Below are 144,179 nucleotides of genomic sequence, written 5' to 3' on the forward strand. Positions count from 1 at the left end.
TTCAAATTTGCCATCTCACATATCAGAACATAGGATCAAGAGTAGGCCTTTCAGCCCCTTGAATCTGTTCTGCTGTTCAATGAGATCATGACTGATCTGTGGCCTAATTCCATACTCTTGCCTTTGGCCCATATCCCATAATACTTCTGCTTAACAAAATGTAATCCATCTCAGATTTAAAATTAATAACTGATCCAGCATCCATTGCCATTTGCGATCCTCCTCCACCCTATGTGTTTGAAGTGCTTCCTAACATCTCTTTTGAATGGTCTGGCTCTAATTTTTAGACTATGTCTTCTAGTTCTAGAATACTCAACCAGTGGAAATAGTTTACCTTTATCTACCCTATCTCTTCCTGTTAATATCTTGAAGACTTCGATCAGATTACCCCTTAAATTTCTAAACTCTAAAGAAAACAAGCCTAGTTTGGAGATTCTTTCCTCATAACTTAACCCCTGAAGTCCAGGTATCATTCTTGTAAATCTACGTTGTACTCTTTCCAAGGCCAATATATCTTTCCTTAAGGTGTGGTTACTACATCTGCTCACAGTACTCCAAGGAGGATCTAACCAGGGCTTTGTATAACTGTAGCGTAACTTCTGGGTTCTTATATTCCAGTTCTCCAAGTCCTCTAAATATATAGGCCAGCATTCAATTAGCCTTCTTGATATTTTTTGCATCTGTCTGTGACATTTTGAAGATCTGTGCAGCTGAACCCCCAAGTCCCTCTGGACATCCACCATCATACCATCCTTAAACTACCCTGCTCAATCATTTTTCAATCCAAAATGGGTAACCTAACATTTACTTACTTTGAATTTCATTGGCCACAGTTTTGACCATTCACCAAGTCCATCAATATCCCTTTATAATTTAATGCTATCATGTGCAACACATACAGTATGTATGGTAATTATCTGTGATAACTGCAATTATCTCAATGAATAATAGTAGGTTTCAGATTTCTGGCTCTTTCTTATTGGTAGATTATGACTTGCATAACTTTTTCTCTCTATCTCCCTCCCTCAAAGGGAGTCAACTTTAAAGCAACTGTTCCTGACCTTGCCTTCCCTTCCAAACATATATCACCATTCCTTATGTACAAGCACATTGTAGTCATGCAACTGTTGTAAATGCTGTGGCCATGCTCATTTATATAGTGTATAAATTGTCTGAAAAAAAACTTCAAAAACTTACAAAATATTTGAATATCTGAAGGAGGTCCAAGCATAACACTAGCTTCAGGCATAACTTCAGAGTTTCCATCCACTCCTTTAACTCTATTTCTCAAGATTAGCTTGCTGCCTATCACAAAATTTCCCTCATCTGCTTCATCCCAAAACACTCAGTGTCCTGTGGAGTACCAGATCATCTTGTTCGAACATTCATTCATTACTTAGTGCATATTTAGTAATGTTGGTCAAACACTTCTATTCCTTAAGAGTCCCCCACTAAAGATGATAGCAGCCTTTATTGAGTTACTCATTGCACTGTCTATTTGACCTATCTATTTATATTCATGCATAGGCACAGCAAAGTTGGTTGATAAACAGCTATTAAACAAAAACCTTGCGGGGGAAGTGGGGCACTGTCTATATACAAAATGATGGTGCTTGGGGAGTGTCTTTGTATAGAAGAGGCTATTTGTCTGGATAACATTAAAGTAGATTAGCACAAATCATAATAAAACACATTGCATCCCTGTGACAATGTAGTCATATTGGACTGCAGTTTCCCTCTGCAGAGATTTTTAAAATGTTAACAATCTACTTGCAAACGTTTGTTTTTTATTTTTGATTATATGCAATCCATTTCACTGAGTAGTATAGGTGATGACTAAAGTCCCATTGAAGTCACATGATAGAGCAAGTGAGAGCAAACTCAGCAGAAGCAAGCAAGTCATTATTGGGAAATACAGGATTTGGGATTTAAAACGCTTCAGACAATTGAAGAAAGAAAAAAATGGAAAAGAGCAAACTATTTTGTTTATGCAAAATAATTATTGTTCTTTATTTCAACAGAGTGCAAGAATAACTTTGCACTGGGTCTATAAGTTTGTGAACAGGTATAGCTTAATGGGACATGGATACTTAAAGGAAATCAAAGAATATAAATCTTTGTGTAGATTTTTAAAAAGTTGTAATTGATTGACTTTTGTGAGGTTGAAGGGTGAGAGAGCTATGAAATGGAAAGCTAAAGTGAAGAGAAGAAAACGTAATTTCTGGTTATCGATGGTTGGAAGCAGAGCGAGTGGGCAGGTCTTGCTGCAGGTTTATTACAGCAGATGGCAATCTTTGGGATTGACTGGCTGCTAACTATTCTCCTTGAGCTGCTTTAGATTTTCTAATATATTTAATGTCACTCATCATCCCCCTAAGTGGATCAGGTTTAGGAAATTAACTTTTAAACCCACTATCTAGGTTTGCCTTGTTGTAATTCTCATTATTCACAATCTGTCTATCACAGCACTGTCATGCTCCCTGCTCATTTGAATGCTTGGCGTGTGCATCCCAGGATGAGACCCATACTGCTGGCTGGCTGCAATCACTAAGGGGACACTAGAGCATGAAAGAATAGCACATGTTACAACTAGTTCCCAGCTCATAAAGACAGTGTGTCCCGCTTAAAGGGAAGTTGCACTGGAGATCTGAATGCTGCAAGAAAGTCAAATTTGAAGTTTAAAAATGAAGGAAAAGGGAGGGGCTCCAGTTTTTATTGATACTGCACTGGAGGTTTTAGTCATGCAGGTGAATTCAAGAAGCAAAGCCAAGTTTGCAAAGAATGATCATGAAGCTCTCAAGTAAGACACTCTGAAGCAGAGTAACACTCTCTAGGGCGGATCGGTGGCTCAGTGGCTAGCACTGCAGCCTCACAGTGCCTAGGACCCAGTTAGGTAGTGTTAGGTGCATTAGTCAGAGGGAAATATGTCTGGGTGGGTTACTGTTTGGAGGGTCAGTATAGACTTGTTGGGCTGAAGGGCTTGTTTCCACACTGTAGGTAATCAAATGAAATCAGGTGGCAAGTGAGGTCCAAATTTGCCTCTGAATACCGGATAGTGATGCTGGAATAAGTCTAGTGGCCCCATCCCGGGTCAAGTTCATTGAGTGAGGGGTGGGGGAGTCCAGAACCCGAGGGCATGGGTTTATGATGAGAGGGGAAAGATTTAAAAGGAACCTGAGGGGCAACCTTTACATGTAGTGGGTGGTGCATGTATGGAATGAGCTGCCACAGGACGTGGTGGAGGCTGGTGTAATTACAACATTTAAAAGGCATCAGGAGGGGTATATGAATAGGAAGGGTTTACAGGGATATGTGCCAAGTGCCGGCAAATGGGACTAGATTAGTTTAGGATATCTGATCGGCATGGACAAGTTAGACCAAAGGGCCTGTTTCTGTGCTGCACATCCCTATGTCTCTATGAATGTATCTTTATGTTACCTCTCATATCCACCAGACCACTATTCTTTCCTGGTGCTCAATATATCATCACTTACCAGCATCGGGTCCTGGCATTCAGCTTCAAGCCTTATATTCACACTCTCACATATCTTCCAATGACACCAACCTCACATGCACTTATTGCTTCCCATGCCACCAGCCAATCAGCAATAAAAACAAAATATTGCAGCTGCTGGAAATCTGAAGCAAACTCAGAGAATGTTGGGGAAAAAAACTCACTGGGTCTGGCAGCATCTGTGGGGAGAAAAGCAGAATTAACATTTTGGGTCCAGTGACCCTTCCACAGAACTGAAAGTGGAAAATGTGTTTTTATATACTTTTGATAGAGGCAATGGAGGAACAAGGAGGGTAAATGGTATTGAGATCCAGTGCAAAAGAAGAAAAGAGCTGTTAATGGTGATGGAAAAGGAAAAGAGATGTAAAATAGGTGTAAGTTAAGGTGTCAAGAGTGTAATGTTGGAAAAGCACAGGAGGTCAGGCAGCATCTGAGGAACAGAAGAATCGATGTTTCAGACACAAGCCCTTCATCAGGTTCCCCAATGAAGGGCTTATGCCCGAAACATTGCTTTTCCTGCTCCAAGGATGCTGCCTGACCTGCTGTGCTTTTCCAGCACCACACTCCCAAGTCTGATCTCCAGCATGTGCAGTCCTCACTTTCTCCCTATAAGTTAAGATGTGAAAAGGAGAGAATGAGTGCTCTCTACTAAAACCGAAGTAAACAAGACACAATCAGGGCAAAGCTATGGAGGGGGAGAAAGAATGTAAGAAAAATGGAGAACAGACATAATGTGGTCAGTGTCTGAAGGTTTGGAATTCAATATTAAGACTTGAGGTTATAAAGCATTTCAGCGGAAAGTGAGGTCGTCTCTTGAGCAAAACAGATCGAGCTGGGGAAACTGAGCAGGTCTGGCAGCATGTGTGGAGAAAAAGCAGATGGATCCAGTGACCCTTTTAAGAACTTGCTTCTCCAGAGTGTATTGCGCCCCCTTGCAGTAGGTCCAGGACAGAATTTTAGTATGAGCGCTCAAGAGGTTTATTGAAATAGCAAGCAATTGGGAAGTCTAGGTCATTCCTATGGAATAGAGCAGAGGTGATCCACAAAGTATTCATCGAGTCTTTGGTCACACCAATATAAAGCAGACAGCATTGTGAGATGTGAATACAGTAGACATGATTGAAAGAAGTACAAGTGAAATGCTGTTTTACCTAGGGCCTTGGACATGAGGAGGGAGGAGGTAAATGGACAAGTGTTACAATTTCTGTGATTGCATGGGAAGGTGCCATGGGGGAGTGAAAAAGTGACAGGAGATTGGAGGAGTGGACCAGGTTGTCACAGAGGGAATGAACCCTGCAGAATGCTGACAATGGAAGGGAGGGGAAGATAATTTTGACAGTAGCATTCCACTGGAGATGGAGGAAATGGCAGAGGATGATCCTTTGAAAGCAGAGACTAGGGAGATGGAAAGTAAGGAAAAGAGGAACCCTAGTGCTATTCTGTGAAGGATGGGAAGGGGTGAGGACAGAAGTATAAGAGATAGGGTGAGCACAGCTAAATATCCTGTCAAACACAATGTGGGGGAATCCTTGGTTGAGGAAAAAGGAGGTCATGGCAGAGGCAACCAGTGGAAGATCTCATATTCAGAACAGATGCAACAAGATGGAGAAACTGGGAAAAGAAGTGGAATGCTTGCAGGAAGTAGGGATTGAGAAAGTGTAGTCAAGGTAACTGTGGGGTCATTGGGCTTGTAATGTAATCCTCAGAAATGGAAACAGTGAAGTCAAGGAAGGGAAGAGTCAGAGATGGACCAAATGAATGTGAGAGAAAGATGGAAACTGAACTCAAATCTGATTAAATTTTCCAATTCTGGATAAGACCAGGAAGCAGCACCAAAGAGATCACTGATGGATTAGAGAAAGAGTTGTGGGTGGGCCACCGAGTTGGACTGGAACAAAGACTGGTCCACATTCCCCACAAAGTGACAGGCATAGCTGGTACCCATGCCAGTATCTATGGCTGCACCTTGACCTGGGAAAAATGGAACAAGTTAAAGTTGTTCAAAGTGAGGACAAACTCAACCAGGTGAAGGAGGATGACCGTGAATAGAGACTGTGCCGAACTCTTTTGAAGAAAGAAGCAGAAACCCTTCAGATCACTCTGATGGGGAATGGACACAAAGAGGGATTGTGAAGAACAAGAAATTCCAATTCTTTCAGAAACTGTCCACATTATGTATGTGCTCCATTTTTCTTATTCTGTCTCCACTCACACACCCCTACCAGTGCCATACTGCCATTCTGACCTCTCTAGTGCAGGTGGTGGTCACATTTAACAGGAAGAAGAATGAGAGAACCCATGGGCAGCTGCTACAATGACTTCCTTTCCAACATGACAGTGGTGGCCGAAAAGATGATATCATGTGCAGATTCACCTGTGATGCACAATTGGTGACTATTGTCTCATCTTCTGTTAGAAGGTGAAGCCATTAATTACTCAGTGCAACAGTGGACGCTCAAGCACAGATCATGAAATGCATGCTTACTAACATGCATGCCCAGGCTAGAGTCACCACGGCTCTGGATCTCAGTGCTCCAAAGGGGTATATAAGCTCTCACAGCAGTCCAGAAACACGTCATCTAACCAGATTATTCAAATTCTGTTTGCATGATAACATTGTTTCTCCCAACACTGTAATTTTATCCTTGTTACCTAACCCTCACCCTAACCCTTGTTGTCCCTCAGAATAGCCAGCCGTGGCTACCTCCCATTACTGAAGGAGTGCAGTCTGAAGTCAGCCATCCCCCACAGCGTTGTTCAAGATCATCTGCAGCTCTCCCAATTTAGGGGAGTACATCCAAAGGCCAAAACACTATTAGACAGGTTTAAAATAAAGGCATTGGAAGAATAACTCATTGTTTATCTAATTTGATGTGTTCTTGGAAAAAGATGTTATCGAGAAGGTTTTGTTGATGGCTTTTACTTTTGAATGCTGGCTGAGTGACTATTCTGATCAGGAATCTCAGCTGGATGTAAGAGCAGAGAGTTTCTTTGTTGGCCAAGAGGACATTGTGTTCCTGAAAATGGAGTCTGACCATCTGATGTCTGACAGCCAGCATCCATAAAGCCTGCTTCTCCTCCTCCTCCTCCTACTTCATAGAACTTTCTCAGTCTGTATCCTCTGTTCCATTTTACACTTTAGTAAAGACCACGAAGTGGACCTCGGCCAGAAATTATTTTAACCATCCTGACTGTGAGCTCAAGGTCTCAAAGACCAACTCCAAACATGATTGGGAATACCTCCAGCCACTTTGCAACAGCAGAAGTTCTTCACAATTTCCTGACCTGCTGAAGTTAGGTGCCAAGTCCCTTAAAGTAACTCATATTGTGGTCCTGTCCTGCAGCTGATTGCTTGCTCTTCATGGAGTGATCTGACTATCCAAATTTGGGAAATGGACACTGTATCAGTATAGGGCTGTATAGCATCAGGAAAGGGTAGATGATAGCATAGTAGTAACATCAGGAAAGGGTAGATGATAGCATAGTAGTGTTAGGTAAGGGGTAAATGTAGGGGACTGGGTGGGTTGCGCTTCGGCGGGTCGGTGTGGACTTGTTGGGCCGAAGGGCCTGTTTCCACACTGTAATGTAATCTAATCTAATCACTAGTTCGTAATCCAGAGGCCCTGGACCTTCTTGAGATGTGACCTCAAATCCCACCACCAAAAAACTCGTGGGATTTAAATTCAATTAATAAATCTGTAATTAGAGCTGGTCTCAGTGATGGCCACATAAAACCATCATCAATTGTTGTAAGAACCCAACTGGCTCACTAATGTCCTTTGGGGAAGGATGATTATTCATCCTTACCCAGTATGGACTACGTGACTCCAGACCCACAACAATATGGTTGGCTCTTAACTACCTTCTGACATGGCCTAGCAAGCCTCACAGCTCAAAGGCAATTTGGGATGGGAAACAAATACGCAGCCCATATCCCACAAAAGAGTATAAATCGCTGCTTCTGATGCTCACATCTTCTTAAGATGGTGTAGCAGAGACCTGCATTAGAACCAGCTGACAAACAGCTCTATCTCCAACGCTCACCCCAGGAGAATGATTGATTTCTGCAGTGCTGTCTCCCAGCATCAATCACATATCATGTTGATGCCTCAACATGGACATTTGCCCAGAGCTGTTCAAATCGCTGTACTGTGCATTCCTCAGAGTTTCAGCTCAAACCAACTGTTCATATTCCTGTCAATGGTCAAAATTCACTCCACAGGCAGTTATACCTCGAAAGCTAAACCACTCTAATCTCAAGAAGACACCTTTGCCATTTGTAACCATTTCCATTCCACATTACTTCCCATGTTCCAGCCAGTTGGAAAACCCAAAATCTGACTCCCATCCGGACTCATACATTGGGTATTGAGCAAGCAATCAGACCTGACTTATCATGTTTTGAGTCTCTGGCAGCTGACTCAAATCCTTCAAGATTCCTATTTTTCTCTTCTTCTTAAGTTCCACAGTTAAGATTGCTCACAGGACAGATTGTGTGCAGTTTTGGTCACCACATTATAAGAAGGATGTGGAAGCTTTGGAAAGGGTGCAGAGGAGAGTTACTAGGATGTTGCCTGGTATGGAAGGAAGGTCTTACGAGGAAAGGCTGAGGGCCTTGAGGCTGTTCTCGTTAGAGAAGAAGGTTGAGAGATGACTTAATAGAGACATACAAGATAATCAGAGGGTTAGATAGGGTGGACAGGGAGAGCCTTTTCCAAGTATGGGGACAGCAAACACGAGGGGACACAACTTTAAAGTGAGGGGGGATGTCAGAGGTAGTTTCTTTACTCAGAGAGTAGTAAGAGTATGGAATGCTTTGCCTGCAATGGTAGTTGATTCGCCAACTTTAAGTGCATTTAAGTCGTCATTGGACAGGCATATGGACGTACATGGAATAGTGTAGGTGGGATGGGCTTCAGATTAGTATGACAGGGCGGCACAACATCGAGGGCTGAAGGGCCTGTACTGCGCAGTAACGTTCTATGTTCTATGACAGATACAGTTCCAATGTTAGCCCTTTTGAAAAAGTATACTACAGATGACATAAATTCACAGTCGCTGAACCACAGATAAAAGGGGCAAACCAGCAACACAAAATGGGCTGGTAATGAATTGGCAGCTGATCTATACATCTGATCTCCTTTCTGCTGAAGTTCACAGAACAATGGTTCAAATAAAAGCAAAATGCAGCAGGAAACATTGGAAAGCTGGAACAAAAATGTAAGGTACTGGAGAAACTCAACAGGTCTGGCGGCATCTGTGGAGAGAGCAACAAAGTAATCGTATCGAGGCCAGTATGACTCCTCTTCAGATCTGAACAATGGTTCAAACTCTCTTTAAATGCATATTTACTGGACTTTGTCACTTTTATTTGGTTTAAACTAACAATCTTGGCAATGTTTTCATGAGTGGAAAATGAAAACCGATACAATGTATATAAACAGTTTCTGCTTCTCTGTGAGCCTCTTTTGCGATGCTGACGTAAATCATTTTCACCCCCAAAACAATTTATCCTTGTAAAACTTCACCCAAATTTGTTTACTGTAGTTTTGAAAGTAGGGTGAATGGTGGTTAGCAGCAAAGGCTAAGCAAGGTTAGAACCAAAGCCTTATTGCAATCTTGTTTTTCCATCATGACATGCTTTGTCAACAAACAGGAAACCTCAAAAATAGTCTGATTACACTTCATTTTTGCAGTCACACTAAATTTTCACCACAGGTTTCGTGCATCTTATCCTATTTCCATCAGATTATGCTAACCGGACTTGTTTAAAAGTGGCAGGTTGGAGGAAAAGTAGTTTGCTGACTTACCCCTCAAACTAGATGTTTAAAGGAATTGCCACTTTCACCCTATTACCACTTGCCTTATGCTTTTTAAATGCAGGGGTTTAGAACCATTTTCTGGGAGCAGGCATTATTTGTGACACTCCTCTTGCTCTGATACCATACGGATCTACACAGTTGCATTGGAGATTAGACAATATTAACCATAACCCCCTGCCCCCATTGGTATTGTCCATCCCAGGAACAGAATATAATACAAGATACTGCACTAAATACCTCCTGTCAGCCTGATAGGAGAACAATTCAAAAGTAATTGGATCTTACTTTCTTGGGACCGCCAGTAAATTTCTCTTCAAATGAGGCCAGAAAACCAATACAATTTACGGTTGCTGCCACCTACTGGTCAGGCAAATAAATCACTTCATAAAGGTTTGGGTGTTGGCTTTATCCAGTCGAATTGAGTTTTGTCAGGGTCCTGAGAAGTTGGATTTAACCAGGAAGCTTAATTACAATGCAACACCCACTGCCCTGCAAAATAATTAATTAACAGGGCAAGACATAACAATATTGGTCTGAGTGTGGTGTGCATTTCTGAAGAAGTTATAATGGACTCGAAATGTTAGCTATGTTTTTGAGTTTGTTTCAGACTTCCAGCATCTGCAGTATTTTACTTTTAATTCAACTGAATGGATTTTGCTCAAATTGAAAATAAAGGGACAGGAACCTGTGTCGTTGGGCTTATAAAAGGAATTGAAACCTGGGGCTTAGGATGTTAAAATATAACAAACAACATAGGAAAGAAATTACAAATAGAATTACCTGACCACTCATTTGGCCAAAGGCTCTTTGAAAGTGAATGTGCGACAGCCCAAACCCTATTCCTGCAGAATTTGATGAACGTTGAAACAAGTGGAAGATAAAAGGAATTAATTCGAGAAGCAGTAGTTACCTGACATCAAGTCTGAGTTTGAAAACTCTATAGATTACAGGGTGAAGGAAAAACTGTATGAGGTATATAGTAGTATGGGAAATGAGTTTATAGTAGTATAGGAAAATATAAGTAAGACCGAGAGATAGATGGAAGAGCTCCTCAGCTAAATACAGTGAGCATGCTGGAAGAACCAGGGATTGATTCTGCTTCAAGAAGATATACTAATGAAAGAAAACCAGCCAAAAAAAAATATGAGGTAAATAAAGAGAAAAGAATTGGGTGTTGGATTATTTTATTAGCTGATTGTTACATTGAAGTATCTATTTTTCATTACATTCTTACTGTTGTGTTATGAAAAATTATTTGCCAACATCATTTATGACAACGTAATACTACAATGTTGGTTAATTTGTACAGGACAAAGCTTTTTAGTTTAAATTAGTTGTTTGATTTGGGTAAAATCACTGGAACTTTAATTACACAATAATCAACTCATTAGTCTACATTATATTTTTATACGACTGAGTTTTAGTAATGGTGCTCCACACAAGCGGTGTTAAAAATACATAGTAACTAACATCAATGTGTGACTGTAATTGGTGAGATGAACAGTGTAATTATCTTGAGAATGATGCCAACTTCATTTTCAGTTACTGTTGTTCTTCATTCCAAACAATATTCCTCTAAAATAGAAACTTTTGTGACATAATGTTGGTCCATCTTAATAAAAGCATCCATGTTTTTTCTTTAGAAACAAAGCGAAGTGATTTGCTGTATGGGAAATGCTCACTTCTGAGATTATTGTTTTTCATTGGATCCCTGTGAAAAATGGCAATAAAATATATTATTTTAAATTGAACCCAGACCATAAGAAATAGAATAAGAGCAGGATGTTTGAACCTGAAATTTGTTCCACCATTCAATAGGATCATGGCTGATCCAAAATTCCTCATATCCACTTACCTGTGCTTTCCCCATAACCCTTGATTCCCCTACTGATCAGGAATCTACCTATCTCAGTCTTAAATGTGCACAGGGACTCTGCCCCCACAGCTCTTATGACAAGTATTTCAGAGACTCACACACCTTTGGGAGAAGAAATTCCTCCTCATCTCAATCTTAAATTAAGATTTACACTGAGACTATGTTATCTCGTCCTAGACTCTCCCATGAGGGGAAACATCTTCTGAACATTTATCCTGTCAAGCCTCTTAAGAATCCAATAAGTTTCAATGAGATCATCTCTTATCCTTCTAAACTCCCAGTGAGTATAGATCCAACTTATTTAGCCTTTGCTCATAAGACTATCCCTCCATACCAGGGATCATCCTTATGAACCTTCTCTGAATTGCCTCCAATTAAATAAAATCTTTCCATCAATAAGGAGCCAAAACTGCTCACTATACTCCAATACAGTTGCAGTAAGACTTCCTTACTCTTATACTCCAACCCTCTTCAAATTAGGGCCAATATTCCACTAGGCTTCCTGATTACTTGCTGCACCTGTGAGTGAGCTTCCTGTGTTTTGTATAAATATCCCCAAGTCTCTTGGTGTTGCAGATTTCTACAGTTTTTCTCCATTTAAATAATATTCTGTTCTTTTGTTCTCCCTTCCCAAATGAGCAGCTGCTTATTTTCTGGCATTATGCTTCGTTTGGGTAAAAACAATGACTGCAGATGCTGGAAACCAGATTCTGGATTAGTGGTGCTGGAAGAGCACAGCAGTTCAGGCAGTATCCAAGGAGCAGCGAAATCGACGTTTCGGGCAAAAGCCCTTCACCAGGAATAAAGGCAGAGAGCCTGAAGGGTGGAGAGATAAATGAGAGGAGGGTGGGGGTGGGGAGAAAGTAGCATAGAGTACAATACGTGAGTGGGGGAGGGGATGAAGGTGATAGGTCAGGGTGGAGGGTGAAGTGGATAGGTGGAAAAGAAGATAGGCTGGTAGGACAAGTCATGGGGACAGTGCTGAGCTGGAAGTTTGGAACTAGGGTGAGGTGGGGGAAGGGGAAATGAGGAAACTGTTGAAGTCCACATTGATTCCCTGGGGTTGAAGTGTTCCGAGGCAGAAGATGAGGCGTTCTTCCTCCAGGCGTCTGGTGGTGAGGTAGCGGCGGTGAAGGAGGCCCAGGACCTCCATGTCCTCGGCAGAGTGGGAGGGGGAGTTGAAATGTTGGGCCACAGGGCGGTGTGGTTGATTGGTGCGGGTGTCCCGGAGATGTTCCCTAAAGCGCTCTGCTAGGAGGCGCCCAGTCTCCCCAATGTAGAGGAGACCGCATCGGGAGCAATGGATACAATAAATGATATTGGTGGATGTGCACGTAAAACTTTGATGGATGTGGAAGGCTCCTTTAGGGCCTTGGATGGAGGTGAAGGAGGAGGTGTGGGCACAGGTTTTGCAATTCCTGCGGTGGCTGGGGAAGGTGCCAGGATGGGAGGGTGCGTTGTAGGGGTGTGTGGACCTGACCAGGTAGTCACGGAGGGAACAGTCTTTGCGGAAGACGGAAAGGGGTGGGGAGGGAAATATATCTCTGGTGGTGAGGTCTTTTTGGAGATGGCGGAAATGTCAGCGGATGATTTGATTAATGCGAAGGTTGGTAGGGTGGAAGGTGAGCACCAGGGGCGTTCTGTCCTTGTTATGGTTGGAGGGGTGGGGTCTGAGGGCGGAGGTGCGGGATGTGGACGAGATGCATTGGAGGGCATCTTTAACCACGTGGGAAGGGAAATTGCGGTCTCTAAAGAAGGAGGCCATCTGGTGTGTTCTGTGGTGGAACTGGTCCTCCTGGGAGCAGATGCGGCGGAGGCGGAGGAATTGGGAATACGGGATGGCATTTTTGCAGGAGGTAGGGTGGGAAGCGGTGTAATCCAGGTAGTTGTGGGAGTCGGTGGGTTTGTAAAAAATGTCACTGTCAAGTCGGTCATCATTAATGGAGATGGAGAGCTTCAGGAAGGGGAGGGAGGTGTCAGAGATGGTCCAGGTAAATTTAAGGTCAGGGTGGAAGGTGTTGGTGAAGTTGATGAATTGCTCAATATCCTTGCGGGAGCACGAGGTGGCGCCAAGTTTGCCAACCTTGCATCATTTACTGAACCTATCAATATCTCACTGTAAACTTGGTCAATTTTACATCTTAAGATCCTGGCCAACTATAAGATCACAGTGGGTGAATAGAAGCACTTCTCCTTGTTGGAGGGTTAGATGCCATTTGGAGCACAAATTCCTAATTTTTCTGAGTTTTAGCAAAGAATACCTTTCTGACTGCTGAGAAGCACCTAGGAATATACAATAATGATCTCCCTTGTAGTTATATGATTCAACTAAAGTGGAGAAATGTTCTAATATGCTGAAGTAGGAAGTAATTGGATTCCAGTTAGAAAGCAGCAACATTTCCCATTCTCTGGGTTGCTAAGATGATCATGCCAGTCAATAGCATTCGCACACTTTCTGTTGCAATAGTTAAAGAGAAAGAGCAAACATCTTTGAATTTAAACTCCAGGCTGGATAGACTGGGATGTTTTTTTCCACTGGAGTGTAGGAGGTTGATGGATGACTTCATAGGGGTTTATAAAATCATGAGGGACATGGACAAACTGAATAGTGAAAAGGTCTTTTCCCGAGGGAGTTCAAATCTAGGGGACTTTTTATTTAAGGTGAGAGGAGAAAGATTTAAAAAGGGCATGAGGGGCAATGTTTTTGCATAGAGAATGGTTCGTGTGTGGAATGAACTTCTGGAGGAAGTGGGAGGTGCAGGTACTCTGCAACATGTAGAGGACATTCAGATTGAATAGAAACGATTTGGAGGGATAGGGGCCAAATGCAGGCAAGTGGAATTAGGTTAGTTTGGGAACATGGTCAGGTTAGATTAGATGGACCAAATGGTCTGTTTGCATTCTGTATGACTCAATGATTCTATGTGAAAACATCACAAGAAATATCCAAATGCATTGACCTTCACTTTTCTCTTAGCGTTACTGAAGTAAGATAAATATAATTTCACAACGAGTAAGTAAATGCACCAAAGAAACTAAAAAGCATGATCCATATGAATTTTTTGATGGAATAAATAGGGAGTAATTTTCCACTGGCAAGAGAGTGAGTAACTAAATTGTAAAAGAAGCAAAGAAGGCACTTAGTTGACTGCATCCATCTGCCAAATTGTGCAAACTCAACATTATTACAACAATGCAATTCTTCCCTGATCTCTTTTTTTAACAAGTTTTCAACCAAAAAGCTGAAAAAAAAATATTCTTGTATAACCCATATCCAATAACATGATCTGAAAACTCAGAACAATTATGACAATTCCACCTCAGCAGCTGAGGCAGTCCACGATGTTATAAAATGCAACAATGCTCTAAATAAAACAATCAAAATCAATTCACCCTATCTCCTAATCTTAATAGAGTCATAGAGTCATAGAGATGTACAGCACGGAAACAGACCCTTTGCTCCAACTTGTCCATGCCGACCAGACATCCTAACCTTATCTAGTCCCATTTGCCAGCACTTATCTCATATCCCTTGAAACCCTTCCTATTCATATACCCTTTTAAGTGTTGTGATTGTACCAGCCTCCACCACTTCCTCTGGCAGCTCATTACATACTCGCACCACCCTCTGCATGAAAACGTTGGCCTTTACGTCCCTTTTAAATTTTTCCCCTCTCACCCTAAACCTATGCCCTCTAGTTCTAGACTCTCTCACCCCAGGGAAAAGACCTTGTCTGTTTATCCTATCCATGCCCCTCATAATTTTATAAACATCTATAAGGTCACCACTCAGCCTCCAATGCTCCAGGGAAAACAGCCCCAGCCTATTCAACCTCTCCCTATAGCTAAAATCCTCCAACCCTGGCAACATCTTTGTAAATTTTTTCTAAACCCTTTCAAATGGCACAACATCCTTCCGATAGCGACCAGAATTGCATACAATATTCCAAGAGTGGTCTAACCAATGTCCTGTACAGTGCAACATGACCTCCTAACTCCTGTACTCAATGCTGTGACCAATAAAGGAAAGCATACCAAACATTGCCTTCACTATCCTATCTATCTATGGCTCTATTTTCAAGGAACTATGAACCTGAACTTCAAGGTCTCTTTGTTCAGCAACACTCCTGAGGACCTTACGATTAAATGTATGAGTCCTGCTCTGATTTGCTTTTCCAAAACTCAGCACCTTGCATTTATCCAAATTAAATTCCATCTGCCACCTCTCAGCCCATTGGCCCATCTGATCAAGATCCCGTTGTACTCTGAGGTAGCCTTCTTCCCTGTCTACTACACCTCCAACTTTGGTGTCATCTGCAAACTTACTAACTATGTTCACACCCAAATCATTTATATAGAACATAGAACATAGAACAATACAGCACAGAACAGGCCCTTCGGCCCATGATGTTGTGCCAAACATTTGTCCTAGCTTAAGCACCCATCCATGTACCTATCCAATTGCCGCTTAAAGGTCGCCAATGATTCTGACTCTGCCACTCCCACAGGCAGCGCATTCCATGCCCCCACCACTCTCTGGGTAAAGAACCTACCCCTGACATCCCCCCTATACCTTCAACCCTTCACCTTAAATTTATGTCCCCTTGTAACACTCTGTTGTACCCGGGGAAAAAGTTTCTGACTGTCTACTCTATCTATTCCCCTGATCATCTTATAAACCGCTATCAAGTCACTCTTCACTGTCAATAGGGGTGGTGCCAGGGGACTGGAGGATGGTGAATGTTGTGCCCCTGTTCAAAAAAGGGAATAGGGATAACCCCGGGAATTACAGGCCAGTTAGTCTAACTTTGATGGTAGGCAAAGTAATGGAAAGGGTACTGAGGGATAGGGTTTATGAGTATCTGGAAGGACACTGCTTGATTAGGGACAGCCAGCACGGATTTGTGAGGGGTAGGTCTTGCCTTACAAGTCTTATTGAATTCTTTGAGGAGGTGACCAAGCATGTGGATGAGGGTAGAGCAGTGGATGTAGTGTACATGGATTTTAGTAAGGCATTTGATAAGGTTCCCCATGGTAGGCTTATGCGGAAAGTCAGGACGCATGGGATAGTGGGAAGTTTGGCCAATTGGAAAGAGAACTGGCTAACCGGTCAAAGTCAGAGAGTGGTGGTAGATGGTAAAAATTCAGCCTGGAGCCCAGTTACAAGTAGAGTTCCGCAGGGATCAGTTCTGGGTCCTCTGTTGTTTGTAATTTTTATTAATGACTTGGAAGAGGGAGTTGAAGGGTGGGTCAGTAAATTTGCAGATGATACGAAGATTGGTGGAGTTGTGGATAGTGAGGGGGGCTGTTGTCGGCTGCAAAGGGACTTAGATATGATGCAGAGCTGGGCTGAGGAGTGGCAGATGGAGTTCAACCCTGTCAAGTGTGAGGTTGTCCATTTTGGAAAGACAAATAAGAATGTGGAATACAGGGTTAACGGTAGGGTTCTTAGTCAGGTGGAGGAACAGAGGGATCTTGGGGTCTATGTTCATAGCTCTTTGAAAGTTGCCACTCAGGTGGATAGAGCTTGTAAGAAGGCCTATGGTGTATTAGCGTTCATTAGCAGAGGGATTGAATTCAAGAGTCATGAGGTGATGTTGCAGCTGTACAGGACCTTGGTAAGGCTACATTTGGAGTACTGTGTGCAGTTCTGGTCGCCTCACTTTAGGAAAGATGTGGAAGGTTTGGAGAGGGTGCAGAGGAGATTTACCAGGATGTTGCCTGGAATGGATATAAATGATGAAAAGTAGTGGACCCAGCACCGATCCCCTTGTGGCACTCCACTGGTCACAGGCCTCCAGTCTGAAAAACAACCCTCCACCACCACCCTCTGTCTTCTACCTTTGAGCCAGTTCTGTATCCAAATGGCTAGTTCTCCCTGTATTCCATGAGATCTAACCTTGTTAACCGGTCTCCCATGGGGAACCTTGTTGAACACTTTACTGAAGTCCATATAGATCACATCCACTGCTCTGCCCTCATCAATCTTTTTTGTTATTTCTTCAAAAAAGTCAACCAAGTTTGTGAGACATGATTTCCCATGCACAAAGCCATGCTGACTATCCCTAATCAGTCCTTGCCTTTCCGAATACATGTAAATCTTGTCCCTCAGGATTCCCTCCAACAAGTTGCCCATCACCGACGTTGGGCTCACTAGTCTAAAGTTCCCTGGCTTGTCTTTACCATCCTTCTTCAATAGCGATACCACGCTAGCCAACCTACAGACTTCTGGCACCTCACCTGTGACTACTGATGAAACAAATATCTCAACAAGGGGTCCAGCAGTCACTTCTCTAGTTTTCCAGAGTTCTAGGGTACACTTGATCAGGTCCTGAGGATTTATCCACTTTTATGTGCTTCAAGACATCCAGCACCACCTCCTCTGTAAGATGGACATTTTTCAAAATGTCACCATCGATTTCCACACATTCCATATCTTCCATGTCCTTCTCCACAATAAACACGGATGCAAAATACTCGTTTAGTGTCTCCCCCATCTCCTGCAGCTCCACACAAAGGCTGCCTTGCTGATCTTTTGAGGGGCCCTATTCTCTTCCTCGTTACCCTTTTGTCCTTAATGTATTTGTAAAAACCCTTTGGATTCTCCTTCACCCTATTTGCCAAAGCTATCTCATGTCCCCTTCTTGGCTTCCTGATTTCCCTCTTTAGTATACACTTACAGCCTTTATACTCTTCTAAGGATTCACGCAATCTCTCCTGTCTATACCTGACATATGCTTCCTTCTTTTTCTTAACCAAACCCTCAATCCCTCTAGTCATCCGAGATTCCCCACACCTTACCAGCCTTTCCTTTCACCCTAATAGGAATATACTGTCTCTGAACTCTCGTTATCTAATTTTTGAAGGCTTCACATTTTCCAGCTGTCCATTTATCTGCAAACATCTGCCCCCAATCAGCTTTTGAAAGTTCTTGCCCAATACCGTCAAAATTAGCCTTCCTCCAATTTAGAACTTCAATTTTTACATCTGGTCTATGCTTTTCCATCACTATGTTAAATCTAATAGGTCTTGTAAAGATCATTATTATTATCATTTGACTGTGGAGTAAAAACAGTCTGCTTTAAACCATGGAAATGTTTGTAAACAGTTGTTTGCAGTTTTAAAGAAACAAGTTACTGAAATGCATTGGGAGTTGTATCTCTAATGTTGCCTTATTGAAGTGGTGAGGAAGTATTCCAGAAAGAATAGCACCACCTATCGGTGCAGTTTCAACCACAGACAATCTTTTGATTAATTTTCCAATTGAGGCCATTGCTGTGGGCTCAGGAGGACTCAGCATAGTAACAACCACTTGATTAGTCCCTCGGCTGGTGGCCACAGCCTTAGCTACGGACAATATAGCAGAAACATCCAGTCTGTGAAGAGAAACACTCTCTCTCTGTCTCCCATCTGTATAAAGAAGTAAGAGAATATCCCTAGTCAGCTCCCTTCCTCCACCTTTTCTCTAAGTTGTTCTCTCTGTAGTTGCGTTACCGTAGTGTTTCTCTCCCTCCTCCTTTAACCAAAGAAAAGGCAGAGAGAGAGATGAGCTGTTAGGAAGTTTGTTAGTGGTTTAGAAACAGCAGACCCGCAGCAATGTGCATCATCTTGACCAGAAAAGATGGCAGGGACTCTGGGAAAGCTTGTGATTTGTGAGGCATCTAAGATATGGGATCACAAGATACCCAGGAGAGTCATGAAGTGCCAGAGAGTAGCAGTCCTTGAACAATATGCAGCTAATTTGGAGCAGTGACTCTCTTCATTACACACCATAAGAGGAGATAGGTTTCTGCGATAATCATACCAGAGAGCCATCACTCCACATCATGACAGGCAGGCACACAGAGGCATGTAGAGATGGCAGCAGAGTGGGTGACCATTTGTCAAAAAGAAAAGAGATAGCAGGTCCAGGAAACCCAGGACTCCTTGGAACTGTTGAGGGTTATTTAGAGGGTAACCCAAGTGAGTCAGAGATGGATAATTCGAGGGAAAGCCACAGGACCATGGTGCCCGAGGCCACACTGGGAAAAGAGAGGGAGGCTGGTGGGCAGATTGGAAAGGTAGTTGTAGCGGGTGACTCAATAGTTCAAGGGATAGACAGTCTCATTTGCAGCTGAGACATTAGTCCCCTATGGTCTGTTGCCTCCTGTGTGCAGGGATTCAGGCCATAACAGAACAGATGAACTTCTGGAAAGGGAGGATGAACAACCAGTGATTGTGGTTCATGTGGAGCCAAGGTAGGGAGAGACAGCTTGGAGAACATACAGGATCAGGTTCAGGAGTTATGGAGCAGTTTCCAGTACAGCGAACTAATTTCAGAAATATTACCTGTGCCACGAGATTCACCAGTTTTCACAAAGATTGGGGAGGTTAATATGTGTCTTGAGGGATGGTATTGAAGGGAGGGGTTTGGATTTTTGGGACATTGTGATCACTTTGGGAAGGGAGAAAGCTGTTCAGAACAGATGAGCAGAAATGGAAATAACCCCCTGGCTGAGAGAGTAAATAATGTAGTGGGGGTAGATTTAAAATTGTAAGGCAGGGGAGTGGTAATACTAATGGGCCTAGTTTTGGAAGTCCTCGTGAGGTCAAAAGAGAGAAGACGGGGAACAGGAAGTGAGGAAAATAATGCCTTATGGTTCTATTCCATAACCAATTGAAGAAGGAGCAGCACTCCAAAAGCTAGTGCTTCCAAATAAACCTGTTGGACTATAACTTGATGTTGTGTGATTTTTAACTTTGTCCACCCCAGTCCAACACCAGCTCCTCCACATCATGAGGAAAAGAAAGTAGTGTTGACAGTGTTGACAGTGAAAAGAAATGTTCACCTTCCAATGGGCAAGAAAGAGTTAAGGGCATGGTTAAACCGTATGTATGAAAATGCACTGAGTGCCGTAAACAAAATTGGAGAACTGGAAGTAAACCTTGTTCTGGTGGATGTGGCTTAGTAGCATTAACAGAATTGTGGCTCAAGCCACAACAGAATAGGACTGGATACTTAACATTTAGATCAAAACGGTTTGGGTACAAAGGGAGGAGGTGTAGCAGTCTTGATCAAAGATAATATCAACGTCCTGGAACAAGATGCAGTTCCTGAGTTGGAATCAATATGGTTGGAGGTGAGAAATGAGAAGGGAGCGGTGACCTGGTTGGGTATTTATTGTCGACCTCCAAATACTGGGGAGGAAGTAGAAGAGACCATTTGTAGGCAGATTATGGAAACAGGGCAAGTAGTTATGTAATGGTTGATGATTTCAATTACCCCAGAGTAGATTGGGAAAAAGATAAAGTGTGGGAAACAAAGGGGGAGAAATTCCTGCAATGTGTACAGGAGAACTTTCTGGAACAGTACATTTGCAGTCCTATCAGGGGGGAAGCTATGCTGAATCTGTTCCTAGGAATGAAGCTGTTCAAGTTGAGAACATCAGAGTGGGGAGGATTTTGGAACCAGTAATTATAATAAATTAAGTTGGAAAAGGAAAAAAACAGTCAAGGATTAAAGTCCCAGAGTAAAAAAGGGCAGGTATCAGGGGTCTAAATGTTGAACTGGATTTGAAACACATTTTGGTGAATAAAGGATTGGAAGAAAAATGGGCGATTTTCAAGACTGAAATGAATAAGGCACAAGGTAGGCCCATACCGTTGAAAAATAAATTTGAAGCTAGAGAACCAGAATGACTAAGAATATTGATGAGAAAATAAAGAAGAAGAAGGAGGCATATGATGCATACTGGAATAGATTAGATTCCCGACAGAATGAAAACAGGCCCTTTGGCCTAACAAGTCCACACCAACCCTCTGAAAAGTAACCCACCCAAACCCATTACCCTACCCTATATTTACCCCTGACTAATGCACCAAACACCATGGGCAATTTTGCATGGCCAATTCACCTGACCTGTACATCTTTGGATTGTGGGAGGAAACCAGAGCACCCGGAGGGAACTCACACAGACACGGGGAGAATGTGCAAACTCCATACAGACAGTCGCCTGAGGCAGGAATCGGACTCAGGCCCCTGGTGCTGTGAGGCAGCAGTGCTAAGCCACCATGCCACTCCAATAGTAATAGCAATAGAAATCAGGAAGAGTATCTCAAATGCAGGAGAGAGCCTAAGGCTGGAATGAGGAAGGCTAAGAGGAAGCATGAGGAATGAAAGGCAGGCTGTCCTAAAACAAATTGAAACATGTTCAATTAGAAAAGATTAGTGAAGGACAGAGAGAAGTTCATAAGTAACTAGCAGGGTTAAGCTGCTCACTGAAGCAAAGGGTGTGGCAGAGGTATTAAGGTACAACTATTTTGCTTCTGTCTTTATTAAGTTAGAAGATGGTGACAATGTCCCAGTTGAAAATTTGGGTATTGAACAACTGAGCAGTGCAGTGATAGATAAAGAAGAGGTGTTAACAAGGCTGGCAGCACTCCAGGCAGAGAAGTCGCTAGGCCCAGATGCATCCTAGATTGTTGAGAGAAGTAAGTGAGAAAATTGTTGAGCCATTGGCAGAAAATTTTCAAGCCTCTCTGTGCACAGGATTAGTCCTGGGGTACTGGAGGATTGCAAATCTGATGCCATTGTTTAAGAAAGGAGAAAAGGGTAACCCAAGAAACTAGAGATCTTTCAATTTGATATCAATAATGGGAATAATGGGGAAACTGATGGAGGCCGTAATATGGGATAAGATAGATATACACTTAGAGAAAAATAAGTTAATACATGACAATCAACATGGCTTTGTCAAGGGCAGGTCGTGTCTGACAAAATTTACTGAGCTCTTTGGCAAGGTGACACAGGTAATGGATGAGGGTAATGCTATGGATGTTATATATCTGGACTTTCAGAAAGTATTTGATACAGTGGCATATGGCAGGTTGATTAGCAAATTAGAAATATTTAGGATTGATGTGCCCTTGGCAGCATGGATAGAAGATGGCTAAAAGATAGGAAACAGAGAGTAGGATATAGATGAGCATTTCTAAAATTGAAGACAAATTAAAATTAGTGTCTGCTGGGGATCATTGATGGGATCCTTGCTTTTCTGATTGATATAAATGATTTGGATATGGGTGTTGTGGGCAAAATGACTAATTTTGCAGACAATATTAACCTAGGGAGAACAGTGAATTGTGAGGGTGATACTGAGCAACTTCAGAGGGACAATGACAAGTTGGCCAAATAGATAGGAGCCTGGCAGATGAATTTCAATGCAGTAAAATATGATATAGTACATTTTGGTAGAAGAAATGTGAGGAGAAAATATTCCAATGGTACAACCTTGAGATTAATACAGGAGCAGAGGGACATCAGGGTTCATGTACATAATCCTCTGAAGATGGCCAGGCAAGTTTGAAATTGTTAAGGAGGCTTAGAGGCAGTGTATAAAAGCAAGGAAGTGATGCTACACCTCTATTAATCATTGCTGAAAATGTGTTGCTGGTAAAGCACAGCAGGTCAGGTAGCATCCAACGAACAGGAGAATCGACGTTTCGGGCATAAGCCCTTCATCAGGATTCCTGATGAAGGGCTTATGCCCGAAACGTCGATTCTCCTGTTCCTTGGATGCTGCCTGACCTGCTGTGCTTTACCAGCAACACATTTTCAGCTCTGATCTCCAGCATCTGCAGACCTCACTTTCTCCTCTATTAATCATTGGTCAGGCCACATTTGGAGTATTGTATTCAGTTCTGGGCACCTTATTTAAGGAAGGATGTTGAGGCCCTGATAGAGTGCACAAGAGAATGGTAAGGTCCAAGGGAGTGTTGCTGAACAAAGAGACCTTGATGTGCAGGTTCATAGCTCCTTGAAAATGGAGTTGCAGGTAGATAGGATAGTGAAGAAGACGTTTGGTATGCTTTTCTTTATTGGTCAGAGTATTGAGTACAGGAGTTGGAAGGTCATGTTGCGGCTGTACAGGACATTGGTTAGGCCACTGTTGGAATATTGTGTACAATTCTGGTTTTCCTTCCTATCGGAAAGATGTTGTGAAACTTGAAAGGGTTCAGAAAAGATTTACAAGGATGTTGCCAGGTTTGTAGGATTTGAGCTATAGGGAGAGGCTGAACAGGCTGGGGCTGTTTTCCCTGGAGCGTCGGAGGTTGAGGGGTCACCTTATAGAGGTTTACAAAATTATGAGGGGCATGGATAGGGTAAATAGGCAAAGTCTTTTCCCTGGGGTCAGGTAGTAGACAGCATAGGTTTAGGGTGAGAGGGGAAAGATATGAAAGAGACCTACGGGGCAACTTTTTCACACATGTATGGAATGAGCTGCCAAAGGAAGTAGTAGAGGCTGATACAATTGCAATATTTAAGAGGCATTTGGATGGGTATATGAATAGGAAGGGTTTGGAGGGATATGGGCCGGGTGCTGGCAGGTGGGACTAGATTGGGTTGGGATATCTGGTCGGCATAGACGGGTTGGACCGAAGGGTCTGTTTCCATGCTGTACATCTCTATGACTCTATTAGAGAAATTGAGCTTATTCTACTTGTAACAGAGAACATTAAGAGTGACTTGGTTGAAGTGTTCAAAGTTATGAACTATTTTGACAGGATAAAAAAGAATATTCTGTTTCCACTATTTTGTATGTTAATAACGATGGGTCACAATTTCAAGATGGTCAGCAAGACAGCTTCGTGTGACATGAGACCAAACTTGAGTTGTTAGGATTTGGAATGAGCTGCCTGGGAGATTGCCAGAGGCAGATTCCATAGGAGGGTCCAAAAGAGAGATGGATATATATTTGAAAATGATGAATTGATAGGGCTAAGGACATAGGGATAGAGAATGGGGTGAGCTGGGTAGCTCTATCAGTAGCTAGCACAAGCATGATGGGTCAAATGGTCTCTTCCTGTACTGTAAAATTCTATGATTCTATGAATTTCTGCAAATGTCCCGTTAAAAGGAAAAGGGGCACCGAAAGAATTAATCCTCAACCAGTGAGCATTAGTTTGAGAATGTGTATCCATGGCTTCCAAGAAAATTGAGTGTGAATTTTTAGTGCACTACCCCAATGAGTAAATATCCTTTAAAAAAATTCCAGGATTTCAATTCACTTCTTCACCAAAAGTAACCAATTCTTTCGTTCCCAATGTTTGCTTCAATCTGTCCATTAGTTTTAGAGAAATGTTATAAGCAGACTGACAGATTGAGGTGAAAACATTACCACCATTAACCTTCACTGGCACAGGTAATAATAAAGAAAATACACACAGGCACACCTAATCTCTTATGCTCTGGAATACGTTGTCAAAAAAGGGATTGTTGGTAACTTTTAAAAGGGAATTGGATATAAATGTAAAGAGAAAGTATTCATAGAATTTCTATAGCATGAAATCAGGCCATTTGGCCCATTGAGTCCACACTGACCTTCCAAAGAGCATCTCACTCAGACCCATCCCCCTAACCCTGCAGTCCCCATGGATATTCAACCTAACTGGCACATCCCTAGACATTAGGGGCAATTTAGCCTGGGCAATTTAGCCTGGCCAATACACCTGTCCTGCACATCTTTGAAATGTGGGAGGAAACCGGAGCACCCTAAGGAAACCCACGGAGAAACAGGGAGAATGTGGAAACTCCATATAGACAGTTGCCCGAGGAAGGAATCAATTGAGTCTGTGGCATTGTGAGGCAGCATTGCTGACCACTGAGCCACCATGCCAGTTTATTTGGAAGAGTGTGGACTAATTGAATAACTTACAAACAACTGGCACAGGCAAGTAATTACCTTTTTCTTTGTGTTATGATTCTACAGTATCAAAATAGTTTTCCTTATTTGAGAAGACAGAAATTGTATTAGTGCTTTTAAAGGAAAAAATGCTAAATATTTTACCTTTAAGAATTTCCATTGACAATGAGAGGAACGATATATTCTGTAAGAAACATTTTTCCAAACAAATCTGGTTAAAACATTTTACAGCAAAGCAAAACACATTTTTTCTTTATCGCATTTAAATTTGTTGAAGATTTCTAAAGATATTTTCATTAAAAAGTGGACCGCAATTAACACATTGACCACAATGAAAGCATTGAGGAGAAAGTGAGGTCTGCAGATGCTGGAGATCAGAGCTGGAAATGTGTTGCTGGAAAAGCGCAGCAGGTCAGGCAGCATCCAGGGAACAGGAGAATCGACGTTTCGGGCATAAGCCCTTCTTCAGGAATGGGGAAAGTTTGTCCAGCAGGCTAAGATAAAAGGTAGGGAGGAGGGACTTGGGGGAGGGGCGTCGGAAATGTGATAGGTGGAAAGAGGTCAAGGTGAGGGTGATAGGTCAGACTGGGGTGGGGGCGGAGAGGTCGGGAAGAAGATCTCAGGTTAGGAAGGCGGTGCTGAATTTGATGGATTTGACTGAGACAGGGTGGGGGGAGGGGAAATGAGGAAACTGGTGAAATCCGAGTTCATCCCTTGTGGTTGGAGGGTTCCTAGCCGGAAGATGAGGCGTTCTTCCTCCAACCGTCGTTTTGTTGTGGTCTGACGATGGAGGAGTCCAAAGACCTGTATATCCTTGGTGGAGTGGGAGGGGGAATTGAAATGTTGAGCTACAGGGTGGTTGGGTTGGTTGGTCCGGGTGTCCCAGAGGTGTTCTCTGAAACGCTCCGCAAGTAGCCGGCCTGTCTCCCCAACCCAACCACCCTGTAGCTCAACATTTCAATTCCCCCTCCCACTCCACCAAGGATATACAGGTCTTTGGACTCTTCCATCGTCAGACCACAACAAAACGACGGTTGGAGGAAGAACGCCTCATCTTCCGGCTAGGAACCCTCCAACCACAAGGGATGAACTCGGATTTCACCAGTTTCCTCATTTCCCCTCCCCCCACCCTGTCTCAGTCAAATCCATCAAATTCAGCACCTCTCCGCCCCCACCCCAGTCTGACCTATCACCCTCACCTTGACCTCTTTCCACCTATCACATTTCCGACGCCCCTCCCCCAAGTCCCTCCTCCCTACCTTTTATCTTAGCCTGCTGGACAAACTTTCCCCATTCCTGAAGAAGGGCTTATGCCGAAACATCGATTCTCCTGTTCCCTGGATGCTGCCTGACCTGCTGCGCTTTTCCAGCAACACATTTCCATCTCTAGGTCTCCTGAGCCAAGTTGCACTCCTCATGCATGATGCAGCCTGGAGTTATGGAAAGTGATGACAGAGTCTCCCATTTCTATCTGACCAGAAATTTCCCCAAATTTTACAAATGGGGGTTATTAGAGAATAATTAATACCCAACCTACTTGTCTGCCTAATGTCTGCACTTTCCAAGACCATCAAGTCTGAGAGCAGGTCTTGAATCCAGAGTTTCTGGCTCAGAGGAAGGAATGCAGCATTAGACCTCCCAATTAAACATCTGTAAATGATTAATAGGCTTAGGACTGTACTTTTAGAAATAAAGACACCAAAAAAACTGGTAACATAAAAGAGCATCATCAGTGTCTTTAAAGAGAAAAGACAGGTTGATATTCTGGTTGGGAAGAAGTTGCATTTGTATCATGTTTGAAAGCATCAGGAAATTACAAATAATTTTGCAGTCCATCACTTTTGAAGTACAATTTTTATTATATAAGAAAGCTTATGAAAACCAAATTGTGCACAACAACTTACCATGAACAAGACAGAAATGAATGGTTAATCTAATTAGGTGGGATTGGCTGAATGTTGGTCAAACATTGGTCAAAATGAATATCTCTTTAAATAGTATCACCTGAGTAAACTGGCAGGCTGTTAATCTGATATGTCTTTTCTCATTGTAGGCATTTGGGGGATATTTCTTTACAGGCAGGACTTGAAACCAAAATTGTGGCTCAGAGGCAGGGACACTACCACTGTTTCACAATTGCCCGTTTTGTCTTAGTAAGTGTTGTCAGACCTTTTTTTGTTTAGTGACCAATTTCCTTTCTGTCAAAGGTTTGCAGTTTTTCAGGGCGAGGCATTGCTGTTGCTACTGCTGAATCATTTGGAATTAATGTGTTGGGCTTCAGAATTCATCATTTTGTGATTATATTAGACTTAATATTACAGTCCCCTGGAGTTGGATGGCAGTTGAGCGGTGGGGCAGATATAAAATTGCACTGATGCCATGCTCATTTCCTACTGATATTTTACCCCTGTCAGGGTAGGAGCTAAGTGCCCCCCCCCCCCACCATGAACCAATTAATGGCCACTTAAGAACCTCCACTCACTGTCACTTCATTTGAGGCAAGGAGTGTGGCACCAAGTGTCCAAGTTGTCAGGTTAAAACTGGCCAGGGTAGGGGTATTGTGACTGCTGATTGGCTCCTTGTTCCCATCAGAGAATTCCACCTCCACCTCTCCATCCCCACAACCACCTCCAGCACCAGCATTCCCCTGCATCCCATCGCGTTACCCTTAACTCTCACAGTGACGATTCTGAATCCCATACCCTCTCCCTTGGCTCTGGCAAGACCACAGAGTCACCTGGAAGTACAGGTTCCAGACTCCTCGACCTCAACACTGTATGCAATCCCAGTTGTGGCCACTGCACCCAATGGCATAGTTGTGCCAAGAGATTGGCCAATCATTTGCTTGACTGACACCACTCAGAGGCAGAACCTCTTCTCCAATAAAGCTAAAAGACTGCACAAAGACAATTAATGATCAGGCAGCCATGGAAAGCAAACTGATCAAATATGGGAAGGTACTTGTGCAGGATCCGAGGATCCCAACCTCTCCTGGACTTAAATGCAGCTCAAAAAGCTTTACCTTCTTTGGCTGGCTGTCTTACAAATTCAGTGTCACTGGGTGAAAACCCTGCAATTTCTTCCCTAATTATCTACCTAGAACAAATATACAGCAGGAATTCAAGAAGGCAGCTCACCATCACTTTCTCAAGGGCAACTAGGGATGAGCAATAAATGTTAGTCCAGCCCGTGACACCCTAGAAAGCATCAAACTTCTTGAGTGTCCCTCGACAATTAGACATAAAGATGCATAGACCAGTTTATTATATAGCTCATGCAGCCATGACAATGAAATCAAAACAGACTTGTCCTCACCTTTTAAACTTTAGCAGGCTCAATACAATTATCAACAAACCCAAAGCTAGTAAAAAGGCAAACAGATAATAGTTTTCATGTATTTTCCCTGAAAAACAAAACAATTTTTTTTCTTTAGCATCATTATTTTATGTCTAATTTCCTCCTCCAAAAAAGTTACTTTGAGGAACAGTTCCACAATTACTCATGTGTGCATCAGTAGCCAACTCAAACACAAAGTTACACATAGTAAATTTACTTTCCACATTCATCCACTTTACAGTAGGATATTAGTGGACCAGAAGTGTTTCCCTAACCTGGTATCATTTTTATTAGGACAAGTTCAAATCCTGGCTGAGATCAGTTAACTCAAAAGAGAGCAGGAATTAAACCTGGAACCCTTGTGGAACTTTCTTGCTTCATTATCATGCCCAAACATTTGCCAGCTAAGCTATCAGGAAAGCAATATATTTTAGTTATATACAAAAATTACTTTGCCAAGTTTAGAAACATGGAACTGTTTTGCTTTTGAATATTACAATCAATACAAAACCAAACAATTCAAACCAATATTAAAAAACAAACCCACTAATGACGTAAATAAATAATAATGAATAACTAAGCTAAAAAAGGAAAATCTTGTCAATAATAATATCGATAATAAACATAACATGGCTCAGCAAAGCAAAGCAATAGCCCTCGATCATCGAGAGCGTAAGTTTATACATATTCATATGTTCGTAGTTCCTCCCCTCTAGATACCAAATCAATTACATAGAATTGCCATGGCTATATAAAGGCTCTTATTAGTATGGCGGACAAATCTGAACCGAGGTGGTCCAAAATGGTTACCACGTCTTATAGAAATTTTCAGTTTTATGGTGCACCATACTCGTAAGAAAGTCCAAGGGGATGTCCCATGATTAGCTTATGCCAGCCTGCCAGCCCCAGGGGATCTTCCACCACCCGCCCTAATACAATGTTTGTTCAAGCACAAAAAGTGAGGATGCTGAAAAGCCTGTTTTGTGTACACCTAATGAAAGTGAATTACCAAAGCCAGGAAGAAGAGATACCAGGTCCATCTCCACCTCCGTTCCCAAGGTCTTCTCTATTTCGCCTACCACAGCGCTCCAGTATGCCCGCAGTCTGTGGCAGGATCAGAGACAATGAGTAAGCGTGCCCATGCTCACTCTTCATTTAGGACATATTGGAGATGCTCCTGCTTTAAATTTAGCGAGGTGGTCTGGGGCTAGATGGACCTGTTGAGAATCTTCAATTGCATGGCATGAGTCCTGTCGCAAATCAAGATCCTTCTTGCGTTTTCGCAGATATCCTCCCATATTTCAGAAGAGATCTCAACGTCCAACAGCCTCGCCCATACTCTACTGAGCCATTCGGTCTCATCTGAGGGAACCTCTCCCAATAGATGATAAATGATTGACAGATAATGTGTCCTCAGCACTTAACACACTCTTCTCCATGTCAGACCTTTACGGATCAGTTAGAAGTGTGGTCTCTTTTTGTATGAAGTTTCTAATTTGAAAGAAATGAAAGAAGTCCCTACTGGGCAATTCATATTTCTGAACAAACTGGTCAAAATACATTGGTATGTCCCCTTTGAATAAATCACTCAGACAAAACATGCCCCCAGCTGCCCATAGTTTAAACCCAGAGTCTATCATCCCTGGCTGAAAGCCCGGCAAACCAACTACGGGTATCAAAAATTGTGTTTTGTCAATATTGCCCTCACCCTAACACATTGCCCTCCACGTCTTGACAGTATTGATGACAATGGGACTATGGCATTATTCCTTAACTGTTCTCATTTTGTCTAAGATTGTGTGATCTCTGGTCTTCACTATATGTTACATTTGTTGGAGTTGTTATAGGCTGGGGAGGTTTAATGCATAAGGATCTAAATCATGAAGCAGAGTTTACAGGATGGAAGCATGGATCAGAAAATTATGGCCAACATGTGGCTCAGTGGTTAGCACTGCTGCCTCACAGTGCCGGGGACCTGGGTTTGATTCCACCCTTGGGCAACTGTCTGTGTGGAGTTTGCACATTCTCCCCATGTCTGTGTGGGTTTCCTCCCACAATCCAAAGATGTGCAGGTTAGGTGAATTGGCCATGCTAAATTGCCCATAGCACTCAGCAATATGTAAGTTAGGTGCATTAGTTAACGGTAAATGTAGAGTAGAAAGGGAATGGGTCTGGGTGGGTGACGCTTTGGTGTGGACTTGTAGGGCCGAATGGCCTGTTTCCACACTGTAAGGGTTCTATGACTCTAACAGCAAGCTAATAAGAGGGCATCTTGCCTGAGATGCTTCAATGTCCAACTGAAGTGAGTGAGGGTCCCCCTGGGCCCAATCATTCACATAAGATAGCAATGAGCTTAACTGATAGCATTGATATCTCCTCCCGGTCTGTCAGGTAACTGCAATTTAGCCAATTTAATTAGGGGCTACTTGTGATACCAGATAAAAGAACTAAACCAGCTGTTCAGCCTTCTAAATGTTTGTTTAGTAAAAAGCAGAGGAAGCATTCACATAGGATACAACAGGCGGGACAGAATGTTCATGCTCATGAGGGCTATTCAACCTATCAATATCCAGCTTATCAAAAATGGGAGTAGTAAATATACCTAAGTAGAGAAAGCCCTTTACGACCATCTAAAGGGGAACTGAGACCTGCCCTCAGGATCAGGCACTCTTAGGAGAGCACCCATGAGCATGGCCTCTGACTTTGCAAAATTGATCTTATAACCTGATGCATTGTATCAGATGTAGAACTAAGACTGTTGGGTTTGATAAGAAGATGAGAATGTCATCCGCATACTGTGCGATTAGATTAGATTAGATTAGATTACAGTGTGGAAACAGGCCCTTCGGCCCAACAAGTCCACACCGACCCGCCGAAGCGAAACCCACCCATACCCCTACATTTACCCATTACCTAACACTACGGGCAATTTAGTATGGCCAATTCACCTGACCCTGCACATCTTTGGACTGTGGGAGGAAACCGGAGCACCCGGAGGAAACCCACGCAGACACGGGGAGAACGTGCAAACTCCACACAGTCAGTGGCCTGAGTCGGGAATTGAACCCGGGTCTCTGGCGATCTTATGGACTTCATCCCTACTTCTGGAGCAGTTATATTGGTATCCCTGCATATTGCCTCCGCCAGTGGTTTGATCACCAATGTGAAAAGCAATGGTGACAAGGGACAGCCCTGTCGACTGCCCCTACAAATATAGAACATAGAGTGTTACAGCACAGTACAGGCTCTTCAGCCCTCAATGTTGTGCCGACCTATGAAATTAATCCGATGCCCATCTAACCAACACCGTTCCATTATTAACCATATGTATGTCCAATGCCCATTTAAATGCCCTTAATGTCAGCAAACCCACTAGTGTTACAGGCAGGCCATTCTATGCCCCTACTACTCTCTGAGTAAAGAAATTACCCCAATCTCTGTCCTAAATCTATCATCCCTCAATTTATAGCAATGTTGCCTTGTGTTAGCCTTCACCATCTGAGGAAAAAGGCTCTCACTGTCCACCCTATCTAACCCTCTGATCATCTGATACGTCCTGATTAAGTCACTTCTCAACCTTCTTCTCTCCAACAAAAACAGCCTCAGTTCCCTCAGCCTTTCCTCATAAGACCTTCCTTCCATACCAGGCAACATCCTAGTAAATCTCCTCTGAACCCTTTCCAAAACTTCCACATCCTTCCTATAATGGGGTGACCAGAACTCTACGCAATACTCCAGGTGCAGCCTTACCTGTGTCTTGTACAGCTGAAGCATGATCTCGTGGCTCCAAAACTCAATCCCCTGACCAATAAACGCCAAAACACCGTATGCCTTCTTAACAATCCTATCAACCTGGGTGGCAACTTTCAGTGATTTATGCACCTGGACACTGAGATCTCTCTGTTTAACTACACTGCCAAGAATTTTACCATTAGCCCAGTATTCTGCATTCCTGTTACTTCTACTGAAGTGAACTACCTCATGCATTTCCACATTAAACTCCATTTGCCACTTCTCAGCCCAGTTCTGCATCTTATCTATATCCCTCTGTAACCCACAACATCCTTCAACACTATCTGCAACTCTGCCTACCTTAGTGTCATCCGCAAATTTACTATTTCTGCAAAATATTAAGATTGCTTTATTGTACACCATTGGTGAGAACCACAGCAAGACCCCCTCCCACCTGATGAAAGTCTCTCCTAGGCCTAACTGCTTCAAAATATGAAAAAGATATGGCCACAGGGCCCTTTTCCGAATCAAAGGAGATCACCAATCCCTGTACCGATCACTGTTGACATACTTGGATCACATTAAGTGATCTGATATTATCTGTCGATCTGCGACCTTTTATGAACCCTGTCTGGTCCTCCTTCATGACGGAGGGCAGTACAGTTTCTAGCCTTAATGCCAGAATCTTGGGTAGGATTTTGAAATCGACATTCAGGACTGAAATGGGTCTATAGGAAGCACAGTCCATTTTTAAGAATGAGAGAGATGTTCGCCTCTCTTAGAGGTGATGGGAGGAAGCCATGACTATGTAAGTCTTTAAACTGAGCATTGGCCCTGAAAAATACTTATAAATTTCTTATAGAACTCACTGGGGAGCCGACAGGACCGGGCGCCTTTCCATTCTGGAACTGCCTCACAGCCTCCTGCACCTCTGACAATGTGACATTGAGGAGAGACTGTTATTCAGGGGTCACTCCCAGAAGATCAAAATTCTTAAAAAATGACTCCATCCTAACCTGCCCACTCTCACAGCTTTCAGCTTGGTATAATTCAGAGTAAAATATCTGGAATGCTGCATTAATCCTTTTACAATCCTCGGTCAAATTTCCAGTGTCCTCCCTGATCAAGATAATGGCCTGGGGAGGGAGAGGCGGGGGGTGGAGGGGGGCACTCCTTTTCCTAGCAAGATATGCTAGGTACTTGCCCTGCTTATCCCTATGCTCAAACAGCCTTTGACTTGCAAATGTAAGCTCCCTCTCAGCTGTCCATGTGAGCATGGAGTTCAGCGTAGACTGAAGCGCCGTGATCCTCTGCAGTTTATCCAGTGAGAGCCTTTTCAGCTACTTTCAGACACATCTCAAGCAAACGCTGCTGCTCACCCCTCTGTTGCTTCTTACTGGCTGAAAAGGAAATAACCAACCCCCAGCATTGGCTTTAGCTGTTTCCCAAAGCATGGATGGGCTACTTACCGAGCATAGACCATTCGTTTGTTAAGAAGATATCGGCGAGCCTTTGGGCAATCTGTCTACCGTAGGGTGTATGAGACAATTGAAATCTCCTCCTACATTGATATGTAAAAATGTAAGGTTAACCAGTCTAGAAAGTGCATCTGTCAAGAATTTAAGCAGGTGGGCCGGAATACAGTAAACACTTAAGATTCTGTAATCTTCCCCATGTATCAAAGCTTTAAGGATTACAAATCTCCCATTTGTGTCTTTAATGCACTCTAATAACTTAAATGGGATATTCTTCCTAACTAAAATGGCCACCGCTCTACTCCTCGTATTGAAAGATGAAAAATAAACCTGGTCATACCCATTCTGTTGCAGCTTCAAATGCTCTGCATCATCTAAGTGTGTCTCATGTAATTAGGCAACATCCACTCTCTTCCTTTTAAAGCTGAAAAGTATCTTCTACTCCTCTTGACAGATGAATGACTCCCCTTAGTATTCCAGGTGCATCACTTAAACACATCCTTAGCCATAACCTTCTATAGCACCATTTAGACTCCAGAGAGAGAAGAACCTGAACTATAGATCACTGAGCTATCCACAAAACCCAAAAACTACATAAACTAAAATAACTACAGCCAACAAATCTACAAAACTTACAAAAATTATGTACAACAAAAACAGAAAAACAAATAATTGCCAAAAACACTGGTTGGAGGAATTTCCCCCCCATTCGAAGGGGGTACCTATACAGCCTACAACCCTACTAACCATCCCAACTGCCGTCTCAACTCCTACCAGCTAGGGTCGCGCCACATACACCGACTACCCGGTAGAGAATAAAAAACACCCATGAGCAAGGTTAATACTATAGACAAGTAAACTAAAAATAAATAAGTCACTCATCCCTTAACATAACTTAGAAATTAAAGATAAATACTCTATCCATCCCTGACATCATTTCACACAACTTATTATCAGAAAGGAGACTCCACCAAGTCCTCTTTAAACAAAAGCAAACCTGAACAGCTCTGTCCTCTACACCTATTCGGCCATTCGACTTAAGTCAACATGTTCACAAAGTTCTCGCTTTCTTTGGCATGTCAAACAAATGTATGGATTCATTATGATTGATCTGAAACTCCGCTGGATATCTTAAAGAATACTGGATCCCAAGCTCTCTCAATCTCCCCTTGATGCCGTTGTAGGACATCCTTTTCCAGACCGCTGTCGCCGAGAAGTCTTGGAAAAACATGACCCTGGAGCCGCCAAGTCTTCAAATCCCTCCCCTGGGCTTTAGAGGCTCCCTTGACCCTCTGGTTGTCTTTACAATGATGGAACCTTACCAGGACAGGGCACGGGCACTGATCTGCACCTGCCTTTCGTGACACAATCCGGTGGGCTTTTTCAATTGTTATCCTTCCCTTCTCAACCTCCAAACCAAGAATCTCGGGAACCACCTCTCAAAGAACTTCACCAACTGCTCACCTTCCGGCCCCTCTGGTATGCTAACAACACGCTGGTCCTTTCTTCTGCCTGTTTAAGGGATCGTCTACCAGATCCAACAGACCCTGGGCCTATGTTTCCAGGGCTTCAATGCGGCTCTTGGAGAAGTCAGTCTCTGCCTCTACCCCTGCAGCCCAGCGCTTGAGCTCATTGGTCCTTTTTCCCAAGTCTTGCAGCATAGCAGTTACAGGAGTCATCTTCTCATCAATTATTTCCAAGATCTGCTTCCCCAGGACCTCATGAGATTTGGCCAGCTCCTCAACTCGGGTCTGGTGAGTAAGCAAACATTCAGTTTCAGAGGTCAGGACCATGGTACTGGCCCTGGGTGAGCTCCCTCCTTTCTTCAGCATCCCCCAGCTGCAAAGACAAAGGTGAGTAGATTCTTTTCAGGTTTCTAGCTCTTTTACTATGTTTTACTCACAGAAAAGCATTTTGGATGGGTTCTGGCTTAGCACGGAGCCCATCAAACGCAATCCTAACAGAACGCCACCATCTTGGATCCTGCCATGAATATTTTACTATTTTGTTGCTCAGCAATGTGAGCAAAGTAGTCAGAAATGTAAGCAGGCTGACCAAATGGGAAGAGCTAAACTGAACACAGAATCACGGAAAATGGCTACAATCAAATGTCAAGGCCACAGTTAATAATTCCTATTAGTTAATGCGCCAACCCAATTTTGCAAGATCATCACAGATGTTCTTAGATCAGATGGTACAGTTCTGAACCTCTACAAACTCAGGTACTGAAAAGGTAGATCTCCACGACAGAGCTAGATAGATGTGCCAAAGCCTCAAGAAATAGTTGTTAGCATTTGGAAACTGGGACCCAATAGGTCATATTCATCCCTGTACTGCCACATAAAGTATGACATGTTCTGATTAGGCTGCTTAAAAATTTGGGCTTTCATTGCTAATGGGGATGTCAATTTCTGCCTCAGTCTCCTTTGGAAAAAGGAACTTCCATGAAACTTGTCTATGTTAAAGCAGGGTCATATATTCTCTATTGATGTGATATATAGTTATGTAAATGCTAACTACAGGGCATGGAATTTCACTCAGGCTGTTTGACCAGCTTGGCAACTCTCCAACGAAACATCTGCTTAGGGATTCAAATCGGGAAACCTACTGGCGTCAAGTTTAAAAAAAGGACAGAGATAAACAAATTAACCTATTAAACAAAAGTTCATCAAAATTTACATACCTAAAGAAAGAAAACCAAAATTTAAAATCACCAGTTTGGGGCAAAAAAACTTTGAACTTTTGTACTTCACATTTGTGAAAGCAATCCCACATCAAGATGTTCTCTGGGGCTTCCCTCCTCAGACGCTGCAGTATTCACTTCTCTTTCTTTAAGAGGTAGTGAACCTCCTGTCTGCTACAGACCAGAGCTCTCTATGTCCAATGCCCAAAAGGGAGCAATCTATAATCCAAGTAATTTTATTTGTACCCCCCATCTCAGTACATTTTCACAATCAAACTGGTAACATAATATTAAGTAGAAAAGAGGAAATAAAGGAAATAAAGCAAACAGCACAACCTGGTGTGGTAAAATATAATGGTATTTGTTTTTTAGACTTGTACTGTGGGTCACTGTGTTTCAGATACTATAGATAACACTAGGCTTGGCAATGGAAAAGAACAAGGAGCGCTCTAAAATAAGAATAATTAATTGGAGGAGGGCCAATTTCAATGACGTGAGACAAATCCAGCCAACATAAGTCTAAATTACAGGTTGACAGACAAAACTATAGCTGAACAATGAGCTGTCATTAAAAAGGAGATAGGTCTGATATCATAGGTCAGGCAGCATCCCAGGAGCAGGAAATTCGACGTTTCGGGCAAAATGATTTTCCTGCTCCTCGGATGCTGTCTGACCTGCTGTGCTTTTCCAGCACCATGCTGATCTAAACTCTGGTTTCCAGCATCTGCAGTCCTCACTTTTGCATAGGTCTGATATAGTCAAGGTAACTTCCATAAGCAGAAAAGGTAGGGCAACAAAACCCAGAGCTCCCTGAGTGATCAAATATGAAACAGGAAAGAGTACATATGACAAATTCAGGTGAATAATACAATGAGAATCAGATTTAATACAGAAGATTTGATGAAGAATTGGAAAAAACAAATGAAAAAAGCAAAGAGAGAGTGTGAGAAGAGAATGATAATGAACATTAAAAAATTCAATTTTGATATATAAATCATAAAATGATGGAAAAAGGATATAGCCAGAAGTCAAACAACACCAGGTTAAAGACTAACAGGTTTATTTAAAATCAAAAGTTTTCAGAGCATTGCCCTTGACGAAGGGGCAGCACTCTGCAAGTTTTGATTTCAAATAAACCTGTTGGACTATAACCTAGTGTCGTGTGACTTCTGACCTTGTCCACCCCGTTCCAACACCAGCACCTCTACATCACAGAAAAAGGATAAGTTGGGCTGATTAGGGACCTAAAAGGAAACTTAGACATGGAGGTGGGGTGCTGGTTGAGGTGCTTTATGTCTATGGTGGGAAATGCTACCCAAATCATAGACGAAGAAGGGACAGCTGACACACTTAATGGATTTAAATTAGTAAAGAGGTGTTAACATGCAAGCTGTGCATAAAGTTGCTGAACTATCAGGCCTCAATGAAATGTATCCAAGGATACTAAAGGAGGAATGGAAATGACAGAGGCATTGACAGTAATATTCCAAATCTCTGGCAACAAGGTTTTGCCAAAGGACTAGAGAATTGCATGTACACGATGACCCCCGTATCCACGAGTGCGGTTGCCGTGGTTTAAGTTACCTGCAGTTTACTGCAGCTCGAACATATAAAAGGGAACATTCCAGAACCATGGACCAGGGGACTGCTGGGAAGGTACGTTTCATATTTAAATTAACGGGTGCACACCTATTCGCGGTTTCGGCCTTCTGCAGTAGCTCCTGGAATGTATCCCCCGCAGGTACGGGGTGGGGGGGGGTTGGTGGTGGTGGGGAACTACTGTACTACACCCTTGTTCAATAACTCATTTAAGAATAAGCCTAGTAACTACAGGCCAGACACTAACCTTGGCAGTATGCAAACTTTAAGGAACAATAACTCAAGACAAATGATTAGTCACTTGGGCAAATTCAAGAAGGAAATTCAGTCATGGATTTATTAAGAGAAAATCGTGTTTCACTAATTTTCTTGAGGTAATGGAAAGGCTTGATGATGATAGTATAGTTGATGTAAATAGACTTGCAAAAGGCATTTGATACATAACAGTCTTGTGAGCAAAGTTAGAACTGATGGCATAAAAGACATAATAACAACATGGATAACTAACTGACTGAGTGGCAGGAAAGAGCTGGTAAAGGTGAGTTACACAGGCTGAAGGAAGGTTTAAAATATGGTTCCCTACAGGTTGGTGTTAAGAATTCCACTCTTCCTGATATAAGTTAATGACCATGGGATGGTACAATAGCTCAGTAATTAGCACTGTTGCCTCACGGTGCCAGGGATCTGGGTTCAATTCCGCCCTTGGGTGACTATCTGTGTGGAGTTCACATATTCTCCCCTTGTCTGCATGGGTTTCCTCTCATTGTCCAAAGATGTGCAGGTTATGTGGATTATCTGTGCTAAATTGCCTGTAGTGTCCAGGGATGTGTAAGTGAGGTGGATTAGCCATGGGAGGTGCAGGGATAGGATAGGATGCCCGTCAGAGGGTTGGTGTGGAGTTTTTAGGCCAAATGGCCCATTTCCCCACTGTATGGACAAAATTCTATTCCATCCAGGTCCTGATTTTCTCTCCTAGATTGAGTGAGCAGAAGCGGGAGATTGAGAGTTCCCAGCTGTGCAAAACAATCTTCAAAAATGGCCAGAAACAAAAACAGAAGTTGCTGGAAAAGTTCAGCAGATCTGGCAGCATCTATGAAGAGAAATCAAAGTTGATGTTTCGGATCCAATGACCCTTCCTCAGAATGGTTCTGAGGAAAGACCATCAGATCTGAAATGTTAACTCTAATTTCTCTTCACAGATGCTGCCAGACTTGCAGAGCTTTTCCAGCAACTTCCGTTTTTATTTGAGATTTACAGAATCCGCAGTTCTTCTGGGTTTTTATTTAAAATAGCCCCACACTCTCTCCATTTTCAGTCTGGGAGCAAGGGCTGGATTAAACATTGGGACAGAGGATCTGGGAAGAACTGAGGAAGCTGCCAATTGTGAAACTGGGCTGGGCAGAAAATATCTTTTGGTCCTCCAGCACTGTTTTTAAAAAAAAATCCAAAATAAGCATGTTTTCAGCCCATCCCTTGACACCCTCAAACTCTCCCAGAGCTGATCCATGTTCACCCACCATCCTTTCCCATTCATCTACTATGTTTACTCACCTGTTATTCACAAGTATCTATGCACAATGAGAAAAAAGGAAAGTTCAATGACTTATGTTTTATGTTTCTGACTACATTTTGTTGAGAAAAATATTTTCATTCATAGAAACATTTCTTCACATCCTGACAGCTTTGACACTTCTTGACAGATCATGACAGGGTTGAGATACCTTTACATTTCTTAACAGTTCTTGACATGTTTTCACACTTTGATAGATCTTCGTATTTCTTGAAATTTATTGATAAATTTGACAAATGCTTTAAAAGTTTAACAGTTCCAAACAGTTATGCACCCTTTGTGCACAATACTTTCGACAGTTAACAATTGCAATGGGTACCTGACAAGCTACCCACAAACCATACCTGACTCTTCCAAAGGATATTTGTGACCTAAACCCCACCCCCAAGTTGTCGGGGACCATATCCATAAGAGGGGTACACTGTCTATCCAAAAGAAATGTGCTGAGAAGAAACCAACTCTGAGCACTCTGGGTTCTGTCCTGAGCACTCTGGGCTCCATAGAGTCAGAATACCAAAATTGCTGTTTAAATTGTGAGCCACCTCAGGGAGTTGAGCAGTTGTGAAGCCCAAAACAACTCTACTCCTGCCCGCATTGATATGGGAGGTTCTGTGCTTAAGGGCAGGAATCCCAATTTTGGGTCCCTTTCAGCACATTGGAAAGATTATACATGTATGTAGATGACGAACGACTTTCAAGTCATTATTGATTTTCATCATAAACATTAAAAATAATCATTCATCACTTTTCCCCAACAAAATCCTTTACAGACACTCACTCACTGTGGACTATCTTGACTTTTGAATTTCTTACTCACCTGATGAAGTTGCAAATGTTTCCTTTCAGTGATTTTCTATACATTCACTCGATGGAATTATCTATCTCTTCCACTCACACGCAATACGGGTAACCAACTTAATGATCTCAATTATCCTTAAGACAAACCCAGGACCCTTCTCAGCCTTTCTCTTTGGGCTGCTAAAACATCCAAAGACTCCTTTCCAGCCTGAAGACTTCTACAAACTAAACTTGTCCTACCTCAGGTCATGTTCTTCTAAACTGAAAACCTGATTGTGGCTTCTGGACATGTATCTTTTCTGTGGATCACAAAAACTGATGTCATCAATATACAGGAATTATCTCAACAAGTACATTGTTGAATCATTTTGCAAAATCATGTGATTTCTTGATAAGTTCAGTGTTCCAAGTGAATGCACACCACTATCTTAAACAAATGTCACCTTCACAGAACTGAAAACTAAAATCCATTTCCCCCCATTTTTTGAATCCAAGTTTATAAATAATAATATGACATTACAAAGCTTCATCAGGCCTCCCTTTTGAAAAATAAGAAGGTATTTTGATCACAATATATTTTATTATTAGCAACTTTCATATTTACAGTTAACAACTTGTATGGTTGCATTAGACTCCAATAAAACAGTTTCATTGTCATGGAATCTCTGAAAAAGACACTGAAGAGTTGTGGCCCACGTAAATCACAGTCAACAGAGAATTGTTGAATATGTGCTCTTCAAAACTCTTTAGTGTCTACACTACATAGAACATAGAACATAGAACATAGAAGAATACAGCGCAGTACAGGCCCTTGGGCCCTCGATGTTGCGCCGATCCAAGCCCACCTAAACTACACTAACCCACTATCCTCCATATACCTATCCAATGCCCTCTTAAATGCCCATAAAGAGGGAGAGTCCACCACTGTTACTGGCAGGGCATTCCATGAACTAACGACTCGCTGAGTGAAGAACCTACCCCTAACATCAGTCCTATATCTACCCCCCCTTAATTTAAAGCTATGCCCCCTTGTAATACCCGACTCAATACGCGGGAAAAGGTTCATACTGTCGACCCTATCTAACCCCCTAATCATCTTGTACACCTCAATCAAGTCACCCCTAAACCTTCTTTTCTCTAGTGAAAACAGCCCCAAGTGCCTCAGTCTTTCCTCATACGATTTTCCTTCCATACCAGGCAACATCCTGGTAAACCTCCTCTGCACCCGTTCCAATGCCTCCACATCCTTCCTATAGTATGGCGACCAAAACTGCACACAATATTCCAGATGCGGCCGTACCAGAGTCTTATACAACTGCATCATGACCTCAGGACTCCGAAACTCAATTCCTCTACCAATAAAAGCCAGTACGCCATATGCCTTCCTCACCGCACTATTTACCTGGGTGGCAACTTTCAGAGATCTGTGTACATGGACACCAAGATCCCTCTGCTCATCCACACTACCAAGTATCCGACCATTAGCCCAGTACCCCATCTTTTTGTTATTCTTCCCAAAGTGAATCACCTCGCACTTAGCTACATTGAATTCCATCTGCCACCTTTCTGCCCAGCTCTGCAGCTTCTCTATATCCTGCTGTAACCTGCCACATGCTTCCTCACTGTCAACAACTCCTCCGACTTTCGTATCATCCGCAAACTTGCTCACCCAACCTTCTAACCCCTCTTCCAGGTCATTTATAAAAATGACAAACAGCAATGGTCCCAAAACAGATCCTTGCGGAACACCGCTAGTGACAGCACTCCATGAAGAAACTTTGCCATCAACTACTACCCTCTGTCTTCTTCCATCCAGCCAATTCCTAATCCAAACCTCCAACTCACCCTCAATGCCATATCTCCGTATTTTCTGCAGTAGCCTACCATGGGGAACCTTATCAAACGCCTTACTAAAATCCATATATACCACATCTACCGCTTTCCCCTCATCAACCTCCTTCGTCACCTTTTCAAAGAATTCAATAAGGTTTGTGAGGCACGACTTGCCCTTCACAAAACCATGCTGACTATCCTTGATCACATTATTCCTATCTAGATGTGCATAAATCCTATCCCTTACAATTCTCTCTAAGACTTTGCCCACAACAGAAGTGAGACTCACCGGCCTATAGTTACTAGGGCTATCCCTACTCCCCTTTTTGAACAAGGGAACCACATTTGCTATCCTCCAGTCTTCTGGGACTACTCCTGTAGACAAAGAGGACATAAAAATCAAGGCCAATGGCTCTGCAATCTCCTCCCTTGCTTCCCAGAGAATCCTAGGATAAATGCCATCAGGCCCAGGGGACTTATCTATTTAGTGGAGACTTTTAGTCTACACTAAAATCAGAGACTCTTTTCTCACAATTGAATATTTCTGTTTACACTCAGTTAATTTTCTTGGGAAAAAAAATGAACTGGTCATTTAAATCCTATCACATTCTCCTGTTATACCAATACACCAATGCTAATGTCACTGGCATCACTAACCTTTTAATAATTATATGCTAGTAAAACTATTGCTGTAGGCTCAGCTTTCAAATTTTTTTAAAGTGATCTATCATTCTTTTGTCCATTCAAAATTCTTGCCTTCCTTGAATAAACTTGTCAAAGGAGTCATAAGAGTGTGAAATTTGGAATGCACATGCAATGGGGAAGATGGTGGCATTGTGGTAATGTCACTGGACTAGTAATTCAGAGCCCAGCTGAATGACCTGAAGACATGAATTCAAATTCATTAGTCAAATTTGAACTTAATTTTTAAAAAGTGACAATAGAAAGCTAGAGTAATAGCAGCTATTGTCATAAACACCCAATTGGTTCCCTACTGCCCCTTAAGGAAGGAAATCTGCAATTCTCATCTGGTCTGGCCTATTTATGGCTCCAGACCCATGTAATATGATTGATTTCTAACTACCCTCTAGGTAGTAAATGTTGGCCTATCTAGTGATGGTCACATCCTATGAACAAATCAAAAATCTCTGCAAATTTCAATGTATCACAGAATTTTCACTAAGGCATGGGAAAATCCAATATATCCCTATTTTTTGCTGCTCTGGGTGCTACTTGGCTTTGTCCCACAGTATGACCCAAGTAAGTCACTTTTGCTTTGGCAAATTCACTTTTAGCCAAATTTATGATCAAATTGGCTCTTTGTAACTGATTAAACAGCTCATTCAAGTTATGTAAAGGTTCTCTCAAGTTTGGCCAATACAACCAGAACACTGATGTATGCAACAAATATTAGATAATCTTTTGATGGCCGTGCTTATTAAATATGAAAAATTGCTGGTGCAGTTTTCAGTCCAAATGGCAAGGCTTTAGTTTGATGTGGTGCAAGTGCTATGAGAAAAGTTGATAGTTCTTTGCCTGTGCTAGTCAAAGGCATCTTCCAATAGCCTTTTAACAAGTCAATTTTTATAACTAATCATGTTTATCTAATTCTCTCAATACAATCTTGAAATCGTGGATTCAGATACAAATGTGCTTTTGCTACTATATTAACTTTGTGATCATTGATGTATGGTCTTTGATCCATCTGGTGTCAGCATCAAAACAATAGGAGAGCTTTAGCTACTATGACTCAATTCAACAATGTCATTCTCCATCATGAACTTAATTTCGGTCACTGACTTGAGCTACTCTGTCTGGGCAGAATCTATAAGGATTTGCTTTATGGGTAACACACCCACATTAACATCATATAAAGCCAAAGTGGTTTCTCCTGGCCTGTTCATATGAATTGATTTATAAATCTGTGATATCTTTCATAAGTCCTTCAATAGTTTCTGAGAGATACCTAATATTCCATTTAACGTTTCTAAGTAGTTCCATTATGTCTAATCTGACCACTGAATGGTCAAATTTTGAATTTTCAATTTCTGATTCATTTTCAAATCATATAATAATTATATTTCCCTTCCTATTTCTCTTACCACTGTAAATACACTTCTGTTCTGACTATCTTCCCTGTCACACTATCACTTTAACATATTACCATTACAGACCTACATTTTTTTCCTCATGTTTGGCATACTCGTCACATAACTCTTCAGGGATTTTTTTATTTGATAATGTCTGGTGAACTTTACAATTCCCCAAAGACAGGTAACAGTACTGAGTTCTGAAGAGCTGTCACTGGACCCAAAACGTTAACTCTGTTTTGTCTCCACAGATACTATTAGACCTACTGAGTTTTTCCAATAATTCCTGTTTGTGTTTCTGATTAGCAGCATCTGAGTTCTTTGGGCTTCTTTTCAAATAATACTAATGCTTAGTCTCCAATAACAAAATTCCAAGCTTTGACCTTGTTATCTGCTCAAGGTTTCAGGATTTATTGAGCACTTTACATACTATGTTTAGACAACAAGCATGCTTTAATCTTTTACACAACTAAAACCCATTTTTCTCTTATCAGACATTAGAGACAACTAGCAGCCATTAGCCATAAGGAAACCAGTGCCTAAGACCCTGAAATGGGGGGATTGTGGTGTCATAATAATGTTATTAGATTAACAATCCAGGTGCCCAGGCTAATGTATTGAGGTGGATGGGTTCAAATCCCACCAATGCTGTTGATGGCATTTAAACGCAGTTCATGAAATCTGGAATTGAAATTTGATAGTTATAAAAACACATCTGGTTCACTAATGCCATTTAAGGAAAATCATCTGTTGCCTTTATCTAGTCTGTCACTGCAGATAAACAGCAGTGTGATTGACTCTTAACTGCCCTCTGAAATGGCCTAGAAAGCCTGTCAGCTCTCAGACAATTAGATATGGGTAACAATTGCTAGCCTTGCCAGTAATGCCCTCATCCAATGAAAGAATAAATTTAGTTCCACCCCCACCTGTGAGGGGGAAGTCACTGAAGCCTGAGAGGATGTGCTGGCAGAGCTTTCAGCTGTCCCTCCCATTAACTCAAAGACTTTCTCCCCAGGAGCATAGATAGGGTGAAAAGACAAGGATCTCTACCCTAAGGTGGAGGAGTTCAAAACTAGGGGGCATATTTTTAAGGTGAGAGGAGAAAGTTTTAAACAGGGATGAGAGGCAACTTTTTTACACAGAGTGGTTCATGTGTGGAATGAACTTCCAGAGGGAATGATGAGGTACAATTACAACATGTAAAAGTAATTTGGAAAATTGCATGAATAGGAAAGGTTTGGAGGCATATGGACCAAAAGGAGTCAATTGGGACAATTTAGCTTGGAAACATGATCAATTTGGACTAGTTGGAACGAAAGGTCTGTTTCCATGCTGTATGATTCTATGATTGGATTTGAGAGCACAATATGGTGAGTGCCTCATTGACACATCTCCACAGCTGGGTGAGGCAGAAAGCCAGACTAATCGGGCACTCAGAGCACTCCCACAGATCTGGCACATCCTTGCTCCAGACAGAAGGAAATCCCATGGTCTCAAAATGCACAGAGATACCTTTACAAAACAAAAGAGATGGATGGCTTCCCCTCAGGACACTCCAGGATGACAAAGACCATCCATCTCCCCCTTTCTTGTGATCTCAAAATTTAAAAAAATTAAGGAGCTTTTCCTGCAGTGTCATAATTGAGATTAGGTGTTGTTTCCCATCACTAATTAATGATGTCAGTTTTCTTTTTGCACATGACTCTTTGTGGCAGGAAGCAAATAAATGTGTCACATCCATTTTAAACATCCAAATTCCCAAATTATAACAATATATAACACACACCTTTAGCTCTTTAATTCATTACTCAAATCAAGATGCCAAAATACTGGTCGTTGTGTATTCCAAGTGAATATCAATTGTCTTTCTCAAGCTGATCATTCCATAGGTGACCTTTCACCTCCAACATATGAAGTTATTACAGAAGTGTGAAGAAAACAGAAGAATGCTTTGATGCTTCATTACGTTTCAGTGCCTACTGATTAAAAATGGTAATTCTGAGGTAGCTGGTTTTGAACATTTCATTGTGATTGTTAGGTGATCACAGCGGACATTTTAGTTTGTCAATGTCTTTTTGAAAACATGTTGTAGTCCTAGAATGTCTTGGATATTAAAGTCAAATGACGAACATGGAACATTGATAGTCTATTTCCACGAAGATTGTTACAGTCTGTTTGTGAAAGGCCCCACTGGATGAGAAGTTCAAGAAGGTATCACATTTGCCACAGTAGAGGATACCATTTGTAATTTTGATAAAGCTGTACTCAACCATGTTGAGGACATGTCTTAAAGTATCAACATCAGCAATAAAGGTGACACTCCTAACCAGAAGCACCATTCATCCAACACCAGTCCCTGTTCCCTTCCCTAGCCCTTTCATGAGAATATATTGCAAGACCCAAATGCAGCACGGGTTCTATCTTGTGAATTATTTGCTCGTTTTTCTACCTTAGTTAGTTAAGCTGGTATGTTTGTTTCAGGGGCAATCCATTTCCTGAATCACTGGATCTATTTGCCTGAAAGTAAAATGTTACAAATTCAATAATCTTATTTCCTGGAAAATAGCTACTTCAGATACTGGATTGCCTCATCCCATTGATACTTTACCTTGTCTGTGGGAATACTGAAGAATGCTATGTATTTTTGTGGTAGGTCACTTCACACAATTCCTATCCCAGGATGAAAAAGAAGGATCTAATTATCAATGAGCAAGAAGGTTAAATTACATAGGCAATACTGAACATGTTTCATTTTCCCAGCTGCCTTCTCCCCAGGACATTTCTGATTTTGGAGATAAAGCAAAATGTTTCAACAGCAACTGGTTTTATACCCCTGCTGATTTTTACTTCCATTTGGATGTTATTTGAATGCTGTTTTTCAGATGTCTAATCTATTACATTGTCAGCATATTTAATTTACCTGATTGGATGGGATCCTTTCCCCACTGAATAGCTGAGCTCCACTCACTCCACAGCTTAGTATTTGCACAGTACTGGTTAATCTTACTTCGAACTTGAAAGGTGTAGAATTTCTTTGGATCTACACTTGACAAAACATATTTTGTTTGTGCAGTGATGACTTGTACCTAGATGAACAAATCCAGAAAAAGCAGCATTGTAATCAGAACTGAAGAAAATATTAAAATCTCATTTCATAGGTAAACAATGTGTCTCCAAACTCCATGCTATTTACACTGATTGATAAGGAACTCATTCCAGATCACCATTTTCTCACATTCTCGGTAACCTGCTCTTTATAGTACAAGGAGGAAGGGACAATCCAAGATCTCCTGAGTTGAAACATCATGGACAAATAAGAAAACAATAATTCAAAAGTCAATTTCAATCAGATTTTTCTTTCGATGTCCATGTTTTACTGAGACTGAAAGTGCAAATGTATGCAGTGACCAACTAAATATTCATTAGGCTTAGGTATATTGTATTTATTATTTTATATTCACTCCTTGATGTCATACTCATTAAATGTTGCTTCGTTGTCAAGATCACAGCGGACATTTTAGTTTGTCAATGTCTTTTTGAAAACATGTTGTAGTCCTAGAATGTCTTGGATATTAAAGTCAAATGACGAACATGGAACATTGATAGTCTATTTCCATGAAGATTATTACAGTCTGTTTGTGAAAGGCCCGGTGGGCGGCACGGTGGCACAGTGGTTAGCACTGCTGCCTCACAGCGCCAGAGACCCGGGTTCAATTCCCGCCTCAGGCGACTGACTGTGTGGAGTTTGCACGTTCTCCCCGTGTCTGCGTGGGTTTCCTCCGGGTGCTCCGGTTTCCTCCCACAGTCCAAAGATGTGCAGGGTCAGGTGAATTGGCCATACTAAATTGCCCATAGTGTTAGGTAAGGGGTAAATGTAGGAGTCTGGGTGGGTTTCGCTTCGGCGGGTCGGTGTGGACGTGTTGGGCCGAAGGGCCTGTTTCCACACTGTAATCTAATCTAATCTAATCAGCCATTCTCACATTACCTCACGAGTTCAACTGTTTTCTTCATGTCTAGACCAAGGCTGTAATAAATTGAGGAGCCAAGTGGCTTGAATGCAACTTACAGGCAGTGTCAGTGAGCAGGCTATCGCTGTATAAGAAACATTAGTTAGCATTGTCAACAATTTCATCCATCACTTTGCTGATGATCAAGAGATGCTGGTGGGCCAGTAATTAGCCAGATTGAATATTTCCTGCTTTTTGTGAACAGAATGTACCTGGGTCATGTCTTACATTGTAATATTAGATCTGAACATAGGATGACAAAAACATTTTGAAACAAGGATTCTTTATCCCACTGGAATCAGGTCATTACACAAATTAAGGGATTTAAGCAAGGAAAGAAGTATTTAGAAGGAACAAAACTAGTAGTTGCATCTGTTTAAGGAAATGCTTTCTCTGGTGGAATGATTTTCCTATGAAGCCTCCTTCCCCCAAGAGGGTCTGTTTGACAGCTCCAGTGCCCTGCTTGGTTCCCTCCCTCACCATTGCCACCTGCTGCTGGAGGTTCCATTATACACTTCCCTGTTTGAGCCATGCCATCCCAATGAGTACATACTGCACATACAGATAATTTATGAAGCAGTTTGGTGATCGGCAGATTCAATTGGAACATGTTGCTTGAATGTTTGTGTCTATATTATTGGCAACAATTTCTTCCTGCATCACCGACCTGGACAATCTGAAAGGGTTCTGGTGATATGCAGTATTTGCTCACAAGAGCCTACTCAAACTCTTCTTTGCATTGCTAATGGCTCTAGGCTCTATGGTAGATCACCCACATTGGGATATAGGTTGTTCAAGTCTCCAGGAGTTGCAGGATCTGCAGCATTTGTTACTTCAGTTTAAGCCTCCTGAAAGGTCACTCCATTCCATTTTTGAGGGACAGAGTAGGCCTCCCCACACTGAATGTACCCTCTTAATTCACAACACACAGGTCTGTCCAGGAGTCCTCATCACTATCTCCCTCCATTTCACTCAAATTATCGTAAAACGACATTTGAGGTTCCACAATTAATTTGTTTTCAAATCATTCATCAGATGTCTGACCCCAAGCAGCTCTCTTCTTCTGTGAATCATTTTCTGAGACTGTCCCAACTATCAGTTCAACAACATTGATGTGACTACCTGTGTCAAGCCATTTGGTGACTCCTTGGAGTTTAGCATCCCAGATGTCTGTATTTTATTCCAAGCCCTGATATTGCAACTTCAGAAGAATAACCTTGTGCTGACGATGCGTTCTGTTAGCCTTTCAATTGATCAATGCTTCTCTTCTCAGTGCTTCTCTTTCAGTTATCTCAAATAGATGTTAGATGTTATCTCAGATGCCAGGCTTAGCCTTTTGTGGTGCTCAGCTACCCACTCATTGATCTGACCATCCCCATTAGAAGGCATGGGGAGACCAAGGAGAAAGTCCATTGTCAGGACATAGCCATGCCTGAAGAAGAGATACTGTGGAGAATAGCCTATGGAGGAATGAGGAGTGCTATTATAAGCCAAAACCATCTCCAAAAGGTTCTCAGACCACATTGGTTTACTCTCATGAGGCCAGGTTCACAGATGGTCATACAGAATTTGTCTGAATCATCCATTACCCTCAGGATGATATTGAGTGGTGCAGCTCCTGGCAATGCCACGGACCTTGCAAAGCTTTTGCTCTCACTGTGAATCTGACATAGAACACTGAAACAGACAAGCCTTCAGGTACTAACATGCTGGATAAATTGAAGTATTTTGGTCAAGGGTGGGAATAGCCGGCATGAACTTGGTGATGACATCCAGGAGTACAACAACACGCTCGATTCCATTACTGCTGAGGAGAAGGACTACAAAATCTACTGCAATACCTCTAAAGGTCTCTTGGTTACCAAGGATCCTAGGTTGGGGTGAAGTTGCCTCCTGACTTGGGCCAAAGCTCAGCTCTCACATTACAACTGTAGGTATTCTCTCAGGTATTCTGGACCAAAAATGCCACAGACTGGTCAGGGCAGTAGTCTTTTCTGTCACTTAGTGTCTTGCTTGATTATGAACCAATACCAACACTTGAGGCTGTCAGGAAGGATAAGTTGCTTCAACATTCTCTCCATACCATGAACCAGCTGATAGAGGACTCCATCCTCTTGCTGATCCTCTTCCAGCACCTCAACAGTTTCTGTGCCTATTTGGACACCCTCGTCATTGGCTCTGGGTTGCTGGATGTTAGGCCTTCTGGCAATGGTGCAGTCTGCTTCTGTTTGTGTTAATCAGCTGAAGCTTTCTGAGTTAGATGGCAAGGGTGAAGCCACACCAGGTTCGACCTGTCCAGACTTGGTTTAAATCTCATTCATAGTTGTATCCATGACACGCAACTGAATTTTAGTCAGAATGTCATAGGCAATTAGGGTTGGAATGCTGCCTTTGACTTGGGCCAAAGACCCACTCAGCTGTTTATGGTGTGGGGTCCCTCCTATGGTCAGTCTTCTGACTAAAGCCATCAACATTGCATTAGTTTTGACTGAACTAGACTAAATCTGGCATCAGAATAGAGCAACATCAGGAATCCATTGACTTTCTACTGATTAAACCTCAGTAGATGTTTGAAAATAGCTAAGTGGGTTGCATTAAAGACTTCTAACCCTGCACAACACATCTCTTTATTTCTGGAGAATCAATGGTTTAAGTTTCATACAGGAGCAATTCTACACATTCTACTTGTTCAGCTTGAGACTCTGATTGACGTAAGTGATAGATCCTCACTTTTCTGTTTCTCCTCCTTTTGAGGACTGTAGGAGAGGCTTACCAACATGATGATTTGCTGAGGACATCATGGCCCAAAATTCTCTGCAGGTAGTCTTCAGGCATGCCCCTGTAAAGGGGTGGATGGTGAGGAATCTTTACTGGACAGATTCTTTGTTGGGGGTAAACATCTTAGTCACCGAAACTGGTAGCCTGATGGATATCTTACCCTATTCTCCCACAATGACAAGGGCTGCTCCCAAAATTACACCAGGTGGGAGCATGTAGCATGTGAAACGTGGCACTCTAGTAATGCCAAATATCAATCAGTTAGAGATGGTGTGTCATGACCAGAGGTGATGTGGGCAGGTAAAGGGACAGCCCAATTCATTGCTGCTTGAACAATTCTAGGTCCCTGTGGGAGAAAGTCCACTTCCCTGTCCACCCACACCATGGACACAAAGAACATCAGGAACCATGTCTGCCTAAGCCACAACAGAAACTACCCAGAATGCCTCAGCCTTGACCAAACAGGTGAACTAAGACACTAGGCAGCAAACAGGAGCTGACTCAAGCCACTTCCAGATTGAGGAATACACTTCCTGAAACAGCCTGACAACAGACTTCCTCGCCTTCAGTAAACATAACTGCTCCCGAAGCCCTAAGGGCAGCCTTACTCCTCACACATACTGGAACTCCATAAAGGATGCACAGACTGAAAGGCACCAAGATACCTCGCTTGTGGACTCACCACAATGGAAACCCATTGATGCCAGGATGAGAAATATTAGCACCTACTCTCACGGAGGATTGGAATCTCCTAACCCAATCACTGACTGATTGTTGTTACCGGACGGCTGATTGTCCTCCCATTGATTGAGTTTTACTCTTGATTGTACTGTAATTCACACCACATGACTGTACCCCTATAAAACTGCCTGTGCTCACTGCTTGAGGAAAAGAACCCTTGGTCTACCTGTACAGACTGTCAGTTCTGTGTCAGCGTAGTCAATTTCTCTTCCAGTGATATTGCTTGTAATAAACAGCTTGTCAATTTCACCTGATCCACGCTTGTATCATCTCTATTCAGTTGGGTAATTTCTTCCCATATGAGTTGACACACTTTAAGTGTATCAAAATCCCTGAAGCCCCATCTGCCAACTTCGCAATGGTCCTCAAAGCAGTCACTATCAATGCTTTATAGATCACCTAGATATTTCCAAACACCCAAACACCATGATTATTCTCAAGTTCCTTATTTCCATTAGATTATTGATTGGATCATGAACTATCAGAAACTCTAGGCTATGAAAAGTGTTATTGAGGACAGTTAGGGAGAGATAAATGAGGCTGCATGGTGGCTCAGTAATTTGCACTGCTGCCTCACAGCACCAGGGACCCGGATTTGATTCCAGCCTTGGGAGACTGTGTAGAATTTGTACATTCTCCCTGTGTCTGTCTGGGTTTCCTCCAGGTGCTCTGGTTTCCTTCCACAGTCCAAAGACGTGCAGGTTAGGTGTATTGGCCATGCTAAATTGCCCATAGTCTCCAGGAATATGCAGGCTAGTTGGATTAGCCAAGGGAAATGCAGGGTTACAGGTGTAGGGTAGGTGAGTGGGATGCTCTTTGGAGGTCAGTATGGACTCAAAGGGAGAAAGTGCCTGGTTCCACACTAAAGATTCTATGATGATAACGTACATCCAGTCCCTACGAAGACGAGACTTAGATGAGGGAAGAGATGTCAACCAGCTCACACCCCATAGCAATTTGCTCACAGAAAAGCTAATAAGTTACAGTAAATACCCTTGGTTCTGTGTCAATTAGCCATGTCAAATCTACATTGACAAATTTTATGCTCACTCTAGGGCAAGTCCCTGTCACTCTACATAAGATTGTGCCCTTCAAGAAGAATTCTCACTCCTGCCTGGCTCTTGCTGGGAGGTCCAAAAAGTTTAAAGTCCAGTGAGAAGGGAAAGCCATTGCAATGGATGTGCCTGATGACAATGGTGGCCACGGATGATGAGGGCAGTCTCGAATGAACCTTGACATAATTCAAACATCTCTTGAATGGGATCAACCATGAAGCTTGCCATGGAGATCGGACAACAAGGATTGGATTTGCATTTGCTGTGCAGTAATCTGTTCTGCCTGCTTCTTCAACCTGTGGTCTACATCCCCATCCATGCTGACAGTCACCTGCCTGATGGTAGTCGCTTTTGTGGTCTTACAAGTTCGATATTTCCCCATGTTCCAGATGATGTGATCCCACACACCACTGAAACAAAATTGAGGTTTTTATCACAATTAAGTCTCCTCAACTCCATTTGGACATAACTATCTTTCACCGCTTCACTAAGTGTTCTTCCCTGGGCAATCTGAAGGAGGAATCCAGCTGAACAACACAATCAAGCAACTTCAGGAGCTCCAGGGATACAGATACCATGTCCTCCTCTTCAACATGCATTTGCCTATAAAATGTTTGTTCTAGGTGGGTCAGACTACTGCAGTTCCCATAAACTTCTGTCAGTACCTCAAAGATGCAACCGCACACTTCTTTGAGCATAAGTAGCCCTTCCCACTATTTTCCATTGGACTTTCCCACAGGAGGCTCAATTGTGAGCACCACTTACTGACTGCAATTATCAGGTGTACACCTTCAATCAAGTGTTCAATCGCCAGGCCACCACATGTTTCCAAATATTCCCCAACTTTGTCCAGCTTCCTTTCATTGGCAAGTAGAAAATCCAACCAGCAGGGTCACTTTCATCCTCTGTAATCTCAAGGCAAAACATAAAGAGAGCCTCTGCTGTTTTTGGACTAAAGCTTCAATTTCTATCACCAATACCTGAGTCTACATTTATGATGGAGTAATTCTAGCCTCTCTCATAGACTTTGTCAGTCTCAACCCTCCTACCACAAATTCCATCTCAGCCCAGTGCCTTTCAATATCACCTAGCATCTCTTAATGCCTATGCTGTGCAATCCTGCCAACTACATCAGAAGTATAAGATGAAATTTGAATACACGGATGTCCCAATGACTATGAAGAAGGGCATCTTTATTCCTCCAGCATCAGGTTATTACAGAATTGAAAAGAAACTCAGGATAGGTAAAGAGGAATTATGGAATTAAGCTTGTGGTTTCATCTGGCTGCCTTTCCCCAAAAGCACCCTTGTCCAGAGAGAGTCCTGTTCAATTGCTCTTCCTGTCTTGCTCAATGCCCTCCCTCATCCCTGCCACCTGCGACTGGAGATGTCATTACAACATAGTTTGGCTAATGCCATTGTTGTAGCAGAACTGGAATAGCTTGGTTAGGGCACAACTAATTCTTCAGAATATGCCTACAATACTATTGCTCGGATGCTGTCTGGGTCATAGATTTCGCAACATCCAGTGCTTTCAGCCAATTCTTAATATTGTGTTGACTGAACTAAATTGGCCGAAGACAGACATCTGTGATGGTCAGGCAGCATCCAGGGAACAGGAGAATCGACGTTTCGGGCATAAGCCCTTCTTCAGGAAATGAAACGTCGATTCTCCTGTTCCCTGGATGCTGCCTGACCTGCTGCGCTTTTCCAGCAACACATTTTCAGCTCTGATCTCCAGCATCTGCAGACCTCACTTTCTCATCTGTGATGGTCAGACCTACTGAGGCTGATGTGGATCAACATTGCTGACCAAAGCAGACTACAAATGTTTCAGCTTTGTGCACTGATCTGCTGGTCTTTCCTATTATTGAGAAGAGTAAAATTGGTGGAGCTTCCTCGTCCTCATACCTGCCAGTCTTTATTCTTATTATTGCGGTGCCTGATTTCATACATTCGACATTTCAGTAACTTGGCTGGTGTTTCCCAGCTCAAAAGGAGCTCATTGTTTTCTGTCATATTCAGCGTCATGTTTGTAGGAGGGTAGAGTTTCACTGAAAGACATGAATTGAATTTTTGCTGTTATTGAAGTAGGTTATTTCAAGAACTTTCAGAGAATGATTATTTCAGAAAAATAAATGGTAGGACAATCTTGCATCCCCTTACTTCTTGTGCCCCTCAAGCATTTACCCTTGTGTCCATCCTATGTCTTATCTACTCATTCTCCCTGAATTACTGAAAAAGGAAAGAATCTTCCCAGACCCTGGGCTATAGTGAGAAACTTGGAAAAGTGTGTGCAATGCCAAAGCAAGGGCTCTCACCATGTTGACACCAAGAAGTCTCATTTTCCAATCAGTTCCTGGAGTTTGAGATAAGATTCTGCACTTCAGTGCTGCAGCAAGGAAAGTTTTCCTCCGGATAAGCAAAGCGCAATGTTGGCACAGCCTGAGGATGTCCCAGGACTTTGTCACAGAACTGTGCCAGCTGCTGGAGGGGAACCTGAAGGGGTGGACCATTCAATCCGGGTAGCAGTCAAGGTGACCACTGTATTGATCTTTTATGTTAGTGAGTTTTGAGAAGATTTGTAGTTCAGGTTGAGATTCTGGATGTAGATTTGCTCGCTGAGCTGGAAGGTTCATTTTCAGACATTTCATCACCATACTCGGTAATATCTCCAGTGAACCTCCAGACAAAACTTTGGCTTACTGAAGATGTTACCTAGTATGGTGACAAAACATTTGAAAATAAACCTTCTAGCTCAGCGAGCAAACCTGATCTTTTATGTGACTGGTTCATTCCAAGGAGCTACAGGGGACCGTGTCATGTACAGGAGTTGTGAGGTCATGTTGTGGCTGTACAGGACATTGATTAGGCCACTGTTGGAATATTGCATGCAATTCTGGTCTCCTTCCTATCGGAAAGATGTTGTGAAACTTGAAAGGGTTCAGAAAAGATTTACAAGGATCTTGCCAGGATTGGAGGATTTGAGATATAGGGAGAGGTTGAATACGCTAGGGCTGTTTTCCCTGGAGCGTCTGAGGCTGAGGGGTGACCTTATAGAGGTTTATAAAATCATGAGGGGCATGGATAGGATAAATTAACAAAGTCTTTTCCCTGAGGAAGTGGGGAAGTCCAGAACTAGAAGGCATAGGTTTAGGGTGAGAGGGGAAAGATATAAAAGAGACCTAAGGGGCAACGTTTTCATGCAGAGCGTGGTACATGTATGGAATGAGCTGCCCGAGGACGTGGTGGAGGCTAATTCAATTGCAACATTTAAAAGACATCTGGATGGGTATATGAATAGGAAGGGTTTGGAGGGATACGGGCCGGGTACTGGCAGGTGGGACTAGATTGGGTTGGGATATCTGGTTGGCATGGACGAGTTGGATGGAAGGGTCTGTTTCAGTGCTATACATCTCTATGTATATTTTGTGTATTTGATATTGTGCTTTCAAAACAAAGCAGTCTGAAGAGAAGGTAGTGTTCTAAAACCAGGGGGCAGGAGGATGAAGCCTTTGAGCAGGAGGAACATCACCTTCAGCATGATAGAATGCAGCTGCGGCAAGCACAACAAGCCAGACAGAACCTAACTGACACCCAATTCTCATTAATAACAACTGGATGCAATGATATAAATAAGGAATAAGTGTAGGCCACGCAGCTCTTTAAACCTGCTCTACTGTTCAACAAGATCAAGGCTGGTGTGATCTTAAAACTCAAGTCTACATTCCTATATATCCCCCGATGACCTATCATCCCCTTGGTCATCAAGCATCTATCTACCTTTGCCTTAAAATTATTTGAAGATTCCGCACCTTTTGTCTTTTGAGGAAGGAAATTCCGAAGACGCACAACCCTCTGAGAGAAAAGTATTCCATCATCTCTGTTTTAAATGGGCGGCCACGTAATTTTAAACAATGACCCTTAATTCTAGATTCTCTCACAAGAGGTAACATCCTTTCGGCATCCATCTGGTCTTATATGCTTCAATTAAGACATTGCTGATTCTTCTAATCTACAGAGGATGCTGGTCTGGCCTCTCGAGCCTTTCCTCATAAGGCAATTCACTGGCTATATAATTGTTGGTGCTCTGGTTGTTTAATCGTTGTTCACTTTTGGTGATTGCAAATAAAAACTAATGTTCTGAGGTGACTAAAGGACTTGCTGCATGTACTGGTCCACATTGATGCTGGTCTACAGTGGACTTTGGGGAAGGAGTCATGGTGAGAGGAAATGTGGCTAAGAACAGTTAAGCTGTGGGGCCTAAAGAAGCAATTGGGGTAGGAACGTGCAAATAAGTGTCAACAGTGCCATCTATGTGCCATGAGAGGCATTATTTGTAGCTGCTGTACCATTACGTTGATGGTGAGACACCATTCTGGAATGCCGATGCTTAACCAAACGCACACTGGCGGTTAAAGATAGTGCCATGCCAGGAATAATCTGACCCTGGTGAGTTCTTTTACCTATGGTGAGTGTGAGAATTATACTATCATTGGTCAAGAATGGTGCCATTGGGTCATGGTATTCAAATAAGGAGACATGTCCAGGCGGTTGTACAAAAAAACTCGCTAATTTTGCGAGTGAATTCCTCCTCAAAACTTGATAAAACTGACACTTAGCAAAGAAATTGTAAGATTCAGTCCTAGTTTATCTACCTTGATTCTGTAGCTGGAATGTGTTAATCAGGACTGCTGCGTCACTGGATCCATTTATATAAATATGAAAGTTTTCAAATTCGACAATTTTGTCTTTTGAGAAATAGCAACCAACGTTATAGCCATTTTCTTGGATATACTTCCTACATTCCATCATTGGATTTGAGGTATACCTGTATAGGATAAGAAATGGTTATTATTTTGTTTCTAGTTTATAATATGGAAATTCCAGTGCAAATCATTACGTGCAAAAGAATTCTTTAAACAAAGAGATTTATTTATAACTTTCTCAATAAATTATTTATTGCCTTTGAAAGTGTAGACAGTGTTTTAATGAAGGAAATGCAGCAGCCAGTAACACATAGCAGACTCTCAGAAACCAAATAATCCATTTTTTATTAGTTGTTTCACAGGTTGAGGGATAAATATTGGCCAGGAGATCTTGCTACTTCTTCAATGCAGTGTCAGGAATCTTTTACACCAACCTCACACAGCAGATGTCCCATTTATGTGATAAATCCTTTGTGATTCTTCTTCAACCTTAAGTTTCAATGCAGTGATATGTATTTGTGTATGGAGTCTCAGATGAGGCAACTTCAATTTACAAAATACATGCTTGAAGTGACTGCAATGGCAATTCATACCTTATCATCTTTAAATTTAATAATAAGTTCTTCAATTTTCAATCTAGTTCAGCTGGTGACTCCCATACTATTTACCTCAACTATTTCATGCAGGAGCAAGTTCTACATTATGGTCAATCTTTGGATAAAGAAATTTGTCTTGAACTACTTATTTGCTTTGTTTTCTTCATTCATGGGATGTGATTACCACTAGCTGGGCCACAGTTAATGCCTGTCCTTGATTATGATAAGGTGGTACCAGTGTTGGACTGGTGTGGGAAAAGTTAAAGATCACACAACACCAGGTTATAGTCCGACAGGTTTATTTGGAAGTACACGCTTTTGGAGCACTGCTCTTTTGTCAGGTAGCTACCTAACAAAGGGGCAATGCTCCAAAAGCTGGTACTTCCAAATAAACCTGTTGGACTATAACCTGGTGTTGTGTGATTTTTAACTTTGTCCTTAATTAGCCAGGGGACAGGTAAGAGCCAATCACATTGCTGTTGGATCTTGTTGAAAACAAAGACCAGACCAGATTATTATTAACATGCATTTGTTGTTTGAATACAGCACCCCAACCCTTGAGTACACTCCCCAAAGAATGGAAATGGCTTCGCTGCATCAAGACTTTCATCTCTTTAAAACCCATTATCAGTTTATCTTTCAGTCTGTCATAGTTTGAATGAAAGCAGGCTCATACGACAATTGCAACGTTATCAACGTAGTATAAGTTATCACCAGAGGAATACTTAACATGTTTATGTGACATTCCATCATCCTTTAATTTAATGAGGTTTTTCTTAAAATAATCAGTTCCACTTTTAACATTCAGAAAACATCATGGATACATTGAGGCTGTTGTAATGCTCTAGACACACAGGAGGTGTTTCTTCTTGTGGGGCAATCCAGAATGAAAGGTTATAGTTTTAGGAGAAGGGTTTTAAGAGAGATAAGGAGAAATTACTTCTCTCAGAGGTTCACAAATCTGTAGCATTCACTACCCAGAGTTGAATAGATACCAGGACAATGAGTAAATTTAAGGAGAAGATAGATTTTAAATTAGTCATAGATTAAAGGGTTACAGGGAATGGGCAGGAAAGTGGAGTTGAGATGGTCCATTATTCTATTGAATGGCAGAGCAGGCTTGAGGGACTAAACTGCTTACTCCTGCTCCTAGTTATATAACCTCTAGACTGCAAAATAGAGAAATCAATGATGCTGGTTGTGTTTATGATCAGATCTGCTGATGCCAATTTATTTTTCATTTGCTTTGCTGTATTTCATTTCCTGCATTTTATTTTCAGATGCGCTGATTATTCAGACCGCAAAGGTCGTCAAGTGATCTGTTCCTAAGGGTCCAGCATTGCCGCTGGATAAGTGACCACAAGGTAGCATCACAGGGTAGCTGAAGCTTTCCCACATTTCATAAGTTTTTGGTTTTACTTTAGAATTTCACCAGAATGACACATATAGCATCAATTGACCCGTTCCATAAGACCATAAGGCTTAGGAGCAGCAATTAGGCCATTCAACCCATCACATCTGCTCCACCATCCAATCATGGCTGATAGCTTTCTGAACCCCATTTTCCCACTTTCTCCAGTGGCCCTTGTCCTCACCTCAGATATGTCATTTTGTTTCACCCTGTTCCCTTCTTCCTCTGCTGGAGGACATTTCACACAAGTGTAATCGATATTAAAGTTGATACTAATGGATGAAAATTTCAAAAACAAAAATGATGTAGAATTTGCTAGCTTGTGATGATCAGCTTTCTGATTTGTGTTAAATCAATGTGTGTGAGAAACCAGCAGGTCTCATGATCCTCAGGGCCTAAACAGAAGGAAGGTGAATGCTAAGATAGTCGAAGTTGCAAAGGCAGTGGGTATATTGGTTTTGGTCAATTAGGCAATAACATGGCAGATAGAATGTGATGTGGCAAAGGGCAAACTTATTTATTTGCGTAGAAAGAATGAAAAATTAAAGTTTTTTAAACAAGTTTAGAGACTAATAAATGGTTGTTTCAAAAGGATGTAGGGAGCCTTGTACATAAATCACAGAAAGTTAACAATCAGATCCAGCAAGCAATACTCAAAATAACTGGTACGTTAGTCTTGCCAGACGGGTGGGATCAATGAACGAGAAAAGTCTTACTATTAGTTATATAGAGTTTTGATGAGACTGTGTACAGTTTGTTCTCATTACCTTAGGAAGAATATTCTGGCCTGAGAGGATTGCAACAAACATTTAGTAAACTGATTTTTTCAGCTGAAGAATTGTCATTGAGTAGAATGGGCCAACATTTTCTAAAGTTTTGAAGGAAAAATGGTGATTTCAATAAAACATATATTTCTTAGAGGGCTTGACCAGAGTAGGCACAGAGGTTGCTTTCTTTTGTCTGGGAATAAGTGGTTGGCTATTTAAAACAGAAATGAGGAGAAATTGCTTCAAGGAACATTGTCTTTCTTTGGAATTTGCCACCAATGACTGTTGTGGATTTTCAGTCCATGAGTAACATTCAAGACTGAGATGATTAGAATTTGGCACTTGTAGCAAAATCAAGGGATGTAAATTAAGGGAAGTAAAATTTATTTATAAGTTCAGACTTGATCTGATTGTAATAAAACCAGAAAATGCCGGCAAACCTCAGCAAGTCTGGTTGTATCAGTGGAGAAAGAAACAGAGTTAATGTTTTGAATTCAATGTAACTGCTTTAAAGAAGCCATAGCAGACTCACCCACGGTCACCGAATTTCTGCAAATTTTCTGTTTTTGTTCCAGATTTCCAAATTCTGCAGTATTTTGCTTTTGTGACAGTATTGAATGATGGAGCTGATGTGAAGGCTTACATGGTTTACTGCTGCTCATATTTCTTATGTTTTAATTTGAATATGGATATTTTATTATTCATTATTATTATGCTTTCCTTCTTAAGAGAAATAACAACTTGATTATCAGGGCCTAACACTACCAGTTTGCACCCTGTCCTCTTTCTTTTCACGTGAGATCAGTTCACTGATCACTAAGCAGGAATTGTAGCCTGAGACAGTTACTCTCCCACACTGCTCAGTATCCCATTCGGCAGTATATTCGCTGGTCTAACTCCTGGAGAAACTTTCCAATATCGCAGATCAGTGAAGAGATTCATGAGGTGTGGGGTGTACTTCTGAATCAATTTCTATCAGAACAAATCCGTGAAACTCCATAAAACCTTTCACCCGATCAGCAGACTCACCTGTAAAACAGGGTATTGTTTGCTTCCCCATCAATGTGGTTCCATCTGCACTCCATAAATTCCTCATTGTGGACAATGCAACTCACATCTACAAGTAAAGCACATCACACTGTTACAAAAGCAGAACTTGATGGATGCTGGAAATGTGAAATATTAACAGAAAATACTGTAACTATGCAGCAGACCTGGCAGCATCTGTGAAGTGAAAAACAGAGTTAACATTTCTGATGTTTAACACTTCATCAGAATCCGCAGGGAACTATCAAAAACATAAGTATTCAGGACATATTCAGAGGATTTTAACTTAGCACCAATCTCCTCCCCTTTCTCCTTAACCCATTTCATTGGATGATTTAAAAAGAAATAATGCCCTCTTGAATGCTTCGCTTGAACGTGCCTTCACTATACTTTTGGCAGTGCAACCCAGAGCCTAACTATTCACTTCCTGAAAAATTTGTTCTTATCCTTGTATCTGCTTCCTATACAAAACTCTTCAAAAGCCATATCCCTTGGTTCTAGATTACTTCTTGAGAAGGAAATCGTTTCTCTGTATCAACTTGATGTAGACCCCTCATGACTTTGAAAACTTCAATCAGGTCTCCTCCTAGCCATTTTCTCGCAAAGGAAAATAATCCTACCTTTCCCAATAATTCCTGGAGCCATTCTCAGAAATATCTTCTTACACTACTTCCAAATCATATACGTTCATCCAATAGTGTGTGGAACCCAGCACTATGTGTAATATTCCATTTGAGAGCTAAGCAGTGCCTGATACAAGTTCATCATAACCTCCCTGTTCTTGTATTCTGTCTAGGAGAAAGTGAGGACTGCAGATGCTGGAGATCATAGCTGAAAATGTGTTGCTGGAAATGCGCAGCAGGTCAGGCAGCATCCAAGGAGCAGGAGAAGGGCTTCAGGATTCCTGAAGAAGGGCTCATGCCTGAAACATCGATTCTCCTGCTCCTTGGATGCTGCCTGACCTGCTGCACATTTCCAGCAACACATTTTCAGCTTGTATTCTATCTGCCTATTTGTGAAGCCTAAAATATTGTATGTTTAAAACAGTTCTCTTTATGCATCTGAAATCTTTTAATGAATTATGTACATATACTTTCAGGTCTCTACACTGCTGCATATCTTTTAGGATTGTACCCTTTCCCTTTATAAAAAATACAAAGCATCATCTGTGGAGAGAGAAAGAGAGTTGACATTTCAAATCCAGTACAACCTTTCTTCAAAACTAATTGCTATCACAGATGCTGCCAGACCTGCTGAATTTCTCCAGCACTTCATATTTTACTTTCAGATCTCCAGCATTGACAGTATTTTGCTTTTGTTACCCTTTACTTTTTACAAGTTCTTTGAACCAAAATATATCACCTCACAATTTTTCACATTGAACTTCATTTGTCACCTATCCATCCATTCCACCCACATGTCAAAGTCCTTTTGAAGTTCAACACTGTGCTCCTAACAGTTTACAATTCTCCCAAATTTGTGTCCTCCACAAATTGAAATTATCCCCTGCACACACAATCTCAATTATTTATGTAAATCAGACAAGGCAAGACTCCGAACTCCAAACATAGGGACCTCCAGTATAAACATATTTCCAACCTGAAAAATACCCATTAAATATTAATCTCAGCTACCTCACCCTCATATCCATGTTGCTCCTGTCCTTTTTATTTTCTGACTTATAACTTTTTCAAGCCTGTTAAGTGGTACTGTGTTGAACACCTTTTGGAAATGCACATCAACTGACATCCCCTCATTGACCCTGTCTGTTAGCTCTTCAAAGTGTTAGACTGGGTTTTCCCTGAGCAAATTTATGTTGACTCTTCTGAATCAACACACATTTTTGCCATTTGACTATTAACTCTGTCCTAAATCATTGCTTCTGGAAGCTTCCCCACAACTAAAGTTAAATTGACTAAACTATAATTGCTGGATCTACTTTTACAAATGTTTATGAATAAAGACATCATGTTTTCAATTCTCGAGCCCTTTGGCACCACACAAAATCCTGGGAATAGTGGAAGTACGTCTACAATTTCCATATTCACTACTCTGGTTTGTATCCCAGCCCGTTTGGGTGCCTGATAAACATTAGTTGCTGATAGTGTACCCAATTCCTCCTCCTTATAGAATCTGTACAGTGTGGAAACAGACTATTTGGCCCAACAAGTCCACACCAATCCTCTGAAAAGTAACCTAGCCAGACTCATTCCCTACCTTACATTTACCCTGACTAATGCACCTAACCTACACATGCCTGAACACTATGGGCAATTGAGCATGACCAATTCACCTGACCTGCACATCTTTGGATTGTGGGAGGAAACCAGAGCACCCGGAGGAAACCAATGCAGACACAAGGATAATGTGCAAACTCCACACAGATAGTCACCTGAGGTGGAAATCAAACCCACGTCACTCGTGCTGTGAGGCAGCAGTGCTAACCAGTGAGCCACCATACCGCCAATCAATTTAAAACTTTTCCAGTGACTGTGTTCTGTTCTCTGTCACCATGGTCTGGGCTGCAACTGCCTTATGGGTAGAGACAGATGCAAAGTATTCATTTAACACCTCAGCTGTGTTTTTTTGCCTCTAGTGTAAATCAAATCTTTGGTGACTGATTAGCCTTACTTCTGCTTTTACAATCCTTTTGCAATTAATGTGTTTAATGGAGATTTTGGAATTTCCCTTTATGTCAACTGCTGATTTGGTTTCATTATCCCTCTTTGATTCTCGTATTTAATTTTTCTCCACCCTTCGGAAACTTCTGTAATCAGCTTGGTTTTCAATTGTATTTGCTACCTGGCACGTGTAGTAAGCAGTCTTTCTTCCACAACTTAATTTGTATCTTCTTTGACATCCAGGGATTTTGTAAATTATTGTCCTATTTTTCCCATCTCCTCTCTTTCTAACTTCCATGGATTCTGGAATGATTCTTGCAGATTGGAAGTTTGCAAATATCACTGTACTGTTTAAGAAGGGAACAAGAGAGAAAGCAAGGAACTACAGAACTATCAGCCTCACATCAGGAGTAGGGAAAGTATTGAAATCTATTGTAAAGGATGGAATAAATAGACACTTAGATGGTAATAATCTGATTGAGGACAGTCAGCATAGCTTTGCAGATAGGAAATCATGTTTGATAAGCTTGTTTTGAAGAAGTTACTAACAAAATTAATAAAGGAGGATGTATGAATATAGTGCATTTAGATTTTCAGAAGGCCTTTGATAAAGACTTTGACAGGAGGCTAGTTATAAAAGATAAAGCACATAGCATAGGAAGTAATGTGAATTAATGATGGGCTAACAAACAGAAATCAGAGGTAAGTTATTATTGACATTGAAAAAGTGCAACAAAGGTTCACCAGACTAGTTCCTGGGATGGTGGGACTGTCCTACAAAGAGAAATTGGACAGACTGGACCTGCAATGTTTAGAGTTTTGAAGAATGATGGGTGATTTCATTGAAACTTACAAACTATTCACAGGGATAGACAAGGTTAATGCAGGTAAGATGCTTCTTCAGTTTGGCAAGTCTAGAAGCAGCCGACACAATTTCAAAATAAGGAAGATGCTGCTCAGATCCGAAACGAGATAACATTTTCTAACTCAGAGGCTTGTGAACGTTTGGAATTCTCTCCCACAGAGAGCTGTGGAAATCTAGTCTCTGACTGTGTTCACAGTTGAGTTTTATACCTTTCTGATTATGGAAGGTATAAAGGATTATGGGGTTGGGGTTGGTAAAAGGTGCTGAAGTGTTCAGTGAGCCACGATCACATTGAAGTGAAGTGCAGGCCCAAAACGGCAGAATTGCCTATCCTTGATCCTATGTTCTCTGAAGGTAGCCCATTGTTTAGGTTGCTGTTTTTCTTGACAAGTCGTGGTTGCTATATATTTGACCCAGCTCTATTCCTGCCCCATTGATGTCGACTCTTTGGTAGGTGATAATTCTTACTATAAATTGACCAAAGCCATTTTGCACATGATCCCAAATCTTATGATACAATGATAACTGTCTCTTAAATGTTCCCCCATTGTCACCTGATCTACTTGGCCAACCTCATTCTCAAGAAACAGGCCTAGGAGTGAGTCTTTCTTGTTGGACTAGACACATACTGCTTTGGGAAATTCTCCTGAACACAATCTACTGCCACTCACTTCCCCTGATGTAATGAGCATCCCATGTTATATTTGTATAATTAAATCCCTTGATTAGAACTACTCTATGATGTTGACACCTCTCTGTAACTTCCTTTCACAATTGTTCCACCGCACCTTCTCACTACAGATTACACCAAACAATGTAGTTGCACCCTTAGCTCTAGCCAAGTCAATTCTCTCCTGGAATCCTCTGAAATGTCCTTTTTCTTCAGTACAGGCAGTCCCCAGATTGTGAATAAGTACCATTCATGAGTCTGTTTGCAAATCAATTTGTTTGCAAATTGGAACACAATGCACGATATTATAAAATAACTGTCTGAAAGTACAGGAAACATGTCAGATCTTTAAAATTATGCCCCTATATGGGATTGCATTCAGTAGCATGAGTATTTGTAAATCAGGTGTTTGTCAATCGAGATCCCGGTTGCAATACTGTCCATAATCAAAAAATGTCACCCTTCTTTGTTTATTCCCCTTCTTATTTTTACGAGTACCTTGTAACCTGGAATATTTAACTCACAGACTGGTAACTTACAAAAGAGAATAGAATTATATATTTGAAGTGGAAAATTCTGAATTGTTATAAGGGAAAGGGAATAATTGGGGAGTGCTTTTCAAACAGCTACAATAATTATTGGTGGAATAAATTTCTCCTGTGCAGTATGATTCCATGAAAAAACACACAAGCTCACGCAAAATTCAACAAAGAACTGCGCATACTGGAAATCCAACACAAAATAAGAAATAGCTGGTAAAACTCAGTGAGTCTTGCAGCATTTATAAGAGAAAGGAGAGTTAATGTTACAACGTTGAACAGTTCTTTGAAAAGGGTCACTAGACGTGAAACATTCTTTCTGTTTTCTTTCCACAGATGCTGCCAAACCTGCTGCTTTACTCCAGCAATTTCTGTTTTTGTCACAAGCTCATGTATATTGACACCCACATTACACACACCGACACAGTCCATTGAACCCACACCAATTCTCCGAACAGCATCCCCACCCACCTACCTTATCCTTACAACCCTGCATTCCCATGGCCAAACCACCTAACCTGAACATCTTTGGACTGTGGGAGGAAACTGGAGCACCCAGCAGAAATGGGGAAAATGTGCAGACTCCACACGGACAAACACCCAAGGGTGAAATCGAACCCTAGCTCTGTGAGGCAGCAGTGCTAACCACTGAGCCACCATGCTCTGATATCATTAGACTCCTGCCATTGTAGGACTTGAACCTGGATCCCCAGAACATTACTTGGGCCTCTGGATTATTGGTCTTGTGATCAGACCAATAGGCAATCGTCATTCCTAGATATTATTAGGGAAATTATAGCAAGGCACTTGAATAAATACAACTTGATCAAGCAGAATCAACATGGTCTCATGAATTGGAAATCATGTTTGGAGTCCTTTGAGGAGGTAATGTGTCTGTTAGATAAAGGGAAACCTGTGGATGCACTGTATTTAAATTTCCAGAGGGCATTTGATAAGTTGCCACGTCAATGTTATTGTGGAAAATAAAAGTTTATGGTGTAGAAGGTAGCACATTGGTATGGATGAAAGATGGCCAACAGGAAGTAGAAAGTCAGCATAAATGGGTCTTTGAATGATGTGCCACAAGAATTTGTTCTGGGACCTCAAGTCTTTGTAACTCATGTAACTTGCTTAGATGAGGGGATTGGAGATTTGGTTGCCAAATTTGCTGACAACTCAAAGACATTTAGGAAAATAAGTTGTGAAGAGAAAATAAGGAAGCTACAAGACCTATATCAATGGATTAAATGAATGGGCAGAAAGTAGCAAATGGAATGCCATGTGGGAAAATGTGCAATTTTGGCAGCAGGAATGATAAAGAAGCATATTATTGAAATGGTGGGAGATTGCAGAGCTCTGAGATGCCGAGGGATCTGCGTGCCTTCATTGCCCATAATGGATCTTCACAGGGTAGATGCAGAGAGAATATTTCCTCTTATGGGAGAATGAAATTTAGGGGTCTGTTTAAAAATCAATGTTGCCCATTTAAAGCAGAGATGTGACAAAAAGGTTTCTCTCAGAGGCTGATCAAGTTTTTGAACCCTCTTCCTAAAAAGATGGTCAAAGCACAGTCCTTGAATATTTTTAAGGCAGAAGTAGAACAACTTCTAATTCTCAAGGGGTGAAGGCAATCAGGGTAGGTGGAAATGCAGGTTTAAAGATACAATCTGATCAGCCATGTTCTTTTTATTTGATTCATTCATGGGATGAGGGCATCTCTAGCTAGGCCAGCATCTGTTGCCCATCCTTAATTGTCCAGAGGGCAGTGAAGAGTCAACCACATTGCTTTGGATCTAGAATCATATGTCAGCCAGACCAGGTAAGGATGGCAGTTTCCTTCCCTAAATGACATTAGTTATTCAGATGGGATTTTCCTGACAATCAACAATAGATTCATGGTCATCATTAGATTTTTAATTCTAGATTTGTTGTTTAGCTGAATTCAAATTCCACCACTTGCCATGGCAGGATTCAAAGCCGTGTCTCTGGAACATTATCTAGGTTTACTGGATTAACAGTCCAGCAATAATCATTAGGCCATCACCTCCCCAATTCATATTGAATGATTGAGTAGACTAGAGGGACAGGATAGCTTACTCCTGCTGTTGATTCAATACTTGTATATATATATATCTGTATGTTCAATGGCTTCTACTGAGCGCTGTTATATTTTAAAAGGTGGGAACATTAGATGACTGAAGATGATTTGAGAAGTATATTATCAAGTTGAGTTATTATCATCTGGAAAGTGTTGCCTTGAAGAGTGTTGGTTGCAATATTAATAGCAGCAGTCAAAAAGAAATTAGTTGAATACTTGAAGGGGAAATATTTGCAAGAGTGTGGGAATAGAGCTCAGGTGCGGCATAAAATTCAAAGCTCTCTCTAAGAGTCAATGCAATTACGATGAGCTCACTTGACATTTTCTGTGCAATGTGATTTGATGACTGATATCTACAAGGGAATGAAGCTACTATGTTAAATTCACTTAGAAAAAATTACAGAAGCGAACCACACCGCATTCAGTTACATCAATGTGGAGCACAGTATCTTCTTCCTTTCACCTCAACTGAGAATGAGATGTATGGGGAACTAGTTGAAGAACTATTGGCCTCCAAGCTGCTGTGTTTAAGGGAAATTTGGAGCCACAAAAAAATACATGGACACTTCAGCAATTTCTAGTTTCATGTACTGTCCCACATTTCTCACTTCCTTTATGTTGCTACTCATAGAACTAACCAGAACACCATAAAATATAGGAGCGGAATTAGGCCATTTGGCCCATTGAGTCATAGCTGGTATGTTGCTCAATTCCATTCTACTGTTTTCTCCCTGTAACCCTTGATCCCCCTCCTAATCAATAATCCATCTATCTTAATGACTTGGCTTCTACAGCCCTCTACAACAATACTGCCACAGATTAGTCACCCTCTGGCTGAAGACATTTCTCCTCATTTCAATTCTAAAGGCTTGGCCCTTCATTCTGATGCTATACCCTTTGGACCTGGTCTTTCCTATTAGTGGAAACATCTTCTTCAATCCATTCTACCAAGGCCTTTCAGTATTCTGTAAATTTTAATCAGATCCCACCTCATCCTTCTAAACTCACCAAGTAAAGACCCAAGTTCCTCAACCACTCTTCATACAACAAGTCCTTCCTACCCAAGATCATTCTTGTAAATCTCCTCTGGACTCCCTCCAATGCCAGCACATCCTTACCTAGTTACGGGGCCAAAACTGCTCACAATATTCCAAATGCAGTCTGACCAAAGTTTTATACCGCCTCAGCAATACATCTCTACTCTTTTGTTCTAATCCTCCTGAAATGAATGTTAACACTGCATTTGTCCTCCTAACTGCCAACTGAACCTACACGTTAACCTCAAGAGAATCCTGAACTAGGACTACTAAGATCCTTTGTGCTTCAGATTTCCTAAACATTCCCCTGTTTAGGAATTTAATCCAAGCCTCTACTCTTCCTACCAATATGCATAGCCTCACACTTTCCCAAATTGTATTCAATCTGCCACTGTTTTGGCCACTCTCCTAGCCGGTCAAAGACCTTCTGAAGCCTCCCTACTTCCTCAGCACTATTTGTCCTTCCAACGATCTTTGGTGTCATCTGCAAATTTATCAACAATGTCCTCAAATCCTTTGTCCAGATTGTTAATGTATAATGTAAATAGTTGTGGTCCCAACACAGACCTCTGCACAACTCCATTAGTCACCAGCTGCTATGCTAAAAATGACCCCTTTATTCCAAATCTCTACCTTTTGCCAGTGAGCCAATCCTCTATGCTTGCCAGTACCTTGCTCCTCACACCATCTGCTCTTATCTTATTTAGCAGTTTCCTATGGGGCCACTTGTCAAAGGCCTTCTGGAAATCCAAATTGATCACGTCCACTGGCTCTCTGTTGCTGAACATGGCTATTACCTCCTCAAATAATTCTAACAGATTTGTCAGGCATGACCTCCCCTTGATGAAGCCATGCTGACTCAGCCCTATTTTATGATGTACTTCCAAGTACTCCATAATCTCATTCTTAATAATGGATTCTAAAATCTTACCAATGACTAAGTCAGGCTAACCGACCTATATTTCCTGTCATTTACCCCCCTCTCTTCTTGAATAGAGATGTTACATTAGCCATTTTCTAGACCTCTGGGACCCCCACCCCCGATTCCTGAAAGATCGCCACAAACACTTCTACAAATGTCCTCGGGTATCACCTTCAGAACTATAGAATATAGTCCATTTGATCCGGATGATTTATCCACCATCAGATCCTTCAGCTTCCCCAGCACCATTCCCTTAGTGATGGACACTACAGTCACCTATGACCCCTGACTCTCTTGAAGTTCTGGTAGGCTGTTGGTGTCTTCCACTGTGAAAACTGATCGAAGTACCTATTCTGTTCCTGCACCATTTCTTCCTTCCCCATTGCTACTTTTCTGGCCTCATTTTCCAATTGTCCAATGTCCATGCTTACCTTTCTCTTAATCTTTAGAAATCTAAAAAAACTTTCAATCTTCTTTAATATTACTGGCTAGCTTACTCTCATATTTCATCTATGTTCTTATTGCTTTTCTAGTTATCCTGTGCTGGTTTTTAAAGGTTTGCAAATCCTTTCTCTTTCCACTAATCTTCACCACATTGTATGCTTTCTCTTTTGCTTTTATGCTGTCCCTGGCTTCCCTTGCCTTATCCTCTCCTTAGTATGTTTCTTCTTCTTTGGGATGATTTTTTTTTGCTGTGACTCCTGAATTACTCCAGAAACTCCTCCAATGTTACGCTTCCCTTCCATTCAACTCTGGCTAACACCTCCCTCATGTCTTTATCGTTATCTTTACTCAATTGTTATACCATTACATCTGATTCCAGCTTTCCCTCTCAAACTGCATGGTGAATTCTCCTATCTTAAGGCCACTGCCCCCTAGAGGCTCCTTCACCTTAATCTCCCTAATCAAATCTGCTTCATTGCACATCACTTCCCGAATTGTCCATTCCCTAGTGGGCTGTATCACTAACTGCTCCAAAAAACCATCTTGTAGATATTCCATGAAGTCTTTTTCTTGAGATCCACTACCAATCTAATTTTCCTAGTCCACCTGTATATTGAAGTCCCTCATGACTATTATAATAGTGCCTTTCTTACATGTCTTTTATATCTTCTAATTTATTTTCTTCCTCATGTCCTGATAACCTGTACACAACAGCCAAATAAATCCTCTGTGTCTGCAAAATCACAAATTGTGAATTCGCCTATCGCACCAAATAATAAATAATAAAAAAAATTGACATCTGCAGGCAAAACTCACATTTCCACGATTTTTAACCTATTTTAAACACTTGTGAATAACATATGAGGAACGGCTGAGGATACTGGGATTGTATTCGTTGGAGTTTAGAAGATTAAGGGGAGACTTAATAGAGACGTACAAAATAATACATGGCTTGGAAAAGGTAGATGCTAGGAAATTGTTTCAGTTAAACGAGGAGACTAGGACCCGTGGACACAGCCTTAGAATTAGAGGGGGTCATTTCAGAACAGAAATGCGGAGACATTTCTTCAGCCAGAGAGTGGTGGGCCTGTGGAATTCATTGCCACGGAGTGCAGTGGAAGCCGGGACGCTAAATGTCTTCAAGGCCGAGATTGATAGATTCTTGTTGTCTCGAGGAATTAAGGGCTACGGGGAGAAGGCTGGTAAGTGGAGCTGAAATGCGCATCAGCCATGATTGAATGGCGGAGTGGACTCGATGGGCCGAATGGCCTTACTTCCACTCCTATGTCTTATGGTCTTATGGTCATCATTCACAGGTGTCCTCAGGAATGGAACCCTCACGGATACAGAAAAATGACTGTATATGGAGTTATTTTGAGAAAATATGTCGATGCCATGCAGTGAAACAATACATGTGCTTGCTGATAAAGTACAAAGAATGTCACCAGAACCATTCACCACCATCACCCAACAATAATACTAATAATATAGAGAATATATAACCATAATAAAGAGAATAACAGGAAGAAAATATAATATTGTAATATCTTCATTATATCAAAACTGTATCATCAACACCTCCATCAATTATAATTTTGACTTTGAATGTAGACAAAAGGCTCAGTTAAATTTTGACCTAGTCCTCACTCTCACCCAACATTCATAGAATTATAAAATCCTTACAGTGTGAAATCACAGCATTCACCCCATCGAGTCCACACCAACTCTCCAAACAACATCCCACACAGACCCACCCCATCCTAACCTTGTAACACTGCATTTCCCATGGCTAATCCATCTAGCCTGCACATCCCTGGATACTATGGGCAATTTAGCATGGCCAATCCACCTAACCTGCACGTTTTTGGGAGGAAACCAGAGGGATGTGGGAGGAAACCAGAGCATTGGGAGGAAACCCGCGGAGAGAATGTGCAAACTCCAAATAGACAGTCGTCCAAGGGTGGGATCAAACCGGGGCCTGGTGCTATGAGGCAGCAGTGCTAGCCACTGTGCCACAGTGCTGTCCAATACATATTATATACATGCATATAACATTATATGCAGAAATTATCCAAACACTTCAATTACATTCAAACCTGAAACTTAATTTAAGGTATCCATTATTTTACACAGAAGCCACTTAATCAAGTGTGTCGTTCACTCTAGCATTCCTATTATGCTATAAGTAAATATTTTGAACCCGATGACTGGGGAAGCTATAATTCCAAATCAACAATGGTCACTCTGTTTGTAGCCATTCAAGCCACACACCATCCTGACTTGGAACTGTGTCACTGTTCCTTCACTGTTACAAGGTCAAAATCTTGAAATTCCCTTCCAAACAGGATTGTGATTTGGAGATGCCACCTGATGAAGGAGTGTCGCTCTGAAAGCTAGTGTGCGTCCAATTAAACCTGTTGGACTATAACCTGGTGTTGTGTGATTTTTATCAGGGTTGTGGCTGTTTCCACATTCATGGACAACAACAGTTTAAGGCAGTAGCTCAACACCACCTCTTCCAGGACCATTCGTGTTGGGCAATTAATGTTGGCCCAGCCAGCAACTCTCACATTCTGTTAATGAATACTTAAAGCATCTATTCCTTTTCATAAATGTTTAGGCTAACACTGAATTTATAATGTTGAGGTGCTACTATTCTTTTCAAATATCAATATGTTGAAGGAATAGATAAAAGCCTGTTTTAAGACACATTGTCATTAACATTCATAACATCTAAGCCGTAGAATTTTTAAAAAGTATTGCATGCTACAAAATTCTAACTTCAGTTTTAAGGTGACAAGTACATCTATAAATTATGAAGATCAGAGATGAAAACACAACCTACTGGAAAAGTGCAAGTTGATTATTATCTGGAAGAAAAAAATAGATTAATGTTTCAGTGATGCATGATTCTTCACCAGAGCTTTTCCAGTATTGTAAGTTAGGTTTGAGGGTGTATGTATGAAATTGTGTGCTGCTCTGACCAAGTTGCTTATTCCTCATCAGACTGTGGGGTTAAACAAGAAACAAGAAATAAGTCAGCAAAAACTAACTTACCATTTGACTGTGCATGTACTTCCCGACTGTATAAAAGAATCAGCCAGGACAGATAGATCTGCTTCAGCCATGTTGATACTCTCAAGAAGCAATTCCCAGCCATTTTCATACCAATACTGTTTTATTAAATGAGATTTTTATATACAATCTCCTTCTCCTTTCATTTTCTGTCATCCTTAATTTAATATTGCTGTTTCAGGAACATTTGCTCTCAGTTCTGTTTTTGCTGTTCAGCGTATGGTGCCTGAGTATAACTGAAAAGATGTGACTCAATCTCTACTTTTAAGCCTAACCGTTGAGAAGTTTTTGAAGTGCTGCAGAGAAAAGTGAAACATTATCATGGAAAAACATTTACCATACTGTCTTCAGTCAAGGAAAGAATTCCTTTCTAGGCCATGTGTAGTGAAATTTTTAATCTATTCTTCATAAATATATTGTAATTTTGCTACAAATAGCGCTTAAAATAAATTCTTCCTTCTCCATTTAAGGATAAAATCATACAGGGAAGAAGCAAGCTGTTGTGCCAGAGTCATATCATTGAAAGAACTGTTTAGTTAGAGCCATGTACCTGTATTTCACTATAGCCCTGTAAATATAGTCTTCATTGGTAAAATAATAAAGAAAAAAAATTATTCCAGTTTAATAGATTTTAATATTTACTTTTTCTGGTTAACAGTTTGACTAATGGTAAGATTCAATTGATACAGTTTGTACTGAGCGTCAAAATTAATTTGACCCTGTCTCCACCTTAACTGATTGTGGCTGAGATTTTACTGAAGAGAGAGGACAGACGTTAGTGAGCCAATACCGCCATTTGACAACCCACTAACCACCGGCTCAGAACATTAGTTCCAGGAATGTGCAATCATGAAGTAGAGATACCAGTGAAGATTCTTCACTGGAAACTGTTATTCAAAACCCAACATTCTCACTCCAAGTGTACTGTAGTGCACGCAGAGTTGCATGCTCAAAAGGAGTTTAAATTTGGAGTTTAAATCCAGATGCTCAGTATTTGTCAAACCAGAATCAGATTGCAACCTTGACGAGCTAAGTGACTGTCACAGACATGACAGGGCCAGATGTAAGCGTGAAAGGAAAGAAATTAGATTACTTACAGTGTGGAAACAGGCCCTTCGGCCCAACAAGTCCACACCGACCCTCCGAAGAGCAACCCACCCAGGCCCATTCCCCTATATTTGCCCCTCAACCTAACACTACGGGCAATTTAGCATGGCCAATTCACCTAACCTGCACATCTTTGGTCTGTGGGAGGAAACTGGAGCACCCGGAGGAAACCCATGCAGACATGGGGAGAATGTGCAAACTCCACACAGACAGTTGCCAGAGGCAGGATTTGAACCCAGGTCTCTGGCGCTGTGAGGCAGCAGTGCTGACCATTGTGCCACCATGCTGCCCTGTAACAAGATGTTTTCCACCTCTCTGCACTTAGGATGCCCAAACCATAATCCAAGCAGGGTGGCACTGTGACTCAGTGGTTAGCACTGCTGCCTCACTGCGCCAGGGTCCCAGGTTCAATTCCAGCCTTGGGTGACTGTCTGTGTGGAGTTTGCACATTCTCTGTGTTTCCTCGGGGTGCTCCAGTTTACTCCCACAGTTCAACAATGTGCTGGTCAGGCGAATTGACCATGCTAAATTGTACATAGTGGTAGGTGCATTAGTCAAAGGGAAATGGGTTTGGGTGGGTTACTCTTCGAGGGTTGGTGTGGGCCAAAAGGCCTGTTTCCACACTGTAGGTAATCTAATCATTTAATTCTATAATCTGCCTAACCCCATTCACTGCTTTTTGAATTTCACAGTTCACAGTAGTGAACAATTCAAAGGAGAGATGCCAAAGGCAACTCTGGAATTTGAAATGCAAGGATGGAAAGACATTATCATGTACTCTCCTCACACCACTTCCAGCAGCTGCAATGTGATTTAGCTTCAAAAGCCTCTTGTATTGAAGATGCCCAGATTAGACTGAAGAATGTTAAACTCATCAAAGGTTGGAAAGCAAAGATTCACAGTAGAGGGATTTTATAGAGAATTCCATTACTTCTGTTTGAATGAAAACCTCACATTTGTTTAGTGATCCTAAACTCCCACTGATTTTGCAAATATTAAATTAAAATTCAAAGAGTAATGGAAGCATATTAAGTATATTTCTGGTTCCAAGGAAAAGATCATGAGAAGTGTTAGATATTAGAATTGGGGCATTAAAAACTTTTACTTAATGTGATTTGGAGCACAGTTATCATGTGGTAGTTGTTTGTTCTGAAAACTTAGTAACCCTTAATGTCAAATGTTTCAAAATGTATCATCATGATATCTACATCTGATGCTATCATAACCAAAATGACTTTGTTAGTTCTCGTGCCTTTTCTCCTTCAGAGGAATAAAGGAAAGTTTTCATAAATTGTCCATTAAAATGCAAAGCATCTGATTAGTTTAATTTATTTTAAGTGGTTCAAGATTTAAAGAAAACTTTAGGTAACGTTAAGAATGGAACGGGGAACATATGTCATAAACAAGCCATATAAGAAAGGAGAATTGAGGCATCATTCAGTATAACAATGAGACAGTGTTATTCTGGAATCCAATATAGCTAGTCTCTGCTACAACATTATGGTTCATCTCCTTACGGGAAATGACAGAGACATTGGCTAGTCTGTGATATCCTTCATGGTTGAACAACATGCAACGCTCACTGACCACACTCATAAATTTATAACAATCATTTGGATGAAGAGCTGGTGGGCTGCCAGTACCATAGCTTTGTTACAATGAAGCTTCAAAATAGAAAGCAAGGTGGAAGAGAAAATGTAAGAAGAAAAGTCAGATGTACTGACTAAACATGAAGGTGATGTGACACAAATTAATTTTGTGAATTTATAGGTGATAAAAAGTCTCCTCAAGTTGCTATGGGTGTGAATGCATGGGCTTTTGAATTGCTTAGTTAAGATCATTTATCCAGTGGCCTCACTGTCATCTTTAAGACTGGTTGGTTGGATAGTGCACAGTATTCTGTAGTCATTATGCAAAAGGAACCATGAGCCCACTCTGCTGTGCAGCAAAATAAAACTGGAATGGCTAATCTAATCTAATACGTTTCATGTCAAGTCTGATCTTTGGAGGTCTATTTATTCATTAATGAAGATTTAATTGAAGTTACACTGCTATGTTGAGAATAGGATTTGTAGAATAGGCAGATTCATAGGTTATTAACATGTGCCTCTCTTTCAACGTGATTTCCAATCAGTAAAAGAGAACAAATTTGTTTTAAAATGATGCACTGTACCTATGGAATCAAAATAACATGGATTTCTGCAGTATCACTTATAACTTGCAGACGATCTAAATCCTTTCATTACACATAATGTACATTTTAAGTTTAGTCATTGTTGTAAGGCATTCAGTATTCATTTTGCTCAGACTCACAAACAGCAGTGAGGTAAATGAACATGTAATCAGTTCCTCTTCTCTTTTTACTCATGTTTGTCAAGGAATAAACATTGGCCAGGGCACTGGGAGAACTATCCTGTCCATTTTGAATAATATCATGCAATGCTTAAGATGTCTTTGAGAGGGTAGTCGGGACCTGTATTTAATGCTTCATCAAAAAGGTGGAGGTTTGTTCAATATCTGAATGAGGTTTGCATTCTGGATTTTATACTTCGTTGGATATTTGTAGGAAATTTGTAAAGTGCTTGTGTTTTCACCCTTTACTTTTTATTTTTTCTAAATTGTTTGATGATAAGTTACTAAATAACTCTCTGATTTAGATCAGAGATTTAATCAATGTGATGGGGATGAGGGACGGGGGTAAGCCATTTTGTTATTTAAATGATTGCAACCAGGAGCAGAAAATATCATTTGAAATTATGATGTATGAAACTGATGAACCATTCAAATTTTGTAGATGATCCACAAAAAGCAGGTCAAATCTAATGCAACCAATAATTGTCCCAGTGGACTTTTCTCAACCAGTGTTAAAGTGACGGAAGGTGTCATCATCAATGTTATGGAGAGGCACCTACTCATCAACATCTCTCTCTGAAACCAGTGACCTCTATCACTTCGAAGGAAAGTGCACCTTGCACATCCTGAAGCCTATCAACTAGCCTGTTAGTTACCCTGCAGTAATAAATAGAAGCAGAGTAGGTATAACTTAGAAGATAGCTGGTTAAGGCAAGCCTTCGTAAAATTGGTCCCTTTTTTCAAGGGCAATGGAGTAGGTTCCGGATACACAGCATACCTTACAATGACATTTTTTTCGCATTTCAGAGTTAATGGGATGAATGATGTAGGCACCTAGCTCCCGATCCCCTACCCTTGCTATAGATGCCAATAGTTTGGGAACACCAGCTTTTCCACAGCCATTTAATAGTCGACTGCATTTGAATAATCTGGCCACAATATTTTAACCCTTCTACATCACAGCTCACAGTAACTGGTCATTTGGAGACCAATGGCTATTCATCCCCGAGAGACAGATGCATGTGATATTAAATGAGGATTTCGAATGTGGCAAAGTTCTGGCCCCAATTAGTGGGTGAAGGGTGCAGAGACTTGAATTCAAGTCTCCATGAGTAGAGCAACTCAGAGCAGTAAGTCTCTGGGGGGGGGGGGGTTGTGGATCTCTGATAGACACAGAGGACCCTTTAACAAGGTCAGCCTGCCCTCAGCCTATGCTGGGCAAACTGCCTTGCTAACTGCTTGGTGTGACCTCTCCTCCAACCAGTTTAGTTGCAGTGGGGCAAGGATAAGGTTCTTCGCCAAGCGTTAATCGGCCACATGAGGACCTCAAATGTTCACTGTCAGACAGGCTACAGATGCTAGTCCTGCAGCTGTTAGAACTGCATTGGATGCAGGGATAGACATATAAGCAGTAGGCAAATCACCCACTGGTTTTAAAAAGTCCAGCAGTGGAGAAACATTAGACTCAGCCTGATATCACTGGGCTTGTGACCAAAGTTGTCCCTTCAGCAATCACTCCTTTCTGCCCTCCTGCTCATTATTTTTGCTTTCTTCATTGTCCGTACATCCTGATACCTTCTGTATCATACAATGGCTGTCCACACTCCCCTGAAAATCACAATATCCATGACGAATAATATATGTAAGCATCAGATTGTATTTATTTATTTATTTATTTACTTCAAGGGTCCAAAGGTTAGTCATAAAGGTGCAGAAGGAAGTTCTTCAGCTCATTAATTCCATGCCGACTCTATGTAGAGCAAGCCAGTCAGCCCCTTTCCACTCAGTCTATCCCATGTCGCTCAACAAATCTATATCTGTCAGGAGCCCATCCAATTTCCTTTAGAAATCAAGATTGTAAACTATTAGCCTGTATTGTTTGAATTCTGGATCTAATTTTAATATTAACTTATGGCTTGTCGCTATCAACAATTTAAATTTAAATTTCAGCTTTGCATAATGTATTCCTAATTTGAATTTGGTTGGCAGAAGTTTAATAATTTGAGTAACTACGAAATTTCATTTTGACAGCAATTATTAAAACAATATCGATTTGCAACAAACAGTGATCAATACAAGGAAATGAAACTATTGTCAACGCAGCTCCAAGGAGAGGTGATGCTCTAGAAGTATTACAACTAGACTTTTAATCCAGATAATATCCTGCGGAACCAGGTTCAAATGTTACCATGGAGTTTGAATTCAATAATAATCCGGGATTAAGAGTCTAATGATGACTATGGAAATGTTGCTGATTGTTTGGAAAAGCTCATCTGGTTCACTGATGTCTTTTAGAGAAGGAAATCTGCCTTCCATACTTGGTCTAGCCTACATATGATTCCAGACTCACAACAATTTGGTTGACTCTAAACTGGGCAATAAATACTGGTCTGGCCAGCAATGTCCAAGTCCTGCAAATGAATTTAAAAAAGCAAGGACTCATCAATACCTATGCCATTGAACTGTGTCTGAACTGCTGAATATTTCCAACTTTTCTTTTACCAATTCTAATTGTGTTATTGCCGAGAACTAACTTTTTCTGGCCTATATTACTCAATGCAAGGAGGATTCTTTCATTTTATGTGCTTAAATGATACCTGCAGAAAGAGTTTGCAAAAGACTATTGCATGGTCTTGTAATTGTTTCTTAAGCAACTTGCTAACATCTTGTATTTCTCATCTGATGACTTCATCAGACTGCTTGATGTCACAAAGCTATCGATGTCAGATTGGCACAGGGAAGGAAACAGAAATTTGACCCACTCAGGAGACTTAGCAAGAGGATATGTTCATCTACATCAAGTATGGAGGTGAGCTGATGTTACTTTGTGCATGTCTGTGGAAATAAAAGGTATTATTTACATTTCAAATGACAAGCACACAATTTAACAAATAAAACAAGCACTGGAAAAATCTTAGCACATTAATAAATGTTTGGACAAATGTTCTGAAACCCAGGATAAATCAAGAGATCCACTAGACCACCCTCATATGACTGTTTTTGAAAGTGGAATACCAAACAATGGTAATTATAATTTATTGAAATGATTGAATTTTTGTTTGCAGTTGATTACTGCTGCTAACATGTGAAATACGATGTGCTTCTGTATAAATTAAGCTTTGTAAATTATCCTTAACATGAAAAATTCAGAAGAGTCTACTTGAAGATGATTGTGCATGAGGTTCTGTTTCTTTCCAGAACTTGGAATTAACATGAAAAGGGGCACAATCCTTGCTCCAAAGAAAGTGGAAGGTTGAGGGGATTGGAATTGAGAGAGATGTTTGTAACAGGAATGACTTCAGTCAGGTTTGACACTCCCGTGATATACAAACAAGTGCTAGCACAACTTCCAAGATGGCATTCCTGTCACAGACAAGATCAGCCAGCAGCAAAGTGGGAATGGCACAGCAACTTAAAGTGGGTACAGAGATCAGGAGCCCGCTCTCTAGTGGGCGGCATGATGGCACAGTGGTTAGCACTGCTGCCTCACAGCAGCAGAAACCCAGGTTCAATTCCTGTCTCAGGCAACTGTCTGTGTGGAGTTTGCACATTCTCCCTGTGTCTGTGTGGGTTTCCTCCGGGTTCCCTGGTTTCCTCCCACAGTACAAAAATGTGCAGGTTAGGTGAATTGGCCATGCTAAATTGCCTGTAGTGTTAGGTGAAGGGGTAAATATAGGGGGGTGGGTCACTCTTTGGAGGGCCGGTGTGGACGTGTTGGGCCGAAGGGCCTGTTTCCACACTGTAAGTTATCTAATCAAACAGAATTGACCTAGCATTTCTTGGACCAGTGCAAACAAGAAACTTAGTTATTTTGTTAGGGGTTGGAAGATTTACATTGTTGTAAGTAAGCTCTGCAGGAACAGTAATTAAATTCTCTAGAGACAGTTTTAGCTCTCGGTGGGAGGTACGGTCCATTTTGGGCATGGGCACATCGCTGCAGCGAGAGCCATGTCTGTGCCAGAACAAAAATTGAGTGGACTCAACCACAACCTAAACTGGTAGTAAACTAGGTCCAGGGAAATCCATTAGTGATTTGAGGGTAGTGGAAGACCAGAACAACAGCATTACACTAAAAGGCCTAGCACAGCATTGCGCCTGGGCCATGAAAAGCTTCACAGACGAACAATTTAGTGTCCTGTGCATGGACATAGGAATTAGGAGCAAAAATAGGCCATTCAACCTTCAAGCCAGCTCTATCATTCATTAAAGTCATGGCTGATCAGGCTGTGTGCCGAACTCCACATTCCCGACTACCTTGATAATCCTTGATCCTTTGCCTGACAAGAAACTATCCATCTCCTTCTTAAAAGTATTCAATGACCATTGCCATCTGAGGCAGGGAGCTCCAAAGTCATACATTTCATTCCTGTCCTAAAAGGATGTCATCTAATTTTTAAACAATGTTCTCTAGTTCTGGATTCACCTGCAAAGGGAAGCACTTATTCCATGTCCACCTTGCCAAGACCATTCAGGGTGTTATGACCTTCAATCAAATTAGCCTTCACCCTTCTAAACTCCAGTGAAAACAAGCCCAACCTGCTCAATCCTTCCTCATAAGGCAACATGCTTATTCCAAGTCTCAGTCCAGCAATTGTCCTCTGAAACTGCCCTGTGTCCATGTCTTTGTAGATGCCAAACATTACTGAACAGAGCTTCTGAAGTGCATGCTTGAACCACCAGACTCTCAAACTATACCTCCTTATGACAGAGAACTTTGAGCTTTGTATAAATGACAATGAGCTTCCTAATTCCTGAAGAAATTTACTCTTGCTTTGTGCAGTAATGACATCCAGTTCATGGGAATTAAGTTTAAAAACAGCCGAAGTTACAATTGAGCTGATATACAGTGCAAAAAGTACAACACTGCCTTAACAAAAGAATGTCACAGCCTTTGCCAAAGCTGCTAATCTAATAGCATTGTATTACATGTCTTGAGATGGTTTAACGTGAATGACTGTTACAATAAAACAAGAAACACAATACAAGTGGGCCATTATTGGATTCTTTGCCTGAATGACTGGGACATTTCAGAAGGTTAAGCTTGCTACTATAGAGAGCTATCTGTGGCATTCAAACCCCACTGTCAGATAGCAGTTAACTAACATAATCACTTCTAGAAAGATGAACGAACTTCTGGAGGAGAGAAATTTGATGGATTTTAAAAGGGGAATTTTGATTTCACTTGGAGAACTCTTTCATAACAATGTAAAGACTTCAAACAAAAGGCTTTGGAAGAATTCATGGGCTGCATCCTCAATCAGGATGAGACATTCAGTGTTGAACTGTTTGGTGTTGGTGAGTATTTGGCTGCACATTACACAACGAGTGAGAGAGACGTTCTAACAGATGACAAGACCACTTTGTGAGATGTTACAAATGATATACCACAAAGATCAATCCTTGGTGATCAACCTTTTGCAATTTATATAAATGGACCTGAATAGAGGGACCAAAATCATGCTTTCTAAATTTGCTAATGACAAAGATAGATAGGAATGGAAACTGTGAAGAGAAAGGAAGGAAGCTACAAAAATATATATATAAATCAACTAAGTGAGTGGACAAAGATCAGCAAATGAGAACAATGTGTGAAAACGTAAATTTGTCCATTTAGGCATTAAGAATAAAAAAGGATATTGTCTAAATGATGAAAGATTGCAGTTCTCTGAAGTGCAGAAAAATTTAGATACCCTTATGAATGAATCGTAAAAGATTATTATGCAGGTACAACGAAATTAGGAAAGCGAATAGAATTTTGCTATTTATGACAACAGGAATTGAACAAAAAAGCAGGGAGATTATGTTTCAGTTTTGCAGGGCACTAGTGAGACCATATCTGGAGTATTGTGCACCATATCGGTCACTTTATAAAGGAAGGATGTAAATGTGTTGGAGCCAATTCAGAGAGGTTTATTAGACTAATAGCTGAAAGGAGCCAGTGTCCTTTTAGGAAAGTTTGGACAGGCTAGGCTTGTATCCACTGGAATTTAGAAAAGAAAGAGGTGACTTGATTAACACATACAGTATAAAGTCCCAAGGAACAAAATCAAAAATAGCTAGAAAAACTCAGCAGGTCTGGCAACATCTGTGGAAAGAAAGCGGAGTTAATGCTTCAGGTCCAGTGACCCTTCTTCCCAACTGAAGGGTCTAAACAGGATGAATCTGGAAAGATGCTTTTGCTTTTGGGAAAATCTAGAACTAGGGCTCTCTGTTTAAAAACAGTGATGGGTAGTTACCTATTTAGGAGAGAATGAAATGAATTTATTTTTCTCACAGAGAGTTGTGAGTCTATGGAACTCTTTTCCCGAAAAGGCAGAAGAAACAGAGTCCTTGAATATTTTTAAGGCAGAAGTAGATGGATGATTGATAATCAAAGGGAGTGAAAGATTATCAGACGTAGTTTGGAATTTGGAGCAATCAGATCAGACATGATCTTATCATATAGCAGAGTAGGATGGAAGGACAGAGTGGCTTACTTATACTCCTAGTTCATATGCTAGCAGGAACTTTGAGGGGCTTAGAGGAGGAAAGGAGTCTCTGAGTATAATGGAGAGAAGGAGCTCTGTTAATAAGGGGTGGGGAAGAATGGGCAGGTAGTAGTAAAGGAACAGTCAATGCTGGCGGTCTCCAACAGACAATAAGACAGTTCAATACACCGTTGCACCAAATGAGGATGTGCCATATGCTAAAGCATACAACTGGCCAAGGAAGCAGGCAAGATGGGAAAGAGAAGCCAAGCTGTGATATTATGGATTGGATTCTTGCTTAGGGGTTTACGGATCAAATTGTTTATAAATTACCCATAAAACTAATGGTGGGTTGCATCCAGGTTGAGGTCCTTGACAAAATGCTAGAAGGATCAGGTGAGAGTTGGGGTTGGAATTAAAATTATTTTTTGCCCCTATGTGGTTGAGTAAAAGAAAAAGTAAACACTTGCATTTGTATAGGGTCTTTCCTGACTGCAGTCTATCCTAAAACTCTTTACAGGGAATGAAGTACTTTTTCAAATGTAATCAATATTCCAACGTTGAAAACACAGCAGACATTTTGCAGACAAAAACCTTGCAGCATTGAGTCCGATTCTGCGCATCAAATGTTTGGGGGGATGTCAGGGTTTTAGGGAGGATGCGTAAAACATTCAGAAGAATTGTTCCAGGGATGAGAAACTTTTGCAATGAAGACAGATTGGAGACTGTCAGAGAATGGTGAAAGGAGATTTGACAAAGGGACACAAAGTCTTGAGGGATCTGAACAGATATGATAGGGAGAAGCTGTTCCCATTATTGGAGAATCAAGAGCCTGATTAACGCGATTGATGAAAGGATCAACATCAGCATGGATATAAGGTAAGTATTTTTCCACTGAGAGTGATTAAGATTTGGCACTGCCTGACAGTCTGGTGAAAACAGATTCAATTGGGACCTTCAAAAAAGAATTGATGAACTAACTGAAAAGAAAAGCAATAAAATGAAAGGGTACAAAGGCAACTTGAGAAGTAGGAATAGGAAGTGGCTCTTGCAGAGGGCTGACATAGACACAACAGGCTGAGGGTTTCCTCCTTCTGTGCTGTAATCATTCTATGATTCTAAGTTCAGATGACCTGTTCTTGTGATTTGATTTAATCATAAATTTTGGTTAAGACATTCGATATAACTCCTCTGCTTTTTTTTCCGAAATGGAATTTTCTACATTCAGTTAACAGAGGAGGTGGTAGCGTGGTGTTAATGTCAAAAGACTAGTAATTCAGAGCCCAGCGTTAATATTCTGAGCAAAAAAGAGAAAGTGCTGGAAAAACTCAGCAGGTCTGACAGCTTTGGAAAGAGAAAAACAAAGTAAATGTTTCTGGGTCCAGTGGTACATGGTTTTGAATCCCAATATGGCAGTTTGTGATATTTGAATTTTCTGGCATAAAAAGGCTATTGGTGATCATGAAATCTCTGAGATAGTCATATAAAAAACTGCTTTCACTAATGTCCTTCAGGGAAGGAAATCCGCCATCCTCATCTGGCCTGGCCAATATCTAATCCAAAGACTCACAGCAATGTTGTTGACTCTGAACCACCCTCTGAAATTGGGCATGACAATAAATGCTAGTCTAATCAGTGATACTCACATTTGTGATCAAATAATAAAGCAGACAGGACTTCAGGTATATATCTCATCTAAAGGTACCATTTCCACACACCACTGCAGTGGTGTGTCAGCTCAGCTCGGGGCTTGAATCCACAACTTTTCGATTCACAGGTGAGAGTGACACCAACTGTATGCAGCCACCTCATAGGCTCATAGACTCATAGAGATGTTCCAGGTAGAAATGGACCAAAGGTCTATCATGCGTAATGTAGGTGATTTCGGGAAGATTATTAAGGAAAAGGTCTCAAGTGCAGCATTTTCTAAATACAACCTGTGCCATGTGTTAGTTGGGATGCAGTTGAGCAGACCAATGCCTGTAATATGAAATCTGGAAGTCACCTCCCATGTTCTCGTTGTGCAAGTTGTCCATCTGCTTATGTGATCATTATATATTCAGAGACCTCGGCCTCCACTGTTCTGACCTGCTGCCACTCTTCCCACTCCCTTTTTTAATTCCCGTCACCTCCTCCCTTCTCCATCCTGCTTTCCTCCCACTCCTTTTGTCATTGCTGCCTCTGTCCATTTTAATGTAGGAGTCCATCTGGTCGCAGGTACTGATATTGCATCTGCTCATATGCAGCAAGAGCTCCCCGTGTGCTGCAGCACAAGTAAACTGTGCCAGGTGGAAAGGCTGGTCTTTACAGAACTGATGGGCGATACCCAACAAAAAGTTGGTGGATGTGTTTAAAAAACAGGCAGGACAGATACTATCAGGGAATGTTTAAACTAAATGATAGAGTGTTTACAGAATATGTGAGACAACACTTACAAATTATAAGTTGTACACATGCAAGTACAAATAAACAGTTTAATTCTAATGGTAAGAGAAAGCAAACTCAAAAAATGCTAAATTATATGGGAAAGCCCAAAACAACAGAAGGCAAGAGTTAAGAAGTGACTGCTCAGAAGCTAAGTATGGAAAATAATAAGACAACAGTCATTGTTGGCTAGAAAATACTAGGAATGAAAATGGGGAAGTGCTTAAGTAAAGGAAACTGTACTGTGATGGGAGAAATAGCTGGCTATGTAAATTATTGCATGCAAAATGAGAATGATGGTAATGTGTGATGTAGAAGAGGTGAATGTGTCTGGATGAAGTAGTGAAGTGTTTTTAAACATGCCCTTTTTAGTGTGGATTGAAAGATATAGTGATGCAGAAGAAATTGTTGAGAGTCATGAGACAGTGGGTGAGTGGACTATTGAGAGCTGCTGTCGAGAGACAAAGAGAGGTATGAAGCTGATGGTTGCTGTCAGTTTTGCTGCTTTACTGAGTTCATTGAATCTCTTCCTGCATTGAACATAGACTTTGAGAGTGATATCAGTTTCATTCACCCTGGTAGCCCCTGTGTCTAACCCTGCTTCATCACTGCCTTACACATATTCATGCAGAATGGCTAGAGGCTTCTGGCCCACTTGGACACGGCTTCCAAAATCATAGTCAGGCCTCAAAAGGGGGCACAAGTGGAAATTTGGGGTCCAGAGTTCAAAGGCAGCAATAGCCTCTAAGCCCAAGTTATAAAAGCTGTGCTTGTGCTCTCACAGTCTCCTCAGATCACTCTCACAATCTCACTGAGCATTTGCAATAAATTTCAAACCTTGAAATGGAGCCACAGAGGAAAATATGGGAGACATCTGGCATTGAGTCTGACAAGGCAGCTCAATCAGTTGGAAAGTTCTTCCAGAAGATTTTTTACGCATTCACAGGATGTGTGCATCACTGGTCAGGCCAACATATATTACCCATCCCTAATTCTCCTGAGAGCAGTTAAGAGGCAACCACATTGCTGTGGGCCTGAAGTCACATGGAGGCCAGACCAGGTAAGGTCAGCAGATTCCCTTCCCTTAAGCACATTAGTGAACCAGATAGGTTTTCTCCCAACAATTGTTTCCTGCTCATCATTAAACTCTTATTTCCATATTTTTTTTAAATTGAATTCAAATTCCACCATCTAACATGGTAGGATTTGAACCCAGGTTGCCAGAACATTACTTATTTATAGATAGCAATAATACCACTGAAATAACTCCACAAAGGTCAGAAACCAAGTCACCTTTTATTTACACATGGAGACTCCTTGACACTAATCCAGCTCCTCTTCAGGCAACAAAGAATCGAGTTGGCAACATTCGTTGTGCCTGTCTCAGATTCTGAGGTATGTTCAACACTTGACAGAGAGGGAGCACCCATGGGTTTCAGCACAGGAAGAAAGGCTGTTGAGGAGCTGGGGACATTTTGCTCCCACATCATTTTTGAATTTGCAGCTTTCAGGTGGTTCATGTGCTTGTTCAGGACCGTAGCAGTTACCCAAGTAGCAGGCCTAGTTATGTCACTAGGCCTGACATCCACTCAATCATGCCTCTGACTCACACAGGGTCACTCCCATGGTTCCTACACGCCAAACTTCATCCCCTGAAGTAAACTATCTCTCTCGCTTAGTGGGGTCTTCTGTCCAGCATTGGCATTCCTGATGTTGTTTCACACATACCTCCCCACTTCCCCCCCACTTGGGTCCAGGAAGACCACATTTAACCTGGTGCAGAGTCTTTTCCCCATTAGTGACTGTGCTGGAGTTATCCCTGCAGTTGGATGTGGTGTGGCCCTATAATCAAATCAGAACCTGCACAGTTTGGTAGGAAGGATTTTAGGAAGTATTCAAATTCCCTTCAGGTAAACGATGGCCTGTGATCTGTGACCAATACCTCAGGGAGTCCATGCATTGCAAAAGATGTGTATTTTTCTTCTCTCATCGTCCCCATGTTTGATGAATGAACTCTTTGCACGACCAACCACTTTAAGTGGATATCCACAATGACAAGGGACAGTGAGCCCATGAACAGACCAGCATTGTCAACATGTAACCGAGTCCAGGATTTACCCAGCCATTCTAACAAATGTGGGACACCTGCGCCATCAACACAGCTATGTCTGCATCTAATCCTGACCACCAGACATAACTTCTTGCCAATATCTTTATTTTGGACACTCCTGGATGGGGAATTCCAGGTATCTGGTGGCGACCTTTGCTCAGGAAAATCACTCTTGCTTCCCTATATAATACACCATCCTCTATTGTGATCTGATCTCTCCAGGTCCAAAATGGTTTCAATTTTGGTTGTGACAGTCTTTGGTTTCCCCCATCACCACCAGCTATTTCAGTTTTGCCAGGACCAAATTGTTCCGCATCCACATTGTCAGCTGTGAGTGGATGTGTGTCCCGAAAATTTAAAACCATTATGTTGCAGTGGTGGTACCACCGATGGTGTATCTGCCAGCGGGAGGCAGCTTAAGGCATCCGTATCTGCTACTTGGCCTCCTTAACAGTGTTCCAACTTGTAATTATACCTAGTTACTATCAGAGTCCACTGCTGAATTTGGCCTGAAGCTATGTTGTCTTTAAGTGGAACTAGGAGGAATTTTTAGATTAGATTAGATTAGATTAGATTCCCTACAGTGTAGAAACAGGCCCTTCGGCCCAACAAGTCCACACCGACCCTCCGAAGAATAACCCACTCAGTCCCATTTCCCTCTGACTAATGCACCTAACACTATGGACAATTTAGCATGGCCAATTTACCTGACCTGCACATCTTTGAACTGTTAGAGGAAACTGGAGCACCTGGAGGAAACCCACGCAGACACAGGGAGAATGTGCAAACTCCACACAGATAGTTGGCTGAGGCTGGAATCGAACCTGAGACCCTGGTGCTGTGAGACAGCAGTGCTAACCACTGAGCCACCGTGCTGCCCCCACCCCATGGTCAGTTATTATTACAAATTTAGATCTGTAAAGATATTGCTAGAACTTCCTGACTCCAAATATGACTGCCAAACCTTCTTTCTCTGTCCAGATGTATTTACACTCTACATTAGCCAAATCCTAGAAGCATGCACTATTGGGTGCTCCTCTCCATTGGACCAGCTATGAGTTAATACAACTGAAGTTTTAACCCTTAATCTATAAAAAGTTCCCCAGTATAGATTCTCAGTCCAGCCAAGGTCTTGCCCAAACTTAAATATTGGAGTCCAGAGCGAAGTTTGGTAAAGACTGGTTCTGCAATCACTGAAACAGCCACACTGGTATCGACGTCTATTAGAACTGGATGACCATTTAACCAGATACTTATTTTGATAGGTTCTGATTTGAATGTTGTTAAGCAATTTAACTGTTTCAAACTGGATGTAGATGGACTTTCCATTGTGTGCACTCTCCTGGACACTGGCCCATGAGTCCTCTTACTCCGTGTTATGGACCAGACCAGACCAGACCCCTCAATACATTTCAAGAAGTTAGCCCCGACCCTAACTTTGCCAATTGTTTTAAGCAGGTGTAAAGTGGGTATTCCAGGAGAGAATCAGCTGGTCAAACCACTTAGTTTTAAACAAAACAGAATTAAACAAAACAGATTACTGCATGAAACACCAAGAACAGAAAACAGAATACCAAATAACTCATCCCATCCAAAAACCCAACTTAATGATGCTGTTCCGAATACTTATAATAATCCCCATAAACACCCCTTGACCCAAACAGTAAAATCAATACAAGTTATTACCGGATAGAAGTCAGAGAGAGAGTACCAGCCTGGACCTGCTTCTTCACATGACTGTTAAAAAAACCAAACCAGAGAGAAGCTGAACTGGGAGAACTGACCACTCCCCTTTCATTGTACAAGTTTTTTTTTAACTTGAAAGCCTTCTGTCTGAGTCAGTCTCTGTTAGCTGTTATCAAATTGGCCCTAAAACTCTTCATTCCCGAGACGTTTCGGAGTCTGTCATGTACGACCTCGCTGAAAAAAAAACAAGGACTGCATAACCTGGTTAAAGGAGCAGCTTTGTCACATCAGTTTAGGTCTTGTGGGACACTTTTGCTGTTTCGAGTCTGCATATATAGGCAGGAACTAAAATGGCTTGTCTATCTGTACCCTGAAGAAAATTTTAATCATTTGGCCGAGGCTTGGCTTTGTTTTGGGTTTTGATGTGGGCTGACTTAGAGTCTGTTTGTTTATGATATGTCCTGAGTGAGGCTATGCAAATGCCTTCACTCAAGTGGTGTTCCCCAAGCTCAGTCAGACTGGCAAGGGTGTCCACTTCCATCGAAATACCCTGTAAATCATGTGCTCCACCAGCCATATTTTTCCAATGACAAAGCTAGTTTTAGTGACTGCTTGAAGTTCATTTGGACTTCAGATAGTAGGCACTTTTGCATGGTCACATCATTAATCCCACATACCAAACAATCTCTTTGCATCTCATTCAGGGTTAAACCAAAGTCACATGCCTCTGCCTATCACCTTAACCTAATCAAAAATCCCAATACAGATTCCTCTGGTTTTGGAACTGCCAGGTATAACCAATAGCATCTCAGAATTAAAGGAGGCTTGGCATCGTAATATTCCTTAACTAAATCCATCAACTCTTGAAAAGCTTTAGTATCTGGAACATCTCTGGGACACCCGCACCAATCAACACCCTGTAGCCCAACATTTCAACTCCTCCTCCCACTCTGCCAAGGACATGGAGGTCCTGGGCCTTCTTCACCGCCGCTCCCTCATCATCCGACGCCTGGAGGAAGAACGCCTCATCTTCCGCCTCAGAACACTTCAACCCCAGGGCATCACTGTGGACTTCAACAGTTTCCTCATTTCCCCTCCCCCCACCTCACTCCAGTTCCAAACTTCCAGCTCAGCACTTTCCCCATTTCTTGTCCTACCTGCCTATCTTCTTTTCCACCTATCCACTCCACCCTCCTCTCTGACCTATCACCTTCATCCCACCCCATCCCCCCATTGTACTCTTTGCTACCTTCCCCCACCCTCCTCCCTGATCTATCACCTTCATCACCACCCCCACTCACCTATTGAACTCTATGCTACTTTCTCCCCATCCCCACTCTCCTCTCATTTATCTCTCCACACTTCAGGCACTCTGCCTGTATTCCTGATGAGGGCTTTTGTCAATTTGACTGCTCCTTGGATGCTGCCTGAACTGCTGTGCTTTTCCAGCAACACTAATCCAGAATCTGGTTTCCATCATCTGCAGTCATTGTTTTTTTTCTCAAGGAAAGTTAGGCTCCAAACATCTAAAAAAGCTCTGGGTCCACAGGCTGTCAGGAGGATTACTCGTTGCTTTCGTCTGCCCCAATGTGATTTGCCTGGAGAAAATGACACATTCTTTCCATACTGGACCCAGTCTTCAACAGCAGGATCAAATGAGTCAAGCTAACCAAATAACAAATGCTAGAAATGCTCACCCCAACTCAAAGGCAACTGTTGTGAGTGAATTTCTTCAGGAGTGTGTTTTTCTCTCGTCACCACTGAAGTACCTCCACAAACTCTTGTTTCCCGTCACCAAGTCACCCTTTATTTATACATTTATATTGATCCAGCTCCCTCAGAGCCAACTCTCAGAGTGAACAGGATATCTGACATCCTGTTTATATCTGTCAGCCAGGGCTCCTGGATTGGACCAGATTAACAACCTCAATCATGGAACTCATATTCTATGAAGTCCATCTGGGTGACCTCATTGCAATCACTATAACCACTAAGCCATTGTCTCTCTTAATAATGTGCCATTAATTAATCCAAACAGTTGCACTTCAAGAAGCCCATCTTTGTTTTAAGTAGACCTAAAGATTCACAGCCAAAATTGCCTCTTAAGGATGGGTTGCATAATTTGTTTATGCATCAAATTCCAATGAAGTGTTGGAATTAAAATTGACTGGAGCCTCCACTAAGAAGGGTCATGACAAGTTACACCCACCCAATGTCTATATGGGGTTAAAATTAAGTTTTTGTGTTGCATTTAACTGTATTAGCTGACAGTTTTTGTTGTTGTTATATAATCATGGAGTTATTTTGACCTTTCTGCTCTTCTGATTCCAGATGGCCAACATTTTCTTGTTAACCCTAACTGTACTCTCATAATTTTCCGGAATTACTTGGAAGGAAAACTGAACATCCATCATCCAGGTAATGGCTAAAATTAATCAGACATTCTGATAATAATTATGGGATGATGATCACTATTTAATACTGCAGTGTTGCTCAGAATTGAAGGGATACTTTAAGTGATCCTGATATACACTGGCATGTGATAGAATGACTGAAGCAGGAACTCTTGGTAGGTGAAATCAACTAAACTCTGACAATCAAAACTATCCTTCTAAACATCCTTTGGTGAATTGAATCTCACTCCACCGTCCAACCTGTCTAACCCCATAATAATTTAAACTGGGAATATGGAACAGGAGCAGGCCTGAATGCTATTATACTAGTCAACATTATCCAGTTTAACATCCCAGCCAAACAAAGCAAGTTACAGACATCCATAGACCAGCAGATCATCCACAATAGCTTCCACTCTGGGATAATCACATACTACCTTGTGCTGATTGATACTCTTCCAGAACTGTGTAAAACCTAAACAGCATGTGTGATAATCTGTTTCCTCCAAATGGTAAGCAGAATGTGGTCAATGTGACAAATCACTGTTTACATCCAGTTTCACTTGTCAGTTGTCATCTTTCACATCAAGGGTACGAAAGCCTTCAGCTATTTGTGGTAGAATTTCTTCAATGGTTGGCTTAGGCTAGGGAAATCCCTTCAAATCTTTATTGATCCATTGGATCAACATGTACTCTCAGGCTGCATGCTACCATGCTTCTAATCCAGTCTGTGTGGGTTGTCTCTTTCTTAGTTACTCACTGCTTTTCCAGATCTTCCATCTTGTCTTTCAGGCTGGACCTGATGGCAGTTGGAATATTTCAAGACTGGTAAAAACGACTTTGAAATCTTTTAGGATCTGCTCAGCAATTAATGGTTTAGTGGCCGGCAACTCACTGCAAATCTCTTATGACTGTAAGACATAGGAACAGAAGGAGGCCATTCAGCCCATTAAGTCTGCTTCACTATTCAATGAGACCATAATCTGATAATTCTGCACTCCACCTTCCCACCTTTTCCCCTAATCCTTGATTCCCTTCCTGATTAAACATTTTTAAGTCTTAGTCTTCAATTTCCTTAATGATTCAACCTTGACAGCCCACTGTGGAAGTGAATTCTCTTCTGGCCTACTTATAGTTACTAGTGTAAGCTTTTGACTTGCTTAGGTTCAGATGATTAGACTTTGTTAAATGTTTACTATCTGGAAATTTAAATCTTTGTTCTTTTCAAGGCATTGGGTTCCCAGCCTAACATATCCTCTCAACATGAGGTTTATTCCATCAAAAAGCCTTGAATTCCCTTTTGAGAGGTTCATTTCTCAATTGCCATCTTGAGATACTGCAAAGGTCTGTAAAGGTCCAATGTTCCACAAAGTACTGGTGACTATCTGACACTTCACTTTCACTTGATGTTATCTTTTTGCTGTCATTATTCTAACAGTCACAAACTGCTGATCACCTTCAGATGTGATGAGGGCAGCCTGGTCCACAGTATAGACTCAAACCTCAGAATCAGCAGCTGATGTCCCTCTAGCAGCCATCCTTATAAAATAAAAAGAAAACATGTTGGAGAAACTCAGCAGGTCTGGTAGCATCTGTAGAGAGAGAAACAGAATTAATGTTTTAAGTACATTTCCAGTATCTGAAGTGTTTTGCTTTTATTTGAGTGCCATCTTCACAGACTTATCTTGCTTCCTTCTAGTTAAGCACTTGTGAGGACAGTGATTCTGCTTCTAGCAGTTAGAGTTCTTTCCTCCTAAACATTCCTTTTATGTGATGGTCTCTGCCATATTTATATCCTACCCTCTGGTCTTGATCTTTCTATTGACTTTTCTGTTTTCACTTAGACTGGAATATCTCAGAATAATGTGAAGCCTCATCTGTTCTCCCACCAACACATTCTGGCTGACGACTGACAATCTCATAGCTTCCACACATGTCAATAACTTTCTTCATAAGATATTTCTCATCTCTTGATGAATGGGATCAGAATGGCAAGGATTTTTGGAGATCGGACCAACCTATGTATGGCACCCGCGGTGATAGGAATCAACCCTCTGGTGACCATTAAGGGGTTGAATTAGATTAAGGGTCAATGGGAGTCTGACACCTCCACTGCTTTTGATAAAATAATCACCATCTGCTCCATCGCCCCATTTCCCCTCAACCAACCAACATCCCCATCATGTGAGTTTGGCAGCTATCCTATAAATGTCCTGGACCAAGAAATTATGCCTTGTTACACTCAAACATTGCAGATTCAAGTTTTTAGAAAGAGAGCTCTGACTTACAAGGAATTAAATATACGGTTGACAAGCCAACTGTAGACCAATATCCCATCACACTCTTGATTACAATAATGCCGCTCTGATACGCCAATGTATCAGAAGAGCAAGTGGCATCAGAGATCGAAGGACAGAAATTGGAGAAGAGCTGAAGAATTCTTCTCTGCCATAAGGTCAATCTTTATCCCACAGATAACATGATTCAAACAGCTTACCTTGTTTTCTGCCCTTCATAAAAAACAGTTGTCATTACATTACAAGAATGGCAGCATGTCAGACAAACTTAATAGGGCTGCAAAGCCTTTCTGAATGTCTCAGAGTCATGAAAAGTGCTATGTAAATGTAAGCCTTTCTTTCTTCTTAGTTGAACAGCAGGAAGCTTTGGAGGTTGGATCTTTAGATTCATAACAAACCTTCTGTCTGTGCAGACACAGTCGACTTGTATGATGACCAGATGAACATGAAGTTGCTGTTCCGAATGAAAGATCCAAATGAAAATCTTGAAACCCTATTTGAGCCAAGGGGAACGTATTATGCGTGCAAAATCGAACGTATGTATTTGAACATTTCATGCTGCTTTTCTTTTGAGAGAATTGTTTTATTCATTAAGGTGATGGGTGATGCTGCTGGAAATGGTGTTAATATTACATTAAATGGCAGGTTCTTTGCAGGCTAAAGCTATTTTTCTCCAACTCCAATTATGTCCCTTAATTCTAGTCCCACAGCCAGGCTTTACTATATCAACCTGTCACTACTTTCCACGTCACAGTAACCACTCTGTGAGCAAGGGCCAGTTAATTATCACTTGAAGAAGAATTGTGATTGCTTTTTTTCAAATGTCATCCCTGTATCCTGCAAAAAGAAACATCATCCTATAAATCTAGAATGGTCCCAGGGGATTTAATGATACCTCACTGAAACAATTTCTATCATGCTTGGTGGGTGAAAATGCAGCCCGGGATATCATGAAAATTCCATTGCCGCTCCATTCTTGATGCATTTGCTACTGTTTCCAATTGATTCTAGAAATTGATGAGAAGAGATCTGGTTGCCTCAGACCTGTGACTCACTAAGGCATGTCAATTCGGTTCTGATGCTAACCAGTGCAAATTTCACCAGTGGACAGAATGCACACTACTATAGCTCACATTCAAAAGGTCACTGATAAGATTTGGAAATAATTTTGATGAAATGTTTTTCCTGATCCTGCAAACAAAACCTCGAGTTCACTCTACCCCAATACCCTCTCCCGTCCGTCACTTTGTGACCTCCCTCTCGGCTCCACAGAGATTCCATCTGATTTCCACAAATCCACCTTGGTCCTTACCCCAGTTACAATCAACAACCTGTCAGAGAGCTATGGTTCAGTCCTGCCTAACTACAGCCCTGCTTCTCACTGAGAATGTTAGATAGGTGGCATGATCTCCTTCTCCAGTTGCTAGCCAGTGTGCACCAAGAACTCAAATTGCCTCTAATATACCAAGACTTTATTATTGCATTCAAGATCAACTGTAAATATTTCTCTTGGTCCTTTGCAAAGTTTTCCTGATTTACAGAGACTGAAAGATATCCAACTCCTTTGATGGCTTGGTAAACACATGCAATGCCCAACATGATACAAAACAGGAAAGTCCCATGTCCAATTCAAGAAAGATTGCATGCCAATCAGTGCCACTGTCCCTGTGTTACAGAATATAAAAATCCATCAGAGTTGACATTCCTGATTAATATTCAATACATGCATTTCTGTCGGGTGAGGACAAAAATGTGCTTGCTAATGATGTCTCGCATGATCAAGTATCTTTAAGTATCTGAAAATAATCACCAGTAGGAAGTGATATAGAACTGGTGTCAGCAACTGTGATTGATAGAATTGAGCAATTTCATGAAAGGCAAATTTTTAAAAAGCTGAAATTTATTTGTCTTGTTACAGGAAACCAGCTAGACAATTCCTTTAAATCGATTGTTCCACTTGACAGCAGTGCAAACACAGAATTAATAGGTACAGTTACCTTAATTACTGACACAGGACAGGTAATGCAGATATCAAACCGTTTTGAGCAGGTCCAGGTCACAGCTCTGTTCAATCTCCTGGACCCTCAGCTGCTTTTTTAAGAGTTGGATGACAGTAAGTTTATAATTTTGACTCAGTAAGTTTATACTTTTTAAACAAAAATTCCAAAATTCCCCTTTGTTCATGTAATTTACAAAGTATGGTATATAATAGTTCAAAGTTGATTTGATTTGATTTATTATTATCATGTGTACCTAGATACAGTGAAAGGTTTTATTTTGCATGCAGGACAGGCTGATCATGCCATACAAAGTGCGTAAGAGTAATAGAACAGAGTGAGGAATACAATGTTATGGCTGCAGAGAAGGTGCAGAGAAGGTGCACGACAAGCGAGGTCAATATTAAATTTGAAATTTGAGAGATCCATTCAGAAGTTTAATGACAGCAGGAAAGAAGCTGATCTTGAATCTGTTGATCCATGTATTTAAGCATTTGTATCTTCTGCCTGACAGAAGAGGGTGGATGAGATTATAACCGGCTGGGAGAGGTCTTTGATTATGTTGGCTGCCTTTCTGAGACAGTGAGATGTATAGATGGAGTCAAGCTGATGTTATATTAATCAGGTCAGTTTCTTTTAATATAGGTGCCACATATCATCTAAGTTAAATTTACAATATACATTTCATTTCAAATGTACAGTACAAAGAATTTTGCATATTGACAAACTGTACTATAACAAGGGGGCCTTAGATGATGATCTTTCCCATTGAGTCTTTGCCCCCGCCTGCAGCACTCATCACAACAGAAGACTAGGAGGTTTCAGTCAGACCAAAGCAAAGAGAAAAGATAAAATTAATGTTTATTTTGATATGCATGTGTGGCCTTGAAAGTTCCCATGGGAACTGTCTGCAGAGCACAAAGCCCTGCCTTATAGAACAGCTTGAGGTGAACCTTGACAAAAATCACTGTGTCTCTTTCCAGAGCTGCTTTGCAAAGGCACAACCCAGATGATGTTCTCTCCCCATGGTAGACACTTCAAGGACAACGTGAGTGTGTGAGACCTCTCATGTTTTGGAAGGATCAGATAGGGATCGACTAGATCTTCTCGTCACCACTCAAAAATCATCTTGGTGCATGCTTTAAAGATCTGGTAATGATGCATTTTGCCAAATGACTTCAAGCAGTCTGTTCAGGGAACCAATGAATAGGATCCAACAATTCTTTTTCATGCAGGGCCTCATTGTACATGCAGACAGCTACCTAAGAGAATGGTGGTGAAAGTTGTCACTGCAAAACAGCTTCTATAAGGGATTGGTGGAATGGCAACTGACTGCAGCTTTTCTTTACAATGCCATAGGACCTCAGCACACTAAATAAGACACCTTGAACTTTTCACTGGTGTTTGCTAAGTGTGGGGTAGTGAGCCTGCACCGCCAATGCGATTTTATCTCCTCATCCCCTGCAATCTTTGTGGAGTTATGCCTTTTTCTTCATCACCCGTGGTTCATGAATCTCTAAGGTGTTACGAACTGTAGTCTGACTTCAGGAAAGCTAATTACAAAGGGATTACCAATGCCCAAAATAACCATGTTAAGCCTTCCGTTCCAACACAATGCACTCCATCCAGCACCAGGACCCCTTGTCACCTGAATGGCAACTCAATGCTAACCCATGCCCATTCATCCAGCATTCAAAATGTACAAATCCAATAAATCCTGCAGGAATTGGTTAGGCCACTTTTGGAATACTGTATGCAATTCTGGTCCCCTGCTATTGGAAGGATGTTGTGAAACTTGGATGAGTTCAGAAAAGATTTACAAGGATGCTGTCAGGGTTAAAGGGTTTGAGCTATAGGGAGAGGTTGAATAGGCTGGGGCTGTTTTCCCTGGAGCGTCGGAGACTGAGGGGTGACCTTATTGAGGTTAATAATATCATGAGAGACATGGATAGGATAAATAGACAAAGTCTTTTCCATCTGGTGGGGGAGTCCAAAACTAAAAGTTTGAAAGGAACCTGGGGCATCATTTTCATGCAGAGGATGGTGTGTATATGGAATGATCTGCCAGAGGAAGTGATGGAGGGTGGGACAATTACAACATTTAAAAAGCATCTGCATAGGTATATGAATAGGAAGGATTTTAAAGGGATATGGGCTAAGTGCTGGCACACTATATTTATTTAGGACGTCTGGTCAGCATGGATGAGTTGGACTGAAGGGTCTGTTTCTGTGCTGTACGTCTCTATGACTGTGTGACTGAAATAAAGGCATGTGTGAAACGTTTTGAAAAACACCATTACATAATTACTTGCAAAACAAAAACAACCCTATAAAAGGATCACTCAGCTATACATGATGGTTTCTGAACAGCAGCTCTAAGAACTTGACAAGTCTTAATCTTGTGCAAATTAACATTGAGCTATTGAGCTTCACAGAAATAAACAACTTTTTCTAAGCTTGGCTGAGAGACCAGATTCTCATAAAATGATCACGTATTTGAATGTTGACTTTACTTGATTGATGTTTCTATGCAGTAATAACAAATTATTTAATTGATGAACTGTGATCAGACCTGGGTGAAGATGGTTCAGTTCAGCAGACAATGGAATAGCAGGCAAGTACTACTGCAAAGGACTTTCCTGGTCAGCATACAGAATACTAATGGACATGCAAACTAAAATGCTGGGTACATTGGCCAGCCTTCCAGAAAACAGCACATTTAGAGACATGAAGCGGTCTAGCTCTTACTTGGCTTGGAATTTGCCATCCCTTCAAGCTCTATTCCAACTCTCTTTGAGTGCAGATCCTTCGTATTCTTCCTCATTAAATTGTGAGCTGCAAATTGTGAGAGGCTGCACATATCTCCACTAATGGAGTTTCTGGTCAGTTTGTTATGTTCTGAGTAATTCCTATATGTTGGTCCTCATAACAACTTCTACATACATTTTGTGAGACCATTAGGCTGATGGAAATGAAGAGAAGAGGTAATATGTTATACACTCTGTTTCCTGCACTTATCCAGGATGGGTGCATTAGCATGCCACACAATGTTATCAGACACAACTTGTTGAGAATCACTAAACATATTGGATATGTCAGTCAATGTGTCAACAACAGTTGCATGTGTGGTTCCTTTGATCTGTCACTCAAAAAGGCAATTTGATCAGAGATCAGTATGTAATTGTGACGGTGGACGTGGAAAAGGAGAGTTGCAATCTTACATCATGTCTTAGAAGGAATCCCATGTGGAATGAGAATTCTATGGATTATTGGGGTTGATGGAATTGCCATGTTTCTCAACTCAACTGATGTCTTCATTGATGATAGGCCAATCAATGGGCATGCGCTAATCTCTGCTTTATCTCCATCTATATGACCTATTTGTATACTGTCTTGTATATCTTGATGTGGAACTTGTGGAATTATCACTTGTTTGCCTTTAAAAATTACCGTCCTGCATCAACCTATTTTGTTTCTGAATGCCCAGAAAAAATACATCTCTTCGGGAATTTGCTGAATATTTTCAAGTCATTTGCTGATGAACTTTTGAGCTGCGATAGTTGGAAATGATCAGCTGTATCTTGCTGAATCTGCTGATCAAAACATAAGAGACTGATGTCCAGAATGTATTCTACCTCAGATACAATAATGTCCACTGTAGGTTTAAAGGAATAGCTTTTGTTCTTGGCAGGGTTTGGAAACACCTAAGAACATTGGAAATGGTTATTTAGAACCATGTTTGTATTGTACTTTGCAATGATATTCCGGATCTTCACAAGTAGTCTCTGGAGTTATGGAGGTATACTTGTTAGTGGATTTTGGTCGATCATTTTCAATGACTTATGTTCAGTAATAACAATGAAGGGATTGACAAATAAGTATGTGTGAAATAATTGTCACCCAAAAATCAAAGCAAGAAGAAATGAACTTGTAGGAGAAAGTGAGGGCTGCAGATGCTGGAGATCAGAGCTGAAAATGTGTTGCTGGAAAAGCGCAGCAGGTCAGGCAGCATCCAAGGAACAGGAGAATTGACATTTCAGGCATAAGCCCCATTCCTGAAGAAGGGCTTATGCCCAAAACGTCGATTCTCCTGTTCCTTGGATGCTGCCTGACCTGCTGCGCTTTTCCAGCAACACATTTTCAGAAATGAACTTGTAGCCAAGTTTGTAAGTCATTGATGATCCCTTTAAATGTAATTGCTGGGAATTCTTCATTGTATTTTCTATGTATTCAGCTGCGCTAAGACAGAGCACTGATCTGAATGAAAAGCAGTATGGCACACTGATATCATGACCTACCTGCTCTGCATACACATAACCGCCTTTACCAAGATGGTATCCAGGGTACTTCATATCGGAAGTGTGTCCATTCATCACAAATGACATTTTAAACGCCAATTCCAAGCCCAAGACTGAGCCCAATTTGTCCATTGTAATATTTCTTGCAACTGAATCTCATGATAATTTGACAAAGTGTCAATTTCACTAGGTTTCACCAGGGTTTCTCTCCATACAGGCCTAGACAGATTTCTTACTGCAACATCCCAAACTCAACTCACCAACTACCTACTCCAACCCTTTGGTTCCGCCCTCACCCAATGCTAGTCTGATTCTATCATCTCGCCATAAGAGAATGAACTTGCCATTAATTGGATATCTCAGAATATGTAGGCATCTCTAATTCATGTGCTATCTTTAAAACCTGGCCAACACTTGGCAAGCATTGGCACTGCAGAGTTTACCCTTACCAAAATACTGGCAAAGCAGCCTCAAACACATATTGCTCACAGTTATATAGCTGGCACTTCCTGGCACATTCCACGTTCTTGCCCAGTCACTGTTTAACCAGCAGGACACACAACTCACCTGTCTCTAACCACATCAGACATTTCCAAGAATGAGATTTTATTTCAAAAGTGAACACAAATAAGCAAAAGAAAATAAAAACCGAAAGAACTGCGGATGCTGTAAGTCAGAAACAAAAATAGAAATTGCTGGAAAAGCTCAGCAGGTCTGGCAGCAACTTTGGAGAGAAATCAGGGTTAACATTTTGGGTCGAGTGATCCTTATCAGAACTGAGTTAATCTTTAGCTTGAATGTAGTTCTGAGGGAAGGTCACCGGACCCGAAACATTAACTTTGATTTCTCTCCTTCGAATGCTGCCAGACCTGCTGAGCTTTTCCAGCAACTTCTATTTTTGTTTGAATAAAAGAGGCTGTAGTTCAGCATCAAAATTTAAATGAACCGCTGGCACCATGACCAACAACTGTTCAATTGTCTACGCATCCAGCTCAGAACCACATATAAATCAGAACCTGTAAGGATTGTAAGTCCTCCTCCTAAATGTAAATTTACACTTCCTCTGAAGACCATTCCTAATCGTCCACCTCCTCAGAAGAGTACTCTTGTTTATCTACTCTCTCAGCAATCAGCACTTCAGTCATTAGGAGACAACAGGACTAGGGTGATATCACAGAATCACAGAGATGTAAAGCACAGAAACAGACTCTGGTTCAACATTTCTGCTCAGATTATATTGCAGGCCCCGTCCCCAGCGTGGTTCAGGCTGTGGAACTCCACCTTCAGCCACCCATCGTCTGCTCCATCACAGATCTGTCTGAAGCATTGCATCCATGCTCCAGGTTGTATATTAGCACCTGAAGGCCTCATTCCTGATGAAGGACTTTTGCCCAAAATGTCGATTTTCCTGCTCCTCAGATGTTGTCTGACCTGCTGTGCTTTTCCAGCACCATTCTAATCTTGACTCTAATCTCCAGCATCTGCAGTACCACTTTTGCCTAATAGCACCATCAGCGATGGCCACAGCAAGCAACCCTTTTCCCACATTAATCAGCCCTGGACCCTCAAATGTAGCAGGTACTTGAGAATGCTCGAGGATGTACGAGTCATTGCAGCTTTCATGTAGTGGACACATACCTCTAAGAAATGGAAACAGTGACTGCAGGTGGCCTGGAGATTAATGGAAATAGCCCTTCTTGCTGATGAACTCTGTAGTTGTGATACAGTCCTCTCCGTGCAACGTGTGTACAGTTGGTGGCATCCTGTGCCTGGGGGGAGCCGGGTATGTTTCTGAATCCCACTGCCCGGGCTGCTGCACTGACCTCACCATGGGGGGATGAAATGAATTGATGTGACCTGGCACAGATGGCATCAATCACTGTACTAATGCATTGTGGGTGCATGACTGACAAGTCCACACAGGTCATCATTTGCTCCTTGGAAGGGGCTAGTTGCATAGATAATGCAGAGCAGCACCATCATTGCGACCTGGAAAGGACAGTCTCCCACATCTGCAGGTCTCAGGTCCCAATTCAGCAGCTGACGCAGTTCTATCACAGGTTCCCAGGAAATATGGAGCCTGCATTGACATTGCAACTTGCTCATCCTAAGAATATGGATTTGAGGATGAAAGACCCTAATCATCTTGTGGCCCCAACCCATCCTTAGGAGCCGTGTAGCTTTGATTAGGAGCTGAACTGAGTGTTCCTCTATAGAGCAGCCTGGAATTGCTGTAGCCTCCCGCATCCACCTTCTTAGTAAGGCAACAAACATCCCACCTGAGGCCGCATCCATTAGCTTCTGCTGACAGGAAAGGGACCTGGATTCAGAACATGAGAGGACGGGCTCTTAGCTCAATCATTGAGAAATCCAACACCCCAACCAAGAGGATCCTGTGTAGAATTCTCAAGGCCCTTTGCAATAGCCAATGACTTGATAGAGTTGGTGCAATGGCTAAGTGAGCAAAACAGAACAGTCTTTTGGAATTGTTCCATGTGTTTTGAACCCTTCCGATTTCAGCCCACATCAACCATGGATGTTCTCACTGCCTGTAATACCATCTATCACTCTACTCGCAGTGCAGGTACCAAGGGGATTGGTTCCATAGCCTTCAGTGCCCTTGGAAGTCTCACAATTACAGTGATAGCATCTACTTCATTGAGATATCTCTGTGCAATATGCAAAGACCAATGACATGTGGCCAGTGACCAACATTTGAATCTCAAACACTTTTGAACTGCATGCATTTCTCGTGCTCGATGGTATAATTACAAATGAAATGTAGCTGCATGTTGTGAGTGCAAGGTTGATGCCTTTGCCCTCAATTTTCTCCTGTCCAGTAGAAGTGGAGCCAATGTTTTTTGCTGAAAATGTGTTCCTGGAAAAGCGCAGCAGGTCAGGCAGCATCCAGGGAACAGGAGAATCGACGTTTCGGGCATAAGCCCTTCTTCAGGAATCCTGAAGAAGGGCTTATGCCCGAAACGTCGATTCTCCTGTTCCCTGGATGCTGCCTGACCTGCTGCGTTTTTCCAGCAACACATTTTCAGCTCTGATCTCCAGCATCTGCAGTCCTCACTTTCTCGCCAATGTTTTTTGTCCATCAAGCTGACACTGATGATGCCCACCCTGGGCATCATGCCAGCATTATCCAGTGGAAGGTTGCTTCTATCAAACACAAGTGATGGCAAAGAACCAAACCTGTGGCCAATACCCTCAGCATTGGGCTCAACCTGGTCACCACTTAGTGCAGCCTTTGAGACAGTGCCACCAATATCCAAGATGGCCACCCAGAAGAGCAAGTGACATACTAAAACCACCAAGTACACTTTCATGTCCGGGATGGGGGGAATCTGAACCATTGGGTCAGTCTCCACCTGAACTGATCTGGAACCAGTGTTCGAACGAAAAGGATAAATAGGGTGGTCAGTAGGAGTTGAAACTTCTGAGTCGGAGGGGAAGGGAAAGCGAAAGCGACAGGGAGTATGGAGTTAAGTGGAAAGATATGCAGCAGGAGAGCATGTGTGCAGGTGGGTTTAAGCTCGAGGCAGACTAGGAATGCAGCAAAAAGGAAAGGTAACTTAAGACATCTTATGATTTCCAATATCTTTAATAATGATAAGAAAATTAGATTAAGGCACTCTACCTGAATGCTTGTAGTATTCTTAACAAAGTAGATGAATTAATGGCACAAATCATTGTGTATGATTTTAATGTGGTTGGCATCACAGAGATGTGGTTGCAGGGGGTTCAGGACTGGCGGTTGAAAAATTTAAAACTTATAAAAAAGACAGGGAGGTGGGTAGAGGGGGCAGGGTTGCCTTGTTAGTTAAGAATGGAATTAAATCTATGGCACTGAATGACACAGGGTCAGATGATGTGGAGTCTGCGCGGGTGGAATTGAGGAACTACATAGGCAAAAAAAACATAATGGGAGTTATGTACAGACCTCCTAACAGTGGTCAGGACCAGGAGCACAAGATTTACCAGGAAATAGACAGGGCATGTCAGAAAGGCAAGGTGGGGGGGATTAGACAGCAATGGCTGACAAAGGAAGTCAGGAAATGTATCAAGAAAAAGAGACAGCCTATAAAGTGGCCAAGAGCACTGGGAAATCAGAACATTGGGAAGGTTACAAAAACAAACAGAGGATAACAAGGAGAGAAATAAGGAAGGAGGGGATCAAATAGGAAGATAGGCTAGCTAGTAATATTAGAAATGTTAGTAAAACTTTCTTTCAATGCATAAGAAACAAACGAGAGGCAAGAGTAGACATTTAGTCCAAATTGATGCTAGAGGCTTGTGATGGGAGATAAGGAAGTAGCTGAAGGACTTAATAAGTACTTTGTGTCAGTCTTCACAATGGAAGACATGAGTAATATGCCAACAATTAAGGAGAGTCAGGGGCAGAGTTGAGTATGGTAGCCATTACAAAAGAGAAAAAGAGAAAGTTCTAGAAAAGCTAAAAGGTCTAAAAATTTTAAATCTCCTGGCCCCAATGGGCTAAATCCTAGAGTTCTGAGGGAGGTGGCTGAGGAAATAGCAGAAGTGTTGGTTGAAAGTGGGTTTCCTCCGGGTGCTCCGGTTTCCTCCCACAGTCCAAAGATGTGCAGGTCAGGTGAATTGGCCATGCTAAATTGCCCATAGTGTTAGGTTAAAAGGGGTGAATGTGGGGGTATGGGTGGGTTGCGCTTCGGCGGGTTGGTGTGGACTTGTTGGGCCGAAGGGCCTGTTTCCACACTGTAAGTAATCTAATCTAATCTAATCTAATTTTTGAAAAGTCACTGGAGTCAGGGAAAGTCCCAGATGATTGTAACCCCCTTGTTCAAGAAAGGATCAAGACAAAAGATGGAAAATTAAAGGCTGATTAGCCTAACCTCAGTTGTTGGTAAAATTCTAGAATCCACCGTTAAGGATGAGATTTCTAAATTCTTGGAAGTGCAGGGTTGGATTAGAACAGCATGGATTTAGTAAGGGGAGGTCATGTCTGACAAACCTGTTAGAATTTCTTGAAGAGGTAACAAGTAGGTTAGACCAGGGAAACCCAGTGGATATTATTTATCTAGACTTCCAAAAGGCCTTTGGTAAGGAGGCTGCTGAGTAAGGTGACAGCCCATGATGTTTGAGGTGAGCTACTGGCATGTATTGAGGATTGACAGTCTGACAGAGGGCAGCGAGTTGGGATAAAAAGTTCTTTTTCGGAACGGCAGCTGGTGAAAAGTGGTGTTTCGCAGGGTTCAGTGTTGGGGCTGCTGCTGTTCACTTTATATATTAACGAAATGGATGAAAGAACTGGGGGCACTTTGGCAAAGTTAGTTGGACGGACAGGTAGTATTGAGGAGATGGGGAGGCTGCAGAAAGATTTAGACAGTTTAGGAGAGTGGTCCAGGAAATGGCTGATGAAATTTAATGTGAACAAATGCAAGGTCTTGCACTTTGGAAAAAGGAATACAGTCATGGGTTATTTTCTAAACGATGAGAAAATTCATAAAGCCAAAGTACAAAGGAATCTGGGAGTGCTAGTCCAAAATTCTCTGAAGGTTAACTTGCAGGTTAAGATTAAGAAAGTGAATGTAATGTTGTCATTTACCTCAAGAGGGTTGGAATATAAAAGCAGCGATGTACTTCTGAGACTTTATAAAGCTCCAGTTAGGCCTCATTTAGAATTCTGTGTCCAATTTTGGGCCCCACACCTCAAGAAGGACATACTGGCATTGGACCGTGTCCAGCAGAGATTCACATGGATGATCCCTGAAAAGGTAGGCCTAACATACAATGAACAGCTGAGGATCCTGGGATTGGATTCATTAGAGTTTAGAAGGTTGAGGGGAGATCTATTAGAAACTTACAAAATAATGCATGGCTTAGAAAGGGTGGATGCTCAGAAGTTGTTTCTGTTAGGCAGGGAGACTAGGACCCATGAGCACAGACTTAGAATTAGACGGGGTCAGTTTGGAATGGAAATGATGAGACATTTCTTCAGCCAGAGAGTGGTGGGCCTGTGGAATTCATTGCCACGGAGCAATGTGGAGGCCAGGACACTAAATGTCTTCAAAGCAGAGATTGATAAATTCTTAATCTCACAAGGAATTAAGGACTATGGGGAGAGTGCAGGTAAGTGGAGTTGAAATGCCCATCAACCATGATTAAATGGCGGAGTGGACTCAATGGGGTGAATGGCCTTACTTCCACTCCTATGTCTTGTGTCTTATGGAATTATAAATGTCTACTTTCCTTGCAGTGGGTGACGGAATACCAAGCCACATATTACTGAGGCGAGGTTCATTGTTGATGAGGCTGTTATTGAGCAAGAATCTCCATTCATAGGAATCCTATCACTCCCTGATGACAATCTTATCATGGAACCAGGAACCCTGCTTGAAAACGCAATCAGTTGTTCCCGCAATCACAAAACCTAACCTGACTTCTCACACTGTTCTCCCAGAATTCTTGCTCTCGCCCACATCATTCAGGTCCCTGGGCTCTTTGCTCATGCTGTGCTTCTCTGCACCTGCACATGAGACAAGCACTTCCAGTACCCTCACTAATGTGATCATCTTCACCTTTGAACAGATATTTTGGATGAGCAGGATATTAATTCATAGGAATTCACATCCAGCCTGATCTAGTCCTTATCTGCTGTTCTGTGCAAATATGACAGCCAAGAGCAGAAATTCTCAGAGGTATGATACTAGGGCACTTGTGGCACCCCTAGTGCTGTTTTAGTGAGTTCAGTGCACTCAGTATAGAGCAATTCTCAAACATGAAACCTTCTTTTACCAGATAGTGCATTTCTAAATAGAGTCCCAATGGGCATAGCTTTAAGGAATCGAAAAATATGTTAAGCTTAAAAAGGATTCACCTTGTTTTTCACATGAACTTGGACACTAGTTTTTTGTGTTATGGCATATGTATGCACATTTTCAATATGTTTGCAACTTGTTTAATTTTCTGCAGTTTCTAATATCAAGTTATTGGGTTAGCTGCACATGCTCTGAAACAGCGTGTTTATCCACTGACAGTTCAACATGTTGTGAGAGGTTATGGCCTCATCAGGGAATCTGGAACGAGAGGACGTCGTTTAAGATGGGAACAAGGAGGAATTTCTTCTCTCAGAGATCATTAACCTATGGAGTTCTCTACCTCAGAGAACAGTGAAAGCTGAGCCATTGAATATATTCAAAACTAAGTTTGGAAGATTTTTGATCTAAAGATAATTGGGTGGGGTGGGGGTGTTGGGGTAGGCCAGAATGTAAAGTTACGACCACAGTCAGATCAGGCATGATCTCATTTAATGGTGAAATAGACTTGAGGGTCTAAATGGCATACACATTTCTTATTTCTTATGATCTTTTGAGTCATGGCTATGTCATGTTGGATCATAGTCCTTTCATTAACTGTGTATTGTCCTTTATTTACAGAGACTCTTATGACTCAGTGTGTCACTCTGGAGCATCCAAAACAGAAACGGATCACCTCCAGACGGATGTCTTTGACACCTGTAATAATGAGTTTTATTAATTTATCTTATTGTTTTGCTTTCTCTTTTTCCTTTCTTGAAAATGCGAAGTTATGTTGGAATGTAGTACAGCAGGGAATTCTCAAACAAGTGGCCATTCTTTATCTCTGAACTTTGATAAAGAGTATTGACAAGTAACTTTACCCGAGAGGCTTCAAACATAAGCCCAATCATGTTCCTTACCTAAAACCTGCTCACACATTTTACAGCAATCAGAAGTCAGATATGAGTTGATTCTCCTAATCTAATCTATGAAACCCAATTGTGCTCTTTGAAGGGGTTCCAACAACTGGAAGTATAATTCTGTTACATTGGCTCTAATGGTAAAGAAACTGAAAGGATCAACAGTCTAAGTTTCCCAATCTGTGGTGCTGTGAAGGAACGGGTGTCTATGATGCTAGTGGAGCACTGGGAATATAGCTTTGCAAGCTTTCTCTCAGCTATTTCAATATGTTTTTCTTCCATGATTCCTCCTTAATATTCCTATCTGTCTTTCATATTACCTTAAAGACATATTCACCCCAATATTAAGCGAACCAATTTTTCAATCTGGGTACCAGGTCTTAGCATGCACATTGCTTCAATGCTGCAGCAATGTAAGTCCATCCATTACCTGAATCACTTTTAAGCTTATGAATTTGTACTTAACCATCTTCTCTACACCATTCATTGTTCAGGTCCTCTTCCACAACTGAAAGCTGTCTCCACAGTGTTCTATTCTTTCATAATTTCAACTAATTTATTAAGTTACCCTGTAATTTTGTCTCTTTCTGATGTAGCCAGCTTCAGTTTTTAAACTCTGTCTTGTACTTTCAACTTTGAAGATATGTAAATAAACCAAGCTAATGCTAAATCATACTTAATTCAAGTGCTAATCAATGATCAATCAACTTCTACATATTAGTATTAATCTAAATACCACACCTTCTCAAGCCATTAAAAATGCAGTCAGCTGTCTTTTTGAATTTAATTGAATTGAATTTATTGTCATGTGTACCGTGGCACAGTGAAAAGCTTTGTCTTGTGAGCAATACAGGCAGATCACATAGTTAAGTTGCATAGATAAGTAAATAACAAAAACAAAAACATAGATACAGGCAAATGTTAAGAGTTTGTGAGTCCATTCAGTATTCTAACAATAGTAGAGTAGAAACTGTTGGAAAACTGGCTGGTGCATTTGTTCTGTGCCTTCTCCTCAATGGTAGAGGTTGTAGAAAAACATTGCCACAGTGGGATGGATCTTTGAGAATGCTGGCGGCCTTTCCTTGACAGCTGGCCTGGTAGATGGATTCTATAGATGGGAGGTTGGCCTTTGTGATTGTCTGGGCCGAGTTCACCTACAAACCACACTTTGCCAAATTCTCTATATCATTGTGTGTCCAGATTAAACCAACATGACTATAGTGTTGTCCAGACAGCCAACTCGTGTTCTCAAACCAGTTTTACTCCATATTGTGCTGAGTCAATCTACATTCAGCCAACGTCTTTATCCCAATCCACTAAATGCAGTTTTCTATAAATTAGTGTCATAGAAATTCAGCTAACATCAATCCAAATCAATGAACTTCCGACACTACAAATGTTCTGCCATGATTGACAGTAGAACCAAACTACAGGCAGGCAGAATGTTGTTTGAAATTTTGCCCATATTTTCATTTTAACAGTGAATTAGGTTACAATGTTAAATTGTGCAAAGTGGTTTCGGATGGGAATTCAAAATTTCATGTGATTTCATGAAGCTAGTAGTGACTGAGCAATAGTGCCTTTGTCCATTAAGCTTTTTGATTCATTACAGCACTTGTGCAAGTAGAAAGTTTTAAAACTATTTTGTTATTACTGCATGTTAAGTGTAGGATACTCATTTCCACTTTCTATTAGTACATCTTCCAGGGAATGTACAGTTCCTTGTGTTTGAGTTGGGGCTGCTTCAACCAGTTCTGAGATTTTTAATTCTGTTCCACACTTTTCTTTCTGTTTCCTTTCAGATAATTTCCTCTCCCATACTATCCATTTTTCTTTAAATTGGAATATAGTTTGTGCCTCAATAGTTCCTTACTCCTGTCAAGGCTTGCCAAATTGTTCTACATGAAATAGTTTCTCTGAACCTTTTTCTTCCATTTTCTGAGTGATATGCTGAGATTCAACTTTAAGCCTCATTATCAGGAGGTAATGATTGGTGAGGCCAAGTAAGGTGTGGGGGATGGTGGTGCAGGATGTGGTACAGCAAATTATGCCTACCTGAGTTAAAATCAGACTAAACCTGACCCTAACCCTGCCAGATACTGCACCATTCCTGCCTTTCATGTTATTAGTCAAGATAGTTAGCACTTGTAGATGGGGGAGGGGGACATACATAAATTAAACACTGCTGCCTGTTAGTGCTTCTGAGGGGGTGGGCATGTTTAGTGATGACTAACTCTGCCCCAAAGACATGAGGAAGCTTGCTCGAATGCCAATCCAGTAGTGAAGAACTAACTGCTGACCTTCTTAGCGAATCAGAGATCTCGGTGCAGAAGCACTGCCTCACCTAAAGCTCATGACCAAACAGAGGCAGCCTAGAGATCATTACTGCTGGCCCAGCGTACAGGAGATCCACCAGTGAAAAGGTAGACTTTTCTTTTGGTCTTATGGTAGCTGACGGGGTTCAGAAGGGTTTGAAGGCAAGAGCAAGGGTGTATTTGAGTAACAGCCCCCACCCCTAGCCCGACTGGCCCCAGATTGGAGCAGATGGAAGTCCTCCCCAGCCCTAATCCCAATAGGCTGATCACCTTGGTTTCCCAGTCAAGACACTAGCCACTTTATCACCTCCTGGGAAAGCAGATATTTGGGTTGGTGTGCATTGAGGCCCTTAAGGGACCATTAATTGACAACTTAATTGTCCCCAATGGGCATTCTTACCCAGCGTTTAATTGTGGAAATGGGTATGGGGTGGAAAGTATCTCTTTGGAGTCAACTTGCCCAAATATTTGGCCTTCTTACCACCTTTCTGTCCAGCTCCAGAGAGGGAAACATTGCATCATCCCAGGCCTTGCTTCTTTCAGAACAGTTGGGTGCACCACATTTTTCAGGCCTCCCACAGATCAGATCTAATCACCTGTTTAAACATGTCTGAGTCTATGTCCTTTTCCTGCCAAATTGTCAACCAGTGAAAACTGCTTATTCTCCCTGCTACTCTCTCATAATTTTGTAAAACCTCTATTTGGTTTTCACAATATCAGTTTGACGTTGTGGTTTATAATTGTAGCTCTAAACCAAGAGATTCCTGACTTCAAGTCTCCCTCTAAGGTTTGAGCAGATAATCTAGGCTGACACCTCAGCGCAGTGAGGAAGCCCTGACAGAGGTATAGTCTTCACCACTGGGGAGCCAATCGCATGGAGCAGAGCTCCTGCCCATTCTATGAGGGAAATAGTTCAGGCTAGTTTTATAGAAGATGAAAATATGATCCATCTGATGTTGAATATGGAGATGCACCCTACTCTGCATTCAAGTTGAGATGTTAGACCTGTCTTTCTATTTAAGTGGAACAGACAAACAAACATTTGAACAAACAAACATTTAAATCAGGAGCAGGAGTAGTCCATTCAGCCCGTCAAGCCTGTCCATTATTCAGTAAGATCATGGCTGATCAGGTTGTAACCTGAAATCCACGTACCTGCTTACCCCAAATATCTTTCACATCCCTCTTGACAATAAGAGTCTATCTCTGCCTTAAGAATTCAAGGATTCTGTTTTCACTACATTTTTAGGAAGAGACTTCCAAAGACTCAGGATCCTCTGAAAGAAAAGTTTTCATTTGATCTCTGTTTAAATGGCCAATCTTTGATTTTCAAACAGTGATCCACTTGTTCTAGGTTCTCCCATAACAGGAAACATCCTCTTCACATCTATCCTGTCACAAACTGCTCAGGGTCTCATATATTTCAATCAAGTCACCCCATTTAGATTCTTCCACAAATAAGGTGACCAATACCTTGCACAGTGCTCCAGAAGTGGTCTCACTGATCCCCTGTATAACTGAAGCATTACCTCCCTACATTAGCACTTCATGTGAAAAGTGATAAATTAAAATTCTTCTTGCCAAAATGGTCAATTTCTCTATTTCACACATTATTCTTTCTTTGACCCATCTTTGCCCACTCAGTTATTCTATCGATATCTGTTTGTAACTCCCTGTGTCCTTTTCACAACTTACTTCCCTACTATCATTGTGTCATTGGTAAATTTGGCAACCATATCTCCATCCCTTCAATGCTGCAATTGTACCTGCATCCACCATTGCCTCAGGAAGTTCATTCCACATGCGAACCATCCTCTGTGTGAAAAATTTGCCTCTTATGTCTTTTTAAAATCTCTTGTCTCTCACCTCAAAATCAAAATCATTTTTATATAAATTATAAACAGTTGAGGTCTCAGCACCAATTCCCATGTCACAGCTCTCATTACATATTGCCAACCTGAAAAAGACCCACTTGCATTTGCTTATTTTTTACAGTTATGCAATTGGTCTTCTATCCATGTTAATATGCTGCCTCATAAAATGAACTTTTATTTCCTGCTATAACTTTTGACATGAGAGACAAAAAATCTGCAGATGCTGGAATCCAAAGTAGACAAGCAGGGGGCTGGAAGAACACTTCTTCACTCACAGAGTAGTAGGGGCGTGGAACGGCCTGCCTGCAACAGTAGTAGACTCACCGACATTAAAGGCACTTAAATGGGCATTGGACATACATAGGAATAATGGAACAGTGTAGGTTAGATGGACATCAGATTAATTTTGCAGGTCGGTGCAACATCGAGGGCCAAAGGGCCTGTACTGCATTGTAATGTTCTATGTTTTATGTTCTATAACACAGCAAGTCAGGCAACATCAGGAGATGGAGAGGTCGACATTTCAGATATAACCTTTCTTCAGGAGATTCCTGAAGAAGGGTTACACCTGAAACCTCAACTTCTCCATCTCCTGATGATGCCTGGCTTGCTGTGTTTTTCCTGCCTCCTGCATAACTTTTGATGTGGCACCTTATCGAATGCCTTCTGGAAATATAAGTATAGCACAGCTACTAGTTTCCCTTTATCCACAAATGTTACCTCCTCAAAGAATTCCAATTGTTTGACAAACATGAATTGACTTTTATAAGGACATGTTGATGACCTTGAACTATCTGATTACCTTGAACTTATCCAATTGCACTCCTCTAACTTCCTTAATACTAGCTTCTAGTATTTACCTGTGACAGATGTTAAGCTAACTGGCATGTAGTTTTGAATAAAAGAATTAAATTTGCTATCTTTCAAACAAATGGGACCATTCCAAATCAAGGGAGTTTGGAAAATTAAAAATCAATGCATCAACTTTTTCATTAACTTCTCATCCAACCTGCGATGAGGTCCATTAGGACCTGGGTACTTGTTAGCTGGCAGCTGATTTTTGTCAGTAACACTTGTTGATTTTCCTAACTTTCTCCCTCCCTTCAAATTCTTGATATGTTGTTGCTCTGGGGATGTTAGTTACATCCTCCACTGTGTAAAACTGGTGCACAATACCTGTTCAATTCATCTGTAATTTTCTTATTTTCTATTGTTAATTCTCCATTCTGACTTTCTTTAAGACCAATCTCACTTTGTTATTATGTTTCTTCTTTACATGTTTGTAGAATTTGTTATTATCTGTTTTTATATTTCTGGCCAGCTTTCTCTCAGACTTTATTTGTTCCTCTTCATTAAATTTTTGACCATATTTTGTCTTTTATATATTCTGTCCAAACTTCCAACTGGCCACCTGTTTTTTCAATCATTATATACTTTTCCTTTAACTTTCAGGCTATTTTTCACATTTGTAATTAACCATGGATCATGTGTCTATTCTTTGGACTTGTTTTTTTCTGACTCCTTGGAATGTATCTATTCTGATATATCTCCTTAAATGACTGCCATTTCAGTTCTATTAATCTATCCTTTAACCCAATTTGTCAATTCAGTTTGTTTTCATGCCTTTACAATTGTTCTTACTTAAATTTTTTAAAAAAGCCTCAGATGCACTGCGGTCTCCCTCAAACTGAGTGTAAGGTTTAATCATACTATAGTTGTTACTGCCTAACATGCACCTTCATCGAGATAAATAATTAGTTCTAAATCAAACCACAATATGAGATTGAGGATAACCTGCTGTTTAGGTAATTCCATAATGTGCTGTTCTCAGAAACTATCCTGAAAATATACTATGAACTTATCTTTGACCATCTGGTTTTTCCACTCAATATGTAGATTAAAATCACCCATGATTATTTCCACATATTTTAGACAGCTCTCATTATTTCTTACCATGGCATTATGTAAAGAAAAGCAGTGTGTCCTGAATTCCATCCAAGATTTGATACTAAACCAATATCATCAAAGCACATTCACCAGTCATGTGTCTTGCTTGTGAGTTGTGGGATCTTGCTGTTTACAATTCAGCTGTCACATGTTATTGTGAAGTGCTTTAAAGGTATGAAATGTGTTCTATAAATGCAAGCCTTTCCTTCTGAATCATATTCGCTAACTTTAAGATCATTATACATCAGTTTGTACAATAACTTGTATTTAACATGCATCTTGCAACACCCTGCTTGTGGCACTGTTGGATTTGGCACATTAATTTTATTATCTAAAGAAATCAGTCACTGCCCTTGGGCTTTCCCTGTTCTCAACCTCCCCTTTTTCCCAATCTGAACTTATTGACTCTTCCAGCTACCCCATATACCAGTCTTTAATTATTTTAACAATAGAATGTTTCTTGGTTCACCAATGGCTGATTCTACTCCCCATCAAGGCTCCCTCATGGTTGCACAGCAGCCCAAGGTTCCTGTGTAAGTCAAGTACAATGCAGCCCTTTTTGATTCTTGTGAGTGTGCAGTCATGTATAAAAAGAATTAAACAGTCTGCTGATGTAAGGCACTGAAAAAATGTACTTGTATGTTCCTCATTCCCCATTTTGATTCCAGCCTTGTAGAGTAACAATATAATTCCCCCTGGTTTTGAGCAAACATTTCTTGTACCTATTTCAACAATACACTGCAATCTTTTCTATCAAAGTAAAGTGCATTAGGTCAGTTTTTTTTTCTGATGTACATACGTGGGGAGTTAGCAGATGGAAAGCAATGTGTCCCACCAGATTTCCCAATGTGGAATTCTGTAATTGATTTTTTTTTATAGTGGAAATCAAATATGATAGACAGAAAATCCTAAGGGCCTCCTAGCAATTCAATAAACATTGATCGTTGTTATGTCAACTACTTACCTTTATAGCTGCTGTAAAATGCTTTATAAAATATTCTATGTTAGCATAATTATCTCAATATATTTTGTATGTTTTGTTCATTTGAAATAATTTCTTTTTACATTTCTACACCATGAAAGTTATACAAAACTTGTTTTTATAGGCTTGAGTGTAGAATCATTTTCCTACTGTTCTGTGTTCCTTTGTTTATTTTATATCAATTTTTATTTCTAACACCTTTCAAACTATATAGAAGTACTTTTTTTAATAAATGGGTTTTTCGGTTAGGTTAGTATACTTTTTGATTTCCAATACATCTATTTTACAGTGGAGGGTTTTGTTTTTAAGGGTGAATAGTGTTTTGTTGCCTGCGAACATAGGCCTGCTGGGATCAGGTAATTGGGAGACAGGACAATGTTGCTGCCATGTTTTCAATTGCACGCTCCCTACTGAAACTATGGGATTGGAAAATTTCCCTTTATACTCCTCATATACCAAGAAGACTGATGCATCGAAAACAGCATTTTCGGTGTCTCACCATGCGTAAATACATGGCTCGAATTTGTTTATAGTTGTTAAATAACTAGATAATTTGTTTTTACAGTCATACATTTATAATCTAGCTGTTTTACTTGCTCCACTTATGACTATTTTTGTTCTCCCTGTCAGCGTTCTCACACTTTCAGGTCCGGTATTGCACCTTTGCAAAATAAAATTGCCTTCAGCATGCACCAATCATTTTGACAGAAGTATTCTTCAGCCTTTGATGCTCCAAAGACAGTAGCCCCAGCCTATTCAACCTCTCCTTATAGCTCAAATCTTCCAACCCCATCACCTAGCGTCCATTTCCAACTATTGATTTTTCTTAATTCCTCACACCTTGAGGCCAATGTCTTTCCCAAAGAAAAGGGAGAGAGAAAGATGAGACCTTTGGTCAGCTTTCCTCATTCTTTGGCTTTGCCTAGCAATTGATAGGCAAGATTCATTGATGTACTCATGAAACTACCCAGCATGTAATGCATCTATGGAGAGATAAACAGAGTCACCATTTTAAGGCAGTGACCTTCCAACTTCAATGACAGATCAACAGAAGTGTTAGCACTGCTTGTCTCTTCACAGCTTTTTGAGTAATCTCTCTGTTTTTATTTCAGATTGCAATTTTTGAGAAGATTTGTAGCTCAGATTGAGGTTCTGGTTGTAGGTTTGCTCACTGAGCTGGAAGGTTTCTTTTCAGATGTTGCTAGGTAATGTCATCAGTGAGCCTCTGGTGAAGTGCTGGTGTTATGCCCACTTTCTATTTATGTGTCTTGGTGTGTTAAGATGGGTGATATAATTTCCAGTTCTTTTTCTCAGAGGTTGGAAGATGGGGTCTAATTCAATGTGTTTATTGATGGAGTTCCAGTTTGAATGCCAGGTCTCCAGGAATTCTCGTGCATGTCGCTGTTTAGCCTGCCCTAGGATCGATGTGTTGTCCCAGTCAAAGTGGTGTCCTTCTTCGTCTGTATGTAAGGATACTAGTGATAGTGGGTCATATCTTTTGGTGGCTAGTAGGTGTTTGTGTATCCTGGTGACTAGTTTTCTGCCTGTCTGTCCGATGTGGTGTTTGTTACAGTCCTTGCATGGTATTTTATAAATGATATTTATTTTGCTGGTTGTTTGTGTAAACCTACAACATCATCAACAACATCCTTACTGGCATAAATTTCACAAAAGAGGAGGAGAACAACAACAAACTTCCCTTCCTAGATGTCACGGTAGAATGAACAGTTAATGGAGAACTGCAGACCAGTGTCTACAGGAAGGCAACACACACAGACCAGATATTTAACTACAGAAGCAATCATCCCAACACCCACAAAAGAAGCTGTATCAGGACATTATTGAAATGGACCACAATATATTGCAGCACCCAGGAACTACGAGCAGCAGAAAAAAAACCTATCCAGTGTATTCAAGAAAATTGGTACCCGATAAATACAGGGAGACAGTGAGGTCTGCAGATGCTGGAGATCAGAGTCGAGAGTGTGTTGCTGGAAAAGCATAGCAGGCTAGGCAGCATCTGAAGAGCAGGAAAATTGATGCCTCGGGCCGGAGCTCTTCATCAGGGCCTCATTCCTGATGAAGGGTTGCGGCCTGAGGCGTTGATTTTCCTGCTCTTCAGGTGCTGCCTGGCTTGCTGTGTTTTTCTAGCAACACACCCTTGACTCGATTAACAAAGTCTGCCGATTCCTCAACAACAAACCCAATAAAGCAGACACAATGCACCCAGAAATTGCAGCCGCATTACCATATATAAAAACATCTCTGAAATGACTTCCAGACTATTCCAGCCCCTTGGCAACATGGTTGCCCACAAACCTACCAACTCACTTAATCAGCGGCTGATGAACCTAAAGGACCTTATACAAACAACCAGCAAAACGAATGCCATTTACAAAATACTGTGCAAGGACTATAATAAATACTACATCAGATAAACAGGCAGAAAACTAGCCACCGGGATACACAAACACCGACTAGCTACCAAAAGATATGACCCACTATCACTAGTATACTTACATACAGATGAAGAAGGACACCACTTCGACTGGGACAACACACCCATCCTAGGACAGGCTAAACAGAGACACGCACGAGAATTCTAGAGGCCTGGCATCCAAACTGAACTCCATCAATAAACACATCGATTTGGACCCCATTTGCCAACCTCTGAGAAAAAGAACCAGAAATCATATCACCCACCTTAACAGACCAAGACACATTAATAGAAAGCAGGACAGAGCACCAGCGCCTCACTGGAGGCCCACTGATGATGTTACCAAGCATGGCGACGAAATGTCTGAAAACAAACCTTCCAGCTCAGTGAGCAAACTTACAACCTTATTTCAGATTTCCAATATCTGAGATATTTTACTTTTGCTGCAGAGAAATAGTTGCGTTAGGGAGCAAAGGATGATTTTAATGCGTTCAAAAATCTCATAATGGTTCAAAATAAATTATGCTTATTCACCAGATGAAGAAGGGAAAAGGAACTTTAAAAGCTACAATCGAAGAAGCCCCTGGAACAGCCCAGGGTGCATCTTCTGTGAAGTCCAAGGTGGAACCAGGAAAGAAGTCTGGCAAAGGTTAAACAATGATGTTCTACTTTCTAACACTACGTTTCTGTACTGTATTGTGAAAAACAGCTCTCTGTTCAGAAATCGCAAGTCCACACTTATAGCAAACCATTGTTTTACCATGCCACTGAGGTAATCTTGGCTACAAATGAATGTACGAAGGTCCTATGTCAATGGAAAGTATCTTTAAATGTCACAAAAGCACATTTGGTTCACAATATTCTTTATAGAAGGAAATCAACACAGTGGCTCAGTGGTTAACACTGTTGCCTCACAGCGCCTGGGACCCGCATTCAATTGCAGCCTCAGGTGACTGTGTGTGTGGAGTTTGCACATTCTCCCCATGTCTGCCTGGGTTTCCTCCCCAGTCCAAAGATGTATAGGCTAGGTGTATTGGCCATGCTAAATTGACCAGAGTGATCAAGGGTGTGTAGGTTAGGAGGATTAGCCATAGGAAATGCAGAATTACATGGATAGAGTAGCAGGGATGAATCTGGGTGGAAAGCTGTTTGGAGAGTTAGTGTGGACTTGGGCCAAATGGCCTGTTTCCACACTGTGGGAGTTCATTGATTATCCATCTGGCCTACACATAACTCCAGACTCAAAGTAATGTGGTTTACTTCTGTGGCCTAGCAAGCCACTCAGTTCAAGGGCAATTAGGGATGGTCCACAAATGCTGGCCCAGCCATTGTCACACAAGTTCCATGAATGAATAAAGAAGTAAAAGTATCACCTTACTATATGCTTTTTGAGAAAAGGTGAAGTTTCGCCTTTATCCAACTTGCTTGATATGTCCTCAAAGAACTTCAATAAATTGATCAAATGTTATTTTCCTTTCACAAAATAATTGCATAAAGATTTTCTAAGCACCCTGCTGTAATCTCCTTAATAAGAAATTTCATGATAGCAAATACTGGGCTAACTGTCCTATAGTTTCCTGTTTTTTGTCTCCCTCTTTGCATAGGGGAGTTACATTCACTGTTTTCCAATCTGCTGGGACCTTTCCAGAATGTAGGGCATCTTAGAAATGTCTAATTGATGAATCTCCTTACACAGCAGCCATAAGGTCCTGGACATTTGTTAGCTTTTTGTTCCAATAGTTTTCTCAGTTACCTTTCCCCGGTAACTGTAATTGTTTTACACTCACTTACATCTATTAACTTATACATGCCTGGTCTTTCAGGAATGTTATTTAATGTTTTAGATGTTTTGATATACTATTGTCACATGTACCTAGGTACAGTGAAAAGTTTTGTTTTGCATGCAGTACAGGCAGATCACACCAAGTGCTTTAGGTTAATAAGAACAGAGTGAGGAATACAATGTTACACCTGCAGAGAAAGTGCACAGAAACTGAGATCAACGTGAAATTTAAAATTTGAGAGGTCTGTTAATAAGTCTTAATAACAGTGGGGAAGAAGCTGTCCTTGAATCTGTTTGTATGTGTATGTGTGGTTTCCACAGTGAAAATACACACATGTCTGTTCATGACTACCACTATTTTTAATTCACAATATTAATTCATACTCCCACTCTCTCGTGAACCCAATGTTCACTTTTGTAATTATTTTCCTTTCTAATACTTGTACAAACACTCATTTGTATATTTTATTATATTTTGCTTTTATCATATTTCTTATCACTCCGCTCGTTCAGACAAAATGGGTCATAGGGCCTTTCCTGTGCTGTAAGAGCACTATGACTCCCTGACAATTCTCTATCTATCTTGTTTTCTGTCTGTTTTGTTCTATGAGTTATATATTAGTCACTAAGTCTGTTATGCTGCACTGTATCAAATGCCTTTCATAAGTCCTTATGTACTCCATCAGTAGGTGTACCTCCATCACCTTTCCCTGGTAACAGTCTGAAAAACTCTAATCAGTTAGTTAAATATGACTTTCCTTTACAAAATACATGTTGGCTTTCTTTAATTAACATGCATTTAGTCAGCCCAAAATCTCTCCACCACCAAGGTTAAATTGTAGTTGCTGGACAATCGTTACAGTCTTTTTGAACTAGATTTGGTTAAAAACCTGAAGAACTGCGGTTGCTGGAAGTCAGAAACAAAATTGCTGGAATAGCTCAGCAGTTCTGAAGAAGGGTCACTTGACCTGAAATGTTAGCTCTGATTTCTCTCCAGAGTTGCTGCCAGACCTGCTGAGCTTTTCCAGCAATTTCTGTTTTTCTTTTTGTTTTGCCTTTGGCTACTATGACTCTAATGGAAGCATAGAAGTGATATTTGACTTTAATTGCTGTTCATTTATCAAACACATTCATTTGTTAGGTATTTTCCAATCCTTAAATGAACACTATGTTAATGTTTTGATTAAATAATGCTTTATTTTCCTAACAACATAGATATTTCTCAATAGTTGTGAATTACGTTTACTTTGAAAATGAATCAATTTGCATTCTGATATTTACAGGAGTGCGATGATGCAGAGTTAATCATCTTTTGATCTGGAAATGCCAATTTGCCTGAAAACGAAGAGTAAATGGTGTCATGTGAGTTGGTCTGGTCTTGCTTTTCTCTTTCTTTCCTTTCTTTTCCGAGGAGCAGAGAATCTCAACCAGACTTAGCAGCTAAGTACAGGTAATACATGCTGGTACAAACAGTGACACCCACATCCCACAAGTGAAAACAAAAAGACTCATTCCCAACAGCAAAAGCAACCACTGTTTCCTGGCCACTCCAAGGGCTGTCCCTGAACTTGAGTTATTCACCAGATTGTGATTCTTTTAATTGGGCAGTTAGACAGAAGCCCCAGTGTAAACCATGAAAACAACACTAATTTCATGCCAGATCCCCCTTTTATGAAAGCGTACAAACAACAAGGACTCAAATCACTGAAGCAACACTGAATGAGAGCATTATCTTCTATCCTCTTTCACTGCAGTACCTTCAGTGCCAATAGCTGCAGAAGGCCTCAACCACTTCTTCAGGCACAGCATCTTCCTTCTATTGGGCCATCCAGGACAAGACTGCGGAAGAGAGATAGACAACCTAGAATAAACAGCCCCATCATCTACATCTAATCAGAATTTGTTTATACCCAGCAGGGTCAAACCTTGGAGCAGAGCCAAGAGCTGGTCAAAACAGATTTCTAAAGCATGCCTGCACTTGCAGGGCTGTTACTGCCAACATTTAGGATTTGTAGATTTTGTCCCCTGTTAGCTGCAACTATTTATCAAAGTCCGTTTTCAACTTCAGAGCTGACTCAGAGTTCAAGGCTATGATAGAACATTTAAGGAACAAAAAGTAAAGCTACAACATTTTCAGACAAGGCAAACTTTGTGTACACGCCTTGATGGGTTTACAGAATTTGTACTAGAGCTCCTTCCAAAGACAGTCATAGAAAGGGGCCTTCATATAAAAGTGGTGCAGCGCACAAGATCTTTCAGTGGGCTTCACGACTGCTATGTCACGACAAAATGGAAGTCTCAAACTCACACTTACATTAACCTGTGGCGACCCCCACACTCATCAACCAATCAGATGTAAAAATTGGTCAAGAAGAAAGGAAGTCATGGGAGAATCAGATGATGTAGCCTGAAAAATGTAATAAAATTATAAGTTCCTTTTGTACATTAAATTGGAGAAAGCACAATTTAAAAGGTAACATCATAGTCATTTGGAGTGAGGGGAACGTTCAGACAGGAAGAAGTTGGTGAGTTTTGTCATGATAATCCTGCAGTCTGCTAATTTAAGAAAAAAACTAATTCACCTAAAATTTTCCTCTCAATCTCACACAAAATCCATTACAGGAGGAGGATTACATTCAACATAGAAGAATACAGCGCAGTACAGGCCCTTTGGCCCTCGATGTTGCGCCGATCCAAGCCCACCTAACCTATACTAACCCACTATCCTCCATATACCTATCCAATGCCCGCTTAAATGCCCATAAAGAGGGAGAGTCCACCACTGCTACTGGCAGGGCATTCCATGAACTTACGACTCGCTGAGTGAAGAACCTACCCCTAACTTCAGTCCTATATCTACCCCCCCCTTAATTTAAAGCTATGCCCCCTTGTAATACCCGACTCCATACGCAGGAAAAGGTTCACACTGTCAACCCTATCTAACCCCCTAATCATCTTGTACACCTCAATCAAGTCACCCCTAAACCTTCTTTTCTCTAATGAAAACAGCCCCAAGTGTCTCAGTCTTTCCTCATACGATCTTCCTTCCATACCAGGCAACATCCTGGTAAACCTCCTCTGCACCCGTTCCAGTGCCTCCACATCCTTCCTATAGTATGGCGACCAAAACTGCACACAATATTCCAGATGCGGCCGCACCAGAGTCTTATACAACTGCATCATGACCTCAGGACTCCGGAACTCAATTCCTCTACCAATAAAAGCCAGTACACCATATGCCTTCCTCACCGCACTATTTACCTGGGTGGCAACTTTCAGAGATCTGTGTACATGGACACCAAGATCCCTCTGCTCATCCACACTACCAAGTATCCGACCATTAGCCCAGTACCCCATCTTTTTGTTATTCTTCCCAAAGTGAATCACCTCACACTTAGCTACATTGAATTCCATTTGCCACCTTTCTGCCCAGCTCTGCAGCTTCTCTATATCCTGCTGTAACCTGCCACATCCTTCCTCACTGTCAACAACTCCTCCGACTTTCGTATCATCCGCAAACTTGCTCACCCAACCTTCTAACCCCTCTTCCAGGTCATTTATAAAAATGACAAACAGCAATGGTCCCAAAACAGATCCTTGCGGAACACCGCTAGTGACGGCACTCCATGAAGAAACTTTGCCATCAACTACTACCCTCTGTCTTCTTCCATCCAGCCAATTCCTAATCCAAACCACCAACTCACCCTCAATGCCATATCTCCGTATTTTCTGCAGTAGCCTACCATGGGGAACCTTATCAAACGCCTTACTAAAATCCATATATACCACATCTACCGCTTTCCCCTCATCAACCTCCTTCATCACCTTTTCAAAGAATTCAATAAGGTTTGTGAGGCATGACCTGCCCTTCACAAAACCATGCTGACTATCCTTGATCACATTATGCCTATCCAGATGTGCATAAATCCTATCCCTTACAATTCTCTCTAAGACTTTGCCCACAACAGAAGTGAGACTCACCGGCCTATAGTTACTAGGGTTATCCCTACTCCCCTTTTTGAACAAGGGAACCACATTTGCTATCCTCCAGTCTTCTGGCACTACTCCTGTAGACAAAGAGGACATAAAAATCAAGGCCAATGGCTCTGCAATCTCCTCCCTTGCTTCCCAGAGAATCCTAGGATAAATGCCATCAGGCCCAGGGGACTTATCTATTTTCACCTTTTCCAGGATTTCCAACACCTCTTCTCTACATACCTCAAAGCCATCCATTCTACTTATTTGTGACTCAGTATTCACATCGACGACAATGCCCTGTTCCTGAGTAAATACTGAAGAAAAGTATTCATTCAGTGTCTCCCCAATCTCTTCCGCCTCCACACGCAACTTCCCACTACTATCCTTGACTGGACCTATTCCTACCCTAGTCATTCTTTTATTCCTAACATACCTATAGAAAGCCTTAGGGTTTTCCCTAATCCTACCGACTAAGGACCTTTCATGTCCCCTCCTTGCTGCTCTTAGCTCTCTCTTCAGGTCCTTCCTGGCTACCCTATAACTCTCAATCGCCCCAATTGAACCTTCACGTCTCATCTTGAGATAGGCCGCCCTCTTCCATTTAACAAGGGATTCCAATTCCTTATTAAACCACGGCTCCCTCACACGACCCTTTCCTCCCTGCCTGACAGGTACATAATTATCAAGGACATTCAATAGTTGCTCCTTGAACAAGCTCCACATATCATTTACACTCTTGCCTTGGAGTCTACTTTTCCAAGCCACACATCCTAAGTCATGCCTCACCGCATCATAATTTCCCTGACCCCAGCTATAACTCTTGCCCTGTAGTACACACTTATCCCTCTCCATCATGAGAGTAAAAATCACCGAATTATGGTCACTATCCCCAAAGTGCTCACCTACCTCTAATTCTAACACCTGGCCTGGTTCGTTACCCAGAACCAAATCCAGTATGGCCTCACCTCTTGTTGGCCTGTCTACATATTGTGTCAGGAAACTCTCCTGCACACATTGAACAAACACTGACCCATCTAACGAACTTGAGCTATAGCTTTCCCAATCAATATCAGGAAAGTTAAAGTCCCCCATAACAACCACCCTATTACTGTCACTCATCTCCTGAATCACCTTCCCTATCCTTTCTTCAATGATTCTAGGACTATTAGGAGGCCTGTAAAAGACTCCTAACAGGGTGACCTCACCTTTCCTATTCCTAACCTCAGCCCAAACTACCTCAGATGGCAAGTCCTCATCCATCGTCCTTTCCACCACTGTAATACTATCTTTGACAAGCAATGCCACACCTCCCCCTCTTTTACCCCCACCTCTGACCCTACTAAAACATTTAAATCCTGGAACCTGCAACAGCCAATCCTGTCCCTGTTCTAGCCATGTCTCCGTAATAGCCACAACATCGAAGTCCCAGGTACCAACCCACGCTGCAAGTTCACCTACCTTATTTCGTATACTTCTTGCATTGAAGTATACACACTTCAAGCCACTTTCCTGTTTACAGACACCCTCCTTGGAAATTGATGCCATGTTCCTAACCTCCCTACACTCCAGGCCCTGCACCCTGAAGCTACAATCTGGGTTCCCATGCCCCTGCAGAGTTAGTTTTAACCCCCCCCAAGAGCACTAGCAAACCTCCCCCCAAGGATACTGGTGCCCCTCAGGTTTAGGTGTAGACCATCCTGTTTATAGAGGTCCCACCGTCCCCAGAAAGAACCCCAGTTATCCAAAAACCGGAATCCCTCCCTCCTGCACCATCCCTGTAGCCACGCATTTAAGTGTTCTCTTTCCCTATTCCTCGAATCTCTATCACGTGGCACGGGTAACAAACCAGAGACAACAACTCTGTTCGTTCTAACTCTGAGCTTCCATCCTAGCTCCCTGAAAGCCTGTCTAACATCCTCGGCACTCCTCCTACATTCAAGCTCAATCGCAGACCTTTGTTGGATTTTCAGGCATTTTTATTGAATGTTGGGGGTGAACTTTATCAGGAATGTTCTGTTAACTGATTGTGATAATGAAATGTAAACACTAGGGGACAGTAAAAGGAAAGAAAAGGATCTTTGCAATGTCCATCCTACTTCTGAACCATTTATTCAGCGGTGGAAATCTGCTCTGGTTTAATTTGTGATTAATTTTGTTTACATTTGTGAATAAAAATAAGACATGGACAAGTGAAGAAAAATTAAACTGTACAAAATCCACACGACTAAAGAAGGGAAAATATGAGAATGGGGAACAATGAGTTATATTTTTTACAGGTTGATTTTTAAAAAGACTTGATGACGTAACTCCCTTCATAGCAAAGCGACTTCCATCCTTCGAGATGATTTACACCATCTGCAGTGTGACATTGTGATGATGGCTGATGGGAATTTTGCACAGTAGGGATGTGATGGATGCCTGTAATTTATTCTGTGGACATCTGTTTATTTTCTGTAATACAAGGTATTTTTCTCTTCTTCATAAAAGACATCTGGAAATGAATCAAAACACTCTTGTACCGAAGATACAGCGCTGAATGTGTTTGAACATGTGGATAGAGTACTGAGAATATTATTATACATGGACACAGTACTGGAAGTGTTTTAATGTATGAATGCTGTTCTGAAAATATGATGACATGTGACACAGTATTGAGAGTATTGTGATGGGGATATTGTTACAGACAAAATTTACATTTTCTTACTTAGAGCTGTATGTGAATTTTTGCCCTCAGAAAGATTGTTCCAATTAAATAATGTTAGGAGCAAGCTTTATTGTAAATTTCAAAATTAAAAAAGGTTATTCATTTTCCCACACTTGCCATGTAAATTTAAAAGTATAATGTCTCACCCACTCGACTCTCACACACTCTGTCACTCACAAAAAAATTAAATACAGGTAATGATAAGAACATGCAATTACAATTTGGGATTCTTTTGTAGAAGGCCTGTAGTTTCTCAAATGACCTGATGCATTAGCTGGAGTGAAGGTCTTTCATTGAGCTGCAAGGCTTCTTGTAATTGAATTGCCAGCAGTTGGGTTCTCAGGTAAATTTGAAGATTGATCAAGTCGGGGAAGGGTCCTTCTCCCACTCTTGCAGTAAGTCTTTTTATTACCTTGGCTGCTTAGTTGATTGCAGCTAGGTAAATGGGTTTCTGCTTGTTTCTTTGTTTCTGCGCAACAGAGCAGGCAATAGCATGAGTGTCTCACCCATGTGATCTGTTAAGTCTTTTTCCAAGTAAGGTAGCTAATCAGGTCAATAAGCATACAAGGTTAACTGATAAAGGAAGCCATTTAGTCTAAAACACATTGAGTTTTGGAGTATCATACTGAACAAAAAGATGAGTGGACCAGAATATTTCATCCTTTTGTTGATGTTCCATCTTTAAAGGGATGTGTGAGTTTCCCAGAATGTCCATTTTTAATTAGGTATTTGCTTGAGTCTCAAGACTGACTGGAGCTGATAGTGCCAAGGGTCACATGACTTGCAACAGCCATTTCAGTAGTCTGTTTTTAATTCAAAATGTTAAAGTATTGTCTGAATGTTCAATCAATTATGGAACAAACCAAAGAGTCATAACACTGAGAATTGGCTGCCATGTGGATATAGCATTGACAGTACTTTGACCAGGATTTGGGAGAGGAGCTACACAAGATGCAAAATACCAGGGCGCCTCCCTTTGGGGGACTCAGTCTCAAGACACACACTGCTGGAACAACAGCCATCATTGGTTGAAGTAGCCTGTCAATCAAAATTAACTTATTTGGTAACTGCAGGAACAACAGCGATCATTGGCTGAGTATGATACTTCAGATTCTCCAGTTCCTCCTTTCTGCTTGTCTCATGTCGCAGAGTTCTGTTCCTTGGGTTTGTTGTGCTAGAGGCAGAGAATGCTGTGGGCGTTTTCTTCAGACCTGGAACACAATGTAGCCAAGTAAAAGCATCTTCCTCTGCATTAACTTAGTTAACAGAGAACCTGACTACTTTCTAGAGTGTGGTGCTTGAAAAGCACAGCAGGTCAGGCAGCATCCAAGGAGCAGGATAATTGACATTTTGGGCAAAGGCCTTCATCAGGCCCACTCCTGCCTTTTCCACCACCACACTCTCGATTCTGATCTCCAACATCTGCAGTCCTCACTTTCTCCTGCTTTAATGTCTAGTTCAGAAAACTGCAAGCATGGCCTTTAAAAAACTGCAGGGGCCCCATCATTGAGTTAAGGCATCAGACAGCCTTTCTCCTACAACCTGCCTCACAGTTTCCTGAAATAATGTTGGAGTTTCTTTGTCCCCATCCAGTACCATATCACATCAAGTGTCCACCAAGAGATAACTGTCAAGTGAGAATCTTTACCCTCCCCTCATCCTTATATGTATGTTTCTATATATATGGAGGAGGGAAAGAAAGATGCACAGTCGTTTGTAGAGTGATGGTCAACTAATTTAGCATGAAACATGATGGGCTCTTTCTGTCTTGTCCAGCTCTGTTGGAAGCAGGTTGGCATTTTCACTAACTGTGACATGAGCAAAACATATTGCAATCTGCTCCAATGTTTCACCTCTGGATTCTCTTCATCATTTGTGCGGAAGAGGACATTTCCTGGTCTCACATGGATGGTGGAACCTTAGCTGGATGGATACTGTGTGAAAACCGAAGGCACACACTGTCCACAATATCTCTGACTGTTAATGCAAACACTGAGATACCAACTTGCATTACATGCCAGGCTTTCAACATGATCATCAGGTGGGTATGTTTTCCTTTCCAGACTCTTCCATTTAACTCTTTCTCTGTTGCATTCGCAAACAAGAGCCCCAAGAATTGATTATTTTGTAAGCTGCTGCATTGCTATTAAAGACCCATCTCTCCTCCCGACATCTTCCCAAAATATTTCACAGACTAATCAACTCTTGATGCTGTCTACATTAGAGTGATACTGGAAAAGCACAGCCAGTCTGGCAGCATCCGAGGAGCAGGAAAATCGACGTTTTGGGCAAAGGCCCTTCATCAGGAATGAAGGCAGGGAGCCTCCATGGTAGAGAGATAAATGGGAGGGGGGTGGGGCTGGGGAGAGGTGGCAAAGAGTACAATAGGTGGATGGGATGGGGATGAAGGTGATAGGTCAGAGAGAAGAGTGGGAGAAGGTAGCAAAGAGTACAATGGGTGGATCGGTGTGGGGGTGAAGGTGATAGGTCAGAGAGGAGGGTGGAGCGGATAGGTGGGAAGGAAGATTGGCAGGTAGGACTTGTGCTGAGCTGGAAGGTTGGAACTGGGGTGAGGGGGGGGAGGAGAAATGAGGAAACTGGTGAAGTTCACATTGATGCCCTGGGGTTGAAGTGTTCCGAAGCGGAAGATGAGGCGTTCTTCCTCCAAGTGTCGGGTGGTGAGGGAGTGGCGGTGGAGGAGGCCCAAGACCTGCATGTTCTTGGCAGAGTGGGGTGCCATGTAGTGTCTGCAACATGCATCCCAGTTAGTGCCAACATCATGCCTCACTGTCGTTGTGTCATTGAGTGGGACACTTGAAGATGGAAGGCAGTGGAACGAGGAAGTCAACGATCCCAGGAAGAGGAAAATAACCAGGTGCAAGATTGTTCTCCCTGAATATGAAACATGAAGATAATACAGAGTAAACTCTGATCTATGGATACAATACTGAGAGTATTGTGACATGTGAACATAGTACTGAGAGTACTGTGACTTGTAGATATAGTGCTGAAAATGTGGGTAAGGACTTGCCTGCCATGAACCATGCTGAGAATGTCCTGCTGGAAACACAGTGTGGTCTTTACCTTCCAGAGGAACACCTGATATGGATCTGTCTGGCAAAAAAGACCAAAGAAAGTATTGAAAATAGCACCAGAAACTGTTTACAGCCATCACCAACCTGACTTTTGACTCAGTAAATTGCAATGCTCTTTAGATGGTTGTCCAGAGATTTCAATGTCCAATAAACTTCAGCACAATCTCGCAACTGCTTCCTGATCATGTGACTTCATGTGTTTGAGTGAGAGATCTGAAATGGATACCTTCAAAATTCAGACTAATGTCAACTAAAGCTGTTTGATAGCTCCTATAATCTACCTAACAATAGTTATTCACCTACTCCCTTTTCAAAGATCAATTACATTTTGCTGTTATGGACCTTTTCTCTCTAAATGAACCTTTATCTGGGCCCTACTCTCTGCCTGAGATATAGGCCATAAGACCATAAGATAAAGGAGCAGAAATTAGGTCATTTGGCCCATCAAGTCTGCCCTGACATTCAATCATAATGGATAGGTTTTTCAACCCCATTTTCCCATTTTGTCCTCATAACCTTTTATTCCCTTGGCGATGAAGAACTTATCTAGCTCTCTTTTAAATGTACTCAATGACCTGGCCTCCACAGCCTTCTGTGGCAATGAATTCCACATATTCCCCACTCTCTGGCTAAGGAAGTTTCTCCTTATCTCCGTTCTAAAACGTCTTCCTTTTACTCTCGGCTGTGAACTTGCATCCTCGTCTCTCCTGCTAATGGAAATATCTTCCCAATGTCCACTCTAGGCTGTTCAGTTTTCTGAAAATTTCAATCAGATCTCCCCTCATCCTTCTAAACTCCATTGAGTATGGTCCCAGAGTCCTCAAATGTTCCTCATGTGTTAAGCCTTTCATTTCTGGGATCATTCTCCTGAACCTCCTCTAGACCCACTCCAGGACCAATACAGCTTTCCTGAGGTATAGGACCCAAACTTGCTCACAAAACTCTAAATATGGTCTGACCAAAGCTTTATAAAGCCTCAGAATTGCATCCCTGCTTTTTGCACATTCTCCCCGTGTCTGCGTGGGTTTCCTCTGGGTGCTCCGGTTTCCTCCCACAGTCCAAAGATGTGCAGGTCAGGTGAATTGGCCATGCTAAATTGTCCGTAGTATTAGGTAAGGGGTAAATGTAGGGGTATAGATGGTTTGCGCTTCGGCGGGTCGGTGTGGACTTGTTGAGCCGAAGGGCCTGTTTCCATACTGTAAAGTAATCTAATCTAATCTAATCCTCTCAAGATGTTTGACAACATTGTATTTGCTTTCCTAACTACCAACTCAACCTGTAAGTTTACCTTAAGAGAGACCTGGACTAGGACGCCCAAGTCTCTTTGCACTTCAGATTTCTGCATTTTCTCCCCATTTTGAAAATAGTCCATTCCTGTATTCTTCCTAAAAAAAAGTGCATGACCTCACACTTTTCCACATTGTATTCCATCTGCCACTCCTTGCCCACTCTCCTAACTTGTCTAAATCTTTCTGCAGCCTTCCCGCCTCCTCAATACTACCTACCCCATCACCTATCTTTGAATCATCTGCAAACTTAGCCAGAATGTCCTCAGTTCCTTCATTCAGATCATTAATGTATAAAGTTGAAAGTTGTGGTCCCAACCCTTGTGGAACAACACTAATCACTGGCTTCCATCCTGAGAAGGACCTTTTTATCCTCACTCTCTGCCTTCTGCCAGACAGCCAATCTTCTATCCATGTTAGTACCTTGCCTCTAACACCATAGGCCCTTATCTTACTCAGCAGCCTCCTGTGCAGCACCTTATCAAAGGTCTTCTGGACTTCCAGATAGATAACATCCATCTGCTCTCCTTAGTCTGAACTGCTCGTTACCTCCTCAAAGAATTCTAACAGATTTGTTAGGCATGACCTCCCCTTGATAAAACCATGCTGACTTTGTTCTATTTTATCATGCACTTCCAAGTATTCAGAAATCTCATCTTTTTCATTTAGGACTCCAAAATCTTACCAATGACTGAAGTCAGGCTAATTGGCCTATCATTTCCCGTCTTTTGCTTTGCTTATTTCTTAAATTAGTGATTTTCCAGTCCTCTGGGACCCCCCCCCTGACCCCAGTGATATCTGAAAGATCACTATTAAAGCTTCAAATCAGCCAGCACCCTAGCAATTGTCTCCATAGGAGAATTAACAAGTTATTTACCTAAAATCACAGCAATTTATCACAAATGTTGTCTCTAACTCATCTTTCAGAATGACTTTCTCAACTTTCTTGAAAAAAATAGGACTTCCACAAAACTGAAAACTCAAATCTATTTTCCCTCCTCCTCAGAACCAACAGTTCCAAAAAATATCAGGAGTATATCATAAGCCTTTACCGCAATGGCAAAAACAAAAGTTCCCAGTTAGGAGGTGACCTCTTAACAGGTTACTGCGCTTGATTCAGTGTTGGCAACAGTGGACTCAGGACTCTCATATATTCCTGAATTCAATGTCCCAAAGCTGATGGCAAAATCCATTCCAGTTAGCTATATAGGAAGAATGTTCTATACATAAGGCAGTAGGACCATCAAATTACTCAAACAGGCATTACTAGAGCAGACCCAAGAAAGGCGGTTGATGCATCCAAAAAAGTTAGAAGCACACATTATGCAAGATAGAAACCAACTGCATTTGTCTCCAAATGTTTATTGCAAGTGCAATCTGATTATTCATAGACCACGCACAATCACTTGCTTTAGCATTATTTATCACAGGATTCCACACATACCTTGCTGGTAAATGATTGGTTGTGAAAACTGACCACAAACCATTGAAATGTGCCAAATGATTTCCAACAATACGTGCCTCACCCAGATAACAGCAACGTCTAATAAAAAAACTGGGTTGCAACTTTACATTTTGTTAAAAGCCACGCAGCTAAATGGTACTTCAGGCAGATTGAGCAGGTTACCAAATCCGAAAAAAATTTGCTAGACCTACAACTGGACTTGATGTAAGATATCAAAGTAGAAGGTATACGCAGTGTCAATATGATGAATGTTGGTCAACACAAATACAACTAACTTCTGGAGGAAACAACAAACCACCATTAAGAGCCATTACATCCTCATGAAGATTCATCACTACCTTGATAGAAAATAGCAATGGATTTGTTCACTGTCAGTAACAATAATTTTCTCCTAGTCACTCATTATGTTTTTACGTTTCCAACCAATAGAAATTGAAGACTACCTTGACAGCAACCTACCTTGAGAAGCAATAAGCACAATTTTCAGTTTGCTCAATAAGTTTGATGAGGTTATAATAGGCAATTGTCTAAAATATACCAGGCAGAACTTTTAGGGACATTTGTGCAAAATGGGGCAGTAATTACATGACAGTCTTATCAAGGTGTCCCAAATTCAATAGCCTTGCTAAGTAAATGCCACAGTCTTGCCACTCTGCCAGTGATATTGTTATAATGTTCTGATATCCACTCTAAGACATTGTATACTATAGAGAAAGATCCTTATATTGGCGTGTTATATGTGACAACAGCATCTTTAGATATGAACTGACTGTCACCAACAGAAATCATGTTTGGAAGTGAAATGAGCATAAGATTGTCTAAGTTCTCAGGATACAGAAAACAAGCTTCTCAAAAAACAAGGAAGAATTAAGTCAGCACATAACTGACATCTGGGTATAGTGCTGCCTATTCTGTGCAGTGGTCAAGAGGTTTAGATCATATTACCCAAAGAATCTGATTATCCACTGAACTATCTAAATTTGTTGTGAACTTAGATCCTATGATATCATAATAAATGGAGTGACTGTTAAGGAGAAACAGAAGCCAACAGAGGGAAATTTTCACAAAAACAGAACCATTCTAAAGTAGAGTCATATCAGACTCGAAACGTTAGCTCTGTTTCTCTCTCTATTGATGCTGTCAGACCTGCTGCGTTTCTCCAGCATTTTCTGTTTTTGTTCCAGATTTGAAGCATCTACAGTATTTTGCTTTTATAAGGGAATGGTATAACAGTAGAATATCCATCATTTCCAACTTCGAGTAGGATATATCCAAAGATGAACTCTAAAAGTGAAATTGTGGACCTACCAAGTAAACAATCAATACTGCAAAGGATGCTCTAAGGACTGTTTATTTTTGTTTTAAAATACTGTGGGCTGAAATGAGAAAAACCTATTTTAAAATCAGTATTTGAAAGCTGAAAACAAGTAACCTCACAACCAATACAAGCATTGTATAAATAAATGTTTGACCAAACAGTATTTGAAGTTTGAGTTGCAGACAATTTAGGATTGAGGGGATCCACAGATGCAGCTTTTATTTACACCAAGATGTTGATTGGTCTCAGGACTAGTGACCAGTCATTGATGACAAAGACCTATTATCTGCCAACATCTGTGTGATTGGTTCTCAATTAATTGAACAGTTTGGAGCTATGAACAAATTACAGGGAGAGGCTTTGTGCGTGTCTCACAAACTTGATTGAGTTTATTGAAGACGTGATCTATATGGACTTCAGTAAGGCGTTCGACAAGGTTCCCCATGGGAGACTGGTTAGCAAGTTTAGATCTCACAGAATACAGGGAGAACTAGCCACTTGGATTCAGAATTGGCTCAAAGGTAATTTGAGAGTGGTGGTGGAGGGTTGATTTTCGGACTGGAGGCCTGTTACCAGTGGAGTGCCACAAGGATCAGTGCTGGGTCCACTACGTTTCATCATTTATATAAATGATTTGGATGTGAGCAAAAGAGGTACAGTTAGTAAGTTTGCAGATGACACCAAAATTGGAGGTGTAGTGGACAGCAAAGAAGGTTACCTCAGATTACAACAGGATCTTGATCAGATGGGCCAATGGGCTGAGAAATGGCAGATGGAGTTTAATTTAGATCAATGTGAGATGCTGCATTTTGGGAAAGCAAATCTTAGTAGGACTTATACACTTAATCATAAGGTCCTAGGGAGTGTTGCTGAAGAAAGAGACCTTGGAGTGCAGGTTCATAGCTCCTTGAATGTAAAGTCACAAGTGGATAGGATAAAGAAGAAAGCATTTGGTAAGCTTTCCTTTATTGATCACAGTATTCAGTAAAGGAGTTGGGAGGTCATATTGCAGCTGTACAGGACATTGGTTAGGCCACTGTTGGAGTATTGCATGCAATTCTGATCTCCTTCCTCTCGGAGAGATGTTGTGAAACTTGAAAGGGTTCAGAAAGATTTGCAAGGATGTTGCCAGGGTTGGAAGATTTGAGCTATAGGGAAAGGTTGAATAGGCTAGGGCTGTTTTCCCTGGAGCGTCGGAGGCTGAGGGGTGACCTTATGAATGTTTATAAAATCAGGAGGGGCATGGATAGGATAAATGGACAAAGTATTTTCCCTGGGATGAGGGAGTCCAGAACTAGAGGGCATAGGTTTAGGATGAGAGGGGAAAGATCTAAAAGAGACCTAATGGGCAACATTTTCACGCAGAGGGTGGTACGTGTATGGAATGAGCTGCCAGAAGAAGTGGTGGAGGCTTGTACAATTGCAATATTTAAAAGGCATTTGCATGGGTATATGAATATGAAGGGTGTTGGGGGATATGGGCCATGTGCTGGCAGGTGGGCCTAGATTGGGTTGGGAAATGTGGTCGGCATGGATGAGTTGGACCGAAGGGTCTGTTTCTGTGCTGTACATCTCTTTGACTCTATGAGATAAATGTTCAGTTCTTCCCAGCTCAAAAGCTGTCTCTTTGTTGACTGCAGTCAAAACGAACTTTAAAACTGAAGAAATTCAGTTAATTTTTCCTGCAGCTGTGACTTTTAATGGATAAGTCAGAGACCTTTTATAAGTGAACCTGCTACCTTGTGTCTCTTATAAGTTATTGGAAGCATCTGGAGAAAGATGATTAAAGCAACATGCTGACCAGCAGAAGCATCATAAGGACCATCTCAAACATCTGAGAACAAAGACTTCTGAGCTCTCTTTCTAGGTTATTCCCTCTGTCCCCAAAGCCTATTTTACCTTTTTTGTTTGCCTGACTGTCCACGTGTAATGGTGAGTTTAAAACGGAATTAGAGTTTTAATCAGTCACGTTATAAGCTGATAGTTTATAACTGCTTACCTGTAGCTGGAATCTAATTACATGTAATAAATAACTATTCTTGTTGAGTGAAGAAACCCAGTCTGAGCTTTCTACCAATCTGGGTCTAAAAGTCAAATATATTGGGGAACTTTGTGAACTTTATAAAATCTTCAACTTTTGTGACAACTCTGGATTTGTAGGGCTCAATTTTCAGGGCATTACTCCAATGAGGCAAAACAATACCAATGCACTTAGAAATTAAGGTCCAAAGTAACAAGTCAGAAAAATTATAACTTCACAGAGTCCAGGAAAGACAAACATACACTATATGGACTCTTAGACCTCTGTTCATCATTTAAGATTTTAAGCCAACCATGTGCTATATGGACTCTCAGTCCTCTGTTCATTATTTAATAGTTTTTTTTGATTAAATAATCTTCACATCCTTTTCTGTATTTTAACTCTTTATTTATTGGATTGTTGTTGGCTCGGCTTGCCCACCCCTAATTGCCCTCAAGAAGGTGATGGCGATATTACCTTTGGAGAAAATAGAGGAATGTTCTGAAATCACTTTAAGGGAATATGCAAATAATGCACACATGTTGCTGAGGTTGATGAGAGTTTTTGAATTCCTTGTGTCGATCTGTCTGGTGAACCATCTTGCAATAGTTACATATTTGTTGGCTTCAAAGAAAATGAGATCTTCTTATAACATATCAATCCTGTGTGTATTATTGGTAAGATTGTATAAAGAAGCCAAAAATGAAACACGGGCCTTCACTTTGTATCCATATAAACTGAAGCTCATTTAAAACTCTGCTGTTCACTTCCAATCCCAAATCCCCCAGTCATGGTTGTCTTTTTATATTGTATAGACTGTTAGTTCCTCATTCTCTTAAATTTGAAATAGCCATCTTTTTGTTTAAAATTCTTCACAGCCTTACCCCTTCCTATGTCCGCAACAACCTCCAGCTGTACAATTTATCTCAAACTCTCTGTTCTTCTGACTCTGGCCTCTTTTTCATAACTTCCCCCACCCTCCCCTTCCATAGAAACAATTCTCTCTCAAATCCCTCTGCCTCTCCTCCTTCAATCTTCTTTAAAGATTAAACCTTTCGGTAAGTTATTGTTTTTCTCTTCAAAAGTTTCCTGAGGTTTGCTATCTGTGCTTTTCTTTTCTTATGCTGTGAAACATATACTTCCCATGAGCCAGCAACAATAAAGAGATACTGAGGGATAGAAAAGAAACACTATATTAATATAATATAAATTTGCTGGTTTAAAGAGGCTCATTCAGGTCACTAAAACCTCAGCAATTTCAATCACAACTGTATGTAGCCATATTCATTACAGGAGTATAACAGTGGGCCTGTAAGGAATTAGCTATCATGGTAGCAAGCCAACAATTGACACATTGACGAATGGGTATTCATATATCTGACCATCATGCAATGGGTTCATGGTTTACACCATTGTTATTCAGAAATGATAGCATGAGGCCAACTTTCACACTGCAATGACCAATTGCACAGAGCTGAGTATAATTATGGGTTTGTGTTTGTGTTGCAACCAGTATGAGTTGGAGAGAGCACAATGACCTGCTCAGTGTTTATGGGATCCAGTTATTCATTGCTCAGCACATCCAAAGGAAGATAATCTTAGCAATCCACAAATCCAACTGATTAGACCTAAGCTGTACAGATCTGCTATATCCAGTCAGGAATAATGGTAGACAATTAACTCAATAGCAGAGAAACTCCCCAAAGATCCTCATTCATAATGAGGGTTCCCAGAACATCAGAGCAAAAGATAAAGCTGAAGCATTTGTGGCAATCATCAGCTGAAAAGGGCCTTTCCAGTATTCACTGCCTTGGACATTTCTTGATTTCAAAGTAAGTGAATCAAATTGGCCGAAGACAGGCATCTGTGAAGCTGGGGACCTGAGGAGGAGATCATCCACACGCTTTCTTTTCTTAGATAAGGGGACTAAAACTGTCACAGTATTCTAGTCGTTATTTCCTGGCACCCTATTATTATGTCTCCAGTTATATTCCCTAAGAGGCTTATGTTAACTTTAGCATCTCTCTTCCTTTTATATATTTCAAAAAGCTCTTCCAGTCTGTTTTATATTGCTTGCTAGTTCACCCTCATGTTTTATTTTTTCCTTGTGTAATACATTACTGGATTTTAAAATGTTTCCAGTCCTCTAATTTACCATTAATCTTTGCCACATCACAGCATGTTTTTTTCATTCAGTTTGATACTATTCTGACAGTCCTTGGTTCACCATGATTGGCTTATCCCCTTCCTAAAATCCGTCTTTTTCACTGGGATATATCTTTGCTGAACGATACAAACTATTTTCTTAAATGTCTGCCATTGTTCTTCAACCACCATTTTTCTTAAAGAATTTCCCAGTCCACTCCAGCCAAATCTGCCCTAGTTTGTTTCTGACCCAAGTTTCTCATACTGAAATGGAATGCTAAATTCTACCAGGTTATGATCATTGGAAGATCTTTTACCCTGAGATTATTTATTATACATGACTTATTAACATTATCAAATCCAAAACAGCCTGATCCCTGGTTAGATCCTCCATCTATTCTTCTAGGGAACTGTCCCACGTATACTCAATGAACAAAAACAGAAATTGCTGGAAAAGCTCAGCAGATCTGGCAGCGGTTATGGATTAGGCCAGACCACTCAAAACATTCTTGAGCAGGCAACCCAGACCATAACTTTGCGATTTGTTTGGTAAGTGTACAGTGAGAATTACTCAGAGTAAGCTAGCTAGGTTGACAACTAGGTTTTAAAACAGACAGAAATTAATTCACAAAATTACACATTGAAACACAAAGAACAGAATAAAGAGCCCCTACAGAACTCAGTCTATCAACATTGACTTAATTATGCTGTTCCAAATATACACAACAGTCCCAATAAGCAAACCCCCTTAAAACACAGTTTAAAAAATGGAATAGATGCTTACAAGTTGAAGTTAGAAGGGCAGAAAGAGAGAGAGGGAGTTTTCACACAGCTCACTTCAGAACTTCCAACTCGTTCTGGACTGAACTGCTCAGCTAGAGAGCTGACGCCTCCCCTTTCACTATACAGGTCACTTCTAAAACATGACAGCTTTGACCTGGAGTCTCATCTGTTTACATATAAACAAAAGGCCTCTCAGAATCCATTTCATGTCTGTACCAAACTAGTCTAATCGGAGGCCAGCATGTTTACGACCCCTCTGAAAGAAGTCAAAGAGACAGTAGCCTTTGAAAAAGGAACCAGCTTTGTGACACAGCATCTGTGGAAAGAAATCAGAGATATCATTTTGGGTCAACTGACCCTTCCTCAGAACTGATTTGTTTTTGATTTATAGCTCTTTCCGTTTTTGCATTCCATGATTTTTGTTTTGTTGGCTGTTTGTTAAGTTAATTTTCTACATGAATATTAAAGTCATCCATGCTCAATATGTACTGCCTTTTTCATAGGTCCTCATTTTCGCCTAAGTTAGTCTCCTATAGTATAGCTGCTGTTAGGGGAGTATACACTACACCCACCAATGTCTTCATCCACTTTATCTTATTTACACCCAAATTGATTATTCATCAACCATTCCAGATCATTTCTTGCTGTCATACTTATTTCATTTCATACTAACAATGTTACTCCACCATACTGACTTTCAATTTGCCTTTTTCTGTTTCTTCCTTGAATGTTTAGTTAGGAGAAAGTGAGTACTGCAGATGCTGGAGATCAGAGTCGAGAGTGTGGTGCTGGAAAAGCACAGCAGGTCAGACAGTATCCGAGGAGTAGAAGAATTGATGTTTCAGGCATAAGCCCCTCATCAGAAGGGCTCATGCCCAAAACATCGATTCTCCTGCTCCTCGGATGCTGCCTGACCTATTGAATATTTAGTTACCAGCTTTGTAATATTGCCTCTGTAATGGCTATAACATCATACATATTAACATCTATTTGTGCCATTATACATTTATTTCTAAATACTATGAACATTTAAGTAATGTGTCAATAATTTTGTTTTTTTTTTACCGTTTGATCCCCTTTGATTCCATTTCCTTTTTTCATGTCTGTGCCACCCTGTCCCTCCATGTCCTATTCTGAGTATCAATTATTAAAATAGTCGCCCTGCAATGCCACCACATAGAAAGCAGGAAATTTACATTTCACTATCAGAGGAGGTTTTGAAGATTCTAGCTAGTACTGTAATCGGGCTATTTTGAATTAAAGGAGTTCATTCTAGAAAGATACAGGGAAAGAATTCAAATTTTAAGGAAATAGCCTGGATAAACCTATATTGAAAATGAAAGGGTTATGCAAAGTAATTTTAGAACATAGAACAATACAGCGCAGAACAGGCCCTTCAGCTCTCGATGTTGCGCCGATCTGTGAACTAATCTAAGCCCATCACCTGACACGATCCCATCATCATCCATGTGCTTATCCAAGGACATTTTAAATGCCCCTAATGTGGCTGAGTTAACTACATTGGCAGGTAGGGCATTCCATGCCTTTACCACTCTCTGAGTAAAGAACCTGCCTCTGACATCTGTCTTAAATCTCCTCAATTTGTAGCTATGCCCCCTTGAACAAGCAGATGTCATCATCCTCGGAAAAAAACTCTCACTGTCCGCCCTATCTAATCCTCCAATCATCTTGTATATCTCTTATTAATTCCCCTCTTAGCCTTCTTCTCTCCAATGAGAACAGACCCAGGTCCCTCAGCCTTTCCTCATAGACCAGGCAACGTCCTGGTAAATCTCCTCTGCATCTTTTCCAATGCTTCCACATCCTTCCTGTAATGGGGCAACAAGAACTCTACACAATATTCCAAGTGAGGCCTCACTAGCATTTTGTACAGTTGCAGTATGACATTAAAGCAAAGGCTTTACTGAAGTCTATGTACTCCACGTTAACTGCCCTACCCTCATCCACATGCTTGGTCACCTTCTCAAAAAACAGGGTTGAAATCAGATGTCAAGCTCTCAGCGAAACCATTCTTTCAAAGAATTTAAAAAGTCACAATGTTTTGGAGACAATGGCCTTGTGGTATTATTGCTGAACTGTTAATTCAGCGACCCCAGGTAATGTTCCGGGGTACTGGGTTCAAATCCCACCATGGCAGCTGAGAGAATTTGAATTCAATAAAAAAAACTGGAATTAAGAATCTAATGATGACCATGAATCCTTTGTTGATTGTTGGAAAAACTCATTTTGTTCACTAATGTCCTTTAGGGAAGGAAACTGCCTTCCTTACCTGGTCTGGTCTACATGTGACTCCAGACACACAGCAATGTGGTTGACTTTAATTGCCCTCTGGGCAATTAGGGATGGGCAATAAATGCTAGCTTAGCCAGTGACACTCACATCCCCCGAACAAAAAATAAAAAAAAACCTTTTGGAATAAGGATCCAGATTGAAGTCAAAAGGGTTGGAGCAGCAATTTATCTATCGTCTGATCCATGAAACTAAATATTCTTTCCTTCATCTTAATAGACTTGAGAAAAAATAGAAAATGAGAGGGTTAACAGAGGGCATTTAGTCAGGGTAAGGAAAGAACAACTGGTAATGCCCCTGCATTACTGGTAATTCAAAATAAGTAATTGGCATATAGAATCATAGAGTCATAGAGATGTACAGCATTCTTCATTAACTGAGGCTCACTAAGCAGATTTAGAGTTCAATAACTTTGCACAGCAAGTTCACACTGAAGCCAAGGCTGAAGGACTATGGGAGAGCTATTTAGTTAAGAATGGACTTCATAGAATCACAACAGTTCACATTCAGCCTATCGAGTCCACACCAACCCTCTGAAGAGCATCCCATCCAGACCCAACCCCATCCCTGTAACCCAGCATTTCCCATGGCTAATCCACCTGACCTTCACATCTCTGGACACTTTAGCATGGCCAATCCACCTAACCTGCACATCTTTTGACTATGGAAGGAAACCAGAGCACCCGGAAGAAACCCACGTAAAAATGGGCAGAATGTACAAACTCCACACAGACAGTCACCCAAGGATGGAATTGGATCCAGGGCCCTGGCACTGTAAGGCAGCAGTGCTAACCACTCAGCCACCGTGCCATGTAGAGACATTCTGACAGACCTGTGGATGAGGAATAGATGCTTGTTCAACAGATGGTGGTATCACCCAAATATAATAATGAGATATTGCAATTTGCGCAGGAAATTCCTATGACAGGATATGTAGGAATATAGAAAACTCAAACATTGATAAGTGGGTATTTTACCTGGCCAAGACTTCATATGGATGTCATGCAGTTCTGTAAACATGCTATGCCTGACAGTTTGGAGGAAATCCCTCAACACATCATGAAGCCAGCACTTTAATTCCCATTGTAGTTTTTAAAAAATATATTTTTATTGAAAAATAGATTTTTAATATTACAACAAATACAAAACAATGCAAAGAACATACTCCATAAACAATTGTAAAAAACCCAAACTGCCCTCATGCACAAATGCATAAATATGTATAGAAAAATATATACATTAAAAAACTTCAACTAACAACTTAACTGAATAAATAATAATAACTCATCTCAGCTGAATATCAAGAGCATTAGTTTTCATATATTCATATGTTGGCAGTTCCCTCTCTGGATATTGGACTTGTAAAGCACAATCATTACGGCTATATAAAAGTCCTTATTAGTGTGGCAGACAAATCTGTGTTCAGGTATTCCAAAAGGGCCACCATGTCTTATAGACATTCTCAGTCTTGTGGTGTACCATACTTGTGAGGAAATCCAAGGGGATATGCTCCATAATAATCTTCTGCCAACCCGACAGGCCCAGGGGATTTTCAGATACCCAACCTAAAAATATATTGTTTCTAGCACAGAAAGTGAGGATGTTGAAAAGTTTTTTCTTATGCGCATCTACAGGGAACACACTGGGCAGGCCCAGAAGAAGAGAGATCAGGTCCTTCTCCACCCTTACACTCAAAATCCCCTTCATTGCAGCTGCCAAAGCACTCCAGTATGTTTAAAGCCTACCACAGGACCAGAGACAGTGGATAAGAGTGCCCATACCAACCTTGCACTTGGGACATGTTGAAGATACCCCTAGTTTAAATTTTGACACACAATCCGGAGCCAAGTGGACCCTGTGGAGAATCTTCAACTGTAAAGCATGGGTCCTATTGCAAATTGATATCTTTCTTGCATTTTCCCAAATATCTTCCCAAGCCTCTGAGGAGACCTCAACGCCTAGCTCTCTCTCCCACACCCTACAGAGTTGATCAAACTCATCTGAACTCATATCTTGATGATATAAAGTGCTGACAGAAAGTGTACTCTTAGCACTGAGCACACTCCTCTCTATGTCAGATTTGTAGGTATCAGTCAAAAGTGTAGTCTTTTTTTGAATAAAATCCTTAACTTGAAAAAGACAAAAGAGGTCCCTGTTAGATAGCTCATATTTCCATGCTAACTGATCAAAGGACATCATTGTGTCTCCCTCAAATAAATCGCCCATGCAAGACACACCTCTAGCTGCCCAATGTTTGAATCCTGAATCTATCATCCCCGGTTGAAAACCTGGCATACCTACTATAGGTGTAAAAGAAGATGTTTTGCCAATATTGCCTTCCCTCTGCCAAATTGCTCTCCATGCTTTAACAGTGTTGATAAATATTGGGTTATGGCAATATTCTCTAAATGTCCTCATTTTGTCCAAAATGCAGAAGATGCAGGATCAGTTAATTCCAAAAAGGAAGAAAATTCCTAAGAGGAGGCAGGGGTGGCCATGGCTGGTGAGGGAAGTTAAGAAACATATAAAGTCAAAAGAGAAAAAGTATAACATAGCAAAGATGAGTGGGAAAACGGAGGACTGGGAAGCTTTTAAAGAACAACAGAGGATTACTAAGAAGGAAATACGCAGAGAAAAAAATGAGGTACAAAGGTAAACTGGCCAATAATATAAAGGAGCATAGTAAAAGCTTTTTTTGATATGTGAAAGGAAAAAAAATGGTTAAGACTAAAATTGGGCCCTTGAAGACAGAAACAGCGGAATATATTACAGGGAACAATGAAATAGGTGAAGTGTTGAATTGGTACTTCAGATCTGTGTTCACTGGGGAAGACACAAACAATCTCCATTAGGTAATAGTGGCTGAAGGACCTAAACTGAAGGGAATTTATATAAGCCAGGAATTGGTGTTGGAGAGACTGTTAGGTCTGAAGATTGATAAGTCCCCGGGGCCTGATGGTCTACATCCCAGGGTACTGAAGGAGGTGGCTCGGGAAATCGTGGATGCTTTGGTGATTATTTTCCAATGTTCTATAAATTCAGGATCAGTTCCTGCGGATTGGAGGGTGGCTAATGTTGTCCCTCTTTTTAAGAAAGGAGTGAGAGAGAAAGCAGGGAATTATAGACCAGTTAGTCTGACCTCAGTGGTGGGAAAGATGCTGGAGTCAATTATAAAGGATGAAATTACGACACATCTGGATAGCAGTAACAGGATAGGTCAGAGTCAGCATGGATTTATGAAGGGGAAATCATGCTTGACTAATCTTCTGGAATTTTTTGAGGATGTAACTCTGAAGATGGACAAGGGAGATCCAGTGGATGTAGTGTACCTGGACTTTCAGAAAGCCTTTGATAAAGTCCCACATAGGAGGTTAGTGAGCAAAATTAGGGCGCATGATATTGGTGGAAAAATACTGACTTGGATTGAAAATTGGTTGGCTGACAGGAAACAAAGAGTAGTGATAAATAGCTCCCTTTCGGAATGGCAGGCGGTGACCAGTGGGGTACCGCAGGGA

General features: G+C 41.2%; 1 protein-coding gene across 2 annotated transcripts; it reads right to left on the minus strand.

The window, feature by feature from the left end:
- Nucleotides 1–10,437: 10,437 nt before the first annotated feature.
- On the minus strand, nucleotides 10,438–73,483 carry LOC122557517 (cytokine receptor common subunit gamma-like). 2 transcript variants are annotated; one of them, XM_043705265.2, is made up of 8 exons: nucleotides 73,375–73,483; nucleotides 61,104–61,191; nucleotides 57,250–57,422; nucleotides 54,503–54,645; nucleotides 46,931–47,096; nucleotides 28,210–28,297; nucleotides 25,039–25,078; nucleotides 10,875–11,047 (listed from the first exon to the last, which is right to left on the minus strand). In XM_043705265.2, exons 1-8 carry the CDS (start codon nucleotides 73,481–73,483, stop codon nucleotides 11,027–11,029), a joined length of 828 nt encoding a protein of 275 aa, XP_043561200.2. In that variant the 3' UTR covers nucleotides 10,875–11,026. The 2 variants fall into 2 exon arrangements, with proteins under 2 accessions (XP_087847896.1, XP_043561200.2); XM_087991770.1 differs by lacking the exon at nucleotides 25,039–25,078 and having other exon boundaries at nucleotides 10,438–11,047.
- Nucleotides 73,484–144,179: the final 70,696 nt, after the last annotated feature.

Source organism: Chiloscyllium plagiosum, unplaced genomic scaffold (genome assembly GCF_037043375.1).
Source record: "Chiloscyllium plagiosum isolate Xiang-an unplaced genomic scaffold, Cpla_swu_hap1 HiC_scaffold_11, whole genome shotgun sequence".
Classification (NCBI taxonomy): Eukaryota; Metazoa; Chordata; class Chondrichthyes; order Orectolobiformes; family Hemiscylliidae; genus Chiloscyllium; species Chiloscyllium plagiosum.

What these genes read in the sequence shown, in the direction of transcription:
- LOC122557517 (XM_087991770.1), bottom strand. Translation starts at nt 73,483, where the DNA reads ATGAAAATGGCTGGGAATTGCTTCTTGAGAGTATCAACATGGCTGAAG. An exon ending in AACAATACCCTGTTTTACAG is followed by an intron (nt 57,423 to 61,103) that starts GTGAGTCTGCTG and finishes TATCCTATACAG; the next exon opens with GTATACCTCAAATCCAATGA. An exon ending in ATTCCAGCTACAGAATCAAG is followed by an intron (nt 54,646 to 57,249) that starts GTAGATAAACTA and finishes CATGTCTTTCAG; the next exon opens with TGAAACTCTACCCTCCTACA.